The 111552-nt window shown below is 40.3% G+C and overlaps 4 protein-coding genes across 11 annotated transcripts in view; 3 read left to right on the top strand and 1 right to left on the bottom strand.

Moving 5' to 3' along the window:
• Window positions 1-11442: 11442 nt before the first annotated feature.
• LOC148802245 (uncharacterized) lies at window positions 11443-13055 on the top strand. Its single transcript, XM_088897008.1, has one exon. The coding sequence runs from the start codon at window positions 11514-11516 to the stop codon at window positions 12540-12542; it is 1029 nt and encodes a 342-aa protein (XP_088753134.1). The 5' UTR covers window positions 11443-11513; the 3' UTR covers window positions 12543-13055.
• A 4540-nt stretch (window positions 13056-17595) lies between these two features.
• Window positions 17596-69625, top strand: LOC104587332 (phosphatidylinositol 4-phosphate 5-kinase 9). Of its 2 annotated transcripts, XM_010244891.3 has the most exons (9): window positions 17599-17916; window positions 42648-44045; window positions 44874-45041; window positions 57953-58118; window positions 60028-60138; window positions 61038-61225; window positions 64142-64299; window positions 68877-69042; window positions 69175-69625. In XM_010244891.3, exons 2-9 carry the CDS (start codon window positions 42790-42792, stop codon window positions 69440-69442), a joined length of 2481 nt encoding a protein of 826 aa, XP_010243193.1. In that variant the 5' UTR covers window positions 17599-17916; window positions 42648-42789; the 3' UTR covers window positions 69443-69625. The 2 variants fall into 2 exon arrangements, with proteins under 2 accessions (XP_088753017.1, XP_010243193.1); XM_088896891.1 differs by lacking the exon at window positions 60028-60138 and having other exon boundaries at window positions 17596-17916.
• Window positions 69626-89629: 20004 nt separating this feature from the next.
• Window positions 89630-90571, top strand: LOC104587334 (uncharacterized). The gene is made up of 3 exons (XM_010244892.2): window positions 89630-89808; window positions 89893-90261; window positions 90361-90571. Exons 2-3 carry the CDS (start codon window positions 89944-89946, stop codon window positions 90433-90435), a joined length of 393 nt encoding a protein of 130 aa, XP_010243194.1. The 5' UTR covers window positions 89630-89808; window positions 89893-89943; the 3' UTR covers window positions 90436-90571.
• A 6537-nt stretch (window positions 90572-97108) lies between these two features.
• Window positions 97109-111552, bottom strand: part of LOC104587335 (NAC domain-containing protein 53-like) — an 18753-nt gene continuing 4309 nt past the window's right edge. The window contains exons 4-8 of one of the 7 annotated variants that reach the window (XR_016082575.1): window positions 99324-99812; window positions 99120-99225; window positions 98202-98871; window positions 97908-98052; window positions 97109-97804 (exon numbers count right to left, since the gene is read on the bottom strand). Coding sequence is in view for 2 of the 7 variants with exons in the window: in XM_010244893.3 (XP_010243195.1) it covers window positions 98423-98871; window positions 99120-99225; window positions 99324-99812 (1044 nt within the window). In the remaining 5 variants the exon portion in view is untranslated. Of the gene's footprint in view, window positions 98053-98086; window positions 98872-99119; window positions 99226-99323; window positions 99813-111552 lie in introns of those variants that run through there. The other 6 variants (XR_016082574.1, XR_016082576.1, XR_016082572.1 and 3 more) reach the window with 6 other exon arrangements.

Raw genomic sequence — 111552 nt, 5'->3', positions numbered from 1 at the left:
TAAAAGGGCTGGCTCGAATCTCTTACTCATAAGTTGTTACAACATCTTTTCCCACGGAATATTATAGTTGTACATTAGAAATATCTCTTTTTAATTCATAGGGAGATGTTCCCAATACATGGCGGTTGTATTTCGTGGGTATATGAGAACATTTTGTGGGTAGCAGATCCGGGGTGATAATAAGTTTGTGCTGTTTACAAATCAACCATATCCCTTTCAAGCAAACAGGTTAAAACTCACAGGCTCCACTTCTCTGACAACTCCTGAACATGCTATATATATATATATATATATATATATATATATATATTCGCTTAGTCAGAAGACATCACTAAAGGGGTACTCAATTTTGCCAAAGAGTTGGGTTTATTTTCAAATCCAAGTGCATGGAAAGTGATGGTGCGTGATTTGGAAGCTCCTAGCTGGAGGATGATTTGGACCTTAGTCGTGTAGCGAGCTGGACGAAACTATAAGATAGAAGATTAGAGCACTCGGGGTGGTTAACCCGGCGAGGTCGCTCTGATGCTTAAGTCAGTACTGTGTTGTGATTGCGAGCTAGAATCTGGGTTTAGAGAGCTTAGATGCAAATAATCGCGCATACCTTGACCATGGAGGGGTTGATGCCTTTATATAGCTGAGTTATTGCGGGGTTCCCGGAACAGTTCCGAGATCTGTGTTTTGAATGGACGAGATCCGTTTCCGCTTTAGTCGGGGAGTAATGTATTAGTCACTGAACTTCATTATCGCCGCCCGATTTGGATTGGGAGAAAATAAGACTTGCCATTATGCGGTATGATCCCATAATATCCAAAGTCTGTTGGGAAGCTACTGGGATTTATTATGTGTCACTTCGGTTCCTGGGCCCTGAACTTGATTAGCCGCCGAGGTGGTATTACGTTGAGGTAACTTGTTGTCGAAGTGACTTTATGCCGAAGTGACTTTACGCCGAGCTCCGCATACCGCTGACTAGGATCCCCTTGCTGAGTTGTCATCCTACGTGCAGATCGCATCCACATGACTTTTATTTACTAGATCGTGCCAAATTACTCCTCAGCAGAAAGTGATTGTTCAAATCTCTATGTGTGTGTGTGTGTGTGTGTTTGTGTTTGGTCATATTGGATGGATCAGCTTTCAGTTTCAGTTAATTGGTCTTTGACCAAGTCAATGGTTTTTACCAAATATACAGGTTTAATTGTCTGCTTTAACAATCCAGGCAAACATTGGTTTGAAAATGTTAGTGTGGAAATATATAGGTGACTTAGTGGTGATTAAGGGTGTCAATGAACCGGTTTTGGATTGGACCCCGTCCAGTCCAAAATCAATTTGGACGAATTGGACGGACCAACAAGACATATTGGATTGGACCAATCCGATCCAAAATATTTATTAGATTGGATTGGACCTGACCTGTTCGTAACAAATTTATATTGGATAAGGTTGGATTAGACCAGGCCATTGATATAAGATAAGAATATATGTGTCAATGGACAAGGTTTGGGTTAAAACCAATCTAAATCAAAATGAATTTGAACAGATTGGATGGTCCAAACATTGAATTGGACCGGTCCAAATTGGTCCAAAACATTCATTGGATTGGATGGGACCTGGTCCATTTATAATGGACTCACATTGGACTGGATTGGATTGGACCAAATCTAGTCCAATTGACACCCTAGTGGTGATGTCAGGCCAATTTCTCATTTCATTGCACGGTTTGCATCGGGAACTCTAGCCTGCTTTTTTCAAATTGGGTCGGGTCAGGCCAGGGCTCGTAGGTTGGGTCGACTTTTTGCCAAGTCTAAACCTATCAATTGAGCCATCATCAATTGGTGCATCATCAAACTTCTGTTGGAGAATCCTCTTACCCCTCTTTGGAGGATTGCCACCATCATCCGCATTGGGAAGTTTGGCCACTTCATTAAGGCTGTGTTTGGTTTGAAGGAAAAAGTAGGGGAAGGAAGGGGAAGATAGAGAAACATTTACAAACCTTGCATAAATTTCCCTGCCTTTTCCTTCTTTTTCCTAACTTTTCCTTCAAACCAAACATAACCTAAATTCCTTTTTTTCAATGTACAATTGTGCATTTTCTTATTTGTTCTACGGACCTAATTTAGCGTAATCTGATTCAAATATCCAGAGCATCTTCACGTAGACCGCTGTAACACAATTCCTTTTTAGAAATTTCTTGTATTCAATTCTTCATTATCTTAAATATATTGATGCTTTGCAATGTGCTAAAAAAAATGAAAATCGTTCAAAACCAACAAATTCTTCAATCAAAATTTCCGATTTCAATAGAATGGGGTCCATCTATATATTTATTTCAATCTCGGAATATTTCTCCAATTGGCTAGATACCCATCTTTTCACTTTTTTTTTCTAAGTTACCCATCTTTTCACTTAGGAAACCGATTTCATTCTCTACTGGCCCCACTATTTAAGAAAAAGAAGAATAGTTCACATCAATGTATGTACTGTTTTCTTTTTTAAATTATCTGATAGTCACCGAAATTTATTTTATTTTGTGAGGCTCAAATTCTTGAGAATCAAACTCCGGAAAGTAGTTAATGTCTGGGAGAACCCCACTAAATGGATGATATTAAGTGGAAATTCAAAGGTAGAAAATGAACATAATTTGATAATCAAAATATTTCTTGACATTTTTCATTTTCATTTTTCAATTATATTTCAAAAAAATATATATAAAGGAGATTAATTCTTAATTTTCACCTTCCATGGCTCTAAACAATTGAAATAGAATTAGGGTCCGTTTGTTTGCGGGAATAGGGGTTTGGATTCAGGTTCAGAATGGTCCAATCAAGGTTGGGTAGAATTGGAATCTCATTCCCATTCTTAGTGGAATGGATGACCATTTCTTCCCCCTCTCTTGGGAATGAGAATCCATTCCAACTGATTCTGATTTTGATTTCTGTTTGAACCAAGCAGCGAGAGGAATAGATTATTCCAATTCTGATTATGATTCCGGTTGCAAACCAAAGAAACCCTCTATCGGGATTCAATATGTGAATTGTTTTTCTTGTTGCAACTTCCAAAATCAAAACAAAAATCAGCTGGTTTGAAAAACAACTTGATTCTTAAAACAAAAACACAACTTTGATTACATATGTGCCTTTTGTTTTTAAAACTGAAACAAAAAACATGTTCTTGAATTTATAGTTTAAAATATTACATAATATCAAATATAATTGCTAAAAAGTCATCAAAGGTTTATAAGAAAAGCGAGAAACACACTTTAATATTGGAGCGGATTTCATGCAATTATATATATTTTGCTTGACTATGATACCGGAAAGACTTCTAACCAATCAACCGATATCATAGAAGTGGTAACCAATCAAATGGTGCTTATCAAAATTCGCAGGAGGATTTGATTGTTTCCAATATCATGCCCTTCCGGCTGCATAGATTTTCTCATATGTATTATTTTTTGTTGTTGGACTTGGTATGAAATTAAGGGGACATTTTGATAGATGTAAGCTACTTTTTTTAGCCTGCTACTTTCTTTAAATGGGAACATTTTGCTAGATGAATTTATGAGTTTACCAAAATAAGAAGAAAACAACTTCTTTCTTTTGGATTATTTTCATGTTTTTTTATGTTTTATCCAACATTTGAGTGTATGTAATTATTTTAAAGGCCCTAAGGCTAATTTCATTATATTCAACCAAATCCAGTCTCACAAACAAATTGCCTTGAGTTCCTTCATTTGTATTGCATTCATTCGAGTCACAACACCTTTGTTCGTACACGAGTTATCCCCTTCTTTTTCTACTTCTTTTCTTTCTTTCCTTTTATTTATTTATTTTATGGTGAGATTTATTTCCCATAGTTTGTTATTATTTAAAATTTTTTATTTTTCATAAAATTAAATAAAATTGCTAGCAAGAAGTGGTTTGAAAGTTTGCTCTCTTGTGTGCTACTCCCACCACCCACCAGCTGTTCTAAAGTTAGAATATAGAGTTGTATATTAAACATATTAAGCTTTAGGGCTTTCATAGCTGTAGGGCCGCATATGTTCAGTGCATATTTAATTTAATTCAATGGCACGTTAGGAGTTATTTCAGTACTGAGATCTGTTAATTAATTAGGATTGTCAACAAGTGCCCGGTCTTGCCTCAAGCTTAGTTTAAATTTGATTTAAGCCTGCCCCATTTAGATTTTATTTGTTGTGCAAAAATGCTGAAATAGAAAATAACTTTTCACAATGATAAGCTAACAAAAAAAAAAAAGGGAAAAACTCATAGTGATGGTAGAATCCAATGCCACAATCCGATAGTCATGCTGTTTTAATAATATTTTGTTTCCATATGATTTATTCACAAGTTTAATGTAAGGGTGACAATGGACCGGTTTTGGATTGGATTCCATCCAGTCCAAAATCAATTTGGATGGATTGGATGGACCAACAAGACATATTATTAGATTGGACCAATTCAGTCTAAAATATTTACTAGATTAGATTGGACCTAGTCCATTTGTGATAAATTTATATTGGATTGGGTTGGATTAAGTCAATATTTGATCCATTGATATAAGATAAGAATATATGTGTCAATGGACTGGGTTTGGGTTGAAATCAATCTAAACCAAAATGAATTTGAACAGATTGAACGGTCCAGACATTAAATTGGATCGGTCCAAAACATTCATTGAATTTGGTCCATTTATAATGGATTCACATTGGACTGGATCGGATTGGACTAAATCCAGTCCAATTAACACCCCTAGTTTAATGTAATTTATTTTGTCTTTTTTAAGAAGGCGCAAAAGGTAATTTGATCGACAGCAACAAATTAATTTGCATCCTTTTTCATCAAGAATGATCAAGACAATTTATTTTGTCAATATCATTAAAGCTTTTGGACTTATTCTAATATTTTAGTAGATTATTTTGGCTTCTGCTTTATGATTGGATTAATAAATCTCTCAAAAAAAGAATGTGACAAAAATACCAATGCTTGGATACATGGTTTTCAAAATCGGACCGGACTGGGCAGTCGAACCATTTGAACCGGGAATCAGCCAGGTCTCTGAGTCTGGTATTACTTTGGACCATTAGTTCTCCAAAAAATGTTGAAATGGTCAAAGAACCGCTGACCCGGGCGGTAAAACCACTAAACTGTTTGACCCAGGCAGCAGTTCGCGGTTTTAAGAAGTGTAAATAGAGAAGATCTAAGATCAGAGATCACTGAGATGAGAGAGAGAGAGAGAGAGAGAGAGAGAAATCTACCAGATCTGAGATCAGATTTGGTAGATCTGAGATGAGATCTGAGGTCAAATCTGCTGTCGCCAGCTTGCTGCTGCTATCTAATACCATCGTCGTCATCACTGCTGCCACCGTTGTCATCATTGTGGGTGAACCACCACCACCACCACCACCTCCTTCTTCCTCCTTTCTTCTTTCTTTTTTTTCCTTTTCTTTGTTCCCTTTCCTTTCTCTTTTTTCTTTTCTTTCCCAGCTGACATACCTCCTCTCTATTTATATTTATTCCTAACCTGACATAATATGTTAATTCAATGGTCAAGATGCAAAGAGTTACCTTGACTGTTTCGACCTATTTTACCCAGACAGTCGAACCATTGATCAGGAAACTGATGGCCAAAGTGATTCAATGTCCAGGTCAATTTTTAAAACCTTGCTTGGATGAATAAGTGGTAAAACTAAAAAGGAGAGCTAGAAATGAATTCATATAAAAGAATGTAGGAATAATTCCAATAGGTGATAAAGAAGTAGATTGTGATGGTTTAGTCACGTGCATTGAAAAACCCCATAGTGATATTGAAATCCAAATCCTTTTTGATGCAAGGTTTGAGTGCCAGCCATAAGTCTTCACTTTATAAGTTTGATGTAATTTATTGTTTTTGTTTTCTTGCATAAGGTCCAAATGGGACTTTAAAAGAAAAACAAAAATGGAAGAAGGCTCTAAAGGCAATTTATTCGACAACAACAAATTTACATTCTTTTCTCATCAATAGAAATAATTATAAAGGAAATTTATTTTGTCAATGTCATTAAAATTTTTATATCTATACTAATAGTGTAAAAAGATTTTTTTTTTCTTTTATATTGGAACAAAAAATCTATCCAATAAATGAATATGATAGAAATGTAAATACTTGGATGAATGAGCGTTTAAGATAGAAAGAATGAGGTTAGACATGAAGTCATATGAAGGAACTTAAGAGTAATTCCAATAAGAAAAATGACAGTGGATTGAGATGGTCCGGTCATGTGCATTAAAAAACCTAAATCCTCTTTGAAGGAGACATGAAAAAATTTGAGTGCCACATTCCATTAGTCTTGCGGCTTAACAAAAAATATTTTTGTTTCCATATGATTTATTTACACGTTTGATTTAACTCATTTTGTCTTTTTGAGAAAGGCCCAAAAGGCAATTTATTCGACAACAACAAATTAATTTACATCCCTTTCTCATCAAGAATTATCGAGGTAATTTATTTTGTCAATGTCATTAAAGTTTTTGGTACTTATCCTAGTAGTCTTATAAATTCCTTTTTGCCTTCAGACTGGAATAATAAATTTATCAAAAATGAATGTGACAGAAATCCTAATGCTTGGATGAATGGATGATAATTTAAACTAGAAAGGATAAATTATAGTGGTGGTGGTGGAATCCGAATCCTTTTTAAAGGAGACAGGGCAAGATTTGAGTGCCACAACCCATTAGTCTTATAGCTTTGTGAAGAAGACCCAAAAGGCAATTTATTCAAAAACAACAAATCTACATCCCTCTCTCTTCAAGAATGATCAAAGTAATTATTTATGTTGTCAAGTCATTAAAGTTTTTAGATGCTATCCTAACAACTTAATATTAGATTCTCGTCAGTATCCAGTCCGATCCAGTCCAATCTGAGTCCATTATAAATGGACCAGGTCCAATCCAATCCAATGAATGTTTTGGACCAATTTGGACCGGTCTAATTCAATATCTGGACTGTCTAATCTGTTCAAATTCATTTTGATTTAGATTGGTTTCAACCCAAACCCGGTCTATTAACACATATATCAATGGACCAGATATTGGCTTAACCCAACCCAATCCAATTTAAATTTGTTACAGATGGATCAGGTCCAATCCAATCTAATAAATATTTTGGACTGGATTGGTCCAATCCAATATGTCTTATTGGTCTGTCCAATCCATCCAAATTAATTTTGGACCCTGAATGGGGTCCAATCCAAAACTGCTCCATTGACACCCTTACTCCTCAGCCTTCATATTAGAATAATAAATCTGTCTAAAAAATAGGTATGTGCAAATGCTTGGACAGATGAGTGGTAAAATTAGAAAGAACAGCAACAAGATTATAAATGAGGTCACATGAGGGAACTTAGGAGCATGGTTTTCAAAACCGGACCGGACTGGATGGTCAGACCGGAAAAACCGGAAAACCAGTCAGGTGACCGATTTCGTTTTTCCTCAAAATTGGGATTTCTCAAAAAATCGTTGATTTTGGTCAGCAAACCACTGACCCAGCGATTAACCATTCGAATTGTTAGAATGGTTTTGACTTTTTTTATTTATTTTTTTGTCAGAATAGTCCGACCGTTCGACCCAATAACCAGACCCCTGACTGATTCGGTCTCTGAATCGGTTTTAAAAACCATGCTTAGGAGTAATTCCAACTCTAATAGTTAATAAAATAATAAAAAAAAAGTAGATTGATATGATTTGGACATATGCATAAGAGACCATTTACACACCTATTGGCTATTACAACACCTATTGCCTATTAATTGTAGCAATTAATGGGCAATGTTAAGTACATTAAAATGGGGTCTTGCTTCTAGTATAAGACGGATTTGAATACTCTCATATTTATCCATTGTTTCTCAATACTAAAATCTACAAAATGCATATCTATGGAGCAAGCATTAATAGACGAGGTAAAGTATCACATATTTTTCTTTTTTTTTTTTTTTTTTTCTTTGATAGTTGTAATGTAACTCACATAAGAAGAGATTGTAATGAATCATAAAATAACAGATTAACAGGTAAAACTAGACAAGAGGAGGACATATAATTCACTTTTTCTTTGCCTAGCTGGTTGTGGGTAAGGTTCAAAATATGATATGCCCAATATGTCAGTATAGGCATATTGGGCGAATCGATACAGCTTTTGATGTTTCTTTTTTTTTTTCACAATCGATTCAGGGGGGTTGGTTTAGGGCTCCTTCCCCCTGGATCGGTCAGATCCTGATACACCTATTGTAAAGGCGTATTGGAGATGTCCCGGAACGATACGTATCGACCGATACGGGTCGATACACATTGATACTTTGAACCTTGATTGTGAGTACATTTTTATGGCCCAAACAAAACATAGAGATGTATTTTCAAGCCTCCATATAAAGTATTCATAAAAAAGTTTTTCTTTGCATTTGCCAAAAAAATGATATAGGCACCTATTATTATTATTATTATTATTTTCTTTCGAAGGGCTACACAAGGGATAGCCCATCCTCCGAACCCATAAACCCCAACTTGAAATTCCATCCCAATCTCTGCTATGACCCGACGAGACTTTACCAACCAACCAATAGGGTACTTTGTCTAAATTGTAGATTGCACCCATAATTTAATAATTGATATAATGTAACCGACCATTTTCAAAAACAAAAAAAAATAACGTAACCGACCCCAGGAGGCATAGATAATGCTGACGATGACTATTGGAAGTAGTAAGAATAAACCCAAATTGTCTATTATTTTATTCTCTCTCTTATTCATGAAATTCGCAGAACTTCAAGGTAATGGGCAATAGGCTTCATAAATGTGTATTATGTAATGTTAAAAAAATAAAATGATAAATTACAGTCGATAACAAAGCCAATACTTTCAAAATCCCCCATTCAAGTTTCAGAAAATTTGTCAATTAGTACCGTTATATTATTTTTATTATTTTATTAACATTATATTATTTTAATAACATTTCAAAATCTTAGATAAACTAAAGGGGCATTTGGCAATGTGTATGGTTTGTTTTCCAAAAATCATGCACCGACCTAAATGGTGAAAATAGACCTTAAAAAAAGAACAAAAAAAAAAAACTTAAAAAAGGTGAAAATGGTAGAATTTCAGCCAAAATAAAATGCATCATTTAAATTAAAAAAATATATATGATGTCGATAGTACGTATAATATAATATCCGAAACAGAAATTTCGCCAACACCAACACTTAAAACAAATAAAAACGACAGTTAACAAGCATAGAGAGAGAATTTAAAAATTTATCCAACTAACATAAGAAAAGGGGCATGGGGTAAAGCTTGGCCCATAGACAATTAGACATCCCTTTCGGTATTTCCTTAACATAATCCAGTCCCATATTGGATCTCTCATGATCACATGGAACATAAACCATGGACCACTTGTGGGATAGCAACACCACCACCACCACAGGTCCACGCTAGTGGGGCCATTTCTTGGGGCCCGGCCGCCCGGATATGTTCGTTACTCATGAAGGCTGGATGATTGGATTTGGCTGTTTTTTTATTATAGGCACCTCTCGGTTCGTAGATGTGTAAAACGGGCCGCGCCCACAGGCCATTTTTGGCCGTGGCGTCCTCCCCAAGGATAATTTGGGGGTCAATTCATTATAGTCCAAGCCCGTGTGGGCCCATGGCATGCTGTGGGCCTAGGCCGAGAAGACTGCAAGCCGTGTTGGGCTAGGCCACAGGCCGGGCCTTGGGCGTGGGCCGAACCGGGCCAAACTAACATTTTTTATTTTTAACCAAATAAGAAGTTAAAGAGACAAAGAAATGAAATATGAAAATGGTTGGATGATACAAAGTATACAATGGTTGGATGAATGAAATATGAAAATCAGAAAATGGAATAAATTAATAAAATATAAAAAATACAATATAGTTACAAATTGAAAATAAAAAATTACGTTATTAAAAAATATCAGATAAATTAAATAAAATTAAAACAAAATTTAAAATAATTTAAAAAAATGCTATACAACTATTGAGTATACAAAAATATTAATGTCACAATTTTCTCTCATTGTTCTTGACTTTGATCATTGTAGAAATTGAAAATGATGGAGGATAGGGCTATTTATAGGAATTAAAAATAATTCAATTTCCCAAAATACCCTAAAAAATAGTCATTTTTTAGTTGTTGGGAGGGGTATTTTGGTCATTGTAAAGTTATTTATCACTTTACCTAAAATGCCCCCTCAAACTAGCTGTTATATAGCTATGGGGGGCATTTATGTCATTCTTTCTTCTCCTAAAACCAAAATACATAAATACCCCATATATAACTGTTTATAGTTGTTATGGGGTATTTCTGTAAAAAAACCACCTAAAAAGCTGAAACTAGCTGTTGGGGGGTCCCCAACGATTAGTTCATCAAGTGGGTCGTAGCCGCTACGGGCCATTGTGTCGTGCCGGGCTGTGGGCTGCATGACCCGATTTATAGGGCCTAGCCATGAAACCTGTACTTTTTTTACTCTCCCCCTTCACAAAAAAAAAATGTTCTTTAAAAACTTGTTTTTTAATAAATATAATATTTAGTTTAAAACTTATGTTATCATTATTGATTAAATTGGATAACTTAATATGTTGATTATATGGTTAAAAACTTATAAATTAAATCTAAATTTTGCAATTATTACCTTTTACACTACTTATTGTAAACATTCAAATATTAAAATGAAAACAAATGATCAAATCACTTAAGTAATTCAATGTTCAAGTGAGACTATGACTTTTGTAACCATGAGTGATTGAGTACAGATCTTCACATCCCCAAAAGTATTGTAGGGTTTATTTCAAGGCAAGTTCCAACAAGGTTGGTTTCATCAAGGCCAATCAAGGTCAGTTCATCGAGTCTGTTCGGGTAAGGTAAACCTCTAGACCTTGGAACCGGCTTGGGTGAGGGTCGGTTGATTCTTGAAACTAGACCCTACCCTGTAATAGATTAGGTAGGGTCGGTTTAAGTCGGTTCAAGGTTATTTCCATTCGATTCTGGGTAAAACCTACCCATTTACTCACCCCTATAGGCACCTATACTTTAGACTGTTTCCCTTTAAGTTGTGTTTGGTTTGAAGGAAAAGGTAGGGAAAGCAATACAAACCAAACATAGCCTTAGTGCCTGAATTTTCAAACGTGCCCATTTAAGTCTTATTGGGTTTTTTAAAAAAGTGTCTAACTCCGTGCAACTGATGTTACAGGATAAAGTTATGAAAATGCCCATATTCTGATTTTTTACTCTTCTTTCATTATTTATCTTTCTTCTATAACATAGTAAGCATTCGGAAGTGAAATTACCTCTAATGAACATGGAGGTAGCCATGGTGAGCTTCTCTTCTCGCTTCTAGGGCGAGAGTTTCTTCTTGTATCTCTCTCTTCCGCTCTATATCCCTCTCTCGCTCTCTTGTTTGTCTGTGGGCTTCTCTGGGGTTTTCTCCTGCCTTCTGTGCTTCACCCATTTGTTCTTTTGTGCAATTGCCGTAAATGGAGGAAGAAGCGGATCTTTGTAGAACTGATGATGAATTCATCAAGTTCTTTGAGGAGCAACTTAACCCAAGTGCTCAGGAAGTCAAAGCAAGACAAGAAGACATCTCGAAAGATCATGACTGGAATAGATCCTTGGTGATCCGTGTTCTTACAAATAAATCGGTGAGACTTTCGGGATTGCACGAATGCCTTACGCTGATTTGGAATTTGAAGGAACCTAATGCGGTTGTCAAGTTTTGCATGGACTCTTTTCTCGTCAAGTTTCATTCTAGGGTTGATAGAGATGTGGTTGTGGAGAACGGCCCCTGGTCTTACAATGATGATCTCATTATAATGGAGCCATGCATCCCAAATAAAGCTCCACACTCATACAAACTTGACAAGGTTGACGTGTGGGTTCACCTCTACGGTCTTCCAGTGGAATACTTGACTGTAGAAACGGTTATGTCCATCGGGAAAGAATTAGGCAAACTTTATATACCAAAGAATGGAGAGAATAAAAAATGGAGTGAGTTCATAAGATTGAAGGTGTCCATGAATGTTTATAGTCCGTTGGTGGCGGAAGTTCCCTACAAACTACTGGACGACGATCGGATTCGGGTCACTGTGAAGTATGAAAGAATTCCCATATTCTGTTTTCTGTGTGGCCGTCTGGGTCACTCATTGGAGAAATGCAGCTTCAAAGCAAGAATCCTCAACAGAATCGAATCCTGCACGTGTGAGGAGACCAAGAAGAAACTCAATGAGCTACTATTGCCCAAATACGAGGAAAGCATCCGAGTTTTAACGTTGAAAAAGTCAGAACAGAGGAAGAGGGTGGTGCAACAGTCTGTCTCTGAAACGGGAGGAGATGCGGAGGAAGATGAAGTGGAAGCTGTCACCGATCCGCCGGATCTCCGGGCGGAGTCTGTACAGACCCCAATCCAGGCCAGATCGGCTGAGGGTGTGGAAGATGAAAAGGTAGGGGCTATTTTGGAAGAAGAGGTTAACGAGGAGGTGCGCATGGTCGTTGATCCCACTGCTTAGGACGTGGGGAAGACAAATGATAATTACTTCAAAGGTATTAATTTGAGCGTGGATGCTGAGGAGACGTTGGAGTTAAACGTTTCAGCTCCCCTCCCTTTCATTATTTATAAGGTAAGTGATAATAACTTGGTTGTGGGCCTGGACCCTACACAGAAAAGAAAACGGATTAGTGAAGTTAATGAGCCCATGGGACCTTATGTTGCTGATCCGATTGGGGTGCCTGGAAGACTTGAGAAAAAAAGCCAGACTAAAGTCTGGGCCCTCCAGTTCAATTCCATCAACCATTTCTAGCTTTTCTGAGGCTAAGGTGGCGAGCTCGAATGCGCCACCACAGGAGCCATGATAGCCTTTGCATGGAATTTCCGGGAAGGGGGAGCAGACCAGCAATTCGACATTTAAATAACCTCTTCAGATCGGTTAATTCGAACCTGTTCTTCATTTCTGAACTAGGTGCAGTGAATCAAAATCCAGTAAACTTCTGAAACGTTTTCATCAATACCAATTTATTATTGCAAGTTCTATTGGTCAATCTAAAGGTCTTTGGGTGGAATGGCAAAAGAATATTAAGGCTGAAGTTGTGTCTTCCAATTCCAATATTATTCGTGTCTGTATTGATGGTTTTCCTATTAATACAAGATGGCATTTCATTTGTGTGTATGGGCATCCTGTTAAAGAATTTCGCCAGAATGTTTGGGTGCAATTGGAGCTGTTGTGGTCTAATCTCAGTGAGCCTTTCCTAGTTTTGGGGGATTTTAACTCAATTCGTAAGTAAGCAAGAGGAAAAGTATGGGGGTTTGCCTTCGGATCGTGTGCAAATGCGCAGATTCAATGAGATGATCTCGAAATGTGGCCTAATTGATCTTGGATTTCAGGGGCCTAAGTTCACTTGGACCAATGGGAGGGATGGTCACGAACTTGTTATGGAACAGATTGACAGAGTTATGTGCTCTTCTCAATGGCTTCGGAATTTCCCAGATTCTGTAGTGAAACACCATATGGTGGCAAGAAGCGATCACTTACCAGTTGTTTTGTATACTAACCCCTTGCAAGGCACTAGAAGGAAGCAATTTCATTTGGATGAAAGAGGCGGGGTTCAATCTTGAGCCGGGTAGAATGTGGAATGAGTGCAACGGTAACTTTCTGCAAAAATGTCGTCATGCTTTTGCAAATTCAAGGTGGCCAAGTGGGGCAGGGGTAAGGTTGGTAATTTTAGGCAGAGAATCAGACATATAGAACATAAATTATTGAACCTTCGAATGAAGGCGCCTTCAAAAAGCAACCAGCTGGATGAAGTCAATTTAAGAATGGAACTCAATCAACTCCTTGAAACTGAGGAGCCGTTTTGGAAGCAGAGACCTAGGGCTGATTGGCTGCGAGAGGGTGATCGAAACACTGCTTATTTTCATATCCAGGCTACCAACCGGAGGCAGAAGAACACAATACATGGGCTGTTTTTTGCACCAGGTTGTTGGATTTCTGATCCGACTGAAATGACGAAATTTGTAAGTGACCACTTCAGTGGTTTATTTTCATCTTATAACCCGGATATGAATTCTCTGCCTTTCGATATTCTGCCTTCACAGATTAATGCAGATATTAATGAGTCCTTGTGCCGTACTCTGAGCGATGAAGAAGTCAACTCTGCGCTCTTTAGCATTGGGTCCCTAAAAGCGCTGGGTCCAGATGGTATTCCTACTCTTTTCTATCAAAAGTGCTGGGCTGAAATTGGCGGGGAGTTCATGACATATATTAAGGAGCTCTCCCAGAATCCTAATAGGATTGGTGAAGTGAACGATACCATCATTTGCCTCATTCCAAAAAGCGAGAAGGCTGAATCTATGGGTGATCTCAGGCCAATTGGTTTGATGAATGTCCCATACAAGGTGATAGCCAAAATCATTGTTAACTGGCTAAAACCGTTGATGGATCACTTACTTTCGCCTTTCCAGAATGCTTTTACACCTGGCCGTTGTATCCATGATAACCACATTATTGCTGCAGAAGCTATGATGGAATGGAATTCTATCGATTGGGCTCTCAGTCAACAGGGTTTTTTATCGTCTTTTTGAAGCATTATCCGGGGCTGTATCTCCACTACAAATATGCGTGTCTCTCTAAATGGAGGTTTAGGTCCGATAATCCGGCCGGGGAGGGGGCTAAGACAAGGCTGCCCTCTCTCTCTCTCTCTCTCTCTCTCTCCTTATCTGTTCAATCTCTGTATTGATGTCCTCTCCAGAATGTTGGTGCATCAGTTGGAGCTCGGTCAAATTAAGGGTCTCAACTTTAGTAGGGGTTCTTGCAAGGTAAATCATCTCCTCTTTGCCGACGACATTTTGATATTTGGTCAAAGTAACCCCCAAGAAATAAGTTGTATCAAAGAGACAATAGATTCCTTCTGTCGCTTCTCGGGCCAAAGAGTTAGTTTTGGAAAATCATCAATTTTATTTAGTAAAAACTCATCGTAGGCTGAGATCCCTGCTTGCAGGTGTTCTTGGCGTGCAGTTTATGAAACCAAAGGACAAATATTTGGGGGGGTTTTCTGCTGTTAAATGCAAGTAGGAGAGAGTCTTAGAAATTCTTGGTGGATAAAATCCAATCTAAGCTGCACAGATGGAAGGCGAACTGCCTATCTCATGCTGGAAGGGAGGTTCTCATTAAGTCAACAATCAATGCCATCCCGGCATTCCATATGGCAATAGATAAACTCCCTATTGGCATTTGCAATCAGATCTCAAAGCTTGCTAGGGACTTTTGGTGGGGGAGCACAGGCGAACAAAGAGTTTTTTATCTGAAAGCTTGGAACTCTTTCTTAAAGCCCAAGGCCATTGGTGGGCTAGGCTTCAAACAATTGGAGGTGAAGAATTCTGCAATGTTGATGAGACTTGCTTGGAGATTCCTTACTGAGAAACAAAAACTATGGGCCCGGGTTCTTACTGCAAAATACTTAAAGAATAATAAGTCTTTTTGGGCGGCCAAGAACCACAACCACTCATCGTTCATTTGGGGTGCTATGCTGGAGTGTAGACAAAGCTTGTTGGGGGGGTGTAGAATTCTGATTGGGGATGGGTGGAGCGTCAGAATTTTTTAAGATCCTTGGCTTGACAGACCCATCTCTGCTCATGCAGTCTGTCCCGACCTTGGGGGTGAAAAGGGTTGCTGAACTCATTGATCCATCTACTAGCCGTTGGTGCTCTTCTAAGATTCAAGCTCTTTTTGATGCTGATACTATGGAAGCTATTCTTCGTACTCCCCTCTCATTGAACCCAGCTTTCGCTTGTGACAGATGGGTTTGGACACACTCTCCTAAAGGTCAGCTCACTTGTTCATCAGCATATCGCTTTCTATGTGGAGAGGAGGCGTGTTCCTCTAATAGTGGCTGGGCTTTCCCTGATGTCTCTTGGAAAGATTGGAGCTGTAGTAAGTTACCTCCTCGAGTTCTCATTTTTCTTTGGAGATGTTTGAACCATTGCTTACCAACCAGCACTGTCATGGCTAAACATGCTCCTAAATTGGACGAGATATGTTTTCTGTGGTTTGGAGCCGGAAACAATAAATCATCGTTTTCTTCTTTGTCCCACCATGAGGCCGGTGTGGTTTGGTTCTGTTTTGGGCTCAAAAATGGACTTTGGGCAAGTCAGGGGGTTGGGTGGGTGGTTGTCGTTGCTGTGGAAAAATAATGACGAATCCATATTCAGCTTTGGGGCCATCTTAATGTGGAATGCTTGGAAGGCCAAATGCAAGTCCCTTATATGTGGGGATCCATTTATTCCTGAAAGTATTATCAATAGGGCTTTGGCCCAGTATGCTGAACTTGCCAAGCCAGAGGAAGCTGGTCCGGCCTCAAAACCACCCATCACCTGGATGCCTCCTTCGACAACCCAGATTAAAATTAATTTTGACGGGGCTTCCAATGATTTTCAATCAGGCCTTGGTGTTGTCTTTCGAAATCATAAAGGAGAATTTTGCTTGGGCCGGGCTGTTAATGTGCCTCGTAATCACGCAGAAGTTCTGGAAGCTTTGGCAGTTAGGGAGGGTTTATTGCTAGCTATTGACGAAGGAATTAGGTCAATCTGGATGAAGGAGATGCTCAGCAGATTGTTAAGTTCCTGTTGGACCAACCTCTAGAGGTCCCTTGGAGGCTGCATCATGTTTTGGCCGATTGCAGGAAGTTGCTGCTCGAGTTTGATCAGTTCCATATCTCCTTCGTTCATCGTACGGATAATTCCGTTTATCACTGTATGGCGAACATGCTTGTACTATTTCCAGACCAAATACCTGGTCTATTTCTCCGCCATTTCTTGCACCTGTATTGTTGAAAGATTTAAATCAATGAAATTGCCTTCGGGCTTATCAAAAAAAAAAAAAAGAAAGGAAAAACATAGACATCCAAAGTCTAAGATGAACAATAAAAAAAGGAATTAGAACATGGACATTTTCATAATTTTAGTCTTCAAAAAATGTGAATTTATTGGAGTTGGTGGGTCATATTGAAAAGAAAAAAAACTGCATTTGTGTTTCATTGTAAAAAAGAATTATTCTCAAGCGGTTTATTTATTTGGCATTTAGCGTCACGCACCATACATTAATAACCCTCTCCCCTTTTTCAAATCCATGATTACAGCAAAATCGATTCTTATTAATGTTGGAGCAAACCAGCTAATATACCAACAAGCCAGCACTCGGTTCCTTAAGTAACCAAGACTTAAATTTATATTTTTAAAAGTTAAAATAATACTAAAAATTGACAAATTTGAAAGTTCAGCTACCCAAAGCATTCGGTTACTGCTATTTTACCTTAAAACATGAATAATATTAGCATACTAAAAGTCTTACGTGAGATCTAGACTTAGACGGGACCTACAATGTTAGGGAAGGGGGAACGTCATTTAATATGGTAGACTTTGAGTACTATATCAAGTCCCATAAAAAAAGATCAGTGGGGACATACGTCTCAATCACGCCACATCATCCCATGTCAAACCTGGAGTTCTAAGATATAGGTTGTACGTGAGGAACAGGGGATCGGTAAGTAACGTATATTTTAATTAGTATTTATTTATTTAATGATTTCCAGAATTTTATAATGCAAGATATCGGTGAAAAAAGTAGAAGGATATCGAGATTTTAATTGAATTTCTGTGTTCTGTTTTGTATTTCTGAAGCTGGTTGTAGTCCATTCACTTCACATCGCTCTTATTTTTTTTTCTCTTTTTTTGCTTTTTGTTTTCTATATCCACCAATGACCTTAACGAACCTGAAATTCAACTACAAGCACTGTCACCGCCACTGCCACCATTAACAACCACCAACTATTACGTTTTCCAATTACTGTCTGTGGTGGTGCAGGTTTTCTTCATCTGGCTCTTCACTCAAGGTAGTATTGACTTTCTTTTTTCTCTTATTTTTTCCTTATTTTGATCTTTGAATGCAACTCTGATTTGCAAGAACCTGAAGAATTTAAGATTGGAGTTATCATTGTTGAGATTGTTCGAAGATTTTGTGTGTTAGGAGTTTTTTTTTTTTTTTCTGGTTGAGTGATTGTTTGGAGCTTATAGTTAAGTGGAAATGATGATTGTGTTAAGTTTAAATGGAATGGAAGATAAAAAAGAGAGAAAGGTGATTAACTGATTTTGTAGTTAAAGTCAAACAGAGTCCGTGCTTAATCTGATTGAAGATTGATGCTACGTGAATTTTCTGAAATATATCAATCAAGTTAGTTTAATGAAATGTGATATTGTCAAATAAAGTCTACCTATGTGCTTATGGTGTTCCCATTCTCCTTGACGATCAATAATTTTTAAAGGTTTTTATCACAATTTATGCACAGAAATAGCCCCTGCTTCTCTATAACTTACGAATTGAAGTTTTCTATTGGCTTGAAAGTTTTTCTGTTTTGAATTTCTTACTTCTCTGATTTCATGCCTTTTTCATCTCTTACTCTTTTACTCCCCATTGTTCACCTATTGGCATCATGAACTTTACCAAATTTTCAGTCTATAGGACAATGGCAAACTACTTTTTTATTGTGCTCCATTGTTTTAGTTCCAACGTGCATGTCGATATGGTCTTGTTCATTTTGTATTTGATTATTTCTTCTCAGTTATGATGGTGTAACTTCATATCTTGTGCCAGTGGGATGCATAATAAATAAACAGAAAGCCCAAGGCTTATCTGTAATTAACTGTATTTTTCTGCAACCCAATGCCAGGCTGCTTTTCTTTTTTGATAATTTCCAGACTGCTATTAACTACTTGAATAATGTAGACCTGGTTTTTCTGTAGTGTTTGGATGAAACCCTTTTGGCATGGGGAGCCAAAACATGATCATATGGTCAAATGAGATGGCAGGTCATAATGTAATTTCCGTGGAGACTATCTGGTTCAAGAAGAATTGAAATTCCTACAATCTACTTGTAATCTAATAGAGCACCCAAGTAACATCTTGAGTGAAAACTTGAAGGATGCCATTATGTAAAGTCTCTATAGCCACGGCATTACATGGTGGGCCAAAATAAAATGAATAGAGGTTAGGGGGAAGGCCCTGTTGGTTTCTTCTGAACCAGGATAACCTTTGGTAATAAAAATAACTTTTATGCATTGTTGTTGGACCGAGTCCACTTGGGTCTTTTCAAACATGTTGCATAATCAGGAAAATATAAGATCCATGATCTTCTGGATCAAATGATGAAAAGAAGCTTTGAAATCCACAATTGTAGCTTTTAGGTAAAGACGATTAGACTTTGGCTATGTACTTGCACACAAAGTGATGGAGCTTCACCACTGTGATTCAACAGGAACCCACCAACATTTCCATAAATATTAAAGCATTCCATTGTTTTTAGCATCCAATCCTGGAATTAAGGGTGACGAAAGAGGTCCTTCGCCCTCCTGTCTCTTTGTGTAGTTCTCTAGTGCCTTAACCATTGAAGAATGTCCACATGACTACATGGCAAGAGTACACAATAGTGAGTTTCAAAAGAAAAAAGAGAATGGTTTTCGCTCTATGGATTTGAATATGACATTGTCAAAAATTCTGTATTTGTCTTGGAGCACCCACCCAATAGTTTATATTGTCATGGCTTTCTCTTTTTCATCTCCAGCCATGGAAAACAACTATCAATTTACATTTCACAGGTTTAAGAATTCTGGACCACATTTTATATATGTAATCATATAATAAGAATTAAACTTGATTCCATGATTGTGTATCATGCACACTTGAAAAGAAGAGAATAAGAGAAATATTAGAATTCTGTTTCACTTTTTTCACTGTAAGAATATCTTGCCTATCTAGATCTTCTATGCACAACCAGTCAAACTATAAATCTGAACTGAGATAGATTAACCACACAAGCTTGACCATTCAACTACACCTTGATTCCTCAAAGTTCTCGAGGTTGGAGCAAAGATTATAGGTACACTTTATTGGTGTCTAAACCACTTGAACAAAAACTTAACATGGCCTGTTAATGAGATGTTCACATGGTTCAGTAGTTTTGAAATAGATTGATATTGGCTCCTACCAACAATTGTGCTACAACTGACTAACTTTGGATTAGCCTCTAATTAGTAGTACAAAGACTAAACTGCCCCCACTTAAGTATGGGATACGAAGTCTCTATTAAAACTGCCACATAAGCACATAACTTATACGTCATATAATCCCAGCTTGTTACATATATAGTTCACTCTCCCTGAGCTTAAGCCTTTTGTAAACAAATCTGCCCATTGATCACCTGAACCCACATGTTCTGTGCTTATCTCTCCAGTAAGGACCTTCTCCCTCACAAAGTGGCAATCAATCTCTATGTGCTTTGTTCTTTCATGAAAAACAGGGTTAGATGAGATGTGGAGTGCAGCTTGATTGTCACAGTACAATTTCATAGGTCTATCCATGGAGAACCCGATTTCTTGTAGGAGATTCCTCAACCATACTAATTCACATGTAGTGTGTGTCATGGCTTTGTATTTGGCTTCAGCACTGCTCCTTTCCACAACCATTTACTTCTTACTCTTCCATGTCACAAGATTTCCTCCAAGAAATGTGCAGTAGCCTGTAGTAGATCTTCTATCAGACACAAAGCCTGCCCAATCTGCATCTTTTTACCCAATTACTTCAAGTCTTCCTCCTGGTTTGTACAATAACCCACGGCCTGGAGCTCCCTTCAAGTACGTTACAATTCTAAGAACTGCATCCCAGTGAGGTATCCAAGGGCTCTGCATAAATTGGCTCACCACACTGACTACAAAGGAGATGTCTGGTCTCGTGATAGTCAAATAGTTCAACTTCCCCACTAACCATCTATACCTTCTAGGATCATCAAATATTTCCCCTGTATCACTGCTCAACTTAGCATTTGGCTCTATTAGGTACTGCCTAACTCAGGGACTCTTTCGAAGGAGCCTGCCTCTTGAATGAGAGAGAGAGAGAGAGATAGATAGATAGATAGATAGATAGACAGAGAGAGAGAAAGAGAGAGAGAGAGATTGTATTCCCAAATCGATAATCCCCTCCTAGCTTCCTTTCCTTATTTATATACTGCTGTTACAATTCTGTTATACCAGCCTCTCCACTTGTCCAGTTTGTTAGTTAGTTTGTTCTAGTGGTTGGCTGTTAGTTACATTCTTTAAAGGCTGGCGTGGCCTTTTCTTGTGCACTTGTATTCCCTTTATTTGTGTCTCAACAGTCCCTCCTCCCTTGAAAGCGACCTTGCCCTCAAGGTCAAGATGTGAAAATCTGTTCTGTAAATCCAAGTAAGGTTCCCAAGTTGCATCCTCAATTGGGAGACCTGACCATACTACCAATTCCTCTGGTTCGATGTGATTCCCTTTGCGTATCCACCTGAAATCTGTTATCTGGGTGGGCTCAGTTTGAACTTGTCCATCTTCGGAGAATGATGGGAGGGTGGTTGTTGTTATTGCTCCTGTTTTTGGCCATTTCTTCAATAGGGATACATGGAATACCGGGTGCAATTTTGATGTTGCTGGGAGGTCAAGCCTGTATGCCACCAACCCAATGCGTTTCACAATCCGAAATGGGTCGAAGTACCTAGGGCTCAGTTTGTTCCACCTGTGGCCTGCAACTGAAACTTGCTTGTATGGTTGTAATTTAAGGAAGACTTGCTCCCCAATCTGGTGCTGGACAGGGCTATGCCTTCTGTTGTAGGAGTCTTCCATCCATTGTTGGGTTCGATGGAGGTGGGATTTGAGATCTTGTAACACCCTATCTCGCTGGAGGAGTTGGTCTTCTACTGCTGCTGCTGCTGTAAACCCTTTCTCATATGGGAGTAGGGGAGGTGGGTCTCATCCATATAGAGCCCGGAAGGGAGTCATTCCTACTGCACTATCATACGTGGTATTGTACCACCATTCTGCCCAATGAAGCTACTTGAGCCACTGATGTGGCCTCTCCCCTGCATAGCACCTTAGATAGGTTTCCAAACTCCGGTTGACCACCTCAGTCTGCCCATCTGTTTGAGGGTGGTAGCTGGTAGGTTTGAAGAGTTTCACTCCCTGTAGGCGAAAAAATTCTGCCCAGAAACGACTCATAAAAATAGGGTTGCGGTCTGAGACAATAGAGTTAGGGGTACCATGCAGTCGTGCCACCTCCTTAGTAAAAATATCAGCCACCATTGAGGCTGTAAAGGGGTGGGACAGAGGGAGAAAATGACAGTATTTGGTGAATCTATCAACCACTACGTGAATGACGGACTTTCCATAGGAAAGGGGAAGCCCCGTTATGAAGTCCATGGATATATCTGCCCACACTTGTATAGGAATCGGGAGTGGTTGTAGCAGTCCTGCTGGAGATTGGGTATCTGCCTTATTTTTCTGGCAAATGACGCATTCGACTATGAATTTTTGGATCGAATTTTGCATGCCTTTCCAGTGGAATTGGGTGGCTGGTCTCTTGTAAGTGCATAGGATCCCTGCGTGTCCTCCTGCTGGTGGTGAGTGGAACACTTCCAGAAGCTGGTGAATATGGGCTGATTCCTGTGGTATCACCATTCGGCGTTTATACAGCAGCAAGTCATTCTCCATTGTGTACCCTAGGTGGCTAGTAGGGTCCTCTTAGACCTGTGAACGCAACTTGCTCAGTTGTGGGTGCCTTTCAGCTTCTTCCCTTAGCTGACCCATGATGGAACAAGTTGGGCCCGTGAGAAGTAATGGAAATAGTTATGGCTGGAGTGACAGTGCATCCGCCACCTTGTTAGTGTGCCCTGCCTTGTATTTGTTAGCGTAGGGGTATTTCTGTCTTTATACCTAGATTAATGTTGCTGATCTGTAATGTTGTGTTGGAACAAGTGCTCTTAACTTAAGTAAGGGCACATATGTTACGGTCCCGCGCGTAGGATCCCGTCACGGGTCGGTCCACGGTGCAAAAGCCCCCTGCTTCCCCTTGCGCCTTCCCTTGCTTACAGGCCCTATTACGGAAACCCAATGGGTGATTTGTCCAAGAGACCACCCGAACTCTCCTTTGGGGTGATTTGTCCAAGAGACCACCCAAACTCTCCTCACTCTTTTCTTGGCTGGAAAACTGAATAATGTTTTATTTCAATTCGTAGCTCCTTAAATAGGAGATTACAGAAGGGAATTCCTAATTAAACTCAAACTCCAACTTGAACTCAAACTCCTAATTACCTACTCCTATTGGTAACTCACTCTTACGTAAGATAAGATAAAGATAAGATAAGATAAGATAAGGATAAGGGTTAAGATAAGGAAGGCTGGTGGCGAGTTCTCTTTGATGTGTCCTGATAAGGGTGGGCCCACCCCTATGAGCTGTCATGTGGGCCCCGCTCTGCTGTTGCTGCCCGGGTGCGTGCACGCGGCTCATGGTGCTGCTGCCGCGCGGTGCGTGTGCGCGGTGCCGTGCGCGGTGCGCGTGCACGGTGCCGTTGCCGTGCAGTGCGTGCGCGCGGCTCATGGTGCCGCTGCCATGCGGTGCCGGCTGTGTGCGCGGTCGGTGCTGCCGTGCGGTGTGCGCTGCTGCCTTTGTTGCTGCCGTGTGGTGTGGTGCACGCTGCCGGGCGGTGCGTGCGGCTGGGCGGCCCGCTGTGCGTGCTGCTACCTATGACTACGTGCTGCTGCCGTGTGGTGCGGTGCGCGCTGCCGGGCGGTGGCCCATAACAGGTGCATGTTGCACGCTGCCAGGCGGTGCGTGCGGCTGGGCGGCCCGCTGTGCGTGCTATTGCCTTATGACTGCGCCGTAGTGTGCTTCCGGCTGGCATGCCCATAACACATAGGTCTTTTCAGTTATGTTTTAATAATAATATAAATACTTCCTGGCCGACTGGGAGAAGTCAAGTTGACTCTTTCAGTTCGAACCAGAATTCTCTCTCTCTCTCTCCCTTTCACCTTTTCTTCTTCTACATAACTGATCTCAGATAGGTAGAACTCTAAGGCAGACCTGAATTCTAGCATGGTATCAGAGCTTCTTGAATTTGCCTAGATTTCCGCTTGCCTAGGTTTCTATTCTCTGCGCACCCTATCTAGGGTTTTTTTTTTTTTTTTTTTTTTTCTGTGTTCGATTGGAGATAAGGGAAAGGGCTGAAAAGGAGTGATCACCCTCTTCCCTTGGAGGTTTCTATGCCTCCAATCAGGTTGTATGTGGTCGGTTGCTGTGATTTCTGAGATCGCCCTCTCCTAGTAGAGGAAGAATAGAGGGCCGAACTGTGTGTGCAGTGGCTGTCGTGTGTGGCTGTTGTGTGTTTAGTGGCTGTCGTGTGTGGACTGCTTTCCTGCTTGTATGGGTGTTACTTCAGTGATAAGGTAAGAGATTTCAGTGCATGATATCTGTTATGGATTAAATAGGAAGTGTGTTTCAGACCATATGCTAGGGTTTCGGACAGTAATGTGCTAGGGTTTATGCTGGTTTCTTTGTGCATTTTGAAGGAAGAGATATGATCATATAGTGGTGAGATTTCAGGTAGTTGTAGGAGTAGGGTTTGTGGTGTGAGCACACTTTTCAGCAACAAGTGCTGAAATCAGTGTGACAGGTGTGATCTAGGGTTTGTGGTGTAAAGAGCACACATTCTAGCAACAATAAGTGCTGCAATCAGTGTGGCAGGTGTGACCTAGTGGTGTGTAGTGTGCAGATCTCAGTGATAATAGAATTCAGCAAGTGTGCAGAATCGGTGATAACATAATGGGAGATAATAATGATTATAAACCTAGTGTGATGGTGCCTACAGACTACCTGAATGTTCAGATGACCTCCATTAAATTAAATGGAGAGAATTATGTGCCTTGGGATAAATCCGTTGAAGTCTTTCTGAAGGCAAAGAAGAAGGTAAAACACATCAGAGAGGAGAAACCCTCCTCTGACTCTCACGAGTATGAAGACTGGGAGCAAGAGGATGCTCAGATCATCACATGGCTGTGGAACAGTATGGAACCCAGGATTAGTGTGAACTTCATGTTTCTTGATACTGCCAAGGATGTGTGGGACCATGCGAAGAAATTGTATTCGGGGCAGGACAATACAACCGGAGTTTATCAGCTTTATCAAGAGTACTTTAACCTGCAACAGGGCAATTAGAGTCTTGAGGAGTACTATGCCAACATGAGGAACATACGTAATGAGTTGAATGTCTATCATCCTCTCACTTCTGATGTCAAGATTTAGCAACAACAGAGAGAGCAACTTGATGTGACTAGATTTTTGGTACGACTAAAGTTTGAATATGAACCAGTACGGGCTCAGATATTAGGAGGATCAGCTCTTCCGTCCCTAGAAGAGGTATTTGCTCGACTCGGGAGGATTTCTATCGGATCTACTAAGAACTCTAATATCTCAGATAGATCTGCCTTTGCTGCATCGAGAGGCCATGGTGTTAGAGGTGGAGCTAGGGGAGCTCAGTCTGGCCGTGGTGGTGGTAGTGGTTTTGCATATGGCCATAAGTGGCAATGGTGAGTCTACTCATAATCGTGGTGGTGGTCGTACTGGGGGTAGAGATTCAAGGGGAGCCCGTGGTAGAGGACGTAGCTCAGGCCCGAGGAAGTGCACTCATTGTGGTATGGATGGACATACCATCAACTATTGTTATGATCTACATGGTCCTCCCTCAACCTGGGCCAATCATGCCGCGACCGGTGACTCAAGTTCCAGCTTTAGACAGGAGAATCATTTATCTGATTAGATGCCTCCTACATCCATAGATGGTCCCATGAAGGAGATGGTGAGTGTTCCCCGTGATGAATATGAGAGGTTTATCCAATCACAGCAGAACACGACGACTTTTGCTCACTCAGGTATGGCTTGTCTGGCATCTACACCCAACCCCTGGATCATTGACTCTAGAGCTTCTGATCACATGACTGGAACTCCAGGTGTGTTTTCCTCCTTATCTCATTGCTCAACATCACAATCTGTCACCCTTGCTAATGGTTCCACATCCTCAATTTGTGGTGTTGGTAATGTTTACCTAGATCCTGTATCCCTCTCATCAGTTCTGTATGTTCCTAAATTGCCTTTTAACCTTATGTCTGTTAGTAAGCTGACCAAATCACTTAACTGCTCCATTACCTTTTATCCTTCTATGTGTGTTTTTCAGGATCTCAAGACGGGGATGAAGATTGGTGGAGGGCATGAAACAGGTGGACTGTATTATCTTGACGGTGGTGGTGGTAGAACTTCATCAGCTCTCTAGTCATCTCTTTCTCCTCTCCAGTGGCATTGCCGATTTGGTCATCCGTCGCTAAAAGTCTTGAAGTCCTTGGTTCCGTCCTTGAGTCAGCTTTCTGTTTTGGATTGTGAGTCGTGTCAGTTTGGGAAACACCATCGTGTTCCCTTTAGTTCTAGGGTTGATAACAATGTGTCGAGTCCTTTTTCTTTAGTTCATTCAGATGTTTGGGGTCCTTATAAAGTGATGTCATATAATGGATACAAATATTTTGTCATTTTTGTGGATGATTTTTCAAGGATGACGTAGCTCTATTTAATGAAAGAAAGAAGTAATTGTTTACCATTTTTCAGAAATTGTATGCTGAGATTCATAACCAATTTGGTACCCACATCAAAGTTTTTCGTTCTGATAATGGCCGCGAATATTTATCCTCATCATTTCAGGAATACTTGGACCAACACGGCATTATACATCAGACCTCGTGTACCTACACCCCACAACAAAATGGGGTGGCTGAGAGAAAGAATCGCCATCTCCTTGAAACAGCAAGATCCCTAACGCATCACATGCATGTTCCCAAACCTTTTTGGAGTGATGCAGTGCTTACCTCTTGCTTTCTGATTAATCGGATGCCCACGTTCATCCTTGATGGTCATTCTCCGTTTTAGGTCTTGTTTCCCACTTTGTCTCCGTTCCCTCTTACGCCGAAAGTTTTTGGGTGTGTCTGCTTCGTCCATAATCTGGGTCCCGGGAATGACAAGTTCGATGCCCGTTCTCTCAAGTGCATCTTCCTTGGCTATTCTCGGACCCAGAAAGGGTATAGGTATTACCATCCTGGTTCTCGACGGTCCTTTGTGTGTGCTGATGTCAGTTTCTTTGAGTCTACTCCGTTCTTTTTGGGGTTCGGTGATGCTTCTTCCTCCTCATCACCTCCTCTTCCATTTCCCGTTGTCAATCCTCCTTCCTTTGTTCCAGTCGTGACCAAATCCTTGCCTCCGGTGCCACCACCTGTTGAACGCCCACCTATCCGTCATGTGTATACACATCGCCCACACACACCAGCTACTACTCCTCCGGCTACATCTCCGTCGACGGATCCGGCATCAGACCCGCACTTAGCATCTGAGCTTGATCTACCCATTGCTTTGCAGAAAGGTAAACGTACTTGCACCCTTCATCCCATTTCTAATTATGTTTCTCTTACTCACCTTTCCGCTTCCCATCGCTAGTTTGTTACCTTGTTATCATTAGTTATTGTTCCTAAAGATGTCCAGGAAGCCCTTGCCTCTCCAGGGTGGTGCTGTGCCATGGAAGACGAACTCTCAGCCCTTCATCATAATCATACTTGGGACCTCACTGCTCTTCCTCCTGGGAAACAAGCTGTTGGTTGTAAATGGGTTTATACGGTTAAGTATCTACCTGATGGTAGTGTTGAACGCCTGAAAGCGCGATTAGTTGCAAAAGGGTACTCCCAAACCTATGGTATTGACTACACAGAGACCTTCTCACCGGTTGCTAAGATAGGGCCAGTTCGTGTTGTGATCTCTCTTGCAGCCATGTATGAGTGGCCATTATATTAGCTTGATATCAAGAATGCCTTTTTGCATGGTGACTTACTCGAGGAGGTCTACATGGAGCAACCTCCAGGGTTTGTTGCTCAGGGGGAGGATGGTAAGGTGTGCAGACTAAGGAAGGCTATATATGGGCTTAAACAGTCTCCTCGAGCATGGTTTGGTAGGTTCAGTGAGGTGGTAAAGAAGTTTGGTATGAAATAGTGCAAAGTTGACCATTCTGTATTTAGTCATGACTCTCCGGGAGGAAAAATACTGTTGGTGGTGTATGTAGATGATATTGTTATTACTGGGAATGATAACATTGGTATTGACAGGCTGAAGACTTATCTGCAGGATCACTTTTAGACAAAGGATCTGGGTAAACTGAAATACTTCTTGGGGATAGAGGTAGCGAGATCCAAGTATGGGATTAACTTGTGCCAGAGGAAGTATGTGCTTGATTTGCTGGAAGAAACAGGCTTGTTGGGTGCCAAACCAGCTGAAACACCCATGGACACAAATACCAAGCTAAGCAGTGATATGGGTGAAGTGTTTGAAGACCCTGGCAAATACCGACGACTTGTGGGCAAACTGAACTACCTAACCATTACCAGACCAGACATCTCCTTTGCAGTTAGTGTGGTAAGCCAGTTCATGCAAAAACCTCTGATTCCTCATTGGAATGCAGTTCTGAGAATTGTGAAGTATCTAAAAGGGGCTCCGGGTCACGGTCTGATATACAAGAGTGGGGGAAAACTTGAAATAAAAGGGTATTCTGATGCTGATTGGGCCGGTTCTATGTCTGATAGGCGGTCTACTACAGGCTATTGCACGTTTCTGGGAGGTAACCTGGTGACATGGAAAAGTAAGAAGTAGTGCAGAAGCAGAATATAGGGCTATGGCGCACACCGCTTGTGAATTAGTGTGGCTAAGGAACCTTCTACAGGAAGTAGGGTACAACATTAACACTCCAATGAAGCTCTATTGTGATAATCAGGCTACAGTTCATATCTCCTCTAACCTAGTGTTTCATGAAAGAACCAAGCACATTGAGGTTGACTGTCACTTTGTGAGGGAGAAGGTGCTGAATGGAGAGCTAGACACTACACATGTTAATACAGGAAATCAGTGGGCTGACTTATTTACAAAAGGCTTGAGTCGGGGAACAGTGGACTACATATGTAACAAGCTGGGAGTATGAGGGGGAGTGTTAGCGTAGGGGTATTTCTGTCTTTATACCTAGATTAATGTTGTTGATCTGTAATGTTGTGTTGGAACAAGTGCTCTTAACTTAAGTAAGGGCACATAGGTCTTTTCAGTTATGTTTTAATAATAATATAAATACTTCCTGGCCGACTGGGAGAAGTCAAGTTGACTCTTTCAGTTCGAACCAGAATTCTCTCTCTCTCTCTCTCCCTTTCACCTTTTCTTCTTCTACATAACTGATCTCAGATAGGCAGAACTCTAAGGCAGACCTGAATTCTAGCAGTATTTAATGACATAATCATAGCCGAGTAATTTGGCTATCCATCACTGCTGTTCCGGGGATAGTACGAATTGCTCCAACAGAAATTTCAGGCTCTGGTGGTCAGTTCGTATGATGAACCTCCTTCCTAGAAGGTAGGGCCGCCACCTCTGAACTGCGAGAACAATTGCTATCAGTTCGCGTTCGTATACTGACTTGGCCCATTTCTATGTTGTCATTGCTTTGCTGAAGAATGCTACTGGCCTTTCTTCTTGCATGAGGACTACACCAACTCCTTGGCTTGACGCATCACATTCAATGATGAAGTCCTTTGAGAAGTCTGGAAGTGCAAGCATCGGTGGGGATGAGACAGTTGTTTTGAGTGTCTCGAAGGCCTGTTGGGCCTTCCTAGTCCAGCAGAACCCATTCTTCTTAAGTAAACTTTTCACGGGGGCAGCAATCAATCCATACCCTCTAATGAATCGCCGGTAGTACCCTGTTAAACCCAAGAAGCCTTGTAGCTCCTTAACATTTTGATGTCGGGGTCAATTTATCATGCTTGAGATCTTTTCCGGGTCTGCTGCTACAATGCCGTTTTCAACCACGTGCCCTAAATAGTGTACTTGTGTCTGTCCAAATGCGCACTTTGACTCCTTTGCAAGGAGTTTATGAGTCCTTAGCAGTTCCAAGGTGATTTGTAGATGTACTAGGTGTTTGTCCCATGTAGTGCTATATACAAGTATATCATAAAAAAAACGAGTATAAATTTGCGCAAATGGGGTCGAAATATGTTATTCATAAGGGCTTGGAACGTAGCTGGCGCATTGGTCAACCCAAACGACATGACCAGAAATTCATAATGCCCTTCGTGTGTACGAAAGGCAGTCTTGTGGATGTCTCCCTCATGGACCCGTATTTGATGATATCCCGATCTCAGGTCTAGTTTAGAGAATATGGTGGCCCTGCCAAGTTCATCGATTACCGGTATGGGAAATCGATCCTTCACAGTAATGTTGTGAAGAGCCCTATAGTCTATACAAAACCGCCATGTCTCATCCTTCTTTTTCACAAGTAATATTGGCGAGGAGAATGGGCTTTGGCTGGGTTGTATAATTTTTCTATCAAGCATATCTTGCACTTGCCTCTCAATTTCTAGCTTCTGAAAATAGGGGTAACGATAGGGCCTTACATTTGTGGGTGCAGTTCCGGGCAGCAATGGAATGCAATGATCATGGGCACGTTTTGGTGGTAGTTCCTTAGGTTCTTGGAAGATCACTGTGAACTTCTGAAGTAGCTGCTGTAGTTGTGTGCGGCCTTCTTTGGATCTGCTTCCTTGGGCTAGAATGGGGTCGTTCCCGTGGGAGTCTATCTGCATTAATATGACGTGGGCTGGGTCTGCTGCCTGTTTCCTTAGGGAGGCGAGACTAATGGGTCCTGGACCCTTGGACAGCTGCCCACTTGAAAATCCATGGTGAGACGGGCCCAATCACATATCACCGGCCCTAGTTGCCTTAAGCATTGGACTCCGAGAACTACATCTGCTCCACTGATTTCCAAGGGGTGCATATCTACCTCGAACTCATGTCCTTGTATCTTCATCTTTAATTCTGTGCACATACTGTCAGACACCAGGTTGCTCCCATTAGCTACGTGCACCCGGAAGGTTGCACATGGTTGGACCGGAATCCCTAGTTGTCTGACCAATGTTTGGTTAATGAAATTGAGAGTGCTGCCACTGTCTATCAGAACCGACACATGGCGCCCTTGTACCAGTCCGATTACTCTCATAGTTTGAGAAGACACAAGACCGGTCAAGGGTTGTAGGGATACTTCTAGGTATTCCTTTGTCCATTGCCCCCATTCTTGGTTGTCCATTGGCTCTTCAATGTCTGTTGATTACTCGACATATTCGGTTTCATGTTGAAGGAAGAAAACTTGAGGGATCTTACAGCGATGGCCCAGCCCGAATTTGTCTCCACATGCATAACAAAGGCCCTTTTCCTGTCGGGCTTGCATCTCAACCCAGGTTAACCTCTTGGCTGAGCCGGGGCCTGAACCAGAGTTGGCATCCTTGCTTGTGATTCTTACTCCTGATTTGGTCTCCGGTTTACCCAAGATACCTGGTTCTAGGTTCGGTATACCAGGTTTGATCGCAGCTCCCAGAGGTCGATTAATCCTTCTTGCCCGATTCAGTTTGTCTTCATGTAGTTGAGCTAATGCTGCTACTTCAAGAACGGTGGTGGGCTGCATGGCTTTTACCTCCAGCCACAATTCTTCCCTGAGTCCACCAACAAAACTGCCAACAAGCGCATTTTCTGGCCAGCCTTGCATGCGCACAACTAATCTTTCGAATGCCATATGATAATCTTGGACGGAGCCGGTCTATCGTAGCTTAGCGAGGCTTTCATCATAGTTCTCAAAAGCCGAGACTCCAAATCGCATGATTAAGGCGTCGGTGAAGTCTTCCCATGTGGCTCTTGGGTGTCGTCGCCGGTACCACTGGTACCAGATGATCGCCTCTCCTTCCAGGTGTGCAGAAGCTAATGGAACACGATCAAGTCCCTGTGTGTCGTGCTAATCAAAGTATCTTTCTGTTCGCAGAAGCTAGGATGTGGAATCTCCCCTTGCGAAGATGGGAAACTCGATTCTTGCTATTCTTGATCCGCTTCAATGACTGGTGTCACTGTGTTCTTCCTGATTCAGCGCGGGAGGTGCCTGTGCCGGTCGTTCAAGCAAGGATGCGAAGCTTTCTTTGATTTCTTTGACGTCAGCCAATATTCTTTGCATTTCTCCTTCCATGTTGTCGACTTTGTTCTCCATTGCGGACGACCTTGTGCTTGGCTTCTTGGCTCTGATACCAACTTGTTAGGTACTGCCTAACTCAGGGACTCTTTCGAGGGAGCCTTCCTCCTGAATGATATATATATATATATATATCTAGAGAGAGAGAGAAAGAGAGATTGTATTCCCAAATCGATAATCCCCTCCTAGCTTCCTTTCCTTATTTATATACTGTTGTTACAATTCTGTTATACCAGCCTCTCCACTTGTCCAGTTTGTTAGTTAGTTTGTTCTAGTGGTTGGCTGTTAGTTACATTCTTTAAAGGCTGATGTGGCCTTTTCTTGTACACTTGTATTCCCTTTATTTGTGTCTCAACAGGCTCCATGGGAGTTTTAGTCGGTTTTGCACCTAACAGTCCTGTTCCATCCAGTAGATCAAGAACATATTTTCTTTGGCACAGGTTTACACCTTGTCTTGATCTAGCAACTTCTATACCGAAGAAATACTTCAATGTCCCAAGGTCTTTTGTTTGAAACTGATTTTGCAGAAAGACCTTTAGTTTATCGATCCCCAATTTGTCACTACTAGTTATGACAATATCATCCACATAGACCACTAATAAAATCTTTCTAGCTTTTAAATCATAGCTGAACATCGAGTGGTCAACCTAGCATTGTTTCATTCCAAAATTCTTCACCACTTCACTAAACTTCCCAAACCAAGTACGAGGCGATTGTTCCAACCCATAAATTGCCTTTTTCAATCTGCACACCTTACCATCCTCCCCTTGAGCAACAAACCCAGGTGGTTGCTCCATATATACCTCCTCCATAAGGTCACCATGAAGGAAGGAATTTTTAATGTCAAGTTGAAACAAGGGCCAATCATACATAACTGCCAAGGAAATTAAGATATGGACAGAGCCAATCTTAGCCACTAGAGAGAAGGTCTCCATATAGTCCACCCCATACAACTGTGAATAACCTTTAGCAACAAGTCTGGCCTTTAGACGCTCCACACTACCATCCGGAAAGTATTTAACAATATACACCCATTTACAACCCACAACATGCTTACTAGGAGGAAGAGTATTGAGCTCCCACGTTTGAGTATGCTGAAGGGTAGAGAGTTTCTCCATTGCCTGCCGCCACCCAGGTGAGCTAAGAGCCTCTTGGACATTTTTAGGTATAGAAATAGATGATAACAGTGAAACAAATTGGCGATGTGAAGCGAAAAGGCGAGAGACTGAAACAAAATTGGAAATGGGATGGAGGGTACAACTACGTTTACCTTTCTGTAAAGCAATGGGAAGATCAAGTCCTGAAGGTTCTGGGGTAGGAGCAACAACAGGATCCACAGACAAGGTAGAAGTTGGAGGAGGAGCCAGTGTCTGTCGATGAGTATACATGTGCCGGATCAGTGGTCGTTCAGTAGGGATCTGCACTGGAGGAGGTGAAGGGTCAACCCCAACTGGAACACCTGGAATGGGATCATTGACTGGAAGAGGAAGAGGAAGCAAAGGTGGAGACACTAATGCTTCAGGTCCCGAGAAGAAGGGGACAGACTCAAAAAAGGTGACATTAAGACAAACATAGCACTTCCGAGTAATATGATTGTAACACTTGTATCCTTTTTGAGTACGAGAGTAGCCAAGAAAGACACACTTAATAGAGCGTGCATCCAGCTTGTCTATCCCAGGACTCAGATTGTGAACAAAGCACACACAGCCAAAGATGCAGGATGTTAATGGAAAGGGAGACAAGGTGGGGAACAAAATAGAGAAGGGAGACCGACCATGAAGAATGAAGGAGGGCATCCAATTAATAAGGAAACACACAGTAAGTACAACATCACTCCAAAATCGTTTAGGAATACTCATATGATGAAGAATAGACCGAGTAGTTTCAAGGAGATGACGGTTCTTTCGTTCAGCCACCCCATTTTGTTGAGGAGTGGATGCACATGAAGTTTGATGAACGATGCCATGCTGTTCTAAATACTGTTGAAAGGAAGTAAGAAAGTATTCACGACCGTTATCTGAACGAAGAACTTTGATTGGAACACCAAATTGTGTACGTATTTCAGCATAGAATTTTTGAAAAATGGAAAATAATTCATTCCTTTCTTTCATTAAATAAATCCATGTCATCCTTGAACAATCATCAATAAAAGTGACAAAATACTTGTAACCATTATAAGACTCTATTTTAATCGGACCCCAAACATCTGAATGAACCAAAGCAAAAGGACTCAACATACGACTATCAACTCTAGGACTGAAGGGAACACGACAATGTTTCCCATACTGACGCGACTCACACTGTAAAGACAACAAATGACTCAAAGACGGAACCAGTATCTTGAGTGCCTTGAGAGATGGATGTCCCAGTCGACAATGCCACTGTAGAGGAGTGAATGAAGTCTGAAGTGCAACTGACGATCCACCACCGTCAAGGTAATACAATCCACTAGCCTCATGCCCCCCATCAATCTTCTTCCCCGTCTTAAAATCTTGAAAAACACAAAAGGAAGGGAAAAATGTAATAGAACAATTAAGAGTCTTGGTTAATTTACTAACAAACATAAGATTGAATGGAAACTTAAGGACATATAGAACAGATGATAAAGAAAGAGAAGTCGTATCAACATTACCAACACCACAAATGGGAGAAGAGGAACCGTTGGCAAGGGTAACAATTTGAGATGTGGAAGTTTCAGAGAGGGAAGATGTTTTGGAATGGTAGAATACTAATGTATTTCATTCTATTGCCAATCGACATATTTATACAGTAAGTTGCTGCAATAAATAGAAAGAAGAAAAAAATAGAAAGAAAAGAAAATAGAAAGTAGAAAAATAGAAAGAAAAGAAAATAGAAAGTACAAGAATAGAAAGAAAAACTTTCTAAATCAATCCTTCCACAATCCTAGGAATATATACAATTATATTTTTACACAACTACCAAATATAGATCTGCACCAGTAACCCCACGTTTTCCAACACTCCCCCTCAAGCTGGTGAATAGAGATCCTCCATTCCCAACTGGGCTATAATTCTTCGAAAGTCTGTACTATTGAGCCCTTTAGTAAGTACATCGGCCAGTTGTCCTTTTGTAGACACATAGGGAGTGCAAATCAACTTGTTGTCCAGTTTCTCTTTTATAAAGTGTCGGTCAATTTCGATGTGCTTCGTCCTGTCATGTTGAACAGGATTGTGAGCAATATTGATGGCTGACTTGTTATCACAATATATTTTCATAGGCTCTTCTCGTGGAATCTTCAGGTCTTCTAAAATTATCTTCAACCAGAGTAATTCACACTCCTTGTGTCATAGCCCTGAATTCTGCCTCTGCACTTGACCGAGCCACTACATTTTGCTTCTTACTCCTCCAAGTGACTAAGTTTCCTCCCAAGAAGGTACAATAACTGGAAGTGGACCGTCTATCTACTGGAGATCCTGCATAATCGGCATCTGTATATGCTTCAAGAGCCAGTCCCCCATTTCTTCTGAATAAAATTCCTTTTCCTGGATTGGCTTTCAAATAGTGCAGAATTCGGTGAGCAGCCTGCAGATGAACTTCTTTAGGATTATGCATAAACTGACTTATTACACTTATAGCGTATGCAATATCTGGCCGTGTATGTGCAAGATAAATGAGTTTTCCAACCAGTCTTTGGAACATCTCCTTGTCTACACTTGCATTCTCGCTAGCTTCTCCAAGTTTATGATTGGGATCTATAGGCGTGGAAGCTGGTTTACATGCCATATTTCCTATTTCTCTTAAAAGATCAACAACATACTTTTGTTGAGAGATAAAGATACCTTGTTTAGAATGTGCAACTTCAATTCCGAGAAAATACTTTAGTCTCCCCAAGTCTTTTATCTCAAATTCTCTGGAAAGGAAATTTTTCAATGCTTCATTCTCCTTTATATCATTCCCAGTAACGATTATATCATCCACATAGACTAATAGTGCAGTAACTCCCCCTGAGGCTGTGTGTTTGATAAACAATGTGTGGTCACCTTGACTTTGCTTGTAACCTGTACTAAGCATCACCTTTGTAAACCTTCCAAACCATGCTCTCGGAGATTGTTTGAGGCCGTATAGTGCTTTCTTCAACCTACAAACTTTGTTCCCCTTAATGCCTTCTCCAAAACCCGGTGGAATGTCCATGTATATCTCCTCTTCTAGATCACCATGGAGAAATGCATTCTTTACATCAAACTGTTGCAAATCCCAATTATAGTTAGCAGCCAAAGACAACAACACCCTTATTGTATTCATTTTAGCTATTGGGGCAAAAGTTTCCTGATAGTCTACCCCATAAGTCTGTGTATATCCCTTGGCTACCAGTCGTGCTTTGTACCTTTTTAACGACCCATCAGATTTGTACTTAATTGTGAACACCCATTTACAACCTACAGTCTTCTTGTTTCTTGGTAGATCCACAACTTCCCATGTGTTGTTCTTTTCTAGTGCCTCCATTTCCACTCTCATGGATTTTCTCCACCCCTTATTAGAAAGTGCCTCGGCTAAAGTATTAGGAATTGGAATGGTGTTAAGGCTGGCTAGAAAACTTTTATGGGATTTAGAGAATCTTTGGAATGACACAGATTTGGCTAAAGGGTACAATGGGCGTTTGGTACATTCTCTGGTTCCTTTTCTCAGTGCAATAGGTAGGTCATACTCAGACTATGAAGGTGCAGGTTCAGGTTCTGCATATCCCTCAGTTCCAGGATTAGGAGTTGAATCTTGGACTTGCACAAGTTGAGGATCTGGATTTCTTCTCCTAGAGTAAACATGCATATATCTCACATCATCATGCACATCATTGGTGGGGTTAACAGTGTCTGAATTTGGTTCAATGGTCGGGTTGTTTGACTCTTGTTGAGACTCGGGAATGTGGGGCTCAGAGGATTGTGACTCAGAGGGATGTGATTCTTGATGGTTGGATGACTGTGAGGAGGGTAATACATCTAAGGAGAGTAGATCCGAGGCCTTATCTTCCATTAATGAGGGCTCCCTCTGAAGATAAAGTTGAGTGAAAAAGGATTGTCCCTCCTCAAATGTGACATCGATGGAGGTGTAGAATTTTCTGGTGGCTGGATGATAACATTTATAACCTTTCTGAGTTGGGGAATATCCCAAGAAGACACACCTAATTGCTCATGGATCCAATTTTCCCTTATTATGGACATGAACAAAGGTAGTGCAGCCAAAAATTCTTGGTGTGAGATTATTTGATGTTCGAATATCAGGGTAGAATTGAGAAAGGACTTGTATTGGGCTTCGGTTGTCAAGAACTTTAGATGGTAGTCTAATTATGGTGTATGCAGCAGTAAAGACAGCTTCCCCCCAATATTGTTTTGGCACCCGGTTTTGAAAGAGAAAGGCTCAGGTGGTTTGCAAAAGATGGCCATTTTTCCTCTCAGCTATCCCATTCTGTTGGGGAGTGTTAACATAGGAGGATTCATGCACAATGCCTTCTTTCTGAAAAAATGGGGACAAATTCTGATTAAAATAATCTGTAGCATTATCAGATCGAAACCTTTTAATTCTCACACCAAACTGAATTTGGACCATGTTATGAAAGTTGGGAAGAATGGTACCCACATCAGATTTAGACTTAAGAAGAAAGATCCATGTGACCCTAGTGCAATCGTCAAAAAGGTAACAAACCATCTAGAACCAGTAATGTTGGGAATTTGAGAAGGGCCCCATATATCCGAATGAATCAAATAAAAAGGAGTTGAAGATCTTTTATTGCTGATTGGGAAAGAAACCCTTTTGTGCTTAGCAAGTTCACAAACATCACAATGAAAGGTTTCAACATCAATTTCTTTAAACAAGGAAGGAAGCATTGTTTTTAAAACAGGAAATGAAGGATGACCGAAACGGAAGTGATGACACCAAATTAAATCTTTATTGGAGGTAGATAAGAATGACTCGTGTGTGACATGCATAACAGTGTGAGATGGTTTGCTGGTTGCTTCAAGGTAGTAGAGTCCATCCCTTTTCTTAGCAAGTCCAATCTTCTTCCCCGAAACCTGGTCCTAAAATACACAGTAAGAAGGAAATAACACAACATTGCAGTTCACATCCTGGGTGAGTTTATGTATAGAGATAAGGCTAGTGGATAACTTAGGAACATGAAGCACATTTTTAAGCAATAGGGATGGAGTAATTTGAATATTCCCAATCCTTGCCACTGTGGTGAAAGAACCATCAGCAACAAAAGTTTTTCTATTACTAGGACAGGGTGTATAGGTGAGAAAATGTAGTCAAGAGGGTGTCATGTTGTCAGTAGCTCCAGAATCAAGAATCCATGGAAAAACACTAGCCGAGGCATGTAATCCTAGAGATAAAGACTCACCTGAGAGAGCAAGAGAGGTAGAACCACTTCCTGGTTTCAAGGATTTCAGGAAGCTCCTTAGCCTTTCAGTTTCTTCATCATTAAATGGTCCCTGACTTGAGTGTTCTTGCTGCAGGGTTGTGGAGACATTATGGGCCTGTTGAACTCCTTTTGAAACTCCTCAATTTCCCCATTCCTTGCTGGATGTGGGAGGTTTCCCATGAAGTTTCCAGCACCGATCTTTTGTGTGTCTGGGCTTCTTGCAATAGGTGCACCAGAGGTTATCGTTAGAGTCATGGGTAGTTGTGTCACGAGCCAAGTTGTGATTGTTCTCACCCTTTGAACCACTGTAACTTCCTCCCCTTGCCACCATGGCTGAGCCTTCAGGATCTTTAGCTCAAGCATGATTCCATGGCAGCTTTCCTCAGCTCTGACAAGGGCTCTATGACTTCATTCAATGGAGGCACTTCTTCTTTTCCAAGAATTTGTATTCGGACCTAATCAAATTCAGCATTCAGTCCGACCAAAAAATCATACACCCTATCTCTTTCAATAAAATTCTTCAAGATCACAACATCATCAGGGCACTTTGTCTCAAGAACCCGATAATGATCAAGCTCATGCCATAAATTTTGCAGCAGATTTGCATACTCTGTAACACTTCTGCTCCCTTGTTTGGTCACCACTGTCTTCACTTTGACCTCATAGACACGAACAGTGTCATGGGCTTTGGAATAGGTTTGTCAGACAGCATCCCAAATAGCCTTTGCAGAGGGAAAAACATACAAGTATCACTGATCTCGGGTGTCATTGAACTCCACAACCATGACATAATCATGGAGTCCTCTTCGTCCCAAGCATCAAAATTTGGCTCGCCCAACTTTGGCCCTGTTCCAAGGTGACTAATTTTTCCTTTTCCCTTCAAATAGGTACGCACTAGTTGTGACCACTTCAAGTAGTTCTGGCCATTCAGTCTATATGTTGTTTGAATATTCTGCAAATCACCATTGTGAGGATGAGAATTTGTTGCTCCTTCATCGGTTTGGACGGGAGCACTTGTTGCAGTCATGTCGGACATTGTTAATGGAGGAAAAATAAGGCCAACAGGAAAGGAGAATAAAGGAGGGAAGAACTGGTCGGAATAAAGGAGAATAAAAGAACACTTCTAGTTACAGATCAACACTGAAGGCCAGAAGAGAAAAACACGAAAAACTGGCAATGAAGGTCGAAAAAATCTCAAGGTTGACAAACCTAGAGCTCTGATACCTTGTTTTGGAATGGTAGAATACTAATGTATTTCATTCTATTGCCAATCGGCATATTTATACAGTAAGTTGCTGCAATAAATAGAAAGAAGAAAAAAATAGAAAGAAAAGAAAATAGAAAGTAGAAAAATAGAAAGAAAAGAAAATAGAAAGTAGAAAAATAGAAAGAAAAGAAAATAGAAAGTACAAGAATAGAAAGAAAGAAATAGAAAGAAAAACTTTCTAAATCAATCCTAGGAATATATACAATTCTATTTTTACACAACTACCAAATTTAGATCTGCACCAGTAACCCCACGTTTTCCAACAGAAGAGAACACACTTGGAGTCTCAGTCATGTGATCAAAGGCTCTAGAGTCAATAATCCAAGGAGAGGGTTTGGATGCCAGACAAGCTATACCTGAGTGGGCAAGGGTGGCTATAGTATGCTGTGAAGTAGCCTGGAGGAACCTCTCATACTCATCACGTGGTACACTCACAATCTCCTTCCCGGAAACAGATGTAGATGTGGAAGGTATTAGATCTACCTGTTGGTTATCACTGACATCAACCCCACCAGCTACTGCATGATTGGCCCATGTAGAAGGAGGGCCATGGAGATCATAACAGAAATTCACTGAATGTTCGTCCCTGCCACAATGGGTACACTTCCTTGTAGAGTTACTTTTTCCTTTACCACGGCCTCCCCCTAAGTCACGACCACCACCACGGCCAAATACAGAACCACTACGACCTCCTCGGGAGGCATGTCCTCCCCCTCTAGTACCACGTCCACCTCCTCTGCTATCACAAATGCTGATCTGTCAGACTGTGTGGGATTTTCTGTAGGTCCCAAAGAAATCCTACAAAGCTGTGCAAAAACTTCCTCAAGTGTAGGAAGAGTAGAGCCTCCCATATTTGGGCCCTAACTGGTTCATATTCTGATTTCAACCCCACTAAGAACCTAGTGACATCTAGTTGTTCCCTTTGTTGTTGTTGAACCTTAACATCTGGAGTGAGGGGATGATATACATTGAGTTCATTTCTGAGGTTCTTCATACTGGCATAGTACTCTTCTAGGGTTTTATTCCCTTGTTGCAGATCGAAATACTCCTGATAGAGCTGATATACCCTTGTAGTGTTATCCTGCCCAGAATAAAGCTTCTTGGCATGTTCCCATATGTCCTTAGTTGTATCTAAGAACATAAAATTAGCACTTATTTTGGGTTCCATACTATTTCATAACCATGTCATGATTTGAGCATCTTCCTATTCCCAGTCATCAAACCCTAAAGAGTCAGCTGGTGGTTTATCTTCCTTCACATGCTTCACTTTCCTCTTTGCCTTGAGAAAAACTTCCACTAACTTGGCCCATGGTACATAGTTCTCACCATTAAGTTTAATTGAAGTCATCTGCACGCCCAGATAGTCAGAGGGAATCACCACACTAGGTTTCTGATCACTACAACCATCTTCAGTTGCTGCCATGATGCTCTTCCAATGCTACCTCTAATCTGAATTCCTAGTCGCCAACTAAGTACTGCTGTCAGGAGTTTGATGTTCCAGACACTACAGCAGTCCCCAAACACAGATGATAGGCTCACAACCAGTCACAATCAATCACCACTGTTCACAACCAGTCACAATCAATCAGTCCCCAAACACACAGATGTCCCAGACACTACAGCCGTCCCCAAACACAGTTGATAGGTACACAAACTTTTGTTCTTGTTCACACCACTACTAATTTCACAAAACCATGAATCACACTGACATTAATTCAGCAACTCACTGACCACATACAAGCCCTCCTGAAGCTGCTCAATAGAGATTGAGCATCACAAGCACCACCACACAACCATAGCTGTCACACATGGTACAGATCTGTCTGACCTTTTCAGAGGGCACTACAAGTCCAAAGAAAACATCAACTACTGCCACTGCAGTAACCTGTCATTCAATTCAGGTCACTTGTGACCAACAAAGGCTTCAAAACAACTACAGACCCACATAAAAGGGTCAAACATACCCTTACACCATTCGGCCACTGTAAACACAGCCTGTTCCTTGGACCTTTTTCCAATAAACAAGGCTACAAACAACCTAGTTCTCTAGGTTCTGATCAGTCCAAACAGATTTTGAAGGCTTTCAACCCAGAAATACCAACAGCACAAAAGAAAAAAGGTAACCAACCTCCGATGGAGAGCTTCAGTTGACCATCCACTTCTGAAGTTGTTTTTTTTCTTGAAAAACAGTCAAGTTCTGCGCAGAGGAAGAAGGACTGAAGTGTTCTCAGGCCTAGGTCGAATCTGTGTTCTCCATTTTCAGCCCAGAAAGAAGAAAGAAAAAAAATGAGGTCACGAACAGAGAGGAGCAGGGTAAGAGATTTAGAGAGCAACGTCCTGCTCTGATACCATGTTTGTCCTGTAGCTACAGTACGAACCAGGAGAAGAGCAGTAGAAGAAGAAGAAGAAGAAGAAGAAGAGAACAGTCGAACATGATAGCCTAAACCCTATCAGTCGACCCTAATATGGATTAGCCTCTAATTAGTAGTACAAAGACTAAACTGCCCCCACTTAAGTATGGGACAGGAAGTCTCTATTAAAACTGCCACATAAGCACATAACAGAAATAAAATGACTAATCTACCCTTATTCGGCTAGCTCTAACAGTTATAATGGAGGGAATGAGGGAGATGATATGATTTGGAAAATCCAAGCATATTCTAGTATCTAGTCAATAAATTGTTCCCTTTGAAGTACTGAGTGTATCAAAATTTAATGATATAATCCCTTCTCTAGGAAATGCAAGTAAAATTTGATCCTTGCATAAGTCCTACAGTTCACTCAATTATTGTGGTTACTGGCACTTGGATTAGGAATCAGCTCACTTTAGTGGTTCTAGGAAACAATATTTAATTATATATTGCATATTTGGTGGGGACACTCCTTTTTCTTTTCGGTTTTTATTGGTATTTTTCATTCATTTGATGTGGTTCTTGGCATTTTTATTAGTTTGAATTTCAGAAGCAGAAGCATATTTGTTTCTGTTCCTCACTCTATTCTTTTTTTCTATTTGATCAGGTTGAAGAATGAGAGGATTTTAGGAAATCATTGTAGTTTCCATCTAAAATGCTATATGGCATCTCTAATTTGTCTTTTCAGCTTATGTGGTAACCTTTTACATATCAGCTACTAAGTGACTGAATCCTTTTAGACATTATGCATGTCTGGCCCTGTGGTACTTGTTGGTAATGCTGCAGGAGCACTTTCATGTGCAGAAAGGACTAGATCTCTTGATGCTATTTCGTTAGATGACAAAACCAATGGGAAAGTACCTCATTCATCTTTTGACACCACTGTCTTCAGAATCGGTGAGTTTTTACTTCCCAATGGAGAATCTTATTCTGGATCCTTGCAGGGTAATATGCCAGAAGGCTCAGGGGAGTATGTGTGGTCAGATGGTTGCATATATGAGGGTGAGTGGAGAAGGGGGGTGGGGAATGGAAATGGAAAGATCCAATGGCCTTCTGGTGCCATTTATGAGGGTGAATTTTCTGGTGGTTATATGCATGGTATGGGAACATACTCTGGACCAGATAAAATTGTCTACAAGGGACGCTGGCGGTTGAACCTTAAACATGGGTTAGGATGTCAGACTTATCCAAATGGAGATGTCTATGAAGGTTTCTGGATCCAGGGAACTATAGAAGGACCTGGTAAATATGTCTGGGCTAATGGAAATGTTTATCTGGGTAACATGAAAGGGGGGAAAATGTCTGGAAAAGGAACTCTTACCTGGACAAATGGGGACTCATTTGAAGGAAATTGGTTGGATGGTATGATGCATGGATTTGGAATGTATACGTGGATAAATGGTGGTCGCTACGTTGGAACTTGGACCAAGGGCTTGAAGGATGGAACAGGAACCTTCTATCCAAAGGGTAGTAGGTTTCCAGCTGTACAAGAGCTCTACCTTAATGCTCTGAGAAAGAGAGGGTTATTACCAGATTTGAGAAAGCAAAACCATGGCTCACACATTTACCATGCTTCTTCTGTTGATATGGGGGTTGTCAAAGTAGACACAAACCATGGATCATGGCGTGGTTCATCTAATAAAATCTCTAAAGGAAATATTCTAAGTTTGGGCCAATCTCACTCCAAAAATTATTACTTGGAAAGACGGTGGAGCCTTGAGGTATCTATTGAAAAAGTGATTGGACATGATTTATCATTGAATTCAGGAGGATCTGTTTTAGAAGGTGATGAGAAAGAGAGTGAAATGAATGCTCCAGTCCTAGAGCGGGAATATATGCAAGGAGTTCTCATCAGTGAGGTTGTCTTAAATAATTTTTTGTCATCATCCAGAAGGATAAGAAGGAGGCAGAAAAAACTTGCAAAGGAGGTCAAACAGCCTGGTGAGGCAATCATTAAAGGTCACAGGAGTTATGATCTGATGCTCAGTTTGCAGCTTGGAATCAGGTGCTTTCACTTTCCTGATCTTTATTACTCTTTGACTGTTTTGCATTTCCTTCCACTATTCCAGTGGTGTTAGCTTCATGGTGAACCAAGACATCTGGCTTTACACTGGCTAACCACAGCCTTTTAACTTTACAATTTAAGAATCATTTTAATGTAAGCAACTATGCCAATTGACGTTGCCCTTCTTTTACTAAGTTTTTTAAATCAAGAAAGGCACAGGAAATCGAAGGATTAGACTATTAGAGATGTAGAATTTGAAAAAACAAAAAGAAGAAACATGTCCTAATAGGCCTTAATTCTTTTTCTTTTTTGTTGGTAGAGATAGAAAAAAGAAACTATTAACAAGTCATTAAAATCAGTAAATAGACGTTATGCATGAGTTACTAGTAACTTCATTTGCCTATTTAGGCACACAAATCCATCTTAAAATATTTCCCTGCTTCAGTTCAAAGTTTAAAACTTGAAGTAAATTGTATTTCTTACTGCACTACTCATCTGTGATTCTCATCTTTCTCAGTTGTTTGTTGGTTTTAGTCGCTTTTGAATTTGAATATCATTAGGGGTCTAACCCAATTGGGCCTGGGTTGGGCTTTTTTTTTTTTTTTTTTTTTTTGACCTGGCCCTATGCATGTCACTCCATCAAATTAGGTACCCTATTTGCAACCCTAAATATCATAGCTTCCTTTGCATTGTTGTTTTGAAGAAGAATCATGTAGTGCATATATTCATTCATATTATTTGGAGAATAAATTCTTTATAAACATGATTTGGTATCATTTGATTTTCCATAGATATATTTATGTTGAAAATGTATCAGTATATGGTTAGATACACTGTTGGGAAAATAACACCAATACAAAGACGAGAAGTTCGGACATCAGACTTTGGTCCACGAGCAAGCTTTTGGATGAGCTTTCCTAAAGAAGGATCTCAATTAACACCCCCTCACCGATCAGAAGATTTTAAGTGGAAAGATTATTGTCCAATGGTTTTCAGGTTAGTAGTTTTCTTCCATTTTTTCATAATAGTGGAAACAAAAGTATAGGTAGTGGACCATGATTTGCTTTGTTGCAATTATTTGGCCTGGTCAAAAGATTCTGATTAATGTTGCAATTTTTTCCTTTATAGTTTATGTTGGCTAGTTGTATTATGATCCCTATTTTTGAGTTTATTGTGAGTAGTTTCTTCATATTTTGCTGTTTTACAGGACTTAGTTTCAGAAGTAGTGGTGTTCCCTCTAATTATGTTTTAAATCTTGATATTCCATTCTTACCTGTATATCAATAGAGGACGATTCCTAAGATTCATTAAGGTTCCCACTAACTAGATTTTTTGTTATACTATTGATATAAGAAAAGTACACCAAAGTGCCAAGTCTTAGCTTATTCCCAATCAATTTTAAAATTAACTTTTGGAGTTCTCTGCTGATATATCATAGCTATTACTGAATCAATATCTATTTCTATCTAGGACTGTCAACAGGCTCTGAAAGTCCAATACCAGATCCGACATCCAATCTGATTAAAATCAGAGTCCAATATTTTTTATAATATAATATTGATCTAATATATAAAATTTATATAATATAATTATATATAAATATAACAATATGTGGTTTTATATACTATATATAAATTTATATATAATAACTTCAATATTTTATATTTATAACTTTATATTAATTTATTAAATATATAAGTTAAAAAGTAATTTTTTTATTTCTTTATTTATTATGAAAAACATGAAGCAAAGTCGGATTAAATCTGAATCCAATCCACGATTCCCAAATCTGATTGGATTCAGATTTAAGATTCCATTAGTTAGATCAGATTCGGATGTTGCTGGATCTGACCAAATTATAGCCCTATTTCTATCCTAGGGTTCATAAACATGGTGGTGTTAGAAGGAACATGTGATTACAGATGGATGTTTGTGATTTCCCTAATAGCAACTTGGTTGCAGCCTCATGCTATCTATTTTATATCATGTCTATAGGCATTACAGCATGGAGTTGCGTTATTGCAAGATTACTTTTCTCAATCATTTGTAAAGATTGTTTTGAGTGGCAAACATAAGAGATGTACACGTCCTATCATTTCCGCCTTTATCTTTTTAAAAACTTGATTGAATTTGTTGGACTTGTGTAAATTATAAGGTTCAACTCTCACTCTGACTTTTAAAATTATTTTGTTCTTTTTGGTAGTTATTTCTTGAATCATATTACTGTATTCTGAATCAAGGTTTTTGGTAACCCTGTATTTTAGATGGCCGGTTAAAGCCATGCTTAGGTATTGTCTTATCTTTGTAGGTCTAATGAAAATCAAAGGCTTATGGTGTCTTCCTCTAAAAAACTAAATAGTGGAATTTATGGGTGATGGTTCATGTACTCTACCCAGTGGTTTGATGTTTATTGGAATTCAAATTATTTCATTTGTTTCTTCCATATATCCAGTCTTGCTGCTTTATTTGGATGCAAAGTTTCTATTTATGATGCATCATTTTTAGAAAACAGTTTTCTTAAATATCTGCTTTATCTATGTGTTGAAGGTGAAGAAATGCCTTTCTGCTTGAAACTCTATGTGTTTTTTGTTAACAGCTGTTATTTTTCCTATGTATAGTACTGCAGGGGTACTATTGTACTTTTACTCTTTTTTATTTTAGTTGCTGTCACCCTAGTAGATATATTAAAAAAGCTGCGCCACCAGCAGTATCTTTTGCTCTCAGTTCTCTCTTCTCTCTTCTCTCTCTCTTTTCTCTCTTCTTCCATTCTTCTCTCCTGCATAACATGGTATCAGAGTGGGACTATCAAATCTGAAAGGAGAAGTCGAGTGAACAGTTTTTTTCTTCTTCGCACCAGATTTCCAGATCTTCCGCCCTCATCTGCTGTTCGGCTGATTGAAGACCTCACACACTGAAGTAACTTTTCTCTCTCTCTCTCTCTTACCTTTTTTTCTGGTCGTGTGCCAGGGCAGAACCTATACTAGGTCTGCCGATTGGATGTGAGGTGATCAGCACCTCTTTCTTTCCTTTTTTGTGGGGTCGACTGATCCCTGTGAAACTGTAGGTCGTGAGGACCTTTTTGTGTGCTGCAACAGAAACTTTTATGGTGAACTAAGGGTCAGAAAGTGACCAATACCTCTTGTGTGCTGCAACAACAGCTTTTATGGTGAACTGAAGGTCAGAAAGTGACCAGTACTTGCTGTAACAGCAGTCCTGTTGATGCGTAGGTCAAGAGATGACCTGTGTGCACTATGGCAACACTTGTGTTGAACTTGTAAGTCAAGGGATGACCTGTTAGTGCTGTAACAACACCTGTGTTTTTACAAAAGGAGGTGTGTTTCTGAAGAAATTTTTTTTTTCGTTCTCCCTCAGTGTTGAATTTCTTTAAGGCTGCGTACCCCATTTAAGAGTTGTTTTTTAATCTGAAATCATGAGTGGTGAAGATTCTGCTACATCCGGTGTTTCCTCAATGCTGAATGGAATGAGTAGGGGTGTGGACCTATCCTTTCCCATGGCTGTTATTCCTCTTGATGGTTTAAATTATTTAGAGTGGTCAAGAGGGATCAAGCTGTACATCACTGCAAGGGGAAAGATAGGTTATATCAATGGGAGAATCAAAGAACCATATTCTGAGAGTGCTGAATATGATAGATGGAACCAGGAAAACAGCATGGTCATGTCTTGGCTTTTGGTTTCTATGCAACTTCAAATAAGAAGGAATTTCATGTGGGTTGAAACGGCAAATGAGATCTGGGAACAAGCAAATTCAACATATTCGGAACTATGACACTATGCAAAAATCTACCAGCTACAGGCAGAATCGTCTACTTGTAAACAGGGGGAGAGGTGTCTATCTATGTACTACTCAGACTTGACCTCTGTCTGGAAGGAGTTAGATCATTATCAAAGCGTGGACTGGAAGTGTGATGAAGATGCAAAACTGTACAAAAAACTCGTCTCCCAATAGAGAGTGTTTGCTTTCTTACATTGTTTGAACCCTACATATGAATCTATCAGAGTCCAGATCCTAGGTAGTGTTAGAATGTTAGAGTTATGTTCGGCTGATAAGTGTTCTTATTAGCCCATTCTTATGTTTAACTTATCTTGTAACTGGGCTTGTGTTAATGGGCCTAATCCTGTTTAATGATTTAAGTCATCTGGGTGTCCCATCACTAATCAGGGGCATCCCAGTAATTTCTTGTACCTTGTACTATATTCATCTATAAATAAAGAACTGGTCGACTGGCTAGTACAGTTCGACATTCTATTCTTTTCTGTCATTCTCTTTTCTTTCTTGCTACTTCGAGTATAGCACTTCAGATTACATGGTATCAGAGCATTAGCTCCTTCCTGGTTTCAGCAGGCGCACTCTCTTCTCTTGCTGTCTTTTCATCTTCTCTCTTCCTTTTCTGGGTTGTTGCAGTGAAGACCTAGGAGTGTAAGAGAGTAAAGCAAGTTCGAACCTAGGGTTTCTCTTGGTTGTAGGACTCAAGAGAAGTAAGACCCAGAAGTAGATGTCCTACTAGATTATCTCCAGCAAAGAGTAGCTATTGGGCTACTAAGAGAGGTCTGTATAGGACAGACCTAGTTGAGGACTGATTTCAGCAGTCCTAGCACTAGCCGAAAGAGGGAGAGCTTCCTCTACAGTTGCAGCTTCGTGCTCCAGCAAGACTTGCGCAGAACAAGTGGTAAAGACTTAGCCTTCTCTACAGTTGCAGCTTCGTGCCCCAGCAAGACTTGGGCAGAACTGTGGTAACTTCAGTTACAGATTCTCTTCAGGTTGGTTATCAGTCCTACTTTGTGAACTTCAGTTACTGCACTGCACAGTTACTTCAAGTTGCACAACAAGCCCTAACTGAAGTAACTTCAGTTACTAGCACTGTGAACTGGTTCAGCTACAGCCCTGTACTTGCTACTTCGGCCAGTCCTAAACAGCACTGTGAACTGGTTCAGTTAGCAGCCCTGTACTTGCTACTTCGGTTATCAGTACTGAACTGGTTCAGTACCCGAACTGTGAACACTTCTACCAGCACGGTGAACACTGTAACCACTTCGGCCAGTCCTAAACAGAATCAACTACAGCACTGTGAACAACTCCTGGACTGAAGTCAAGATGTCCTCACTATCCGGTGAAGTTTCCTCTAGAGATAACAGACCTGTTACAAGGTCCTCAAACCTGGAAAACCCTAATCTGCACAGCTTGCAGATTACAAGTGTGCTGCTAGATGAGTATAACTTCAGAGAGTGGTCTGTCTCAGCAATGCTGTTCATTACCTCTCGTGACCTCACAGGCTATTTGGATGGAGACAAGAAACAACCAGAAATTGGCAGTCCTGAATACACCGTGTGGCGTAAGGAAAATGCCACAGTCATGTCTTGGTTGCTGGCCTCTATGACTCCTAGGGTGGCCAGAACTGTTCATCACTTCCCCACAGCTGCTAAAATTTAGGAGAAAGTATCTAAGACATATGGCCAGAAAAAGAACAATGCTAGAATTTACAGGCTGAACCAAGACATTGCAGCCCTAAGGCAAGGAGACATGTCCGTGGCAACCTACTTTGCAACATTGGAAGGCCTCTGGGAAGAGCTTGACCACCATTTGATTTTGGATTGGGAAAATGCTAATGATAAGGAGAGGCATGATAAGCAGATTGAGGAGGGCAGAGCCTTCAAGTTTCTGGCGGGTCTTGACCCTGTATATGAAGGTATAAGGTCACAGATTCTAGGGAGAGATGAATTACCTGAGCTTCACCATGTCTACTACCTGGTGAGGAATGAAGAAGTAAGGAGAAAGGAGATGCAAGTTGACTCCCAGACACAGTCAACAGAACAACCTGGAGAACATTCAGCCTTAGTCTCCACTAAGGGGAATAGATTTTCAGACAAGAAGTCCCTCAAGTGTACACATTGTGGTGGTGAGAAACACACAAAGGAGAAATGTTGGGTCCTGTACCCTCATCTGAAGCCAGCTGCTCTAAGAAAGGACAAAAGGCAACAGAAGGGCCACACAGCAAGTGGGAATCTTGCCACCAACAACAGTAGTGACAACTCACAGAGTATTCAGACAGTGTCATCTTCCACCGCAAAGCAGGATGCCGACTCCTCTGGACCAAGTACTTTGGGCTTCACAGCTAGTGAGGTAGAGGTTCTCAGTCGAGCATTAGCCCGTCTGAAGAACAATTCTTTAGCTTCCACCTCTCTTGCCAAATCAGGTACAGCCTCTGCATTTAGTGCATCTAGTTCCATTAATTCTACCTCTTGGGTGATTGATTCCGGAGCCACTGACCATATGACACACATGTCCTCCTTATTCTCCACATATCATTTGTTGTCTGGCCAGGATAAGATGAGAGTAGCTGATGGGTCCCTCTCCACCATCTCTGGAAAGGGGGTGGTTGACCTAAGCAAGGATCTCTCTCTTAAATCAGTCCTACATGTTCCTAGTCTTACCTCAAATCTGTTGTCTGTTTCAAAGCTTACAAAAAACTTGAACTGCAGTATAACTTTCTTTCCTTCTCATTGTGTCTTCCAGGACAGATTGACGAGGAAAACGATTGGGAGTGGTCATGAGTATGGGGGCCTCTACTACTTTGATGAAGATGTCAGCTCAGCCATGCAAGCTTCTACTACTAGTCCGGAGAGTGTGGAGTCAATAGCTAGGCTGCACTTGTGGCATGCTAGGCTAGGTCATTTGTCCTTTTCTTCCTTAGCAATGTTGTTTCCCGAATTATGTAAGGGCATTTCGAGTCAGAGTTTAATTTGTGATGTGTGTCAAATGTCAAAACAATGTAGATCAATGTATCCAATTTCTAGTAATGAAATTCAAGCCCCTTTTGACTTGGTTCATTCTGATGTTTGGGGTCCTTCACCCATTGTTTCCATTGATGGCTTCCGTTACTTCATCAGTTTTATTGACCATTATTCTCGGTGCACTTGGATTTATCTGTTGAAAGGACGTGAAGAAGTTCCCCGGATAACTATGATGTTTTGCAAGATGGTTGAAACACAATTTGATAAAAAGATCAAGCAATTCCGTTCAGACAATGCAGCTGAATACTTTGAAAGATCCCTGAACTCATTCATGGAAGATGCAGGCATGTTACATCAATCATCGTGTGCTTACACCCCTCAGCAAAATGGGGTCGCTGAGCGCAAGAACAGACATCTATTGGAGACAGCTCGAGCCCTTCTTTTCCAGCACAATGTGCCCAAGCAATATTGGTCTCAAGCTGTTCTCACTGCATCATACCTGATAAATTGGATGCCATCTAAGGTACTGGGTATGAAGACCCCTTTCTTTGTTTTGTGTCCCACTCTTCCAGAATTTCCTCTTCCCCCGCGGGTTTTTGGTTGTACATGCTTCATACATGTGAAAGATCCAAAGAAGACCAAACTGGATCCTAAGGCTACAAAGGGAATATTTTTGGGGTACTCTCCTACGCAGAAGGGGTATAAGTGTTATGATCCTGTCTCCAAGAAAAAATATGTCACCAGGGATGTAGCCTTTTTTGAGTCTCAATCCTATTTCGGGTCTTCTCAGAATCCTCTTCAGGGGGAGAGTAGTGGGTTGGAAGAGGATTCTCATTCTCCCTTCTTTTTTGTTCCCATTTCAGCACCTTCTACTACTACTAGCTATAACATTCCAGGTCAACCTAGTGAGACTTTCACTGTGCCAGTTGCTTCTCCAGATTCGGCTGATACTTTTGAAGGTTCCAGTAAACAAGAGAAAGAGATACTTACATACAGTAGAAGGAAGAAGGCCCCTCAACCTCATGATTGCAACCAGTTGAACTCAGATCAATCTGTCTCTGCAATCCAAGGTAATTCTGATTCACTCAATTCAGATTTGGATCTTCCTATTGCTCTCCGTAAGCCTGTTCGTTCTTGTACCACTCGGCATCCCATAGCCGATTATGTTTTTTACTCACACTTATCCCCTGCCTATCATTCCTTTGTGTCTGCTCTTTCCTCTGTATGTGTCCCTTCCAGGTATTCAGAGGCGGCATCTGATCCAAGGTGGAAAGAAGCCATGAATGAGGAGATGAAAGCCCTAATGAAAGCAAGGACATGGGAATTGGTGGACCTGCTAGAAGGGAAAGGCACTGTTGGGTGCAAGTGGGCATTCACAGTAAAGCACAGGGAAGATGGGTCAGTTGAGAGGTACAAGGCCAGACTCGTGGCAAAGGGGTTTACACAAAAGGAAGGAATTGACTACAAGGAAACCTTTGCCCCAGTAGCAAAGCTCAACACAATCAGGGTTCTATTGTCACTAGCAGCAAAATTCTCTTGGGAACTTCATCAGCTGGATGTGAAGAATGCCTTCCTAAATGGTGATCTTCATGAAGAGGTGTTCATGGAACCCCCACCTAGATATGATGTTGGAAAGAAGGTATGTAAACTAAGGAAAGCATTATATGGTTTGAAGCAATCTCCCCGGGCATGGTTTAAGAGACTTTGTTTGGCCATGAAGAAAGTAGGGTACACTCAGAGCAGTGCAGATCATACATTGTTTACAAGGAGACAGGATGACAAACTTACAGCACTCATTGTGTATGTGGATGATATGGTGATTACTGGAAATGATGTGAGAGAGATGAAGAGGCTGAAGGAGTTCTTAGCTTCAGAATTTGAGATCAAAGACCTGGGAAATCTGAGATACTTTCTTGGAATTGAAGTTGCTAGATCAAGAGAAGGAATCTACATATGTCAAAGAAAGTATGTGCTAGATCTCCTAGAGGAAACAGGCATGATGGGGTGCAGGCCAGCAGACACTCCAATAGAACCAAGCCATGGATTACAAGAATCAATGGGTGAGGAATATTGTGATAAGGAAAGGTACCAAAAATTGGTAGGAAAACTGATATACTTATCCCTTACTCGGCCAAACATGCCTATGTAGTACATGTTGTCAGTCAATTCATGCACTCACCAAAGACCCCTCATATGAGAGCAGTGGAAAGAATCCTCAGATACTTGAAGACTTGCCCAGGGAAAGAAATTTTATTCAGAAAAAACAGCAGACTTGAAATTGAAGCCTACACTGATGCTGATTGGGCTGGGTCTATTGGAGACAGAAAATCAACCTCAGGTTACTGTACATTCTTGGGAGGAAACCTAGTCACATGGCACAGTAAGAAGCAGAATGTTGTGGCTAGATCAAGTGCAGAAGCAGAATACCGAGCTATGGCACACGGGGTTGCTGAACTCTTATGGCTCAGGACTCTCCTTAATGAGCTTGGTATCAAGACAAATAGTCCTCTCAAGCTGTACTGTGATAATAAAGCTGCTATCAACATTGCCAACAATCCTGTGCAGCATGACAGGACAAAACATATTGAAATTGATTGACACTTTGTCAGAGAGAGAATTATTTCAGGAGAACTCTGTGTGCCTTATACTCCATCAGAGATGCAGATTGCAGATGTATTAACTAAAGGGCTGGCATCAACGAAGTTCAGGGACATACTTGGCAAGCTAAACATGATTGATATCTATGCTTAGCTTGAGGGGGAGTGTTAGAATGTTAGAGTTATGTTCGGCTGATAAGTGTTCTTATTAGCCCATTCTTATGTTTAACTTATCTTGTAACTGGGCTTGTGTTAATGGGCCTAATCCTGTTTAATGATTTAAGTCATCTGGGTGTCCCATCACTAATCAGGGGCATCCCAGTAATTTCTTGTACCTTGTACTATATTCATCTATAAATAAAGAACTGGTCGACTGGCTAGTACAGTTCGACATTCTATTCTTTTCTGTCATTCTCTTTTCTTTCTTACTACTTCGAGTATAGCACTTCAGATTACAGGTAGCAAGGATCTTCCATCAGTTCAGGAAGTTTATGCTCTTGTACAATCAGAAGAAAGCAGAAGGAATTTGATGAACAGTTCTGGAGATGCAGTTGTGTTGGCAGCGAAAGGGAGTGTTACTACCAGTGGGGGAAATACTTCTAAGAAGGGGGATCTTTAGAAAAAGATGGATGACAAGGACAAATTGTGGTGTACTCATTGCCAGAAATCCCAACACACCCGAGACACGTTGGGATCTTCATGGGAAGCCGAAATGGGCTCAAGATCTGAATAAGAAGCAAGGTTCAGATATGAATAAAAAGTCAGGACAACAAGGTACAAGAAAACACACTATGGCAAACATGGCTACTCAGGAGAATCAGCCCCCCATTCATACTGTGACTCAGACACATCCATCTGGATCTGACCCAAGGGAGGATATTATAAATTCCTTTCGTGACCATTTAGAGCTCTATGGTAGAGCAATTAGATGCTCCTTCCTCAACTTCATTTGCGTCTACATCAGATAACTCTGCCACAACTTTCCGTGTTGCTTCTCATAACCCTGACACTCATTGGATCATTGATTCTAGAGCATTAAAACACATGACTGGTACGTTTTCTTACTTTCAAACCTATCACCTTCTTTCTAGAAGAGACAAGGTGAGACTAGCTGATGGATCATACACTACCATAGCTGGTCAAGGAACCATTTCTCTCCCTCTCGGCCTTACCCTCTCTGATGTTTTACATGTTCCGAAATTTCCCATTAATTTGTTCTCTGCTAGTAGTATTACTAATTCCTTAAACTGCTCAGTGACCTTTTTCCCTTCTTACTGTGTGATCCAGGATCTGGCCTCGGGGAGGACAATTGGTAAAGGATGTATGGTTGATGGACTTTACATGCTGGAGAATAAGGCTGATCTTCAAGTCACGGAGTCTAAGAGTCAGTCCTGTAAGAGTCAAGTTTATTTATGGCATTGTTGTCTTGGTCATTTATCTTTTGAGTCTTTGAAAGTGATGTTTCCAGAATTGTTTAAGTCAGTGTTCATTTCAGATTTCTCTTGTCAAACTTGTCAATTGAGTAAGCAATGTAGAACTCATTTTCTTTTAAAAAATAATAAATCTGAATTTCCATTTCACATTGTTCATTCTGATGTGTGGGGCCCTGTTACTTTACCATCTGAGAGTGGCTACAAGTATTTTATTACCATTATCGATGATTATTCTAGATATATATGGGTATATCCCATGCGGACCAGGGATGAAGTACCAAAAATTATCCAAGATTTTCAGCGGATGGTCTTCACCCAATTTCAAACTGAAGTCCAAATTTTTCAGTCAAATAATGCCAAAGAGTATTTTCATAGTGATCTCACGGAATTTTTTGCTTCACATCGTTCACTTCACCGTAGCTCTTGTGCCCGAACACCACAACAAAATGGTGTTGCTGAAAGAAAGAACCGACACCTCCTTGAAGTGGCCCGGGGTTTACTACTCCATATGAATGTCCCAAAACGCTTTTGGCTTGAGGTTGTCCTTTGCACTACCTACCTCATCAACCGTATGCCCTCTCGTTGGTTAGAGTGCAAAGCCCCACATCAGCTTCTCTTTCCTAAGGCCCCCTTCTTCCCATTCCTCCTCGTGTGTTTGGTTGTCGTTGCTTTGTCCAAAATTTGTCACCCACTCGTGGAAAATTGGATCCTCGTGCTATTCCTTGCATATTCCTGGGGTACACCTTCACTCAGAAGGGATACCGTTGTTTTGATCCTATTTCTCAGAAATTCTATGTTTCCATGGATGTCTCTTTCTTTGAGAGTGAGCCTTTTTTCCCTGTTTCTCGTCAAGGGGAGAATAGGAATGAGGAGAAACTGGTTCATCTCCCTCCTCTTCCTGATCCTCCTCCTTTTCGTGTCTTCTTCCGTCATCACAAAGGCCAACCAAATTCAAGAGCTGTGGAGAATCCAGAAGTTGTACCTCCAATGCCATTAAACTCTTCAAGGGTGGATCATACTCACTCAGGTATCTTGGTTCCCATTGATGTCCCTGACCCCATTGCAATTGATACCTCTGTTGCTAGTGACCTTGACCTTCCTATCGATTCTTAACCCTATTGCTATTGATACTTTTGTTGCTAATGACCTTGACCTTCTTATTTTTCATTGGAAAGGTGTTAGATCGTGCACCACTAAACACCCCATTTCCCACTTTCTTTCCTATGAAAACATTTCACCCTCTTTTCGAGCCTTTCTCACATCCATTGACAGTGTCCCTATCCCTAAGAATGTGGCAGAAGCTCTTTCAGTACCTGAATGGACAGATGCTATGAAGGAAGAAATTAATGCCCTTCATAAAAATGGCACATGGGAACTTGTAGATCTTCCTAAGGGAAGGGATCTAGTTGGATGTAAATGGGTGTTCACAGTCAAACATAGGGTTGATGGCACGGTGGAGAGGTATAAAGCTCGTTTAGTGGCAAAGGGGTTTACACAAGTGCACGGAGTTGATTATGCAGAGACTTTTGCACCCGTTGCCAAGATGAACTCCATTAGAGTTCTATTCTCTCTTGCTGCTAATCTTGACTGCGATCTACATCAGCTTGATATCAAGAATGCATTCTTGAATGGTGACCTTGAAGAGGAAGCTTACATGATACAACCCCCTGGTTTTCAAGCTCAAGGCAATGAACAAAAGGTGTGCAGGTTGAAGAAGTCTTTATACGGGCTGAAACAATCATCGAGAGCCTGGTTCAACAAATTCCATGCAGCGGTTCAGTAAAAAGGATACAAGCAATGTCAATATGATCACACATTGTTTGTGAAAAGAGGAGAAGGTAAAATTGTTGCTTTGATAATATATGTTGATGATATAATTATCACCGGCGACTGGAAGGATGAAATCCAAAAGTTGAAGAGTTTTCTTGCCACGCATTTTGAAGTAAAGGATCTAGGTCCTCTAAGATGCTTCCTAGGAATTGAAGTTGCCCGCTCAAAAAGGGGTATCTTCATTTCCCAAAGGAAGTATGTCCTAGATTTACTCCAGGATACAGGAAAAATGGGAGTGAAGCCAATTGATTCCCCTATTGATCCTAACCATAAATTAGGTGACAACCAAGGTGAACCTATCAAGGATGTGAAACAGTTTCAAAGACTTATAGGGAGATTGTTATATCTTTCTATGACCCGCCCAGACATTACTTATGCAGTTGGTGTCCTTAGCCAATTCATGCATGCCCCTATGACCACTCATCTTGAAGCAGTAGAAAGAATCCTCTGATACCTTAAAAGGTTTCCAGGTGCTGGCTTGTTGTTTCAAAGGCATGGACATTTGAAAGTTGAAGTGTATACTAATGCAGATTGGGTAGGATCCCTAAATGACAGAAATTCAACTAGTGGCTATTGTACCTTCATAGGAGGAAATCTAGTTACCTGGAGAAGCAAAAAGCAAAGTATGGTAGCTAGATCCAGTGCTGAAGCTGAATATCGAGCAATGGTTCATGGAGTGGCTGAAATTATGTGGATAAAGAATCTGTTGAGTGAGTTGGGTTTTCTAGTGGACAGACCTATGACCCTATTCTGTGATAACAAAGCAGCCATAAACATTGTTGCTAACCTTGTGCTACACGATAGAACTAAACACATCGAAGTCGACAAGCATTTTATCAAAGAGAGGTTATCACAGGGGAAGTGTGTACTCCCTATGTCAACTCTGAGGATCAACTTGCAGACATCTTTACGAAAGGACTACACCACTCACGACATCATGATTTATGTGACAAGTTGGGCATGATTGACATCTATGTCCCAACTTGAGGGGAGTGTTAACGGCTGTTATTTTTCCTATGTATAGGGGTACTATTGTACTTTTACTCTTTTTTATTTTAGTTGTTGTCGCCCTAGTATATATATTAAAAAAGCTGTGCCGCCAGAAATATCTTTTGCTCTCAGTTCTCTCTTCTCTCTTCTTCTCTCTCTCTTTTCTCTCTTCTTCCATTCTTCTCTCCTGCATAACATTTTTCAATATGCATTCATGGATCTTGAAATTCTTAAGAAATTGAGTGTGTAAAATTGAATAGTTGTTCATGTTGCCTGCTCTCAGACATTTCATTTTCTTTGCTAACAGAAATTTGAGAGAAATGTTCAAGATTGATGCTGCAGATTACATGATGTCCATTTGTGGAAGTGATGCTCTTAGGGAACTTTCGTCCCCTGGAAAAAGTGGCAGTGTCTTTTTCCTATCTCAAGATGATAGGTTTATGATTAAGACCCTCCGGAAATCTGAAGTAAAGGTACATCTAATCTTTGTCAAACTTGAGTTATTTCCATGTTATAAGGGTAGATAAAATTACATGATTGTCGTTGAAATTGAATCATATGATTTATATAATTTATTTTGCATAAGTTTACATTAGGAGCACCTTCTTGTATATTCTCTACACCTGCACCCAGATTATTTTCTGTATGCCATGAACCCAAGGCCTTAAGAAAATAATATGGTTCTCAAACAACAATGAGTCATGCATCATAGGTGAGAAGAATTCCCTATGATCTTATACATGATATTATGCTATGTTGATATCTTAGTTATCTTCTAAATTTTTCTCTCTTTTCTTTCCTATCTCTTTCTGGATTAAATCATTATAGATTCATTCTTACTGAAGATATTTCAAAGGAGATTATATTGTTACTGAACTAGATAAAAACAAGATGGTATCAAAGCAAGAAGAAGAAAACTCTAATGATGATGGTGTTGATAATGATCAGATCTAAAGTTGATTATGATCAAATCTGAACTGTTAGATGTCTTTTGGTGTTTGCTCTTTCTTTTGCTATTGTTCTTGATTAGTTTTTATTCAGTTCTTGTTTAGTTTCTTTTGTTGTGTCCAATCTCCCTCTTGTAAGTCTTGTTAGTTTAATCCTCCTATTCTAAATATTTGCCTCCTGTTGAGTTATTGTTATCATCTCTAGTTTTTATTATAAAAAGTAAGTATCAGTTTTACTATAAATAGTAAGTTCATAAATTAATAATTTTGTTTCTTCCAAATTCATTAGTTATTTTTATTCTTAAATTTCCTACTTTTTAAGGTATTTTTGAAGTTCTTTTTTTTTTTTAATTTGTTGATGCCTAGGAAAGTATCCTAGAGTAGAGCTAATTGATGCTTAGTTGTTTTCAAAGTAGGAGTCTTCAAACTTTGCTCAAAAATCAAGAAGAACCAGAGAGTATTTTGTAAAACATCTTGGGTGGAATCTATTGTGGACCACAGGTGTTTATAGTGTGCACGGATTCTAGAGTTGGTAAATTGGATGTTTGAGCTTTCTAGGCTTTTAGCGCAAGTGCACCCTATTCCTCTAGTTTCTACAAGCTCATATGGGGGTGATTTCTTGTACCCTATGTGTCAGGTTGTAGTCATCTTTTGGAAATTGGTTCATGGAGCTGAGTTAAATTATATTTTTTGGTTATTTGATTATCAAAGTTTGATATGGTTTTCAATGGAGTGATTACAAGGAATGTCTTGATTTGTGTTCTATTGGAAAGAGCTCAAATGTCCAGTTGAAGGCTAGAGGAACATATATCTGACAATTACAAGAAAAGGAGAGTGATTCTTTGGTTATGATCTTATTTGTTTTGGTTGAAGATCCCTGGTAATGCATGTTGCTAGCATGTTCAAGTGTTTCCATAACGAAGATTCATTGTGCCTTGCATGTATTCAATGGATTGTTGAAAGGCTATAGTTATTCTTTTTCAAGGCAGAGTCTTTACCATTTATTTTTTGTTTTGCTATCAGGTTATTATATTATTTCTTCCCAGGTGCTAGCTTGAGGGGGAATATCTATATCTATATCTATATCTATATCTATATCTATATCTATATCTATATCTATATCTATATATATATATATAGTTTTATTTTTTGGGTCATGTTGGCAGGAGTCAAGGAATTCCTATTTAACTTCATGTGGTGTTGATGCTAAATACGTTATTGTATTTTTGATTTCATAGTTATCATGTTGCAATTTTATTTATTGTTTTTTTTTTTTTTTTGCCTATGTTTCCCTCTTTGATTATAAACTACATATTCATTTTTCCTCTGTGACCTTCAATCAAGCAAGTCCTTTGTTGACCATTATCATTGGAACATAGTATATTTGATGTTTAAATTTGTCAGTTGAGGTGATATTGACCACTACTCTCTGTAGGTTCTTCTGAGGATGCTTCCAGACTATCACCATCATGTCCGTATATACGAGAATACACTCATAACCAAATTTTTTGGCCTCCACAGGATTAAACCATCAAGTGGACAAAAGGTAGTGAATACAGTGAAATAAATTTTAGCACTGTATCTCTGATGCCCATCAAGTGGACAAAAGGGGCCACTGCTTGGTTCAAAGGCAAAATTTTGGGCTGGCAAGAATGAAAACACAGGTTTGAATCTGAGAGAGCAGCCACTTCGTGCAAGAAAATGCCGAAGGTTGGGTCTGTATCCAGTCCACCCTTTCCAAGACCCCAGATATCTGGGATCAACATTGAGTAACCATCCATTTTTATCTTTTATATCCAATTTGTAATGAAAATTTGGATATAGTTATTTTCAATTTCCATTTCTTCTTCTTTTTCTACATGTGTGCTTTTGTTAAACTTTAATTTCAGTAAGGGTTATTATCTGAAACTCCTGTTCACTTTCCTAACATTCTCTTAAACTTACCCTGACTTTTTGATACCTCTAGAGACCCCCCCATCAGACACTTTTATTTATAAAATACATACCTTCCATCAATCCAGCATTAGTAACCATAACAGAAGTGGTCCACATGTGCCATTTTTATTTTTTAATGTCAAAACTAACCTTGACTAACTAGTCTACCCTATTAACTAATTTTCAAAATGATAAAAGACCCTTGGTTTATTTTTCTCTCCTATTTCATTGTGTGTTTCATGTCACTCATCTCACAACCCACCAACAGTTCTATTTAACTGAATAGATGCCTTGATTAAAGGGGAATCATTGTGATCTTGCAAACACTGTTAGTTTTTTTAACAGAAAATGTCTGACAGGGGTGCCTCTGGAGGTATCGAAAAGTCAGGGTAAGTTCAAGAGAAAGTCAGAAAAGTTGTGGGGTGTTTCAGATAATAACCCTTTCAGTAATGCATTGCATACTATGGCATATAAGAAGGTAATCTTTATGAACGAATCCTCGTTTTGCAGTTTCGCTTTGTAGTAATGGGCAACATGTTCTGCATTGAGTTGAGAATTCATCGAAGATTTGATCTGAAAGGTTCATCCTTAGGGCGCTCTTCAGAGAATATTGAAATTGATGAAAATACAACACTTAAGGATTTGGATTTGAACTATTGCTTCTATTTAGAACCTTCTTGGAGGTTGTTTCTATTAAAGTAAGGATACTTTGTTGAATGTCAGTTTTGTTTATTTAAATCTAATTCTGGATATCAAAGAACTATTTGGTCCAGGAGCACCTGAAATATGGTTTTATGTCAATCGTTTCTTTCATATTCTTGATCCCTAACACAAATTAACTGGAAAATCATATTTTAGTCTATGAGTTTAGGTTATAGACAAGAGGAACTAGAAACTTCCCATTGTTAATCACTTGTATACCCTCCCCCCCCCCCCCCCCCCCCCCCCCCCCTTCAAACACACACACATCAAACAAAAATGTAAAAAAGGAGTGTGTGTGTGTGTGTAACTTCCATAATTGCAAAAAAAAAACTTAGGAACTATTATTATCAATGATGGAAATGGATAAAAAGTAAAGGAAAAGTTTATAAAGTTACAGAAAATGGGGCATCTCTTTAATCTTAAATATTTATCACATTAAACAAAACAGGTTCAACAAATAAGAAGTATTGTTGTTAATTTTTGAAGTAAAAATGCAAAAAAAAAAAAAGGATATCTGACTGGGTCAACGGTTCATTCACCTAGATCACCAGGTCTCTCTGACGAGTCAATTGGATTTTGCTATAAGGTGGGTTGGGGGTTAACCCAAGCCAGTATTATGACTGGGCGACGGGTTGAACAGTTCAACTGGCTGGGCCAATGAAGGATTAGAAGCATTGCTTTTCCTTGGGAATGAGGACCACTTTGATTAAGTCTATCTTCTCTAACTTACCAATGCATTGTTTCAGCGCTTAGAGCTCAATAGCTCATATGAAGGTGGTAAATAAGTTTGAAAAGATTATTAAGAATTTTATTTGGGAGTTGGGTTATTCTAAGGAGGATCACAATTAGGGACAATGTGTCTTGGTAAGAAGAAGGCTAACAAGTTGAAAAATATGATGGAAATACCCTTTAGAAGGGGATAGCCTGTGGCATTTTGTAAGTTAAAAGCATTCTTGGTACCGTAGATAATAGATGAGATACATGATTAAGTAGGAGGTCTATGTTAGCTTTTCCTCGGAAATTGTCAGGTAGATCTTTTATGTAGGGATAGAGTAAAGTTTCAATCGGATCCTTGGTGCACGACTCCATTCTTTCTTTTCTTCATTCTACTTTATATACCTTAGTTCAAATCTGCTCCTACTAAATCATGTATTACTTGGCCTTATCCAGTGTTCTCTTGGAATTTTAAATTTTGTAGAAATTAAAGAGATCATGAGGTCTTAGGTGTTGATAATTTTTTTGAATGACTTATCAGGTGTTTTTCTTTGTCCTCTGGATCAAGATAAAGGGTTTGGTCTGTTGATTAGGCCATATTTTGTATTAGCTCCCATTTTTGTTTTCTATGAAATTTGGAGGGAGAGACCATTTATCACTACTTTATTTCTTGTTTTCTTGTGACTAAGATTTGGGAATACTTTTCTTCTTTTTTGGTCTTAGTGTCATTACAGGGTGATATTCAAATACTTTTGATTGCAACATTTTTTCTCCTCCTACAGAAATAGAAAAGATCATACTAAGGTGGACGAATAGCTGTTATATGCACTGAGAGAAAGGAATGCTCATTTTTTTCCAAGAGAAGAACCAGCTGGGAACTTTGATGAAAATTATACATTTGAAAGTAGCTTATTTAATAATTACGTTAGAAAATTTCTCTGATTTTTTAATGAATGATATCATGATAGCATGGGATGAGACATCAAGAATCTCCAGTAGAAGACAGAACCACATGCTGATTTTTTCTCCTGTTCAGAGAGTTTCAAATTAAATTTTGATGGCTGTTCCATGGGGAGTGTGGGAAAATCAGGTATTTTAGAAGCTTTTAGAGATTTACTTTATGTCCATTCAGGATTGGTTGACTTTGGGACAGTGGTTAAGGCTGAAATCTTTGCCTTTTTTAGATTGGAGTCTTTTGATAATAGATGAAATTGCTGAATTTAATGACTTATTGTTTTGTCTTTTAGTGGAATAAAATAATTAAATAATAAAGTATTCAAGGCTATAGTACTTTACCCAACTTCAGCTTCAGCCAATAAGTCCCACAACCTCCTTAAAGCCTTATTCACTAAAAGACAAAGCAATGAGATTTTCAGTTCAGCCATTTCAGCTATTATCAAATAGCCCCCCTAGACTCATTATTTCGTTAGAATTTCAAAGAGTAGATGTAGAAGGAGACTTTCTTGTGGCTGTCAGATGGATGACGATCAGGGAGAAGGACACTGGTAGATGAGACATTTCATAAAACAAACTAGAGCTCCTTCAAGGGTGAATATCTCATTTAGTTGGGTCAGAAAATGTTAGTAAATGGCTTGGAGATAGTTTATCAAGATCTGGGATGGATAGAAGAGTTGCATTGGGGAACTTTTAAGGGTGTGATATGGGGGGACAATCTTCATTATAAACTTCTTTTTCTCTCCTTCTGGGCCCTTTTGTATTGCCACTAACTACTTTATATTCACTTAATCATGATGATCAATAAAACTTTACATTATATAAAAAATTGCAGCATATCCCTTGTTGAAAAAATAAAAATGTTCTTGTATGATTCCGGAGATGGTCCTAGAAGGTTTCAATTATAGCTCTTCATATTTATTGTTCTTGTTAGTTCACATCATTGTCTCCATAACTCTGATATTGATTTAAGGAAAGTTTTGATGGCTTCTATTAGTGGGAGAAATGTCCTAGCTATGCACAGTAGTATGTTACCTATGATATGGGTATCTATATCACCTGCCACCCTCCACGTGGCTTTTGTTAATTTAGGGATTTTAAGTGATCCATTGGTATTCTAGAAAACAAATTTTCCTTTCATATGCATTGGTTGCTGCCAATCATTCCTAGTCACTTTCTCTCTTCAATAAGAATCTCCCAGCTGTTGTTAGTTGTACTTTCTTAATAAATCTATACTTATGCAGGCAGATTGAGATTGATAGTAGATTTCTAGAAACACAACACATAATGGATTACAGCCTTTTGTTGGGTGTTCATTACCGAGCTCCGCAACATCTTCGGTCTATCATGTCTTACCATCAAAGCTTATCAGCAGATGGATTGGAGATTGTTGCAGAAGAAGGTAAGTTTCCCATCCAACCAGTTGCATTTTCTTTAAGTTGATGATGTAAAATAAACTACTTGTGGCTGCCATAAACCATATGAAATCTGAAAGTCAAGTGATAGTATGATTTTGGAATGATAGATATTATTCAATGTTTAGAAGCACCTATGTTGAGGAAATCTTGTAAAGAAAAAGAAAAAGGAAAGAACAGTAATAAGAAGTACAATGAAAGATATGCTTCCCTTTGAAGTCTTACAGACATGATTTTCACCTTGAAGGTCCAGGTCTGAGCTCTTGCTCGTACACATTTTCAACATGTAACAGCAGAATTGGAAACCCAAAATGGCTTTATGTGTTTTCAATGTCATGATCTTTACATGTAGCATTTTTCAGTACTTAGCCCTCTGCTACAGTGCCAAAGTTATTTGCCTCACCTTCCCATCTACCCATGGACTGAAATTTGTAGAGATTAATTGCAATTCATGGTTTCCCAGTACATATGGCTAATCTAGAACATTTCTCAATGAAAGAATAGTCTGGATCTGTCAGACCAGCACTCTTTTCCCAATTAAAGAAAAGCCTTTATCTTTCCAAAATTGAAGGTATAATTTCTCATTCCCTACTTTTGCATAAGCCCCTAATTTTATGATCCACTGCTTTAGCTAGGGTTGACTCCATGGTAACATGGTTAACAAGAAAAGGAATAAAAGAAAACGGTTACCTGATTCACTGGGTTGCCTGGCTGATTTTGTGTTCGTGTGCTGTTTATCTGTGCAGCCTTCCAAAGTAGTCCAGTTCACCAGGAGTAGGATTTTTATATTTACTTTTTTGCTTTTTATCTTCTACTTGAAGGGCTGTTTTACATTGAATAAGATGAAGGAACTAACCTCAGACATTTTAAAAAGTTATTTTAAGTTGTAAAACATTTATACCTTTTATGTCGTATATTCAAATCTGTCACTGAACAATTATCTAAATTCCATGTGTGAACACACTGGTGGAAAGAGAGGCTGTTTCTATTATATTGAAAATTTTCAGGTTTATAATATACGACAAGTATCTTTTATAGTTTTGCTCTGCCTTGGTAAGTCCTTTTAAGATAAAGTCTTTTCATTCCTTAAGCGAAGGAAAGAGAATCAGTTCAGCCATATGAACAGATGGCATGCACTTCAATGTCAGACAGATAAGGGAAATTAGGGTAATTGGAAATGGAATTTGATTAATTTGGACTGGGCTTAGAGTTGGGGCTATATTAGGTTTAATTGATGGGTTTTTAGGTAAGGTTCCAAACAGTCTGAGATTTTATAACATACGTAAGAAGAAATTTGAGAAACCAGGGTTAGAAGTTGTAGATGACCAAATGGCTAAACAGAACGGAGTGGCTCAGGTAAATCAACTTCCTCTAGTTATTTTAAGGATTATATGAGAAGCCAACTTCTCTGCCCTTCGTCTCTTGACCTGGATAGATATTAAAGTGGAGAAGTTATTAATCATACTGGTTTCCCAGGCTTTCCTCAAATATTAGGGTTCAATCTCTCCAGATTATATAGGAAACATACCTAAATACAGGTAGCATCACAACCAGATTTGAACAGCCAAGAGAAACTCCGAGGAAATTCATTCATCATATGTAATCAAAGAAAACAGATTTTTATATGATGGATCTAATACGAAAAAGACAAAAATAACCTTTGTTCCCAAATACAAGGAAATTCCCAAAAAAAAAAAAAGAAATAGGCAAAAAAAAAACTAGCTATCTGAGATTGGTGTTTGGCATCACACAAGATTACAAAACACAGTTGGATCTCAGACCATCATAATGTTCATGGCATATAAAAAGTGATGGGAATGGGACAGCATGTGACCTCCTCTCGTAACTCCTAAGAAGCTATTTGATGTTCCCATAACCCACAACATAAAGGGCCTAATACAAGTTGCCTAGGCGGTTAACTCCAAGGGGAAGGGGGCGACGTTCATAAATAAATTTTATTGGCTTGTTTTTGTTATCATAATAGGACCTATCACACTATTTCCGGAACTGAATAGAAGAGGGAGAGCTGTCCGATTTTGTTTCACACACATTATCATTCTTCTTCTTCTTCTTCTTCTTCTTCTTCTCAGTTTTGGGTCCATTTTGTTTCACACATTATCACTCTTCTTCTTCTTCTTCTCAGTTTTCAGTCCGCCTTGGACCACTTATTCTTCTTCCTACCCTCTTCTTTTTCAGCCTTTTTTTTCTTCCTTTTTGTTGCTTTTTCCTCTTTTTTTTCTGTCTTTTCCCTACGTATTTTGCACGACTTTTTTGGAATAAAACAGGGGCTCCGCACCCTTCTTTTCTTCTTCATTTTCCTGCAATCTTTTCACCTTTTTTATCTTATTCATTTACCTGCACTTTTTTCCTCCTCGAAGGTGATTTGGAATAGGGGTTCCGCCCCCTTTTCTTCTCTATTTCTGTGAGTTTTTTCATCATTTTTTCCCATCTTCATTGTTGGTCTGAAATAGGGGATCTGCCCCTTATTTTCATTTTCTTCTTTTATGTGTTTCCCCAGTTTCTTAGTCTAAAACAGCAGTGGAGCCCCTTGTTCTTTTTCTTTTCTTTTTTTTTTTTTGTCTAAAACAGGGTCTCTGCCTCCCTGTTTTCTCCTTAAATTCTTTTTCTTTTCTTGGTCACACCAGGGCTACGCCCTCTTCATTTCTTTTAAGTCCAAATTTCTATTTCTAATATTCTGTGTTGCATACTTAAGACCGCAAGAATCATAAGCAGAAATTATTTAGGTTAGTCCTAGATCACATGATTTTGGAAACCAATTTTATAGGGGGCTACTAGTAGACTAGTGGCCTATTTGTTTTCTCTGAATCTTGACATCTGAAAATGCAATAATTACATTAAGAGGTATATTGGTATTGGTGAACTTTTCTTTCCTCTGAACTCTGAATGCACAGGATGTTGTTCTGAATTCTAAATTATGAATTCTTAAAGTTATCAAATATCCATTTTTACCCATATATGACAGTTTTTGTTTGTCTTTTTGAGAGTATCATTAGAAAACAAAAAATTGTATGATTGCACTTTAAGAGATAAGAGATAAGAGGAAACGAACAACCATTTTTCTCTTGAAATTAAAAGATTCCTATTAAGAGATAAGAGTTAGAGGAAACGAACAAACCTTAAGAGGGGGCTGCAATTCAGATTTCTGAGGGGGATTGCAGTCCAAAAATCCCTAAATTAATTTAGGTGGTTCTGCTTTATTTCTTCTTTTTAGGACTGATTGGGCACGTCCTTTTAAACGGTCACATCCTCAGTGAAAAGAGATCTCTGTCTATAATGGTTAAAAAACACAAGTGCTTTTTCTTTTAAAGCGTACACATTTTGACTAATAATCAGGGCTATGCCTTCTCCAAAATAATGGAATATACCCAAATCAATCCTCTCCCATATTTTGCTAATACCAAATTAACCCTTTCCTTTTTATATGCTTCAGTACTTTTAATATTTTTTTTCAGAAAGAATTAAAAGTTCTGTATCTTTAGCTTAAAAAGCATAGGAATTTGGAGTTACTGCATTTTCATTCTATTGTCTTAAAGAGTTCTTTGAATCATATTTTATTATGATTCCTTGTCATTGGCTTAACTTGAGTCTGACCAATAAGAATTCAATTTTCAGAAAGTTCTTTAGTTAGTCTGGTTTATCTCCAACCAGAGTAAGTGCTTTGTATCATTTTTAGGAGTTGAAACATCAATTTGGAGCCTTTTCAGACTGATAATCCAGCCATGTTAGCATAGAGAGATGAATCAGTTATATTAACATATAAATCAATGAACAAAAGTTCTTTGAAGCCGATACAGTTTAGTTGTTTTGTATGATTTAGAAACACTTAATAATTGCTTGAGTTCTCAAAAGTAAGAAGAGTAGTTGAGTCCATTGGACCTACTGGGATGATGTTTAACAAGAAAAATATGAATCCATTGGACTTACCTAAAAGATATATCTCAACAAGGCCTTATCAAAATATAAACTAGTTGCACAAAGATTATAGAACAATGAAAAACAGAAAATAGGGAATCTGTAAAAAGCATCTGACAAACAAGACCTTATCATTTTGAACACTATTTACACCTCCTGTGGTTTGCAGTGAGCAATCAAATAGCTTTTCTATTTTAGTTAGTACCCAGCGGAAAAAAGCAAATATATAGTATGTAAAATGGCATGTTTTTTATTTCTTCTCAAATATTACTTACATATTCCCTCTTTTATTTTTCTATAGTTGCAATCCTTAGAGAAAAGGAAGAGAAACTAGGAAGTCTAGGATACAAAAAAAAGAAATGGGGGGTCATGAATATGGAAACAACTCAAGTCTGCACGAAAACTATGCTCTCTGCTTTGGATATCCGTGATTTCATCATGTGCACATGGAGAAAAATAAGTGAAGGAAACCAGTGGATCGTTTCTTTTCTTAATGCCTTCCCTTGAGTGGAATTATTCTCATATCATCCATCATTTAGGACTTGTAAATAGTTGAATCAATCCAATTATCCCAACATATGTTTGCATGCATATCTAGTATCAGTGATGTTGGTGATAATATCAATGCCAGATGTCCAAGGGGATGAAATGTTCAACTACCCTCAAAGCCTTGTTCTGATACCGCGTGGAAACAATGATGACAGTGTCATTGTGGGCCCTCATGTCAGGGGCAGCCGGTTAAGAGCATCAGCTGCTGGAGATGAGGAAGTGGATCTCCTACTTCCTGGTACAGCAAGGTATATATAGAACTGTTGAGGCTTCAGCTTATTTCTTCCCAGTAGGGCCTAAACTCCATGTCCATTCCATCTGGAATGATCCTTTTCCTTTTATATATTGGAATTGATTCTTCATTATCTCTGTTTGATCAGGCTCCAGATTCAGCTTGGAGTGAATATGCCTGCTAGAGCTGAGCATATTCCCGGAGAAAGGAAACAGCAGTTGTTTCAAGAAGTGTATGATGTTGTTCTGTATGTAGGCATCATTGACATTTTGCAGGAGTACAACATGAACAAGAAGATTGAACACGCATACAAATCTATCCAGTTTGATTCCATATCCATATCAGCTGTTGACCCAACATTCTACACTCAGCGCTTCTTGGAATTCATTCGGAAGGTGTTCCCTTCAAATGCATAACTAGGAAAGTTTACCAGATTGTTCATCTTCCCAAAATGGTCTTGGAGATGTTAATTGCGAAGATGAGTTATTTCTTGCTGCCTGTATTTAGTAGTAGAGAAGTTTAAGTCTGTGCTTCTATGTGCTTGCATGCGCATATGTGCTAGTATCAATATCATATATATATTTTATTTATATTCTTCATTTCTGAATAGTAAATACTAGTTTAGTTGGTGACTTGGTGCCCATAAAGTTCCCCAGCTGCAGCCACATCACTCGCTTTTCATTTGGCTGAAAGTTTCAACCAGTGTTTTCAACCCGCAGGTCGAACCGTCACCGGCCAAGAGTCCAGGTCCGGTTCAGTTAAGACCCATCAAATGATAAAAATCCATTGATTTGGTCAAGAACCGTCTGACCCGGTCGGTTCAACTGTTGACGCATTTGACCCGGTCACTGGGTCGTGGGTTGCACATTCAATGTATGCAAATTTTCGAAGGCTATAATTTTGCACTTCGATGTTCGATTGGGTTTTTTTTATTTTGGGTAACTTTTTGAGACTTATGCGTCCCAAGGCACCTTGCCCTGCTATTCTCACAAAAAAAAACCTTTTTCGTTATCAAATTGCAATTTTTAATATTTTTATGAATAAAAAAATTAAAAAATTGAGTTAAAAATATAAATTAAATATAAAAATGCATATTTATACATTATATATTGATAAATATATATATTTATATACATATGTATATAATGACATGGCCTGAACTGTTCAACCCGGCCAGTCCAATCGGTGACCCACGACCTAGAGGCAAAAACGATTCGGCCTCCAGGGTTTCAACCAAATGGCCCCATGCCATGTCAAAAGAATGCCTTCTTTCTGGGCATTCTTTACATATTTCACATGTTTTTAATTCTAGTCCAATTATATTTTACGTAGAAAATTAGACTGAAATGATTTAGTTGGGTACAGAGAAGACAATGTACAGCATCAATAAAAAGTGTTATGTTACTAGTTGAAATATCCATATATAAAAGACAGGCATACCAAAGAAGGCTGGATTGAAGTAAAAAAATAAAATAAAATAAAAAAGATTCAAGAGAGAAGTGTAGTTTCTGTGTGACTGTGATGTTTAATTCCTGCTGAAGGAACAAAGTAAATAGGGCTTAGGTCTTACCATAGGATCGAATCCGATAAAAGGTAGATTCAAATTAGATTCTATTTACATTTGAATTCGAATCAAATCTTATCCATTGGGTTTGTATTGGATTCAAATTGAATTTAATAGCATGAATAAAATGAACTGAAAGATGACTTTGACATTGTATATCATAAATAATTCAGAAATAAAATTGCTATATATCATAATAAAGTATATTAAAAATAAGGAAGAATCTATTATGGCAGAAAGAATTTTGACTAGTCAAAACCCCAGCGAATTTTGATGAATATCTACCTCCTTGGTTATCAATGATGTCGGTTGATTGATTATGGTCGAAGCCTAAAAATAAATGTTATTAAGTTTGAAGTAATGGCTTTAGTACAAACACAACACTTTCAAGTGTATATAAGCATACTAAACAAATCAAATTGAGGTCAATTTTGAATTCAAATTCTCATCTTATAACCATGCCGCATAGAGAAGAAGGCAATCATCCAAGGTGATTTTTTTTGGAAATTCTCGATTAGTATTCTGTACTTTGGGCCTAGTATCACTTTGGTTCCTGAACTTTAAAATGCGACAATTTAGTATCCAAATTTTTAAAATGTGTCAACATAGTACCTACAGTTAAGTAGTTGTTAATCAACCGTTAAATGATATTTGAAAAAGACACAAATGCCCTTTAAGTGTCATCTAATATTTTTATCAACCATACAAATGTTGACAAAAAATTAACAGTCCCAAATCCTTGCCTCTTCTATTCAAGAAGGTTGGGGTCACGTCTTAGTGGCCATTCTAGTGACTCCTACTTTCTTGAATAGAAGATACAAGAATTTGGGATTGTTAAATTTTTGCTAATTTTTTGATGGTTGATCAAGAAAATTAGATGACACTTGAAAGACATTTATATCTTTTTCAAATGCTACTTAATGGCTGATTAGCAGCTGGTTAACGGTAGGTATTGGATTGACATGTTTTGAAAATTTAAATACTGAATTATTGCATTTTAAAGTTTGGGGACAAACTTGGACAACCCAAGTATCTGCATGGGTTGGGCCTGAAATTTCACGCTACATGCTGAGCCTGGGCCTGAAAATTCAGGCCTGACCTGAACTTGGGTTGAGCTTGGTTTGAGGCCTTGTGTAGCCCAAGCCAGCCCCAACCGAATCCAAGCCTGCTCAGAAAGTTGTTTATGTATAAAGTATGTACATATACATTAATAAAAAATTGCTATTTTCAATCATTTCTACTCTTAAATTGGGCCATAAAGTGATAAAGTCCAATAAAAAATTACTATGTAAAATTATATAAATATATACATGAATTCTTCAAATCCGCCCAACCTGACTAACCTAATTTGAGCTCGAGCCCAACCTAAGTTGTATTGGATTAAGCTCAGATTGGGCCTGGGTTAATAAACTTTGGTTGGGCCAGGCCCAAGCCCAAGATTTGCAGCTTTAGGGTTGGGCCTGGGTTGACTTTAAACCCAATCCAACCCACCTGAGTTGCACCCCTAACCACAATCCCCCAACCCTGGTGGCAGTGGTATTTGATCCCATCCACTATAAGATAACCTATCAATTCAACCATCAAGGGATGCAACTCGAATTGATCCAAGTAAGTATTTTATACCATTCGGGCTTGGGCCTTTGGACCAGGGACATCTAAATTTTGACAAAATTCGAACCCTAGCCACCATTTGGGATCCAATCCTTGGACCAGGGCCCTTGTATAATGATTTCATTGTAGTAGAGTTCAATCCTTGGATCACCAGTGTCATTGCATCTTTTACAGCCCACACCTCCCCCATACTGATAGTAGGGATGGTAATTTTCCACATTTCCCTAACCCCTATAAGGATCCATCTCGAATGGGGCGGGGATGGAGATGATTTTCCCCCACAGGGGTGGGAATGGAGAAATTTTCATCTCTGTTGGCAGGGATGGGGAGAGCACTCCCCACCCCATGGGATCCCCAATATATATATATATATATATGTGTGTGTGTGTGTGTGTGTATGTGTATGTATGTATATATACTAATATTTTTAAAAATATGATTGAATATGTTTAAATCTTTTTTAATAGGATTATAAATTTTAATTATTTTAATTTTAAAATTTTAAATAAAATAAAAAATAAAAATAAAATGATTGATATTATAAAAATTCAAAAAGAATAAGAATCCCTGTAGGGATGAAGATGGACATAACCTTATCCCGTTGACGGGAACGGAAACAAGAATTGGGATGGAAATTTTCATGGGGACGAGGTTGAGAATATCTTCCTGTTCCCGCCCAGCCCCACCCCGATGCCATTCCCAACTGATGGTATTAACTATTGATGCCAAAATAGGCCACACCCCACAGCTTTCTTTTGATTCTTTTTTTCTTATTCTCATATTTGTCACGTAAATCCAAATAGTACTTGTCGGCTAATGAACGGTCTATTATTCTTTCTTGTACAGCTTTTTGTCTCTCTTTGTCTTTGTCTTTTCTTATACCTTTGGACCCCTTCTTCCATATACATACAGCACCCTTGTCATATTTAATTGATTTACAGTTGTGTATGGTTTTTCCTTTAATTTCGTGTTTTTTACTTATTTTCTATCAAACCAAATATAAGGTTACGTTTGGAAAGAGATACATTTGCACCCATTACAATTAAAAATGGTTTGGCAAGAAAGTAAATTTGTCAATGCAAAACTAAGCCAACTTTGCATTTGCATGGCACTTTGGATCCTCTCCCTATGAATAAGTAAAAAATGCACTCTATATATTGCAACCAACCAAAATGCACTCTACATATTTGTATTTGCACTCCTCTCAAACAGAGTGCAAATATTTACAAATTCACAGTTTTTGAAACTTCAAGTACCACATGACACGTTCTGAAGTTCAGCTACTAACTTGACACTACCCCTAAAGTTCAGGTACTAACTTGACACTAGAGATGTCAATTGGACTGGATTTTGTCCAACCCGATCCAGTCCAATGTAAGTCCACTTACAAATGGACTAGACCCAATCTAGTCCAAATCCAATCCAATCCATTAAAATGTAAATGGATTGGATTGGATCCAATCCAAACCGAATTAAATATCAAAAATTATATAAAAGCACTTTTGGCATTAAAAAAGCACTATGTAAAAGTATTTTGATAAAAGTATTTTCATAGAAGCACTTTTAGAAAAGTACTTCCATAGACTTTTATAAAAGTACTTTTTTAAATACTTTTGTAAAATTAATTTTGCAAAAGTACTTTTGTAAAAGTGCTTTTATAAAAACACTTCCATAAAAATACTTTTGTAAAAGTGCCTTTGTAAAAATGCTTTCGTAAAATTACTTTCATAGAAATGTTTTTATAAAAGTGCTTTCATAAAAGTACTTTTGTAAAAGTACTTTCATAGTACTACAAAAGTGCTTTCGTAAAAGTACTTTTATAAAAAATACTTCCGTAAAAGTTGTTTCATAAAAGTGCTTTTGTGTAAAAGTAATTTTGCAAAAGTGCTTTCGTAAAAATGCTTTTGTAAAAGTGCTTTTACTAAAGTTCTTTTATAAAACTTCTATAAAAGTGCTTTCATAAAAGTACTTTGCAAAATTGCTTTCGTAAAAGTATTTTTATAAAAGTGCTTTCATAAAAATACTTTTCCTACAGTTACTTTTATAAAAGTGTTTTTGTAAAAAGTGTTTTTGTAAAAGTGTTTTCGTAAAAGTGCTTTTGTAAAAGTGCTTTCGTAAAAGTACTTTCATAAAAGTGATGTTATGCTTGCTTCAGTCTTTATTGATTTCAAATTGAACAAGGGTTTAGCCTCGTGATCAAATTATTGAAAATTTAGTTTAGGTCCAATTCAAACCAATAAGAATATGAACCAATTTATTTTGGATTGGCCCAATCCAATAATTATAATGGACCATCCAAATCAATTTAATAAGGTTTGGATCAGATTGGATCCAAACAAAAACCAATTGATTGACACCCTACTTGACACTACCCCCAAAGTTCAGGGTACTAAACTGAAATTTTCCCTTAACTTTTTAAAGCCCTAGTATTTACAAATAGACTCAAAACTAGAGCATAAACATGTTTCCATAATTAAATAACTAATTTAGATAATTAGAGGTATCACACTAACTTCTCCCATATATTTTCACATATGGTATTGGGCATACCACCCTTCAATGTCTTTTAACGAGGATTATATCACTAAAATGCTATTAAATGATTTTTTAAACTTTTAGAAAGAAAATAAAAATAACTTTCAACCAATTACATGATTGATGGCTTTTTGCCACAAAATTCTTCCACGGGAATAAGAGTTTGGCATCAGAACCTGAATGGACCATTCCAAATCCAATTGTTTGGTTGGGGAGAATAAGAATATCATCCTCATTCTTGGTAGAATGGCGTTCCCCCATTTGAGGGAATGGTCATTTTCTCCCCACCCCTTCTAAATGAAATCTCATTCATTTCAATTCATGTTTGAACCAAACAAACTATGCAAATAGACCATTTTGATTATAATTCTAAGAAGTTGTGATTTCAATTCCAAGGATAAACCAAAATTGGACATACACAATGACAAAGAGTATAGCTATAAAAGTACTTAGACAGTAGACCTGTTCATGGGTTGGGCCAGGCTTTGTATATGTATTAACAGAATACATTCAGGCCCGAGCCCAAGCCCGACCAAAAATTTGAAAACAGATTTTTTTTTCTTTTTATTCAATAGAAAAATGTTTTATTTATAATAAAAACCTTCAAAACTCAAAAATAATAAACATCTCACTATTACTTGGAAAACAAAAGAAGAACAAAGAAAAATATTGTATATATATTTTTTATTAAATAAAACATATTTTTATTATTTAATATATTGTATTAAGTCAGGCTCGATCTCGGGCTAGGCTTTTTTGAGAAAGCCCGAGCCCAGGCCAAAAAAAAATCGGGCCCGGTGCTTTAGGCCCGATCCCGAGCCCATAAGCCTAAAATTATGACCAAACGCAACTTAATAGCGGGTCGGGTCGGGCCAGCCCGTAGGCTACCCGGATCATGAACAGGTCTATTAGATAGATAATGAATATGCCTTTGTTGAGTTATCGTGTTGGATAGACCATCAATCATTAGAGAGGTGTGGTGTCAGATCATGTTAGAAGCATGTTGGAAGCAGGATCCCACTAATAGGAGGGAACTTAGATTTGCTAGCTCCCGTAGAACGTTCCTACACCAACCCCACAACACATTGCAGCCGCACATTAGGAATATCTCTCATGCTTACATATTGTCATCTATGGGAGATGTCTCCAATTGTTGTGGAGTGACCTCATAGCATGTTTTAGTTGTGCATTGGGAACATCGTCTTCCCATGAATAAACATTTTCAAGTATGGTGATGCTTTAGATGCATGGCTAAACGTGCTATGAGGTCGATGTGAAGCGTGCTTTGTGAGGAATATATCCGAACTCAATGTTGTGAGGAACAAATTTAGATTCAACATGAGGCTAATTCAAATCCCCCACCTAGGGCTGGCCACGAGCCAAGTTGCTCACAAGTTGTTCGAGCTCAACTCGACTTGGTTTAAATCGAGCTTCGAGTCGAACTCGAGCCTAATATATAGGCTCGTTTGCTAATTGAGCTGAGCTCGAGGTTAATAAAGTTCGAATCATGAGGCTCGCGAGCCTAATCGAGTATGTGTACATAGCGTGTCACCTCGTCTACTAAGGGAGACCTCAACTCGACACCGCAACAACTAAGGGAGACCTCAGCTTGGCACCTCGGCAACTAAGGGAGACCTTAGCTCGGCACCTCGACTGTTAGGGAAACCTTAGCTCGACACTTTAGCAGTTGAGGGAGACCTCGGCAACTGAGGGAGACATCGACTTAGAACCTCAACTGCTAGGGAGACCTCAACTCAACACTTCAGCAGTTGAGGGAGACTTGCAATCTAAGGTAGTCGAGCTCGAACTTCTAAGATTTTGACTCGAGTTAAGCTCGAGCTCAAGTCTCTAATTCGAATTGAGCTCAAGCCTGATAGTTTATGAGTGAGCCGAGCTCGAGTAGCCAGATATTCAACTCTACTCGACTCGAATCCACCCCTACCCCCACCCCATGGTAGAGGTGTAAATGGGGTCCTACTATGCCAACCTAGCACAACTCGCATGTTGCTTGCACAAAGTGTGGGTTGTGTCGTGTTAGCTTGTGGGCCGTCTCGGGCCATGCCTCCCCTAGGAATTTGGGGGTCGACCCGACACGATCCACAGCCCGAACCTGCATGGGCCCATGCCATGCCGTGGGCCAAGCTTTGGACTAGTTCGAGTTGTGAATTGGGCCAAGCTATGAGAGGTCTATTTAAAAAAAAATTAAAAAAATTAAAATTTTTGTTTATATGAATTTTGATATATACAATAGTTAAAAAAAATAGTATAATAAAATTGAAAACAAAATTTTATACTTATTAATATATTATATACTATATATAATTATATAGTATATATAGAAATATATAATTATATATTTTGTTTTTGCCGCTGAGTCGTATGGTATTGTGCCGGTCCATGAACGTAAACCCTAAACTTGACACGACCCATGTCGTGAACCCTAAACTTGACACGACCCATTCCATCGTATCGGGCACGACACGGCCCGTATAATGTCGTGCCAGGCCGCGGGGGCACGGTCCGATTTACGGTTCCACCCTGGGCCCATGGACCTGGTTAATGACCCTATAGTTTTTGAATGGTTGGTTACTTGGCAATTCCTCTTTTGAGGTGGTGTGGAATCAATCACGTGTATCCGCAGGCTTTGTATGCTAAGGTCAATAGACGTCACGTGCAACCTGCTCTGTCTCCACCCCTTGAGCCCCTGTCATCAAAATAAACTAACGTGGAGACCATATCTGTTGCAATCCGTGCACAGAAGATTCTAGAGTAGATAGCAACAACATTCATGAAAATGACAGTTGGTCAGATTATCACTATTGACTTTTATTTTTATTTTATGGATGAAGTGTTCCTATACTAAAATAACAGCCATCCACCAGCATTCAAACATTTTGTTTGAATTGTACTTGATTCAGTTTTGCATCTATTTGTTTATAACATAATTTGCACTCCTACCTCATGTAAAATTTGTATATTACCTCATTTCAAAGTGAGGACAATGTTGTCTTTGCTTTTGGGCTTTATATGAATGGTGACAAAATACTGTCAGTGCAATCTAAGTAGCGCATATTCCTACCAGATATTATTCATTCATGGAGAGATGTTCCCAGTACACGGTGTGGTTTGGTTTCATGGAAAAACTTGAAACTTACCTTATGGGATTTGTATGAGGGTCTACCCATATAATTTATTCTCTCCCATCAAAAAAAAGAAACATATTCTTCAAAATTTTGATTTTCAATAATATATATATATATACATATATAGTTTAAAACCTATATTATCATTATTGGTTAAATTGAATAATTTAATATATAGATTATTATAATATATTAATATATGGTTACAAATTTATCATTATATATTTTGTAAATATTACCATTTATATTATTTTTTATATGCATTCAAATTTAAATGAAAACAAATCATCAAATCACTTAAATAACTCAATTGTCAAGTGAGACCATGGCTTTTGTAACTATGAATGCTTAGGTTTAAATTGTCAAAAGTATTCTAGAATTTATTTCAAGACAAATTCAGCTCCAAAGTAAATTCCACTAAGGCCAAACAAGGTCGATTTACTAGGTTGGTTTGGGTAAAGGTAAACCTCTAAACCCTAGAACTGGACTGAATAGGAATCAGTTCTAACAATTTGGAATCAAACCCTACCCTATAACAAATTGGCTATAGAATCAATTCAAGATCGATTCCATTCGATTTTATAAATCTTTGATATATCATTTGTATTTTCAATTTTCGAAATGGAGACTAACTGCATAAGGACCCACTTGGTCATGCGGTTGGCTCCTAGCATTAATTGATAAAAGGGTCGACTTTAATCATTTGGCTTCAACTTGAAATCACATATTAGGGCAGCTGTTTGTCCAGCTATATATGTTCTGAGCACACAGATGCGGCTACCTTAAGGGAATCCCATTACTATCACAACTATATGTACATTTTACACAAAAATTTTCATTGCACCATGATAAGGGGCTGTTGCATTCAGGCTCCGACTCTGTTGGACAAAAGGCACATTTGAACAAGGCCCTTGATAAACTATCATTACAGCACGTTATATTTAGTATAATTATTAGATATATTAATCCCAATAGCCGACCCCATAAAGTTGGGATAAGGCATATAGAAGATGATGATGATTAGATAAATTAATCTCATCCATAATAAGAGAATATTATTTGGTGTAATGGTAAAATCCTAAGGAGTAAATTTGAGAGTAGGGTTTTTGGAACTAGAGCCTATCCTATCAAGATCTAAGGTCGGTTGCAAGGTATTTGTGGGACTTCTTCTTTCTTTATTTCCCCTCCCAAATGTAACTTGTTTTTTAAAAACTTAATTTTCAATAATAATTGATGTAACACGGTCCGGTCACTCCTATCTGGCATTCACGTGGCTCTTGAGAGGTACCTGAGATGAGAGGAAAAAGGAAGAACTCCCGAGGGGTTTCCCGACGGGAACGCTCCGATGCTTAAATTAGTACTGTGTGCAAGAAGCGAAAGGAGAACGAAGGCTAAGAGTGAAGATAGTGCGTTATCACTATGTTCAGGAGATCGAAGATTTTTTTTTTAGAAGACCTCTCCCTTCTGTCCTGAGGGCTTTTATAGGGACACTCACATTAGGTTGGGCATAACCGCCACTAGGCTCCTGCCACAGCCGTTACCTGCCAGGGCTGCGCAGGTAGCCGTTGTGGTGTACGCATCGCCCGGGTGAGTGACACGTTTCCAAAGTGGCAGGCACGCCTTTGCCTGTTGAGAGACATGGATGCAGACTATCGAAAGGATTGGGACTGCACCGTCAGTAGAGGATATGGCGCAATCTGACCGGTACGGTCTGTCAGTCAGAAGCTTCCTGGAGGGCGCTAGCGCAGCTCGTTCGCGAGCTATCTCGTAGCGAGCTTGGGATACTCCAGGATTACCTTAGTGGAATTGGTCCTCGGAATGACTTCTGTTAGGGAGCTCGGGCGAGCTAATAACTTTAGCTCGCGAGCTACAATTGCCTCGGGGTATCTCTTCCAAGATAACACGGGGATCCCGGAGTTCGCCTTGCGGCGGACTCCTCCCCTCGTGAGCTGTACCGTAGCGGACTGCTTCGTGGGCCCGTCACTTGGTCGCTCTGGGCTTCAGTGCTAGGTTGTCGCTCATGCTAAGTCAGTGCCTACATGTCACCGTTTCATAGGTTGGGTCAAATCATCTCTCATCAATTGCCCCCCACTCCTCGAGCTAAGAGTACCGCCTTAGCGCGGGGAGTTTATGAAGTGCGATGAACTGATTTGACCGAAATTCAAACTTGATTGACTGTCCTTATTAAATGCATTCGCGGGAATCAAGAGATTTTCTGACTTTCCTGACTTTTCGGATTCTGAAAACGTGCTGAGGTGGCCTTTAACTCTGAACGTCGTGCGGCTGCGACTATCTTAACTACGGAAGACGTGCCGCCAATCACCTTCAGTTTTCAGAAGGCGTGCGGTCAAGGCACCCGCGGACCGTTGGATCTGCTTTGATCTGGGCCATCGATTTGAAAGGGTGGAGACTATAAATAGGGGGCCCCCATTCTGAGGTTGTGCACTTCACCTAGTCTACCCGAGTTCCTCAGTTTGCTTCGTTCCGTCTACTCTGGTGAGTCCCAATTGCTGTCAGCCATGTCTGGGTATCCATATCACACCAATCACAGGGGCAATAGCCAGGATGATGATGCTCCCTCGAGCTCGGAGGGTGCCTGGAAGTAGATCTCGGAGGCTCAGGAGGCCTCTGGTGACATGGCGTCTACTTCTAGGGGGAGGGAGCCTGATACCTTTGGCCCTTCCTTAATGACAGCGGAGAGACTCAGGTCTCTGATCTGCTACTTTCGCCTCCCTGGGGACCTGGTTTACAGCCTCCCTACTGGTAACTTCCCTTGGGAGCACGGTCCCGATGACATAGTAATCTTTCAGGAACAACTCGAGGCCAGCTTGCATCTCCCCCTGCACTCCTTGATAGTGGAGGTGTTAAATCACTTCAATGTCACTATTGACCAGCTTCATCCCAACGCCATTCGAAACATGGTTGGGACTCCTATGTCACGAGTACTGCCTTCCTTTGGACCTTGATATTTTTGTCTCTATCCTTTGTATAAAGAACGCTGCTCCTGGGGTTCCTCCGGAGAGGCGCTTTTATTACCTCTCTCCCCGTCGCGGCTATAAGCTCTTGTACGAACTGCCGAATAAGATTCCCGCCTGGAAGCGGGACTACTTTGTGGCCCGTAACCCCGAGGGGTGGCCCTTTCCCACTGCTTGGAGGGGCGCCATCCAAGACCCCAGGGCCGAGCTGGACCCTGAGATTCGGAAAACGATGCTGTCCTGGGCGTCGGTAGGCTTCCTCTGCTTGGACTACTTGACCGAGGAGAAGCTCATGCAGGCAGGCTTGAGCCCGGGTAGGTCGGCCTTTTAGGTCGCGTAGTGCCTTGTGACTATTGTGCACGTGTATTTTGTTTCTTGTCGGACTAATACCTTGTGGTCTTTTGGCAGCCATCATGTCCAATGCCGATCCACGTCGCCTTCTCTCGAGTAGTCAGAGGCGCCATGCGAAGAGGACACGCCCCGACCGGATCCCTCCTTCGGGAAGCACTGAGTTCGGGTCTGCCGAGTCGGTCCTACCCTCTCCTCCGCCCGAGGTTTCGATGCCCCCTCCTGAGGGGGCTAGTGGGATTAACCCTGGGGGAAACGAGCTCCCTAAGCCGGGGGAGGCCCCCTGTAACACCCCTTCAGCCCCGTCCTTACCCCCGGTTCCCAGTGGGAAACTGGGAAGGGGTAAATGATTATCTGGTAGATCACCGTAGGAATCGGAAGGCAATCACTAATGACGAGATCGCTCAGTGCGGAAATATGGAGCCTGGGGATCTCTCTGCGTTCGCCTCTGCCCATTGCATGGTGGTAAGTGACCTTTTTCCCTTTTTCTCTCTTGTTTTGCCCTTTTTCGCTGTCTTCTGATCTTCTTTTTCGTCGATAGGTGAATTCTGCCATCCATGCCATGGCTCTCCAGACGTGCATCTGCCGTGTTGACGCCCTCGACCAGCGGGCCACCAACCAGAAACTCCAGGGCGAGCTCGACCAGATCCGGGGTGAACTCCACCACACCCGCAAGGGGAGCGAGTCTCAGGAGCTGCTCGTCCACGACCAGGAGGCTCAAATCGCCCGACTTACTGAAGAGAGCGCACGTTACAGGGAGGAATCATCGAGGATGGCGGCGGAGAGAGAGCTCCTCAGGCAGCAGGTGCGGAACTTGGAGTCCACTCTTTTGAATCGGACTCAAAACTTTGATCAGATGGTGGGGGTTGAGAGAGAGAAAGCGGTCTGGGATTTTAAAGACTCCTAGGAATTTCAAGACCTCCAGGTAGAGTATGGTTTGGGTTCGTACCGCTCAGGGTTTAAGCTCTGTCGGTGGCTGGTTCAGAAGAAGTTCTCCGGGCTCAACCTCGACGGTATTACTATGAAAGGTCTGTCTCTAGAGACAGCAGACCAAGCGGATGAAGAGGAGCCTAACTCTCTAGAGGATGAGGAGGCGGATCCTTGAGGCGGCGTTTCTCTGGGCTTCTGGTGGCTTCTGGGTGCCATAAACCCGGTCTTTCACAAGTTTTCGGTTGGGCGGTTGTGCCCTGTGATAATCAAACCTTTCCCGAGCTGTTTAGCTCGATTACTGCACTTGTTATTTTTCTTTTCTTCTCTTTTTTTTTGACAATGAAAGTTTTTTCCTTCTTTTGAGTATGATGAACTCCATTTATTTTTGCTAAAGCGATCTCATCATTTGAGCTATTAAAGCTACATGCCCGAAGTAGGACTCTTCGGTAGTTGTTATCCCGATTTGTCCTTTAACGTTTAAGGCCTCTATGGTATACCGCGAAGTGATTACTATGTATGCCCGAACTATGCATTGGTTGGTTATTCCTCAGTTCAACCAACGTATTGAGATTAGCTATGCTTCGTAGGGTTTAGACCCGAGCTGCTTACGCCTTTGATATTTCATACCTTGCCTTCGCCACTGAAGTGGCTAAGTCTTTCTTCACGCCAAGGTATTTGTTAGCTTGGTGTTTTGGCCCTTGGGCTGAAGGAGTGGCTCGTGGCCCACTCTCGGAGTTTGCCCATGCCATAGAGACGACTGGGTCCTGTTGTGCCGAGGTCATATTAGCTCGGTATTCTGGCCCTTAGGCTTTGGGAGTGGCTCGTGGCCTACTCGATTCTTACAGATAATATTGCCTTAGGTTGACAATATTCCATGCTCGAGGTACTTGTTTCCCTTCGAGGGTCTCGAGCTCGTATGTTCCTTCCCCGAGCACTCATTTCACTCGATAAGGACCTTCCCAGTTGGACCCGAGCTTGCCAGCGCCGGGTTCAGGCACCATAACTTTACGAAGGGCCAGGTCGCCAACGCGGAGGTTTCGCTTCTTGACCCTGGCGTTATAGTACCGAACTACTCTCTGTTGGTAGGCTGTAGTCCTAATGTACACGAGGTCCCTTACTTCGTTGAGTAGATCGAGGTTGGTACGTAGTTCATCTTCGTTTGTTTGATCACTATATGTTTCTAGGTGCAACGTAGGTACTTCGATCTCTGCAGGGATCACTGCTTCGGTGCCGTAGGTTAGATTGAAGGGTGTCTCCCGTGACGGTCTTCTCCGTGGTCCGTTAGGCCCATAGGACACTGGGTAGTTCATCTGCCCACAATCCTTTAGCTCGGTCCAGCCGTGCCTTTAGTCCGCGGAGGATGGCTCTGTTCATGACTTCTGCCTGACCGTTTGCTTGAGGGTGTGCGACTGAAGTAAAATTCTGTTGGATCCCCATGTCTTGGCACCAGTCTTGAAATTTGATGTCCTCAAACTGCTTGCCGTTGTCGGAGATCAATACCCGAGGTAATCCGAAGCGGCACACGATGTTCTTCCAAAAGAAGTTTTGGACATTTCGGGCTGTGATCGTCACGAGGGTCTCGGCTTCTACCCACTTGGTAAAATAGTCCACTGGCACTACTAAAAACTTCCTTCCACCCGTTGATGGCGGGAATGGCCCGAGTAGATCGATTCCCCACGGCGCAAAGGGCAACGGGCTGGTGAGATACTTGAGGTCGACAGCGGGTTGGGGGTGAATATTGGCATGTCTCTGGCATTTGTCACATTTTCTGACGAGCTCAATAGCGTCTGCCTTCATTGTTGGCCAATAATACCCTTGTCGGAGTGCCTTTTGGGCGAGGGCCCTGCCCCCCAAGGGCCCACCGCACAGAGCCTCAAGGGTGTCACGGAGTACGAACTTGGCTTTGGCAGGTCTCAAGCAACGTAAGTAGGGGAGCGTGTAAGATCTCTAGTGTAGTTGTTCGTCTATCATGACATATTTGGTTGCCTGGCACTGCACCCTTCTAGCTGCATTGCGGTCTGTAGGGAGGGTCCCGTGTAGCAAGAAGCTCGCGAGCGGATCAATCCAGCTCGGCTCTGCTTGAACGACGGGAGCGACCTCCTCTGCCCCCCTGAGAATGCTGGGCCGAGACAAGTCCTCTATGTACACGGTTCTCGTGGTGATGTCGTTGGTGCTAGCTAACCTGGACAGGGCATCGGCCAGCGTTCTCTGACCTATGGATTTGTCTGATAAAGTGTGACTGGAAGTTGAGCAGAGCTTCTCTGACTTTGGTTAAGTAGGCTACCATGGTCGGCTCGCGAGCTTCATACTCGCCAATGACCTGGTTGACAACGAGCTGGGAGTCGCTGCAGATCACGATGTGCTTAGCTTTTACTTCTCCGGCTAAGGCTAGTCCAGCTAGCAACGCCTCGTACTCCGCTTCATTGTTAGACGTCGCGAACTCGAAGCGTAAAGCGTACTCCAATTTCGTGTCACTTGGGTCGTGCAGGACTATTCCGACCCCGCTGCCCTGTTGGTTCGAGGAGCCATCTACATGAAGGATCCAGGGCTCCTCATCCCAGCTTGCGCTTGGCCTAGCTAGGAGAGATGCCACACTGGCTGCTACCTCATGGGGCTCAGACTGAACCGGCCTGGGAGCTTCGAGCTCACCCGAACTGGGAACCTTGCGCTCGACCGACCTAGGGGCTTCGGAGCTAAACGTGCACTCGGCAATGAAATCTGCTAAGGCTTGGGCCTTAATGGCAGTTCGCGGCTTGTACTGGAGCTCGTACTCGCTGAGATCAACAGCCCACTTCGTCAACCGACTAGAGACCTTGGGCTTAAGCAATACTTGCCTCAGGGGTCAGTTCGGGTCGTAGGGGCCCGTGGACGGAAGCGTCGATCTGAAGCGTCCAAGTTAGGTCTGCTGGTGAGGTCGGGACAGCGACTGTTTCTTCCGTGGGCGTGGCTCGCTCTTCGCCTTGCTCCGTGGGTCGCTCCAGTTCGAGGTCGCCGGCCACCTTGGTTTTCCCCTTCAGGGCGGCAACATAGCACTTGCGGGATTCGAGCTAGTCGCCCCGCGCTACTCCCACACCGAAGTCTATTGGGGACTTCATAGCCAAAGGGTAAGTGGAGACCACCGTCCGTAGGACATGGGTGATCAGTCAACCTATTATGGCATTGTAGGGGGAGGGGGTCGCTACCACCAGGAAGTTTTGTTCGAATCTGACCACACAAGGCCATGTGCCAATCTCTACAAGTACTGCTACATCCCAAGGGGGCAGACTTCTTCTCCACTAAAGCCCACTAAAGGGGTGTCTGTAGGCTTCAGGTCGCTTCTCTGCAACTGAAGCTGGTCGAACGCAGCTTTGAAAAGGATGTCGGCTGACTTACCCGAGTCCACGAGTACGCGTCTGACCTCGAAGTCGTTGATTCTTAGCTTTATTACGAGTGCATCATCATGGGAGTAGTGGACCCCTCGCGCATCGTCTTCTGTGAAGAAAATCGGGTCTCCCATCTTCGGCCGCTTTGGGGGGTTCTTCTCTTCCCGGGTGGCCTCACTAACGGACATCCGAGCTGCTACTGAAGTGCAACCCGCAACAATCGAACCTCTCACTATCATGTGGGTGGTCCCCCAAACTGGCCTCTCCTCTGGAGGCTGCCTCTACGATTGTTCGGCCGGCCTGCTGCTGGACTCGTGGGCATCTTTACCGTGCTCCCCTTGCCGACCTACTCTATTATTATTGTTATTATTATTTTGTACAAAGTTTCTCAAATATCCCGGACGGATGAGCTCCTCTATCTCGTCACGGAGGTTTTTACAACTCTCGGTACTGTGACCGTGATCTTTGTGAAAACTGCAATACATACTCTTATTTCTTTCATTGGGATTCCCCCTCAGACGGGGTGGCCACTTCACGTACGGGGCATCCTTGATCGCTATCAGGATCTCGGCCCACTTCGCGTTTAGTGGGGTGTAATCAGCTCGGTCCGCTACAGGAGCCCAGAACAATTGACCCGGCTTTGCCCCCCGAATCGTTTCCTTTTTTCTTCGGCTGTCCCCTTGACTGGAAGGCTCTCATTCTCTCTTTCTTTTTTCGGGTGCGCCCTCGCCCTTTTGGTTGATCTCCTCTTCGGTGGCTATGAACTTGTCCGCAAGCTTCAGAAACTCGGTTATGGTCGCGGGTTGGTTGACGACCATGTGCCACTTGAATTCTTTGTGCGTCACGCCCTTCTTGGTTGCTGCAAGGCATACGGTGGGGTCCAGGCGCGGTATCTGCATACAAGCATTGCTGAACCGCTTGATATAGCCCCGGATGGACTCTCCCTCTCTTTGCACTATGTTGAGGAGGCTTTCTTCAATTCGCGGGCACTGTTTGCTGGTGACGAAGTGGGACGTGAAGGCTTGTGCGAACTGCGCCCAACTTCTTATCGACCCGAGTGCCAAGTTTTGATACCACGTGCGGGCTTCTCCCCTAAAAGTGGTGGAGAAGGCCACGTACATGCACGACTCACTAGCTCGCGCCAGGTGCATCTGTGACTGAAAAGCATCTACGTGGTCGTTCGGGTCGAACGACCCGACATACTTGTCAAGAGGGGGGAGCTTGAAGTCCTTGGGCATTGGGACTTCCAAGAGTTCGGAAGACAGGGGGGATGGAACCGAGAGGAGGGGAGCTTTGACTTCGGCCGAGCTTACCTCTTCTTTGCCCATGAGCTCGGGCAAATCGCGGGTGACAGATCAGCGGTTTCGGCGGCGGCGTCTCTGCTTCTTGGTGGGTTCGGCGTTCGTGCTGCTCACCTCTGTGTTGTCCGGAATGGTTTGCGCAGGGAGTAGCCCGGTCTGCTGGTGATGGCTGTGGACAGAGGGGTCCTGCTTGGAGTCCGCTGCCAGGATCTCGAACCGGTTTCCAAGGATCGGGGTTCCGAACTTCGACTGTCGAGGTGATGTAGACCTTCCGAGCCGGGGTCCTCCCGACTTGTCTACTCGCGGCAAGATCGGGGTAGCCGGTCTCTCCCTTCTGTCGCGGGGGAGGCCTGAATTTTTGGGAGATTTTGGGGGGCCTCTCCTCGGCCGGAGGGGTGCTCGTTCTGGCAGCGAGACTTGGCTTGCTGCGAGGCGGGGCACTAAGGCGGGAGCTGAGGCTGGAGAAGCTGGGAGAACTGCTACTGATACTGATGCTGGGAGACCTGGTGCAATACGTGTTGTTGATAGAGCTGAAGTTGTTGAAACTGTTGCATTTGAGCCTGCATGGCCTTCATGCACTGCATCAAGTCCTCCAGCTGGTTTGGACTGGCCGCTGGGGGCACGACCGAAGGTTCGGTGAACGTCGTTCCGACTGTAGCAGGGAGTGGGATGATGACAGATGCCATTGTGAGGGGCACATTCAAGCTGGGGATTCCGTCCGCCAAGAAGGGGATGGTGAACTGTCAATACAGACAGTAGGAAGCTGGGGTCGTTCCCTGGAGTTATCCATTTTCGTGCTTCGTCCGACGTTGCTAGAGGAAGCCATGAGCATTGGATTGTTTCGAGGAGGGAAAGGATTGGAAGAGTTTAGAGAGAAAGGCTTTTTGAAGCACTTCCCACAGACGACGCCAAATGATGTAGCACGGTCCGGTCACTCCTAGTTGGCGCTCACGTGGCTCCTGAGAGGTACCTGAGATGAGGGGAAAATGGAAGAACTCCCAACGGGAACGCTCCGATGCTTAAGTTAGTACTGTGTGCAAGAAGCGAAAGGAGAACGAAGGCTAAGAGTGAGGATAGTGTGTTATCACTATGTTCAGGAGGTCGAAGATTTTTTTTTAGAAGACCTCTCCCTTCTGTCCTGAGGGCTTTTATAGGGACACTCACATTAGGTCAGGCATAACTGCCACTGGGTTCCTGCCACAGCCGTTACTTGCCAAGGCTGCACAGGTGGCCATTGTGGTGTACGCTTCGCCCGGGTGAGTGACATGTTTCCAAAGTGGCAGGCACGCCTTTGCCTATTGAGAGACGTGGATGCAAACTGTCGGAAGGACTGGGACTGCACCGTCAGTAGAGGATATGGCGCAGTCTGACTGGTACGGTCTGTCAGTCGGAAGCTTCCTGGAAGGCGCTAGCGTGGCTCGTTCGCGAGCTATCTCGTAGCGAGCTTGGGATACTCCAAGATTACCTTAGTGGAATTGGTCCTCGGAATGACTTCTGTTAGGGAGCTTGGGCGAGCTAATAACTTTAGCTCGCGAGCTACAGTTGCCTCAGGGTATCTCTTCCAAGATAGCACGGGGATCCTGGAGTTCGCCTTGCGGCGGACTCCTCCCCTCGTGAGTTGTATCGTAGTGGACTGCTTCGTGGGCCCGTCACTTGGTCGCTTCGGGCTTCAGTGCTAGGCTGTCGCTCATGCTAAGTCGGTGCCTACATGTCATCGTTTCATAGGTTGGGTCAAATCATCCCTCATCAATAATAATAATAATAATAATAATATAGTTCAAAAATTATAATAACTTCATTGATTGAATTGAGTAATTTAATCTGTAGAAAAATGATCACATCACTTAAATAACTCAAGGATCAAGTGAAACCATGGTCTTTGTAACCATGAGTGTTTGGGTTTAAATCTTTACATCCTCAAAGTATTTTGGGATTTTTTTCAAGGCAAGTTCAGTTTCAAGGGCAACCAAGGCTGGTTCTCCAAGTCGGTGCTGGTTCTCCAAGTCGGTTCAGGTAAGATAAACACCTAGACCTTAAAACCAGCCTAGATAGAGGTCAGTTCCAACTTCCAAGAATTTGGAACTAGAATACCTACCTAGTAACAGATAGGGTAGGGTTGATTCAAGATCAGTTCCATTCAGTTCCAAGTAGACCCTACACATTTGCTCACCCCAAACCCCATATAAGTGGGACTAACATTGGATAATGACCTTTCCAAATTAATCCCATCCATAATTCAATTAAAAAAAGAAAGATTGGCATTTATCCAGCTAAGAGGCCATTTGGTAATGACTGAATTGCTAAACTTAAAGACTTATTGCTGTCTTTTTAGTTAATAACGAAATTAAATAATTATAAATTTTTTAAGAGTATAATGATATATCCAACTTTACTTCAGTCATTAAGGCTCAGTTTGGAAAGAGTACTAATTAATGCAAATATATACGAAATACAAATTTTGCACTCTACATTTATTTGTATTTGTACTCCTTCCAAAGTGAGACTAAAGAATAAATTTTTCGGTTCAGCCACTTGACTGGAATTGACAGAAGCTTGTTCTTGATGGGTGGTAGAAAACGCCAGATATTTCTCGTTTTTTCCTGCAAGAGCTAGGGTTTCAATACCCACGTCACATAAAATTATGGGTATGGTGAGTATGGCCTTAATAATAAGAAGGGCTCGAGCATTTTCCATTGGCTCGACAATGCCAACGTGCAGAGAGGCGTAAGAGGTTTGCCCTCGAGATCCTCGTGGGCATCTCTCTCACGTACAAACGTGATGGGGCCATCACTCAAGCTTCCTCTGCACTTTATACGACTCGCCCCTTCAAGCTTTTAAAGCTTCCAAGGAATCTATATCTGATAATGCCATTGTAATAATCTATTCCATTTACAGCCATGTTCTGAAAAACAAGGCCAAACGACTCAAACCACAGAGCTTTCTTTCTTTTCTTTCAGACAATACCTTCTCTACTCTAAAGCTTTGATCTTTGATACTAAGCCAATATTTCCAGGTATGTACTGTGTTCCTCTCTCTCTCTCTCTCCTCTTTTCTGTGTGTGCTGAATAAACTTGGACTACTTCAATTAATGGAACAGGGAAGAAAAGGACTGAAGGTGAAGAAGTAGAGGGGGGCAAGAGAGGTGGAGATGGAGCATCAAGAGTCTGATCATGAAGAAAATTACGGTGGAGAAGCCGCTTCAAGCAGTGATGCATCATGTGGAAGCACCATGCAAGACCAGAATGAATACGACATGGATTGTGAGATAGAGATAGATGACGAATCACAGCCTTTCGCTCCTTCTGTCAAGATTAGAAGGATAGACAATACCCTTCTCATCAGCACCATCGTTCTCAAAGACGTGGCTCTGTCCTCATCTCTCTTCTCCATTCTCGAAGAAGAGAAGCTCGATATCGTGTTTGAGAATCAGTACAGAACCGAACACACAGTTGCTCATACTGTTCAGGTGATTCTTCCTTCTGAGTATATTCATATATATGATCAACTCGATCGATAGATTTGTTTTTTTATTTTAATAATATGTGATGAATTTTTGAATTCTCAGGTGAAAGTTCAACCAGATTACGACATTAATGAATTAGAGATGAAGCTTTGCAGGTGGGCAGGGAAGCCCGTGTAACCTGCCTAGCCTGCAACGCCATTCTAGCTATCTTCTCTGCAAATGGAAGCTGATGGCCATGGATGTTTTCTCCTTAGTTTATTAAGTTGAAATCGGATGTTGGGATGGATTTATTAACTAATTTGTCACTTTTTTACGTTTTTTTTTTGGGGTAATTTGCGGTAGACATCTTTCGGATGTAAAGAGTGATCAAAAGTGTTTTTCTTATTAAGAAATCAGGAAACAAATTAAGCCACGCACGTCTAGTTTACTGATCACCCTTGCTCATTGCATAAATAAAATTCCAGATACAAGTACATGCAGTTAACTATCACCGGGACTACGGTGGGGATGTTAAAAGAAAAATGGAGAAGTCCCAGTTGGGACACCTCTATAATGGTGCAATGACACTTTATCAAAGTAATGTAAGGCCTGTGCACTTGCGGTGAGCAGAGAAGACCATCCTACACTTGCGATGAGCATGAAGCGCCATCCGAGACTCGCGATAACCATAAAACACCTCCCCGGACATGCAATAAACAATCAGCGTTACCGGAGACTTGTGATGAAAATAAAATGATATCACAAGTCCGAGATGAGCCCAATATGCACTAACAACACCTTGTGATGATGAGCATGAAATGGCAACTCCCGTTATAACGAACGGAGGATAGACCCTGAGGCTGGCAACACCCACCTACGGGAAATTGGCATTCCTTCTATTCATAGCTAGTTGTGACAAGGCGCCTCAAAGGTAGAACGCCCAAGCACACCAATTAGATCTAGGTCTTGCCCTTAACACCTGTCCACAGGGAAACCTATAAAGGGACATAACCTACATGTGCCACGCGAGAATCCTTAGGAGAAGGAAAACTTTATCCTTAAAGGATCTCATTGGACATGTGGCGAAATTCCAATGGTGCTCCCTTAATAGCCGATATAAAGATAAAAATCCCCTTTCCTAATAAAAAATGTCTTTTTTTAGATCATTCTTCATATAGCATTGGGGTCCTCTCTATAAAAAGGGGAATAACACTCCCCCACGGAGACAATACCACATAACCCTAACCTTAGGGCTTCTCAAGGAGATCTCTCCCTTCTCTCATATTTTCCCCTCTCTTCCCCATTATCTCTTCGGACCTTCGTAGACTTGACCAACATGCAAGAGTCCATGGTGATTACACCAAAATCATGTGCAATGCCACAATTAATTCATGGGTGGTTAGACAATAACAAATTATCAATACCAACTAGCTCATGAGTTGGTGATAAGGTCTCTCCTCTCTGCTAGTATCCCGTGCCTATGCATGGAATGGAAGGCATCATATTGGAGGTGTTTGGTATAGTGGTGTTGCATTTTATATTTTGGGTCAATCGATACAAATTTGTGAGAGGGATTTTTTTCTTGAAATCAATGTTCCAAATTTAGTACATATCGTATTTGAGGGCTTCCCAATACGCCCCTACAAGGGGTGTTTCAGGGTTTAACCCAATTCAGGGGTAGACATTAAACCGACCCCTTTAGACCAGGTTTAAAAAAACTAAAAAAAAAAATGATCTTTAATTGGTGTATCGATTGTATCGATATTTTGAACTTTGCTTCAAATATTTTGAAAGTGTTTTGAATTAATTAATACAAATTGTTATTTTTCTCTAAACATGCGATTGGTAACACATATTTCTCACAAATTTGTATTTATCAACCTAAAAGGCAACACAATGCCACTGTACCAAACACCCCCTCCCTATAAACCCTAAAAAACAAACCCTAAATAGGCTTCCCACACATCATTATCTGTCAACATTATCTTTTTGGCTGGATCCATATTGAAACGATCGAGATTAATACATGCATCTTTGAATACACTCACAATTTTTTGGAAGTTACACCTGAGCTGTTTGGCGATCTATATCTGCATCTTATCTTCTTGTCAAACTCTCTCTTAATATCTTTCCAACTGATAGGACAAAAGCCTAAGAATCTGCAGTGTTGGGTCCAGCTTTCAGGCTGGACCCATTCAAATTTTGACAAATTTTCGATCAAAGCCTGCCCAAGTTGCATCCCTACAAATAACTGCAAATTCTAATACAATTTTCCTTTAGACTCAGTTTGGAAGGAGTATAAATACAAATACATATGTACAATACATAATAAGGTTTAGAAATATAAAATGCATGTTTTCACATTGTATATATATTTGTATTTATACTCTTTCCAAACTGAGCCTTAGTTTGGGAAGAATATAAATACAAATATGTACAGTGCAAATACAAAGCAGATTTAGAAATACAATATATATAGTTTGTACTGTACATATTTGTATTTACATTCTTCCCAAATGGAGCCTTAGGTTTTACTTTGTTTTTATTTATTTATTTTTTTAGAGGAATTGTTTTTATTTATTTGGGAGGAGTAAAACAAACCCACTTTATATAGAAAGGACAAAGGTGGAAGGTGATGCAAATTTTCATATATTTTTGGAACGTAAAATTGCACTGCTAATAAGTAGTGTAAATTTTGTACAACAAATAAGATAAAAGTGCAAATTAATTTGTATCAGGTAAGGGTGTAAATCAAATTTATGAATAGAATGCTTCTATTTGGGAAGGCAAATATATGGTCAAGCCAAGGGTTTCCAATCGATCGAATGAACGATTTGGATTGGGAAAGCATTCTTCCATGTAATTGTGTAGCAAGCTTCCCTACTTGATTCCAAGTTCACATTGCTACAACCATATGGTCATAGTATTCCCATACGACCCTTCAATAAATAAATAAATAAACAACAAAAACAACAACAATTAAGCACATGCCAGCATTTGCAATTAACTAAAGATTTCATAGCAACTGTTTTTTTTTTATTTCAAATGCTGGTATAAATCAGAATTCCACGCATGTAAACCCTTAAGGCCCATTTGGTTTGCGGGAGTAGGGATCTGGAATTGGCATCGGAACAACTGTTTGGTTGGGCGGAATCGGAGTTTTATTCTTATTTTTTCTGGAATAGTATTTCCCCATTTGAGGGAATGGCCATTCCCTACCCCCTTGGAATGAAATCTCATTTCTGTTTATTCCAATTCTCATTTCCATTTCTGTCTGAACCAAACAGATTATAGGAATAAACCATTTTGATTCCAATTTTAAAAGATTCTCATTCCAATTCTGACTATAAACCAAACGGACCCTAAGTTCTTAAACCAATTTATACCCTTTCACAACTGGAAAGGCTATGGATTGAACAATAATGGATTAGGATATGTTAAATCATGCATAGTTCAGTTATGAGATAGGTAATTAGTAGTGTTTCTAGAAACACTTGAGACCATGTCATATTTTTAGTCTTGGTCTTGGTGGAAAGAGAAAAATATGAAAGAGTTGATTGAATCCCACAAATTTGCTTTTGAAGAGAAAAAAAAAAGGTGATCTTCTAGACGTTATTACTATAGAGAACATTTGAAGACCATGTAAGGTTTCCAGAAGCAATTATGGTGGAAAAAAATTGAAAGCGAGTTGAAATTTCCTTTCTTGTCTGCTACTCCCTAGCCTTATCTATTGATGGTTCTGCACCCGAAAAAACTTTGTATTCAGCTGGGTCAATTTCTTAGAGAGACATAAAAAGAATTCTAACTTTAATTTATTACTGGGTATATATGGTAAAGATGCTTTTGTGGAGAGGAATTTCAATTTATTCTTTCAAACCATGCATTCATGTATGCCAAAATTCTTGAAAAGAATTTGGTGGTCAAGATTCGACCACCTCTGCTACAGGGCTGACACATTAGTCCATGAAAGAACTTCATGCAACATTACAAATACCGAAAGGCATGGTCATATGAATTAACGTATGCCGTGTGGAAAATATCTGTGTCTGTCGAACAGACAAGTATTTGTTTCGTTTAGTTTATGTTTTTTTCGTAAACATTGTATTTTATTATCTTATAAAACCGATAAAGATAATAAGTATAATCATTTATAACAATTAGGTGTCATTAGACGCTAGGCACTACAGCGTAACATTGAAAAAATGTCTAATTGTTTGTGAAAGTTTTAAAAAATAACTTCTTCAAATGGTAGGTATGCACAAAAACTGAAATCCATTTTTATAATTCTCGATGCAAACGAAAGAGCAAGAGAGGGGAACTACTGTAGGTATGCACAAAAACTGAAATCCATTTTTATAATTTTCGATGCAAACGAAAGAACAAGAGAGGGGAACTACTGAAGTGGTGCCCATGTGGCAGCGTTTATTAAATAAGCACCCACGGAACCAAACACCCTGAAAGCTTTCCCCCAAGTTTTGCCTTTAAAACTGTTAGTTGTACTATCATAAATTTTAATCAGAAAAAAGTTTTCTAATCAGATAATTTATTTAGGCTCCATTTGGTTTGCAGGAATAGGGGTTTGGAATTGGAATTGGAATGGTTTGATTGAGAAGAATGGAATCTCATTCTCATTCCTACTGGAATGACACTCCCCTATTTGAGGGAATGGCCATTCCCTACCCCTCTTTTGGGAATGAAATGTTATTCCTGCTGATTCCAATTCTCATTGTTATTCCTATCTGAACTAAATAGGTTATGGGAATAGACCATTCCGATTCCAATTCTGAAGAATTTTGATTTATGATTCCAACTGTAAACCAAATGAACCCTTAATTTTTCTATTTTAGCCACATAGAGAAATCTTGTGATCTTGTGAATTGTTATCAAACTCACTTGATAGAAAAATCCTTTGGCCTTGTTTTGAAGAGATAAAAGTCCATTTCTTGGATGTAGCAGTTCATCACTCCAGCCAACTACGCTGACCCGCATGTAAACCTACCTCCAAAGTCTTTTGCCAACAATGAATGGTTAATCATCTTTGACTGTCAATAAAGAAGAAAATTTAAAGAAGGGAAACCAAATTAAAAAAAAAAAAAAAAGAGTGCAATTTTCTAGCTAGTGTAATAATATTTTCATGTCCAAAAAATGAGAGTGGCAGAAATGCATATTCCAAGATTGAGCAGAAAAACTAGAAATGATGGTTTCAAAAATTAAGTCATTCGGAAAAAATTAAAAAAAAAAAAAACGTAAGAATAGTTGTAAAAGAAAATGGTAGAAAATAGACTAAGATGGTGAGATCACGTGCATAGAAAACCCTTGACAAAACATATGGAAAAAGTGATCTGTTGCAAGTTAAAAGAACTAGAAGGACTAGGTATGACAAAAAAGAAATGGGTCAAACTAGTAAAAATTAATTAAGTGCTCGTAATTTGGCAAAGGAACGGAATGGTGAAACAGAATTCATCTAACCAATTCCATGAAATTGGGATAATGTTTGGAAAGCGATGATGATGAAAACTATGAAGAAAATTAACATTTTTATATTTAAATGAATAAATCTTCCTTGTCATTATCATTGAAAATTGAAAGTTGAATAAATTATAGTGTTGTTTGGTAAGTCTTTTTTGAAAGATCTTCTAGAAAATCTAATCGTCAAACGACGTAATGGGTTTTTACATAAAAATCTTAGCAGCCCACAAACTGTTTGGTTGGAGGCACATCTTTCTGCAAGAAGACAAGACGAAAAAAGGCAAAAAGCTTTATTTTTGGCTTCTCAAAATAAGTTTGAATCAAGTTTCTCGTGTCTTTTTGGGGCAAAATCTTTTGGCAGCTAGATCTTCCCTCAACCAAATAGGAAAAGACGAAAACGTGAACTATCAAGCTTCTAAACAGCCAACAACCCATGTGGAAAGACGCACAAAACAAGGCCATATTATTTTTAGTAACCTTTTGTAGGAATGGCAATGGGGCGGGGATCATATTCCCCGTCCCCGACCCCGATTATGAAATTAACCCCCGTCCCCGATCCCTATCGGGGATAAAATTTGTCCTCCATCCCTGATTCTCCAAAATTTTTTAGATAACAGTATTTATTTGAAAAATAAATTTACTTAAAATAAATAAAAATTTTAAATTATAAATATTTTTTAAATATATTTTGATATATATAATATAAAAATATATATTTAATATATATAATATAAATAATATATATATATACATAATCGGGGTCGGGGCGGAACAGGGACTTCAATCCCCATCCCTGACCTCAACCCCAATTGGGGATTCCTATAAATCCCATCCCCATCCCTGCCCCACCAAAATAATCCCCATCCCCAACCCCATTGGGTCATAGAAGTCGGGTCCCATCGAAGATGGAAAAAATTGCCATTCCTAACCTTTTGGGTCCTACAAACAAGTAAAAACTTACCATAACTTTCTGGGTCATAAAGTGAGACATGTATAAAAGAACAGTGTTTGTTTTCTTGGAAGTTGGTAGGCAAATGAATGCATTAAGTCTTTCAACAGTACAAGTAATATGAAAGAGGGTGCCACTGGCATATTGACTGGTCAAAACAAGGAAACTGCATGTTTAGCAACACACAAATTGCAACAATATTACCTACCCATGCCAATGAACGAAGTAAATAAAAGTGATGTTTGGCATCAATACTGTTTTTTAAGAAAATGGTGCCCCATAGGTACCACATCAAAGAAAATGATGCTTCAAACAACACCCTCTTCTTTGGTATCGTTTTTCTAAAAAAAATATTGTTCCAAACCACACCTTAAAAATAGAAAAAGTGTAGTGTAAAGCAACACCAAATTCAATGTTTTCTAAAAAAATAGTATATTTCTACCAGCGGTGTAATGAGGTAGCATCATCTTAAACATTAGATAATAATCAATGTTGAAAACGTTACTGTCAGCACCGATACCAAACAAAACCAGTGCTGTTTTCTTAAAAAACGCCTATATAGTTCTAAACAAAAAATAAGCCACATTTTTTCAAAAAACAATACTTACAACTCCACATACTTAGCACTTTTTTTATGAGAAAACAGTATAATATTCCTAACACCAATGCCACTTACAAAGTAACACTCCACTTCATGCAGTAAAAAAAAATACATTCCAACACCCTACCAAATACAATCTGACACCACACTTTTATGGTGAATCTCAATTATATGGTGAAGATGTGCGGTATCGAATCATATTAGGTTGGAATATGTTTTGTTGGCAGGAGATCCCAATTCCCTCCGTTCAACTATAATAAGACGTAAACGCCAAGGAACCACACCAACTGTTTTGCAAATATGATGTCTTCTTGTTACTCTGCAGATGCTCCATCAAAAGTGTTTTCACAAACTAGCATTTGACTTTTTTTTGTCTCCTATACTTGATAAAGCCAAACAAAACAAAATTTTCCAAAGTCTCCTATACCAGGCGCCATAGATGCTATCATACGTTGCAAATTCGAGACCCTTGTTGGCACCCATCCAAGAAAAGTGTCAGAGAAACAAATGGAGCATCGAATGTTTTTAATCGGAAGAGCCGACACCATCTGATACAATATAAAGTACTTAATCGCAAATGCCACTCCAATTTCGCAGTGAGATTGTGACAATCATAAACCATACTACAATATGACAAAACAATAACCATACCAAAAAGTGGGTAAGATACGAACCAAGACATGGATGGCCTTGGGAGTATGTCCTATGTCTGGATTCTGACTATTTACATGGTAATTGGTAGTCGGTACTCTCTTCTCTGGCATATAATATAAATATAGTCAGAGAGGTATGGTCCCTGAAAACTTTAACCAATCAGAAACCCACATGAATTTAGATGAATAACAGTTTGAATTTGGATGAATAAGAGTTTGATTGAAGAAATACAAGGGGTATCCACGTGAACCACAAGGCAGTTAAACAGTAATCTTGGACAAAACAACATACCCGCACGGGTTTCATGTTGGTTATGAATGAATACAAGGCTTGCAGATGAAAAGAGAAGTCATTTCACGTTTCAAATGTTCTTTTGCTTCAAATCCTACCAATAGCCTTAGTCCTGCTCCTGCAACACTTTCTTGAAATTTATGGTCCCCGCCCCGACCCTTTATTTTTTGGGGGGGCTGGTGGGGATTCTGACTGTTTGTTTTATCAAGGTTGATAAATTACTACCTGGTATAAATATAGCTTGCAATTTTGAAGCTCACCGAGAGAATAAGGACCCAAAAGAAAATGAAATAGAAACCACCATGTATCATCACTGACCCTGCCTTCCCAGATAGTATGTTAGCCATTGGATCCGTGGCAGCAGTACCGCCGATTAACTGTTTGGCCGCTATCATATCACCCCGTGTCATGCCATAAGAAAGGAGAAGATCCACATTATTCTTCCCAAATGAAGAATAATTTCCGGCACTTCTTATTGTCATGCCACTTATTCGTATCATCCCAGCAGTAACATGAACAGGATTAGAAGCTTCAGCTGATGAATTCTGCCCAATAGCTGCTTCTTTCACCGGGAACTCTGCAGCAAATGCAGGAGGTGCATGGATGGAACCCAACATGCGGCTAACACGTTTGACAATGTTACTGTCCCAACCCTCATCGTATTGGACATCTGCACCACAGAAGAGCAAAAAAAATGTCCCTTATGAAGCAAAAAAATGCAGAAAAAGGAAAATAAAAACAACAAAAAAGGAACAGAACTGATTCATGGCATGAGACAGAAAAACCATATTTTGGAAGAACACTTTTATACCATGTATAACAGACTTATCATTTCATTTACCAATTCATGCCATAACCAGATGCAAATTACAGGGGCAACATCTCAATTATTTAATCTTTCTAAAATAGAATATGTACCTGGTGTGAATTGTGTCGTCTCTGGTTGCTTTGAAGAGGATGCACCATCACTACCTTGTGTCATGGACTTGGGTCTAAGAGGTTCTTCAACAAGTTCTTGTTTCACCTGGCAATAGATAAATTATTAATATTGAAAATTCTTGGTTCCATACGAGTTGAATAAGCAACAGAAACATGGCTCTGAGAGATTTCACGATGGTTTACCTCCTGGCTGAGCACTGATTGGTCCAACATAGAAGACTGAGGATCATTCTCAGTGGCATCAAAGTATACAAGGTATTCATCAAGCATTTCAAAACCTGATGGATCAGCCTTTGATGGATTTCGGAGATCATTAATCTCTATGAATGACCCATCATTAGCCGGTAGGCTATCAGAAGCATTAAAGAACCTCAACTCCTCATTAACAGGGTCATCACCATGGTAACCATCATCAACAGAATTTACAAGATCATCCAGTTCAACAAAATAATCATCTTTGACAGGTGTTGGGTCCGTCTGGTACTCTTCTGGCAAGTCAATGAATCTTTGGTCATCAGGCAACTCTAGCATATTATCCCTCCTGCCCATGCCAATGAAGAGCTTATGATCATCTTTAACGTCCCCAGATTCTTCTAAATAATCGAAATTATTTCCTGTGTAGACGCTCAATGGAGCAGAAACATTTTCAGATGGCCCAATGCCAGGATCCTGCTAAGATAGAAAAATTACTTAAGTTTAGAGTCATTGTGCACGACTAGAACAATCCAAAAAGGAGTGACACTAGTTACAATGCAAGCAAATTTATCATGTATCGTCACCAAGGCAACACATAACTCAAAGCTGGGCAGCATAATAGTAATGAACTAATGATCAGAACCAAGGTTCAAAAGTATCATACATATTGGTGTGTATTATATGATATGTATCGGTTCTTGGACCCACTACTGATACAATAAAAAACAAGGAATTAAGACATGTGGCCAGTTTTGAAGGGTAAACCCTTCCTAGAGATATCCTGTCTCAATCCTTGAAACTTAAAAAAATTAAATTAAATTAAATCAAATGCGTCTATTGATATTAACGGTTGCTCAAATTCAAGAACTAACATGAAATGTATCACCATCCATATTGATTGATGCCATATTTTTTTTTGGGGATTAGTAACATTGATTTGAATTATATTAGAGAAAAAACAAAATATATACATAACAAACAGGCATCCCTTGGAGAGGATCTCAGGATCTGCTACCCACACCTACCTGCAAGACACTGTAGCCAGATATCAGGAACATCTCCCATAGTTCTATATTGTCATTCATAGAGAAACATTGCCGACATACAGCAGTAGTGTGGGTAGCATTCTTGTGGGTAGCAGATCCAGAGTTCTTGGAAAGAGAGAGAAGCAGTACCCCTCCAAACAAATTAATCTCAAATTACAATTGGGCCCAAAACAATTGATACATGTTAACCCCCTCCTGTCTAGCTAATGTATCAAGCTACCCCAGTGGCCGACCTTTGGACCCACTAAATCCTTGTAATTATATTCCTTCAAGTCATTTGATTTCCTTAATTTCATCTTTATAAATCCATAACACTTTCTATATTTCTTAACCATCCTGTCCACCTTTGACCTTCAATGATTAGTCTTGTCCGTGTTCATCTCTCTTGTCAATTGCACACCTTGAAGTTAACTTCTGCCCTTAGTGAACCCCAACCCCAATTGGTCCAGAAAGTAAAGCTACAATATTACCATCTTTATCTCTGAATACTCCACCTACACCTAAAGGTCCCGGCTTATATCAATGCTTAACTTTATGAAACCTTCTTCCAGAGATGACCAAGAGCTTTGCAACTGCTTCTTCTTTGAGTATCTTGCCACCTCCTCCCATTTCTCCAAACACATTGACTGATGTCATTGTGCATTGTAAGTTCATGTCTAAGACAAATAAACTCGGTAAAAGTAACGTACTTGAGGAGAACAGAAACCCTAGATTTATGGCCATAAAATGTTATAACAACATCAACAACTTGTCACTTTGTCAGTCATTCCATATAAAAGAAATTCCACAAATTGGTAAGGAATTTTATAAAGGCAGAGACTATGAAGTGATTCTCATCACTACTATTACCTCCCTGTCTTTTTTATCAATAGTACGAGAATTTTATTAAAGAAATGAAAAAACAGTACAAGGCTTAAAGAGAGGTGTGAGGTGCACCTCCCAAACTAAAAGAAAAAGCCCTTTCATGAATCAGGTAATCTATTTGCACTGTACAAAAGATCCTTTATCATCATCCCTGATGCTGAAGAGTCAGCAATCTGATTTAGATCTCTCGGTATACATCTGAATCTACAACTTATAGACGCTGAAATGTCTAAAATTTCATGGAGAAAATGAACCAGCCTCCAAGGCTCATACCCATTCGATTTAACCCAACCAATAACAATCTTGGAGTCACCTTCTACTGAAATAAGATCAACTTGGAGAACTTTAGCTATTTGAAGACCCTTGAGAAGAGCTTTTAACCTCAGCCTCTGAAGCATCAACCACCTTGACTGGGCCACTAAAAGCCCATTGCAAGCTACTATCTGGACTCAACAGGACTATTCCAGCAGCAGGATTCTATTGATCTTTTCTTAAACTACCATCAAAGCACAGAATATAAGTGTTAGGGGTTCTTGGAGAGAGGAGCATACTGAACTGAGTAGTAGGAGAATGCAGAATTTCCAGAAGATTCCATATCACCCAGGTTGACGCCGGTGAAGGTCTTCTGAGCCAACATCCAGGAGTTAACCAAGGTTGTTATGTCTTCTCAAAACTTCTATAGAAGAGCATTTATTTTCAAAGATTCTTTTGTTGCATTCTTCCCAAATACCCCTACATAACAGCATAAATTACTGCCTACCAGTAGATATTACCTCTTTTCCCAAGTTTGCTGTCTTTCCATTGATGGACAAAATCACAAACATGATCGAGAGGGGCCCAATAAAAGCTGTTATCCCTGACCTCCAGGAAGTGTTCTCAAATACTGCAGGCCACTGGATGGTTTATGAAAAGATGCCTGATGGATTCACCATCCTGAAGGCACATTATGCATACATGTGAAGAAATGTGTAGCTGTCCTTTACCTTTTTTTTCTTTGAATATGGTCATATGTGTTTATGTTGCCACAAGCTGCTTCCCATATAAAGAAAGCAATTCTGGGAGGGACAGAAGAGAACCAGATCTTTCTGTCCAGGAAAGAGGGCATAGATCCAGCAATCATCCTTTCATAGTAGGATTTAGTAGTGAACTTCTCATTAGGGATGTTAAGGAGCATAACTCAGCCAATTCAGGTTCAGTAAGGGCTCTACAGTAATTGAAATTATGGGCTAAGCCATTTTTTTCTCTAATGAGGATACAAGAAACCAAGGCTTGCTTGTCCAAGACAAGGGGAAAGAGATTGGGGAAGGACCCGCTAAAGGGTTGAGTCTCCCATTACAGATCAGTCCAGAATTTAATTAGATTTCCATCTCCAAGTATTGCTTGCTCTGCAGCAGGAATCCCATCTTTCATTTTGTTCTTAAGACAAAATACAACATGGAAATAATTATGTTAGACCACTCGTTGTTCCTTTTTAGGATATCCAACTTCAACAGATCATTTCACCTCATGGATGACTACCTCTTGACTGTTGTCAGTCAGTGTCACTCTTAACTTCACCCAGCCACACTGAATTTAATATGGTCACTTCTAAAATTAACATTAGATATCTCAAAACATCCCTATCACTAACAAACTGATTTTAAGTTCACTTTGCTTTTTAATTGCCAACAATCTGCTCCCAAAGCATAGGAGCACTTATAACCATCCCTTTTAATTTTGATTGTATGTCTTGACCATGGAATACACCAAAAGCACATATCCACTTCATTCACTTCGATGATTCAGTGTTTTGAATAAACACTGGAGGCAGGCACATGCCTGGAGACACGCACAGTGGAAGTGTATAGGTGCTTGAGGTGTATGCCACCAGTATAGAGACGTACACCTTACATGCTCTTACCTTTTAAACTAGTTTTTTATAATAAAAAACTATAAATAATAGTGGGGAAACCATTTTATTGTGTTCCCCGTTATATATTATATTAACATAATATAAAGAACGGAACCCAATTACAATAAAATGTTTTTTATTTATTTTGAAGGGCTAAACAGCGGGGTTAGCCCATCCCCCAACCTAAGTGCAGGCGGGACTCAATCCCAAGTCTCCACTATGACCAGCAGGAAACCTTACCAACCCGCTGGTTGGCACCTTGCTATTACAATAAAATGTTGTAAATAAAAAGGGGACACCATAGTTCTGATTTCATTTTAATGCATTATATTCACTCAAACGTTGTCAAGGTGATGCCTTGGCAGGCTTTTCTTTCTTATTAAACCCCCAAAATTTGTTTATTGTAATATTATAACAAAGCATAATATAAAGAAATGGAGCCACCATATTATAGTAAAGGAATCTCTATAAATGACCTTAACAGGGACGCTGGTATTTTCCTTTTCTCCTCCCCCCATCCACAGGGTAATCCTAGAGAAGCTGGTATTGGAGGAGTATTAACGGATGAAAATGGGAACATTTGCTGGGTGTAAAGTGGGCTGATAGGCATAGACTCTACAAGGAAGAAGTGCTGGCTGCACTTACAGTAATCCGATTAATCAACAGAGCATTCAGAATTTATCCATACAGGGAGACTCAGCTAACACTATAAAGTGGTTAGGTCCGTTAGGAAGACAGGAGATTGGGCCGTGGGAGACTCAATCATTTTCTGACAGAGGCAAGGGATCTATTGGCAGCTTCAAATGCAAACCTGTGCTGCACTCCAAGGGAACTCAATGCTCTTGCAGCTGGGTTAGCAAAATTAGGTGCTCTTTTAAAAGTTCTGTACCGTGATAAGATCCCTTCGGTGTAATTTTCAGGAGTCCCCATTGAGCAAGAAGCAGCCACCACTCGCAGGAAAGAAACCCAGCCGCAGTGGAGCGGCAAATCAGAACTGGGCATGGGCCCCAAGCTCTAAGAAAACAGGCAGCTCCCTAGAACAGCGCATCCCGAGGTTCAAGAAGCACCCGACGACAGTGGAGTCAGGGTGTTCTTTCATTCCAGAGACGGTAAATCAGGAGGTTACAGACCCTTTTGAAGATTGCGCGACAGAGGAAGAAAGCAGTTCAGGATCAGATTTGGAAGGTTCCTCAAGTATCGGAAGTGTGGAACTTAAAAAAAACAAATCACTCAGTGCTGATGAGAGCTTACACACGGAGCTGTTATTTTTGGAAAATGATGGCTTTAAAATTACAGATTCAGCCCAGAAGAAGCACTCTCAACTACCCAAGGAAATGGAGTTTACCGCAGCTATTAAAGAGGAGAGGCAGGGGATACCAGTTCCTAAATATGCTTCCAGTTCACTAGAGCAGTACGGCATCGATAGAGGACTAGAGGAACAGAACACATCTCGGTCACCGATCACAGAGTCATCAATCAGGGGACAACACCTAAAGACAGATTCTGATGCAAGGACTAAAACAACATTGATTGAACACAATGGGAACCCACAATCACCTATTCTGGAAGGATTAGTCGTGACCTTACCCTCATGTGTCGTCTCTCCAGTGCCCCCTTCCCACAACCTTTCAGGTAATCTTGTCAATTTGTTTTTTGATACTGATGTGGGTTTTGTGCCTGGAACAGGTACCTATGCAGCTCAACTTGAAGCAGCAGCCATGGATGGAAAGTTTTTAAGTGGGGACAGGGGGGGCAAAGAACAAGCGGAAGAGGTGAGGAAGAAGAATTAGATAAGATCTGGGATCAGATCTGTATGTATTTGGAGGAGTACAAGAAAAAAGAGGAAGTGGTAGGAAAATATGAGGCTCAAGAAGTTTTAGTAAAAACAGGGGTTCAAAGCAGCAAAAAGTTGGGGATGAATCAATCTTGGGAAAGATGCAGTGGGAGGAATTACAGAGGATTTGGGGACAGATTTGTGTTTTCCTTGAGGAGTATAGGCAAAAAGAGGAATCTTTGGAGGAAAATCAAGGAATTGCAGAAGGGCGGAACATAACAAAAGCAGTCTTATAGAACAATAAACAACCGAAGGAAGAAGAAAAGATCAGAGGTGGAAAGGTTGATCTTAGATATAGAAGTAGATTTAGAATTTAGCGGAAGAGGGGAAGTCAATTCTCAGAAGGGGAAGTCAATTCTCTTATCTCCATTAAAATCATCACTTGGAATGTGAGGGGCCTGGGGAGTGCTAGGAAAAGAAGGCTAATTAAGGACCTCCTTAAAAGAGAAAGGCCAGATATAGTGATGCTACAGGAGACCAAATTAGCTGATATTGATAGAAGATGGGCAAGAAGCATATGGAAATATAGAGGAATAAGTTGGGTTTCAGCACCTTCTTGGGGGGCTTCGGGAGGCATTGCCACTTTTTGGAGAGAGGATACGGTGGAGGTTTTGGAGGAGCTAATAGGTAATTTTTTAGTGTCATTAAAATTCAAGATGGTAGAGGATGGATTTACTTGGGCACTAACTAATGTGTATGGACCAAGCACCTAGCCCGTAGTGCTTGGGGGGGGGGGGGGGGGGGATTTCAATGTAATTCATTTTACGAATGAATCAAATAACCCCCAACAGGTCATTACAACCAACATACGGAGATTCAACGATTTCATTAATAATTGTGAGCTGAAGGAACTCCCATTGTTGCAAGCCCTCTATACTTGGTCCAACTTTCAAGACACACCAACCTACTCCAAGTTAGATAGGTTCCTTTTCAATCAAAGCTGGGAAAACAAGTGGGAGGACTTGATAACAAGAACTCTACCTAGAGTCACATCTGACTATTGCCCCATTGGCATAGGACAGGAGTCGTTTAGGCAAGGACCCCAACCCTTTAGGTTTGAAAACATGTGGTTAACTCACCCAGATTTCTTAAAGAAGGTTGAGGAATGGTGGAGAGAAGACCTAAGGGGGTGAAGTGGAAAGGAGTAAGATTTCTTAAAAAACTAAAAAGTTTGAGAGCACATGTGAAGGATTAGAATAGGGAGCATTTTGGAAGAATAGAAGAATTGAAGTCCTCTTTGATGACCCAAATAGAGGAATTAGATGCGAAGGAATCCCCAAGAGTCATAAACTCTCAAGATAGAGATCGGAGATGGAAACTGAAAAGAGAGTTAGATGAAGTCATTTTGAGAGAAGAAATTTCTTGGAGACAGAAGTCTAGATGTAGGTGGCTCAAGGAAGGAGATGGGAACACTAAATTTTTTCATAAACTAGCCAATGGAAGGAGAAGGAAAAAACTAGTTTCCAAACTGGAAGTGGATGGACTAGTCCTTGATTCCCAAGAGAGGATAGCCAATTGTTTTGTTGACCATTTCAAATCCATATTAAGGACGCACCTAGGTCCTAGTGTGGAGTTGGAAGGTGTGACCTAGCAGAGGCTTCCAAAAGAGAGTAGAAGTTGGCTAGAAAGGAATTTTGAGGAGGAAGAAATAAGAAAAGTTGTCTTCTCCATGAACAAATCTAAAGCACTAGGGCCGGATGGTTTCACAATGGCTTTCTTTCAAGATTGTTGGGACATAATCAAGGAAGACTTGATTGAGGTCTTCAAGGAATTCGAGGATAATTCAGTGATTAGTCATGGAGTTAATGCTACTTTTTAGCCTTAATTCCCAAGAAGAAAGAGGCCAAGCATCCAAAGGACTTTTGACCTATTAGTTTGGTGACTAGTGTATACAAGATTGTGGCTAAGGTCTTATCTTTGAGGATTAAAAAGGTGCTTCCTTGTCTTATCAGCCAAGCCCAAGGAGCTTTCGTTCAGGGGAGACAAATAGTAGATCAGATCCTAATAGCAAATGAATGTGTGGAGGCGATGAGGAGATCGGGTTGTAAAAGTTATGTTTGTAAACTAGATCTTGAAAAGGCTTACGACCTAGTGGATTGGGAATTATTATTACTTGTCCTAGTCAATGAGGTAGTTAATGGTTTCTTCCCAACTAGCATGGGTCTGAGACAAGGTGACCCCATGTCACCTTTCCTATTCACTTTAGCTGCTGATGCTTTTAGTAGACTTCTCTTAGAAGCGGATAGAGCCGGGTCCTTAAGAGAGTGGAGAATAGGTAGAGATAGAGTTTCAGTAACCCATCTTCAATTTGCAGACGACATAATAATCTTTTGTGAAGGTTGTGATCTGATGGAGGTAAGAAATCTGAAGGATTTGATAATTCACTTTGAGAGGGCCTCAAATTTGAAGATAAATTTTGAGAAAAGTTGTGTTGTGGGAATAAATTTGTGTAGAGAGGAGATGGAGTTTATAGCAGCCTCATTAGATTGCACATGGTCTCAGTGGCCTCTATCCTACCTAGGACTTCCCTTAGGTGCAAATCCAAAGGAAAATAGGTTCTGGAACCCGGTGGTGGAAAAGTTTGAAAAAAGATTGACAACTTGGAAGAGAAACTATATTTACCTAGGGGTAGAGTTACTTTGATTAAAGCAACTCTAGCCAACTTGCCTTTATACTTCCTGTCAGTCTTTAGAATTCCTAAAAGGGAGGCAAAGAGGTTGGAAAAACTGATGAGGGACTTCTTATGGGAACCTAGGGAAGAGAAAAAAGATCACTTGATTAGGTGGGAGGTGGTGAGTAGAAGCAAAAATGAAGGAGGCCTAGGCTTAGGGAATGTGGTGAGTAAGAATGAAGCTCTTTTAGGTAAGTGGCTTTGGAGGTGGCCCTTGGAGAGGGAGAAGTTGTGGCATGAAGTAGTGAAGAATATCCATGGCTATTCTGAATCAGGTTGGGACGCGGAGGTATCCCGAAGGGCTTTGCTCACAACACCTTGGAAGGCTATTTATGGCATTCTCCCAAAGTTCCTCAATTTTTTAAGGTATGATGCTTGTTTTGGAAACTCCATTCTTTTTTGGAAAGATATTTGGGTGAGCACTCAACCCCTAAAAGACCGCTTTCCTTCTCTCTATTCCATCTCCCTCTTTAAAAAGAAACCAATTTCATGGTTTCTTTCTCCCCCGGTTCGCCCTTTGGATTTAAACTGGAATTTTGGGTTTCGAAGAGGGTTAAGGGATGAAGAACTTCTTTATGTTTCAGAGTTCTTGTTGCTTCTAGACTCAGTGTGCCTAGACCCCCCGTAACCTGGATAAAAGGGTTTGGTCTCTAACCTCGGTTGGCTCCTTCACTTGTACTTCTTTCTTTAAAGCCCTCTACTCCAATCCCTCCTCTCAGGTGTTCCCTGTTAAAGAGGTCTGGTCAAGGCCAATTCCTCCTAAAATAGCAGTGTTCTGTTGGATAGCCTACTTGGGTAAGATCAATACGGTGGAAAACTTCAAAAGAAGAAACCTTACTTGTGTTTGTCCCCAAATTGGTGCTTCTTGTGTAAAGTGAAGGGTGAGGACTGTAACCATTTATTGATATCGTGCTCTTTTGCTGCCAATATTTGGAACTGGGTTGTTGCACTATTTGGGTGCAGGTGGAACTTGCCTTCCGAAGTAAAGCTGCTGTTCATTCCGGTTGCCTTTGGGAGATTGACAAAAAGAGGGAAGCTAATGTGGAAATGTATCAGAGTCGCTACCTTGTGGACTTTATGGAAGGAGAGAAATGCTAGAATATTTCAAGAAAAGGAAAGAAGTCTTGCTGAAATTAAGGAATGCATAATGACAAGGATAGTCTCGTGGCTAAAATCTTCACACTTGTTGGAAGATTACTCCTTTGATGACTTAAGGAGAAACTGGGCAGCAGTGGCTTCTACAGTCTCCACAAAGAACAAATCACAAGCTGAATGGGAATCCCCACCGGATGGAGTGGTAAAACTGAATTTTGATGGTAGCTGCCAAGGTAACCCAGGGCCATCTGGAATAAGAGGGATTCTGAGAGACAAAGATAGCAACATGTCTTTATTTTCAGGACCAGTGGGTGTTGGTGATTCTGTAAGAGCAGAGATACTAGCAGTGGTACATGGTATACAGATGGCCAGTCAACTTGGAGTGAATAATTTGATAGTAGAAGGGGATTCCAAGGTAGTAGTGAGCTGGTTGACAAGTCCAGAGACAGCTTGTTGGGGCTACAGGGATCTGTTAAAGAAAGTTAAATGGCTGACAAGGAATATGTCAATCAGGTTTCAGTGGGTCAGAAGATCAGCAAATGCAATGGCTGATTCTTTGGCCAAGCAAGGAGTGTCAAGGGGAGATCTGTTTTGGGCCACTTTGTAACTGTGTTTCAGGCTTTTGTCTGTTTAGTGTTTATGACTCAGTCCTAGGGGGAGGTAACACCTCGTGCCTCTTCCTAGGCTGAATGTACTACTATTTTTTGAATTAATAAAACTACTCTCATTTATCAAAAAAAAATGAAATCAGTTAACTTTTCACAAAAAAAAAATAAAAGAAAAAGGGGCCACCATAGCTTAGATGTCTTTTAATGCATTACATTCATTTGTAGTTATCATTTGTCTAGGTCGGATAAAAGTGAGGCCACCACAGTTTTGATTTCTTTTAATGCATTGCATTTATTTTTAATGATTTGAATTCCTGGACGTGGCTGTCTGCACTGTCAGGATCCCTGAATGGAGAAACAAATTCAATAAGGAGGGAAGAGATTATGAAGCAGTGATGAAGAGAAATGAAAGAGGTTGGTTTATTGCTTTCACAGAAAAATCGACAGATTTAAGAATGAGGTGTATCTGTGTTCCAATGGGATCCCAGAGAAAGGGTTGGGTTTCGATTGCAGAGACATTTCAGGAGTATCTTTGGAGGAAGGAAAAATCAAAGATCGAAGGGGAAGGCCTGAATAGAATGATTTCTAAAGGATACGAAGCTGAAGAGGAGATCGACAAGTTCTCATTGGTGGCAAGATTGACAAGGGTACCAAAGATAGTTACGAGTGATGAAAAGGAGAGCTGGAAGAAAAAATCTGATATTAACAGCCGCAGAGGAGGTTGGGGACTGGAAACCGATTATGGAGATTCTTGGGACCAAATTAAACACTCATACCAGGAAAGCAATCGTCGAACTTGAGGAAGACTTAGTCGAGTTGCAGACCTTAGAAACAATTGCGGGTCCAGTATCTGTGGAGCATTGGTTCCCAAATTGTAACGGAAAACATATCACGATCGATACTGTTACGCTGAAGCTGGTGGGCCTTCCTTTCAATCTCTGGGTGGTAAGAACCCCAACAGTGGTGGAATCCTAAGGTCCTTTAGTAACTCGCAGGATAATCCCAGCAAGTCTTCATCTAAAATTAGCACTGACAATTCGAGTTTGATGCAAAGGAAGATGGGAGATGCTGAATGTTTAAGAGATCGAGCCAAAAGCTCGGGAAACCCTTTGCGTTCACAAGATGAGGCTTACAGGGGCTCAGAGCATGCGATCTCAGGGGACAACATCTCAGGTTCTGTAGTCGCAACTCCATCGGCTACCCCTGTTCAGGGCTGTCCTTTGAAGATTTCTTACCGCCCGAAAGAAATAATATTGAAGAAAACACAAGCCCACAACACTGAGGAATACAAAAGTAGGGTGAAAATTTGGTCCAAGAGAAGGAAGGGAGACAAGAGAAAGCTTCCTGGGCTTAGCAGACCAAATTTTAAAAAGAGTGGTCTAACAGGAAGTAGATTTTCGAACAAGGCCAAAGAAAAAAAAAAGTTGAAAGAGTGGATTCGGGTGATAGCCAATTTTGATGAAAATGGTAAGAAGAGGATCATACGTGGAAAAGGAAAGACTTTCGACAACTACCCATGTTTGCCTTTGACTAGTGATGTCAAGCAGTTCCCTCAGATCAGTAAGGAGATTGACGGGATTCGTGGTTTCTCCAAGCCAGAAGTTGTAGCTGAATTGACCCTAGAGGATAGATATGAATTGAATTTTCCTGTCTCTGCAGAATCAGAGAGGTGGAAAGGGTTGGAGGAGACAGTTCGGAAAAGATATGATAGGGTTGAAACAGAACTGGAGAATGAAGGTGAGGATACAGCAAAGGAAAAGTCTGGTGCTGAAGAATTACCTGAAGAACAGGGTGAAAACCTTGTACAGGATAAATTACCTTTTAAGGAGGTTATGGTTGGAAGGATGGGCATTGATTTGGGTAGAGGGAGCAATTTCCAGGAGGAGGAACAGACTTTTGAAATGACCAATAAGAAGCCACGTAATGGGAGAAACCATAACATTGTTCATGTGACAGAGATTTTTTCAAGGCTAAAACTCGGCCTGGCAGGGGCAAGACTGACAAAAAAAATACAAATGGGTGTACAAGAGGAAAGGAGTAAGAGGCAATGGGACATCTTGTACAGTTCATAGGGAGGTAACAAAGCAAAGTCAGTCTTTGGTCCCCCCACAGACGAAGGAACAGCAGTAAAGGGAGATAAGAGGGGTCGAGCCTGATCCTGGTGTGAACAAGTTGTCGCAAAGTAATGTTATTATTGATGGAGAGTCA

This window comes from Nelumbo nucifera, chromosome 2 (genome assembly GCF_055504915.1).
Source record: "Nelumbo nucifera cultivar China Antique chromosome 2, China Antique-T2T, whole genome shotgun sequence".
NCBI lineage: Eukaryota > Viridiplantae > Streptophyta > Magnoliopsida > Proteales > Nelumbonaceae > Nelumbo > Nelumbo nucifera.
This window is presented reverse-complemented; position numbering and strand designations above follow the sequence as displayed.

Coding starts and splice junctions, on each gene's coding strand:
- LOC148802245 (XM_088897008.1), top strand. CDS start 11,514: ATGGAGGAAGAAGCGGATCTTTGTAGAACTGATGATGAATTCATCAAG.
- LOC104587332 (XM_010244891.3), top strand. CDS start 42,790: ATGTCTGGCCCTGTGGTACTTGTTGGTAATGCTGCAGGAGCACTTTCA. Junction 60,139..61,037: donor AACCATCAAGTGGACAAAAG/GTAGTGAATACA, acceptor CTCGTTTTGCAG/TTTCGCTTTGTAGTAATGGG. Junction 64,300..68,876: donor GGAGATTGTTGCAGAAGAAG/GTAAGTTTCCCA, acceptor TATCAATGCCAG/ATGTCCAAGGGGATGAAATG.
- LOC104587334 (XM_010244892.2), top strand. CDS start 89,944: ATGGAGCATCAAGAGTCTGATCATGAAGAAAATTACGGTGGAGAAGCC. Junction 90,262..90,360: donor CAGTTGCTCATACTGTTCAG/GTGATTCTTCCT, acceptor TTGAATTCTCAG/GTGAAAGTTCAACCAGATTA.